Here is a 144,179-nt window from a genome sequence, read left to right on the forward strand (position 1 = left end):
ATTGATGTTTGTTAACTCTTAACCCAGTAGAATATTTAGACATATAAACCAATGTGTTACTAATTTACATATATCTAATTTCAATTTTAGCTTGAGTTTTACAGTTGTCGTTACATTCATTAAAGTGACCCTATCTTTACAGTAGAGATGTTGTCTGGGAACAAGTATTTAGTAGAAGGATTCTTTCGGCAACACCCTCTCAAGCCTGTGGCAGCCAGCCAGAGCAATTCAGAGCATCTTGATAGTCCGTTTCCTAAATTGTTTCCAGTTCTGTTTTACTTAACAAGACCAAAAGAGAACCTTATTTTATATGACTTTAAACAGTCAAACCATTTTATGCTTTACTGAAACCCCCCCACACTACAAAAACAAAACAAAAAACCACCCTCCTCATACACACACAAAACAAAAATTACTATGCTCTATCACTAAAAGCATTTTAACCAAAATGGAAGATCTCAGACATCTTGCATTTTAAATATTGCATTATTTTAAGTATTTCTTCCTTTCAATAACTATTAAAAATAAACTTACAGTTCGGGTGTAAGTGTCCTTGTCATATTTAACCTTTTCTCATTTAGTTGCGATCAAGCCTGTCAGGTGCACACTAGGGGTATGTTTATGTTTTATTCCTTTTAGACACATTGATGTTTGTTAGCTCTTAATCCAGTATAATATTTAGACAAATAAGCCAGTGTGTCACTGTGGCTAATTTGCATATATCTAATTCAGCAAGGTGTTATATAAGCTTTATATCTTTAGTGTCAGCAGCACTGAGAATGCCATGTGATTCAGTCTTTTAAAGGAAGTTAAATAATAAAAGCACAGTCCCTTTAAACATGAAAACTATCAAAGGCCAGAAGTCCTGAACAGGCACTGAAAAGACAGGTCATGAATATTTTTTATATTTAAGTAACTAATTTAAATCCTAGTAGGGACTTTTTATTCCTTGTTATCTGGCTGAATAAAATTGATAGGTCCACAAGTGTAAGGGTATTTGGTATGTTTATGTTTTAAAGACTACAGAGTCTTTAAAAAAAACAAAACAAAAAACAAAAGACAACAAAAAAGCTGTCACTTAAGTTAACTCAAAACTTCTGTGCCAATTAATGACCACACTTCACTTCTACTTGTAAAAAGAAAAGGCCCAGCTGGGTGCCATTCAGAATTCTCTGCTAACTGTAAAATGAGGACTGATTTTTCTTAACTTTCTTATAGTTCACATGTATATAAACTTTTAAAAAAAAAGTATGAATATAACCATGTCAGTTCATTGTCCCTAGCTTAAAAAATGTACAACTATATAAATAAAAACTGTTCCTTCAAAGTTACTTGACATTTCTTCTGTAATTTATTTAAAAAAGTAAAATGTAACAAGATACTTAAAAAAGGCTAGATACAAAAGTAGTTAGACTGCTCATGAACATTTAAAATTTCCCAAATGTATTTCCAGTAATCATGACTTTATAAACACTTTACAGTTATCAGAAAGTGCCCGTCTGAGCACACATAACTGAACCACCTTCGTACAGATGCCTGGGTAGAACTCAGGTGCAGTGTGACCTGTCCACCTGCACTGAAACGGGTACAAAGAAAAGAACGGTGACTGTGATAAGGTGCTGTGCATCGGCCGTCGTAGGTACAGAAGTGCCTCTCAAACGGACACATTACATGCAAAGTATTAGTGGTATTTAGTACCCTAGAGCTCAATGTAGCGGAAATAACCCACAGTAAAAGTGGGCTTTTATAGGTAAAAGGGATTTTGTCTCTAAACTCTGAATGTCAAGAACTTTTTACAAGTTCCTTATACATGATACACAATTGCAGCCAACCACAAGTAACACCATAAAAAAGTTAAAATGAAAACACAGAACATACTTAATTTTTTATTTTGAAATTCCCTATTCCCTCTATACAAGAACCTTTGCTGAAATACTTTCCACAAAGGCAGCAGTGAATTTTCAGAACATTTTACATTTTTCCCCCTCAGCAAAAAAGATAAATCACAGTGTAAATTATGTTGTTCTGCTGTCATCTTTGGCTGGGGTCAGACCTAGAAGTCAGCAACTAGCAAACCATCATAGAGAAAAGGTGCCAGTGCTTCTCAGGCCTTTAAGCTACAAACTCAGCAAGGAATGTTTGCATTTTATCTCTTTAAGGTACCACCAGGGGGGGTATGACAGCATTAACTTCCATAAACTTTTATAGACAAATGGGAAAAAAAATCTACAAAATTAGCTAGTAATATTACACAGCAATACACACTTTTTATACTCTACACAAAACCAAAATTCTTGGTCTTAATGGCGAGTAGTAATTTTTGTTTGAGAATCTGCTTAGAGGAATAGAGAGGGACATAAAGTCGAGAAATACAAGTATTTGCAGTAGGAAGATGTTGGTCATCTGGTGGTCGTATTGTGATTGAAGGCATAGGCTGAAAACCTTCTTCACTGGCTGGCAATGATGGGCTTGATGTCCAGAAGTAAACCTAGAGAAGAATATATAATTATAATGTTGGCTTTAATAGTCTCATAGTCAACTTTAATTCTGGCAACATAAACAACCCCATCGTGATGTTTTAAAACCCAGTTTAAAAATTAAAAGTCTCGATAACATAACTGCTAAGTCCAAGCTAAGGACAACAAAAGACCTGTTAATACGGCTGGGGAAAGCACAGGAGGCTTCAACCAGAGGCAAATCTCTTTCAGCAATTAAGGAATCTGGGGAGCAGGAGGAACAGTCTTTCCTAGAAAGCACACTATTGACTATCTAATACCAAATGGTCAGCCTTGAAAACATACACAGATCCAATAACATCATACAGACCAGGCAAATTCACTCCTGTGTTTAAGAACATGAACACACAGAGACAGAGACACAGAGACACACGGAGAGAGACAGACACAGAGAGATAAAGCCTGAATTTGAAAAAGAGCAAGGGAGGGTATGGAAAGAGAAAGAGAAGAAATGATGTAATTATAATCTCAAAACAACTAACAAACAAAATTTCCCTTACTTTCAAAATTATTTTCTTGTACTAAAAGATCACAAATCAATTATACTTCAATAAACTACACTTTTAAAAAATGTTTAGGATTAAAGGAGAAAAAAGGTGTCACATCATGGGTTGTTTTGTTGTTATTTTAGAGTAAACTGTCTTAAGGCCTGAGTTTTCTCATCTGAGACAGGAAGTTATCGTGTCAAATGCTCACTAAGCGCCTTTACTACAGCTAAGTTCTCCGAGTAACTTACTAGGAAAAACGAATAAACAAAAACACATTTCCAAACAAAAGAAAAATTAACATTCCCCCAGACTAGTTAAGTCATTTTGTATTTTATCTACTAGGAAAATAATACAGTTTTATTAATGCTAATTATGGTACATAATTTTATAACAACTGAATACTGGGAAATATCTATAATGGCTCAAATGTCATACAATGGCATATAAAATTCTAGCAATAAATTCTAGATTTATTGGTACAACATAGTGTAAACCAATGATGCCCAGTTAGTGTCTGTTACTCTATTTATTAATAAATTTACTAAATAAATGCTCCTTTGCAGAAACACATACTTTATGAATATAAAATACTCTGCAAGAACTATCCTTCTATACATTTACATACCAATCTTCTAGAACAGAATTTACTCTATGGTATTTACTTTGTACGACCAAGCACTGAAATAAAGCTCCCTTTCCAGACTAACTCAGAAACTTAAGTAATTGGGGTTATTTTCTAAGACCTAATTGTGTAAGAAACATCATCTTCCAGCACTTGGGAGGCAGAGGCAGGCAGACTGCTGAGTTCGAGGCCAGCCTGGTCTACAGAGTGAGTTCCAGGACAGCCAGGGCTACACAGAGAAACCCTATCTCGAAAAGCCAAACCGCCCCCCCCCCCAAAAAAGCCACAAAGAAACATCATCTTAGAATGCTACAAAGGAGAAACAAGAAACAAATCCTCTCCAAAGAATCACAGCACAATTGCGAAAAGAACCAGGAACAAAGCTGGTCCCATCCATTCACTTAACAGTTAAGAAAAAGTTTAATGGAAACAAACTCCAGCACGGCTGCAATGGAGCTAGAGAGTGGGTCAGCAGGTCAGCATACTAGAGAGTGGGTCAGGAGGTCAGCATATGGAGGAGGCTCTTCCCAAAGATCTGCGTCTCGTTCCCAGCACCCAAACAATGACTCAAAACTACCTGTAACTCTAGTCTCAGGTGATCTGGCACTCTCCTCTGGCCGCTGAAGGCACTATAGACAAGTGGTGCACAGACATACATGCAGATAAAATATACAAAGGAGAAATGGAAGAAATAGAGAGGGGAGGGGGATGAATGATAACCAAACTGGCAGAAATCACAGAACTGTTCTCCAAGAGGGAGATCCTCCATACCATCATCCTCTAAAACACACACACACACACACACACACACACACACACACACACACACAGGCAGAGCATACAGACCCTTGCATTTCATTCTACAAGTTTTGTGAGACTCTGAGCTTACCAGGTCCTGCCGCTCTGTCATGCTCATTTTCTCTACTATTGACCAGAACCAACGTTTGAACTGGAGGAGCTTCTCAGCATTTTCTCCTGAGAATATGAATTCAATGTGTTGTATTAGATGTTTCTTCTGAATACTAGTAAACTTCTTATATAAACAGAAATAAATTAACCTTTAAATTTTAAGACATCTAATTCCTAACAGGAAATTAAAGCTTTTTATGTAATTACAAACCTTCATAATTAATTAGGTCATCCTGACTTGAGATGAGTAAGACAGAAAAAGTGACCTGTCATCATCACGGTTGATAGAAGTCTGTCTCATCGATAAACCCTGATTCTTTTCCTGTGACTTTAAGCCACAGTGCTTCTCAAACTACTGAGTTTATAAGTTACATGAAACCTTTTTAAAGGCAGATAGATTCTCACTCATTGAGTTTAGAAGATGGAAGAGGACTCCAAAGACGCTTCATTTCTAAGGTTCTCAATGACGCAGATGCTGCTGGCATCCTTTCAGATGCTCTTTGTTTTCCCTTCTATAATTTTGGTTTTAAAATAAAACAAGTTCTTCTAAGTACTGATATTAAAATATGGTACAAAGCCTATTACATAACATCCTATAAATTACCAAACACAAAAGGTTAATACAAAAGAAAAAAAAAAAAGGCAGTTTAAAATTTTCTGCAAGAGTTTGTCATGTTGACACTTCTTTAATCCCAGCACTCAGAAGCAGAGGCAGATGGGATCTCTGTGGGTTCAAGACCAGCCTAAGCTATATAGTGAATTCTAGGACAGCCAAGTCTCCATAGACCCTATTTCAAAAAACCTAAATCTATAATTTGGTGGAGGCCACTTATACAGAAGAGAAAACACAAAAAAGGGGAAAATTGGTATTTGTGTGTGTAGAAATCTTGGTATAGCTATGTTCTTTTCATAACCAACTTCTTTTTTTTTCTTAAAAAAAGATTTATTTATTATTATAAATATATCACCATAAAAAGATTTATTTATTTATTTATTTATTTATTTATTTATTTATTTATTTATTTATTATAAGTACACTATAGCTGTCTTTAGACACATCAGAAGAGGGCGTCAGATCTCATTACAATGGTTGTGAGTCACCATGTGGTTGCTGGGATTTGAACTCAGGACCTTCAGGAGTCAGTGCTCTTAACCACTGAGCCATCTCTCCAGTTCCCATAATCAATTTCTTTTTTCTTTTTTCTTTTTTGGATTTGGTTTTTTTTTGAAACAGGGTTTCTCTGTATAGCCCTGGCTGTCCTGGAACTTGCTCTATAGACCAGGCTGGCCTCGAACTCAGAAATCCGCCTGCCTCTGTCTCCCAAGTGCTGGGATTACAGGTGTGCGCCACCACCGCCCGGTGGCTTTAAATTCTACGCTTACTTTGAATGTCTAAAAAATAAATAAAAAAATTAACAACTTCAGAGCAAATCACACACTGAGATAAAACTTGTTTGCACTTTTTTTGCTTCTAGAATGTGCCTTTTGTCTTTACAATAGAGTGACCCAGTCACAACTCTACAAAGCAAACATGTGATGAAATTCTTTGACCGTCAGAGGCACAGGAAACATTATTTTTATTACTTTAGCATATACACATTTTCCCACCACAAACAATTTTAATATGTTCTAAATTATTAGTCATCGTTTTGTTTAGATGTGAGCACACACACACATTTTTTTAAGACAGGTTTTCTAAGTATCTGAAACACCTCAAACTTCAGATCCCCCTGCTATGGCCTTCCATTAAAAATGAGAATAACCAATTCTAAGCTGTTAAAAACCTTTAAAAGCAATATGAATAAAAACCAAACCTGACTATCTCCGGGGCTTGGGAAGCAGACTCCCAGGCAGAGGCTCGCTCAGAGGACACAGAGCAGCTCCCCTCCCAGGCTTCACCTCAGGAAGACTTGCGTTTCCTACCTGACTCATCATTGAACGACGTGAAACTGATCAGCATCTGCACATTGACCTCACCACAGCCGTTCACCAAAAGCCGGAAGTCCTCTGCTGTTAAGTCTTCTAAGGAATTTTTTGGAAGCACATCTAGTAGACCCTTTCTCATTGCCTAGAGAATTTAAATTTTTTTCTTTTATTATAAGCAGTTCTCTATTTTCCAAGGCATCTGTTTATACTATTAAAACTCAGTATCTAATTTTAGCAGCATTCTCTAAAAACATTAGTTCCTAAAGCGAGGAGAAAAAGATCAGGGCTGTATTATGATTTTCCTTTTAACAAAGTCAAAATAGAAACAGGAACAAGATAGAAACTGCGCACAGCAAACAGGCTGCAGTTCAGAAGTTACTTAGTGTTCTTAGATACCAGTAGAAAAAAGAGATTACTTTTTAAGTTAAATAACACACAGATGGCATATGAGCTAAGCATCACTTCAGTTTGGTGAAAGTGCATTCTAGAAAACAGTAACAACAAACCTCCCAGACTCAAACCCAAAATCAATTGGAAAATGTACCCAGAGCTAAGCTCAATACCTTAGGTGCATTAATTGTTCAATCTTAGCCTCATTTTGCAGAAGGAAACCCATGAACAAAAGTATTAAGTAGCCTGCTAATGTGCAGCTAGAAAATAGTGAGTAAGTGGAGTAATAACTTAATCCCAGTATATAATCCCTAACACAAGAATCAGCACCATTCTTAGTTTCCAGAAAGTTTATCCTGGAAAGGGAAAGCATTCAAATTGCAGAACTGATGTGTTGGGCTTTGTTTTTTTCGAAAGGGCCTGAATACAGAGCAGGCCCTTGGTCACTCTCGAGAACTTCATGTTTGGAATATCCCGTCTACTGCTGTGACTAGGGCAATGAACCTTCCAATAGACAACCCAATGTTACTGTTAACAGGGTGGCAGAAGCACGCTCTCCTCAAAAACTGCAGGAATGGCAGATGGGTGTGCAGCCAGAAAATATTTATACAACTAGAAAAACCCCAGGCTGTGATGCTCAGGGTTCCCTAAGCAATGCTGCATTTTATATTCAGAGGAAGCAGCATTATTGTCTATGACAGCCCAAGTCATGCCCTGCCCTATAGAGAACTCAGTGAAGCTTGTATTAGGAACCCTTCAGGTTCTGCATAACATGCCCCTCCTCTGCTTATGTTGATCGGGGTGTCCTGAGTCCAGTGAATCCTTCTAACTAGGAAATTAATAAGCACAGGTGGAGACAGGATAATTAAAGAACTGTATTTCAGCGCTGGAGAGATGGTTCAGTGGCTAAGAGCACTGGCTGCTCTTCCAGAAGTTCTGAGTTCAATTCCCAGCAACCACATGGTGGCTCACAGCCATCTGTAGTGGGACCTGATGCCCTCTGCTGGCAGGCAGATATATATGCCCCAAAGTACTCATACATTAAATAAATAAAATTTAAAATATAAAAAAGAAAAAGAAAAACAAACAAACAAAAAACCTCCTGCATTTCAGCCCTACAAACAAGCCCCCTTTCAACTATTGGTCAGCAGAGCTACTTTCACCACATGACATAGTGCTTTCTAGAAAATACTCACATGCAATGGCTGTTCTGCAACCACCAACATTCTGTGCTCTGCGTATTTCCTTACATACTCATATACATTCTGTGGAGTGACTGGTATATTTACACCATTTGGAATAAGTTCAACCTACAAAAAATACAGCAGTCTCATTTAAAATCAATTCTGACAAGCAATAACAGCTCACAAGAACTTTCTATATCACTTGTTCCTGATTCTTCTGTTATCTCCTACAATGCTCATTTTGTGTATACACGTGCCTCTGTGTGTGTGTGTGTGCATGTGTGTGTGTGTGTGTACCTTGTCTCAATCTTTTTCTCTTAGTTCTCGCCCCAAACTGTTCTTTATAAAATGACCCTAACAAATAATCCAATTCTTTTGCAAAAATCAGAAAACTGCGTTTGTTTTACCTGTCCTCCACCTTCTTCTTTACACAGGTCAATTGCAAATGCCAAATCCATTGCTGAGAAAACAGCGTCAGCATCTGAACTTTGAGATGCAAGGATCAGTTGTCGTAAACTCTCATACATTACAGGGTCAAAAAAAGCAAAGTCATGCCAGTTGACCTGAGGAAATAATCATAAAAGAGTCAAAAGAGGCCTCCTTCTCGACGCAACAGTAAAGTAAAATCAGCAAAGACTTTAGCTTTCCGGGAAGGGAAGTGATAAGGATTGAACCCAGGAACTTGTGCATGCTAAGTAAGTGCTCTGCTACGAAGCTTTTTCATAGCCCTGATTTTTATTTAACATACAGGTACAGTGATAAAAGGATTTCCCAGAAAATACATAAAACTGCTTTACAGAAGAGAAAACTTAATAAATCTTTGGCTTTGACAAGTCATTTAATTTTTTAAAACAAAAATTGCTATGAGGTGGAGCCAACAGCATGCTTTTGTTGTTGTTGTTGTGGTGGTGGTGGTGGTGGTGGTGGTGGTGGTGGTGGTGGTGGTGGTAACAAAAAGAACAATAATTAGTTTCAAAATTGGGAAAGCCAGCACAATTTATTGAACATTATGTGAATAAACTGGCTCTTGAATATCCCATATGTTCTTCATAGTCACCATATGATACAGGTTATTAAATCCAAGTGATAAACTGGACTGCTCTAAGAAATTTGGTAAATACAAAGGTCACATCCCTGAGTTAAACTTAAGTCTAGCAGATCTCATGAGCTAAAGGGTCAACATATTAGTATTTGTATGTTTCAGAGCTTTGATTTTCATTCTAATATTTTGCACAAGAGCATTTTAGCTGGAACATGCCAAAAATTGTAGTCTCTGCTAAAAAAGAAAACATATACCTCTCATCATGCAATTTTGGTATAAATGTGATCAAATATTGGGATGAGTCCTGGTGCAAAGGAGGATCTCCATCACTCTACCCAAGGCTCAGCGGTCACTGTGAGATGTGTGTGTGCAAGTGTGCTCGCGTGTGTAAAAGCCAGAGGAGGCAACACTGTAGAAAATGACTATGGAGCCCAGCAAGGCTCTTAAAATCTTGAACTCAGAACAGCTGCTCAAGACTGAGCCATCAACACCCAGGCACCGACTGACTGGAAGGGGTGGGGCTCACAGTGCCCACATCTCCCTATCAATTTATACAGTTAATGGCTGATGTGGAAGGACAGACCATTTTCTTCAGTGACTTAACCACTGGTCAAGTGTCCATGCTCCTGTAAACAACCTTAATGATACACAGACCATTAGCTCACAAACAAAATGGGACATAAAAACAGAAGGTGATTAAAGGGAACTGGAAGGGGATAGAGCAGTGGGGAGAATGGGGTGAATTACAATCAATTTATACCGGTGAAAATGTCACTTAGTATATGCTAATAAAACCACTAAAGGAAGCAAGTAGTAGACTCCAGCTTTAACGATATATTTTACAGTAGATGTCTGGTATAGCTAATCTCTTAAAAAAGACCAATATTCAATATTTTCTGTCAATTTCTCTATAATAGTTTTAGGGACTGTTCCGATACAGAAGAATTATTAACAGCACACACTAATCTTGCCAGGCTATCAGACGATCCACACATAAAGAAAATCAGCTGATGTATGAGCCAGAGGCAGACCACGCATGTCTGCCTCATTAGACTCTGGGCCCGCTGGGGCACTACATGTGTTTTTCAAGTTGAAGTGTCATTTAGGACTACCTCTATGCTCTACTGCCACCCACTTGTGACCAATTACAGTGGCTTAGGCTTCTGAGCACTGTGTGTAAAGCTTTACAAAGTTGCCAAGAGAATCTCTCTTCAGTAGGATGGAGGTCTGTCAGGAACCAAGTATAGCTCTAGTGTTAACTACACTACTGTGCCATCTCCTCATGTACAAAGACTATCCATGACATTAAACACTTGACAACTACTTATGATTATAATGCTTTAATATAAAATGAATACTATACAGTGTACTATCATTTATTTTCCAAAAGAAAATGTTTACAATTGTAAAAGCATTTATATGCATCAAACTTACTTTTCTACCAAGCAACACTTTAATTACATGCCTATTCAATGTGATAGGACATAATTCATTTTGCAACAGACAAAGTCCAAGAATCCTAAAAATAAGAACAGAAATATAATTTAAATTCAAAATTAATTATACAATTAGTCCCACATACATAAACATATATTTATATATATGATATTTTTAGAAATTCTCTAAGCCTTATTTCTACCTAATATAAAAGAGTACATATCCAATTTAAAAGCTAATAATGTACTTTTAGCCGTGTGGTGACACACCTTTGATGCCACAGTCCTGCGAGGCTCAGAGGAAGATCACAAACTAAAAGACAGCTTGGGGCTGGAGGAGTAGCTCAGGGCTGGAGGAGTAGCTCGGGGGTAGAGCATGGTTAGCACTGACAAAGCCCTGGGTCCAATCCCCAGAACCCCGCATCCCCAGATCCAAGAAGTAAGAACAGTTAGTTTACCTGCCAATGTTTCTGAAACAATTCAGCCTTGCCTCTGTGTTTTTGCCAGGTCTTGGAGTATAAAATCCTCTCTTCCCAGGTTGGTAAAACAAGGGAGCATTGTCATCGCCGTCATCGGTGTCATCTAAATCCATATCCACTACACTTCTACTAGAGCCGTGGCGCTTTCGATTTTCCTAAGAACAAAATTATAAGTAATGAAACTCCTGAGCTCATTTTTAAAAATGAAATGGTTCTATGAAATTACTCAAGGTAAAAGAACAGAACAGCATTCATGTTTAAATGTGTGTATATAACAGTATTAAAGGTAAACTTTAATATTAACGATAAAGCTATAATATACAAACCTTATGTGTATTAAATCTTTTCTCTACATTTATTTACTAATTTATTTTTTGCTTACTTACTTGATTGTTTTATGTGTATGGGTGTTTTGCTTGCACACATTTCTATGCACACGTATACAAGGTACAGCAGAGGCTAGAAAGGAGGCAGGAGATTCCCGAGACTAGAGATGCAAACAGTTGTGAGCCATGTGGGTACTGGGAATTGAACCCTGGTTCTCTGGAAGAGGAGCCAGGTGATCCAAACTGCTGAGCCACCTCTCTACCTTCTGCATGCTAAATATTAATGTCTGTTATTCAAATAAAAACCCTTTCAGACCTAGAGTCAATTGGGAGGTTACTTGTCACAAAAGCACAAAGCTCTGTGTTATCTTCTAATGCATAAAATAGGCATGCTAGTGCATGTATGTAATCCCCACACTGGGAGGACTGAGATCTCAGTGTACCCTGCATATGCACAACTGGGATGCATGGACAGTGCTGCCCAAGAGGTAATTCTCAAAGCCTTTGCCATCTTTCAGGGAAAAAAAGAAAACAGAAGAACAGGAGCAGCTTTCCCTCCTGCTGAGAAAGCCTCTGTACTATCTGTCAAGTTGAAGCTACTCTCCAGCCTGCGTGCTTATCCAGCTGCACAGAATGCACATTTTGTACCATTTTTCATTGTATCCAATGAGAGTGCCTGCAGAGTTTGTTCCTCTTAGCTAGCACTAGCAGCTCACTTACGGAACAAGCCACATCACACCCAGTTTCCCACACTGCTGTACTGATTGTTTTCTTTGCAACTTTGACACCCGCAGCTTCCTGGAAGAGTGGCTCCTAAGATTCTATGCTGCTCCGTTACTGTTATTCAGTTCCCTGGATCTCTAAAGCTTAATTCAGACTGTGCTCAAACATAAAGAGCAAACTAACTAGGTTTTCATTAATGTCTAACTTAATCAATTTTATATTTGATTCAGTATAGTACAACTACATGTCTTTTTCTTCCTGTGCTATAAAACATGATTTGTATTTGCAAAGACAGCTCCTAAATCCTGGGAGTGTATGGGGTGTGGTGGTGGTGTTGCTGTTATAATTTTTCATTAACACATGTACTAAAAATCCCTTACCTGTACCTTTTCTGAGGAGTCTAATAATCCGAGGTCCAAGATACTGTCAGCTCCATTTTCCCTAAAAACAAACGAAACCCTTTCACAATCTATAGAGGTGAAATGTCTAAAATTTAGTGTAAAAGTATATATTCATATTTATTACACACTTTTAAAACCCATTTTAGCCCAAAACCATGGAACATGCTTATAATCCTAGCGTTTGGGAGCTTGCACTGCACAGCAAACTCAAGGCTAGTTCTTGTGCTACACTGGCAAGGACACCGCTTCAAAAATAAAACACACAAAAATCAAAAAAGCAAAGAAGCCAAAAGCCCCCAAATCCCATTAGCCACTACACATACAATTGAAGAGACGGCTAAGGCTCCCTGATGTAAGACAACATACATAGCAGTCTGTATTGGGATGCTAAGACCGGCACAAAGCCAACAATGCAGAAAGGGCAGAAGAATGCTCAGAACAGTGTAACTGGAATGAAATCCTCCTCTAGCATTAAGTCTAATATACTACAGTTAAATTCACTATTCACCCTACAAAGCCAAGTATTAGTTTTGCTCAATAAACAGTACTAAATTAGCAATGCTTACCCATATTTACCAAGTCTTTCTTATAAAAATGCAATGCAACTTTCAATGTTTTGTATAATGGGCTAAGCTATTCTCAGTCTGCTTACAGCCCCAAAGACAAGGCAAAGGAACAAAGAAACAGTACATAAAAGCCCAGAGAAAAACAGCAGCAGTGAGAGCAGAGGGAATTATCAGTAGAGCAACAGCTTTGACTTGGACCATTCAAAGGTTCTGAAGAAGGAATGGCTCTTTAATTCTGTTATCTAGCCCAACTGTGTATATACTACTTCTACAACTGTGTCTAATCCTGTTCCCCATCCAAAATTATGATTAGGAAGACACTTTACCTAGGTTCTGGGATGTGAGCACTGTGCTGGTATCTAGTACAGTGGCTTGAATAGGAATGGTCTCACAATACATCTGAACATTTAGTCATCAGGGCGTGGCACTATTAAGAGGTAGGTATGCCCTTGTCCAGTGAGTCACTGGGAGTCTGAGGTTTCAAAAGCCCATGACAAGCCTAGCAGCTCTCTTCCCTTCCTGCTGCCTGGGGATCAGGGCATTGGACTCTTAGCTCCTTCTCCAGGACCATGTCTGCCATGCTCCTCTGCCGTGATGATAATAAACTGACACTCGGAAACTATAAACCAGCCTCAGCTAAAGGCTTTCCTTTGTAAGATTTGCCTTGGCTATGGTGTCTCCTCACAGCAACAGAACATGACTAGGACACCTAGTGTGTACAAGGTTCACAGTACCACAGAAATTGTCATTTAAAATAATCACATTTTACGGTGGCCAACACAGAGGCCATCTAAGCACCGCAGGTCTTCCTGACGTCACTGTACTTCTCACTATGTGTAGAGGGACTATTTGGTATTTTTAAGATTTCATATTCAAACAAATATACTTTGCAGAGGGGAAGAAAATACTTGCACAAAGTTTTAAGGTGGATTTGGAGCCCTAAAAGAAAATGTTGTATTTACCACAAAAAGTTAGATCTCCCCAAGTTCTTTTCCTGTCCTGTAATCTCCCGCCATGGGTACTCCCAAAGGAGGAATCTGAGGTTTAACTTTGCATATACTTCTTCCAAATAAAATGTTTCCAAGCCAGAGTAGCTCTAAGTCCCAGAATTCATGACTCAGAGGTTAGGGGTGAGAGGCTAGCTTTGTCTTGTGAACAAAACAAAACAATTCTAAATACCAAATACTTTCTATAACCTAATAAGCATGAAAAATTCAGCTAATGCACTTATGTATTTGAAGACCCCACTTTAAAAAAGATCTTAAGAAAGTACTTTGTTTTTAGAGATTTTGTGCATGCAGTGCCATTGCTTAAAATACGGCATGACATCTGAACTGGATGGTCGTTAGCCACTATATGGGTATTGGGAACCAGACCTCGGTCCTCTGGAAGAGCAACAAATGCTCCTAATCACTGAAATGCCTCCAGCCTTGTCATAATTTTTAGGATATGGTGGAAACTGGATCTGGAACTAGTGTCCCAACCGTCTAAGTGACTCGCCACTCCCACCGTCCACATTACCGGCCGTGTGCAATGATGAGTTCCATGGCCTCGTCGACTCTCGCCCTCAGAGAGTCCTCACTGGCTAGAAGGAGAAGCAGCTGAGCTGGGGACAGTTCCAACAGCATACCAGTGATTTTACTTGCAAATGCCTAGGAGGGATGAGCAACTGTTACTTTATCAACCATCTGCCTGCCAAAAGCTACAACCAAAAGAAGGAAGACACAAAAAGCTAAAGTCCCACAACTGTCTGGTGAATGACAAGGCTTTTTGATGAAACTGCAGGTCGGCCAGACAGCTCTGACGGGGAGGCATGGTCCTTTTGCAGGAACTTGCAGTTTAGGGGGCTAGAATATTTGTATGAGCCTTTTTGGTAAAAAGGGTTTTGAATTCCAAGTAACCATATATACAATTGCTACAGTTTTTGTCTTCCTCAAGGGGCCCCATTCGCTCTTCCTCAGTCACTACAGATAAAGAGGGACGACGGGAGGAGAAAGGCACCCAGTGCTTACGGCTGGCTTACTGCAAGAAACACAGTTGATTTTCTGTTTTATTAGTCTTTTGTCTATAAAAGATATGTACACAATGCATAAACAACTACAACTAGTATATAGGTTTCACATTGTATGAGAGAAAATTGATAAAACACTCCGATTGAAATCAAGAGCTATTTTATTATCAGTAAAGGACTGCCATTTTTTCCTAGCTACAACTTGCTAATAGATGACGTATACTTGAAAAAGTAACAATGATTTGTGCAGGTAAACATACAAGAAAATATAAATCACAGCAATTAAGACAGGAATTCAAATTGGGTAGAATTAAAATATATTGAACTAAGTTAGTGGGGGAAAAAATTCAAGCTGTATAGTTACTTTCAAGCAAACACTTCATTCCTTCTAAATCCCTTAACACGGTCCTCAACCATGTAGCTGCTACGTAGCTGACAATTACACAGACAGAAAGAAAAGAAAACCAAAAAGGCATTTTAATTCCGAAGTGCAAAAGAACTGCGCATGTAGTTAGGAGTCAGAGCGTGCCCAGCACTTACAGGCTGCATGGCTTGCACTCGGGGGTAAAGCCTCTCTCCAAGCGCCTGCCGGTGAGCCGGAAGAGGGTCAGGGTCATCACTAGGATTCCCCTCAGAAGCAGGTCTGAACGGCCTGGTGTCAATCGAGAGCTGTCTCCTGAAGTCTCTGTGAAAGGAAGAAACATGCACGACTCCATTACCAGCATACACCATCAACAGAAAAGTACCAGGCATGCAGACGGTGCCCAACCGGGACATCAGGGTGCTACGACATTTAAATACAAAATGTTTGAGAAATACTTATTATCTAGGTTTGTCTCTAAAAATCTGCATGTAAGGTTTAATTTAATTCTAAGGGAGCAGGGCCAAACTCCAAAAGACTACCTATAATTCCTGGAAATTTTAAACAAAAGTAACAAGAGAAAATTAAAAGTAATCCAGTTTGCCACAATTAAAGACTTAACTAAAATAGGAAAGCAATAACTGCAACAAAATGTCAAACTTTAGTGAATAAAAAGGCAGAGTTATTTCAAATATCCTGGAGTTGTTAATGCAGAACCTTTCATTAAGTAACAGACTAAGGTTATTCATCCAAACAACAAATTTTACATTTACTTATAAAAGCCTTTATCCAACTTCCCTAAAATGCTGGTCTTCAGTAACACCTAAAATCCATCATACCTATCCCGGTCTCTCCGAGATCCTGCTCGCAAGCCACTACTCCTCCTCATTTCCCGTTCTCTCTCCCTCTCCCGATCTCTCTCGCCTCTGTTCCTTAATCTTTGCATTAAACCTAGAAACAAAGATAAAATACAGCACACTGAGCAAAGTACAAGATGAAAAACTTTGTATTTCAGTCAATGCTAAAATGAAAAGAAAAAGAAAAAACCCACAGGAAAACATGGTGGCTCAAGATGATCTTGCTGCCAGTGCCTTTCTCCTTCTTGGGGTGTGCAGTGTGCTGTGTGTGTGTGTCTGTGTACCTAGTGCATGCATCGCAGATGTCTACTGCCATGCCTTTTGATATAGGCTCTCTCACTGAAACTTGCCATTCCACAACACGGGTTACATGCAGGCCACGCCCAGCTTTTAATATTTTGGGGATTTGAACTCGGCTCCTCCTGTTCTTACAGCAGGCACTATCACTGAACCATTTTCTTAGCGCCTTGGTTTCTGAGGGTCACTGATACTTGTATAAGAGGTACGTAACACATTATACTCCACTTTAATATTTGTGAACTACATTTCTCCCGTCATGCCAAAGCTCTGAAATAATATGCAGCTAGAGCGAGATTGATCTCATCCTATTTGTTGAGAGCCTAGTCTTTAATGGTTGCGCCCTTGATTTCATTATAAACAGTGCTGAGATTTCTTACACAGTTGAAGTCACTGGATACCTTTTCTATCCTTAAGATTTTACCTTCGAGCACTGACAGACCACCAGAAGAGTAAACTATTATTTTGAAATTCTAGTGCTCAATCCCAACTATGCTTGCTTCCTTTCCTTTATAAAAATTACGACTTTTTAGCTCTTGCACCCTAACAAATGGCACACATGTACTTAAAGCACATGTATGGAGGCCATAGGACAAGCCACAGGGCTGGGTCTCTCCTCCCTGGGGCTCAAACTCAGGCAGCAAGCACCTGCACTTAATATGGTTCTTAACAGTGTTTAGAAAAGTTTATTTCCTAAACCTGTCAGACTCTTTGCTCAGATTTGTCAATCTACTTTGACAGTGAGTTAGATGGTAAAAGTGCTGATCGAAGACCGGGGACTCCCCACTTGTTCACACCTTCCGTTTCTAAAACCCATTCAATCTTCATGGCAGGAGGCCATGTACACACATGTACACACAAGGAGACATGGGGTAGCCTAAGTAACTTCCATGAACTTCCCCTGACCTAGTACTCCAGTCAGCTATAAGCTGGCCATCTTTTGACTTGGCATGTATCACCAATTATCATCTACAGCTTTTGTCATTTCCACAAAGCTATAAATATATTCATTGAAAACCAGGCAAGAGGCCTAACCCCCAAGTGGAGAGTTCGTAATGAAACCTCAATACTCCAAGATGTTAATTAAGTAAAGCCCTATTTTTAAACAAGAAATTAACAATGAAATTAAAATAAGCGTAGTGACATAGCTGGTTGACATGTCTCAAGCTCTTTACCTCATTGGGATCATAGAATGTTTGTGAATTAATCTTAAAACAGCCTACCTGGGGGTGGGGGGGAATGTTCTGTTCTCTCATTTAAATAACTATCAATTACTGTAACAGTCAATAAAAGACTCCAACCCCCTCACTGGATTTTAGTAGTAACACTTAAGATCTAACAACCTATCACCCTCCAAATAAGTAACAATTGAGGTGAAAAGCTAATCACAAATATCCAAGAACCTGTCGTAGTAAAAAGCAAACTGTTAAATTGTCAACTCAAGCAGCTTGGTCAAGACTAAATCATAATCTAAAAAATGTAATAGAGACATAGGATCAAGATTATCATTGCTGTAACAAATAAGAGAAATCATCACACTGCTTTAAATCTGTACTTACTTGTATGAGTACCTTTGTTGGCATTTTGGATACAATCTAAATTTGGCAATTTTTCATTTGATAGAAACGCTTGTGCAATTGCTGTATAGAAGCTCCGCGCTACACCACTGCCCTCTCCTGGTTCATCCTTAAAGGTGACTTTAACTCTATGGACAGCCATGGGTGTGGTAGCACATCTTCGGCCAAAATGATTGTTAAGCTGTCTCATAGTCTGCTGAATGAGAAGATCCCGATCTCGATCAACCTATTAAAATACACCAAGTATTTCATATTATATCAGGGTGAGAAACCACAGGGCTTTTCTGTTAAGCCTAAAATACAATCTCACCTTTGTAGCACACGTCAAGAAATGTGAAGTCTCAGAAGCTTTTACACTCCAAAGCAAAGAAGAATGCCTTATATTAAATCAGGCTAATGGAATTTAACTCAATTTACATTCACTCCTTCTCTCCTCTCTCTCCACATCTTGGTATGTAACCCAGGCTAGCCTAAAATTTATTCTATAGCCCAGAAGGGTCTCAAACGAATGAAGCTCCTATACTGATACCCGAAACACAGAACTCTCCGGTGACAGAAAATGTAAGCAAAGTGTGAAAAATGGCCTACTAGAGAAAAAACCAGTCAATTCCATCGCACAGAGACACTCAAGCACTGACTGTGACCTAAATACTGATAAAGAACTTCTAACATTTGAGGGGTTGGCAAAGTGACTGGACAGTTACAGGTAAGAACAATGAAGCACTCTAACTTGGATATGGTCTATAGACAAACTACAGATTAATCTTAAGCCTTAAGCTATTATCAATAATTATTTTAAACCAGATGTGATAGATCATGCTTGTATAATCTCAAAACTTGTTAAATTGAATCAAAAGAATTGCCAGAAGTTTAAAGCCAGCCTGGGCTACATAGTTGAGTTCTAAACCAGCCTGGGCAATAGAGTAAGTCCTGTCTCAAAACAACAAAAAGAAAAAATTTTATTGGTGGTAGTAGTAATGTTGTTAATTCTAAGACTGTTGTAAGATGTGGAATAAAAGCACCAATGGTGAGAAATTGTGTATTCCCCTAGAAGGAATTTTCTGTTTGAATTTAATGTCTCAGTATGAATTCACAGTAATTTCTTAAAGGTCTAGAAACAATGATCAACTTAATAGACTATGTAACCTCAAATCAGAGCCCATTTTTAACCTTATAATTTCTTAAAGAAATAGTTTTAAGAGCGGTGGCAGGAAATGTACATGACATAACTGGAAAGTAACAAGGAAGGCTTTTATGGAAAATATCGAGGCAATAAAAAGGACACAAAAAATAGCCAACAAGACAAATGAACCATCAATAAGAATATTCTGAATGGAAGTCAGTACATCAGAAGGCTTGCAGTTCCTGTTTATGTAATGGTGTGTGTGTGTGTGTGTGTGTGTGTGTGTGTGTGTACACGTGCATGGTCATGTGTCTGTGTACACATGTATGCAGGTATGCTTGCCCATGTAATCGTGTGAAGGCAAGAAGCTGACACTGTGCTTCTTCCTTTATCACCTTCTATATTATGTTTCTCCCTGATTTCAGCACGACTAGCTGGCCAAGGAGCCCCAAGAATCCTGTCTGTATCTCCCCGCCATGCCACCCCCACACTTAACTTAAGTGGGTGCTAGAGATCTAAACTCAGGTACTTAAGCACATTATCAACTGAATCACTTTCCATCCAAAAACTTTCTTTAAAAAAAATTACTATTCTAAATTTTGTAATTATTATTTCTTCAAAATTTCAATTAAAAACACATATCTATCCCTAAGCAATATTTATTATTATTCTGAATGTTTAAATGTGGTGGACCATACTATAGATAGAGAAAATCTAAATACCTTTACCTCTAGTGATAAATCTCTTGATTGCTGGTTTCTCAGTTTTTCCATCTCTCTACGGAACTTTGATTCTTTTACCTCAAAACCACCCAATTCAGTTAAGATCTTTAAAAAAAGAAAAAAGAAAAAAGAAAGAAAAAAGAAGCAAAATAATTATTCACTAAAACTTGCTCTTAGCATGCAGAATAATATTAAAGTGCACAACACACACCGATCCAGGCTCTGCTCCAACATCTTCCATGAATACTCTGCCAAACAGTTCTAAAGAAAGGCGCCAGCGGCCCAGCAGCATGTCGTGAGAAATAACCATGCCCATGAAACTGCACTGAGGCCTGTGAGAAATTTAAATAGAGAGAAGAAAGCAATTAATCAACTCCCCAAATTCAAACTATTGGTCAGTTAATAGTACCCTTCCTAGTCTCTTACTATTTTGCTATCTTTGTATTTCCAACCATGTCCTATTTAATTAATGAGAGACGCCCACTATGGCTGCACACCCTTAGTGTGTGACTGTGTCTGTACTCACATCCGCAGCATCAGGGCACCGTCTAACTTCAACTTCCACTGTATTTTACTTCCTCTCCTCAGAGTCAAAGGTCACTTGGATCCTCTCTAGAATTTGTTATCTACATCAGTGGTACTGACTTAAGAGTGTAACATAAAATAAAACTTAAGAACACCCTCACAACAACAATCCTTCCTAGTAATATTTATCCATCAGTACTCTTTGTCCACTGCACAGACTTGAGTCATGGTTTCTACCTTCTGCTCCCCCACGGTGGCGAAGTCCATCTTCCGTTGACATCACTCCCTTTCTAAACCTAAAGCTCCTTTGCTAAGCCATTCCATTCTTCCTCACCAGGTGGAACCACCTCGGCTTTTAACTGGTCTTCCAGTTAAAAAATTCTTTTCTCCAGTCTAGGTCTATATATTCTGACCGGCTCCTCACACACTTCTACGTCTAGGCTATTTTAGTATAGAAATTACCCCATGCTCTCTATGGTTGGAAGACAATAAATACAGTGTACTTCTTCATTTAGTAGTTTACACCTTCTAAGCATACCTCATCTCATAAACAAATAAGCAAAAATACTGTCTTCTATCCAAAAGCTAGGACATACACAGGAGCCAACATCTGGTGATTAAACAACAGTATATACCTGTACCTTCTTATCCAATAAATAAAAACCTACTATGTCCAAGATACCCTAATTAAGTCACAAATCCTGAAAATTCCATTTTTTTCAGGTTAGCTGAACTGCTGATAACGTCTGAATTGATAGTTTTAAGTCAGTATTAAACATTAAGAAAAACAATACCTTAGAAATTCATAAAAGAAAAAAATCAATTTTTTAAATGTCAAAGTTCAGAAAACTCACTAATATTTAACTATCTGATAGTAATTTAGGAAATCACAGAGGAGTAACATAAATTATGATACTAATTTATAAATTTACAAATTTTAAATAACTCTCTAAATAAAAATGATTGTATAAGTGTAGTAGGTGCCCCGAGGGTGTCCTTCATGCAGGCGTACCTGAAGGACGTGAGGGGCGGCCCTTCGCTCTCGGTGAGTCCTATCTCTGCTAGTAAACTGCTCTTCAACTGGGCAGCAACATCAGGAGCAGACGGCCCTGGCTTTGAACTGTCGGCTTCTTCGGCCAGCTCGCTCTGTTCTTCCCCTTCTTTCTTCTGCCGGTTTTGCATGTTCATTACATTTTTTAGATTAGCAGCATAAGACATTTTAGTTGGAAGAACCTATGCAATATTAGGTTTAAATTAAAAGTTAGACATCAAGGGGGGAAAAGATTGATTTTAACTTAACAAAGATCCACAGAAATCACACAGGTAGTTAGCAACACCCCCTTCTAGAGCTTCCCCCCCCCAAAAGTGTAGTCTGCTCTGTGAACCTGAAGCCCTCACAGACACCAGTGACCACAGATACCAGTGCACGTGCAGAAAATTTTAAAGCAACTCTTTATAATACTATAATACTTAGTACTTAAGTATTATTAAGTAGTCTCCTATATAGTCTCAATAATTTTAATGTTATATTCTCCTTAACTACTTAATTATAAATATCCATTCAGCTGTATTTCTCTTGTGCCGCCTTTAAACACCAATACTTTTTTTTTAATCAGAAAAATAACAAAATGTGATTTCACCTCTGAAATCAGACTTTCCAAAATCTAAATGTGTCATGTAATTAGTTGTGACAACTGACATTCTCACTTGAAATTCATAATCTCCTTGAGCTTTCTTATTGTTTCCTTAGTTATAAAGAAGGACACAGTACCCAAGAGACAGAAAATGCTGCCTCACTTAATTTTTCAAGTAACAGCACACATCAAGGAAAAAAAACTTGAAGGTAAAATTGGAAACCTAAATTTCCAGCAGCATACATTAGTAACTCTCTGGACAAACTAAGCACACAATAAAGCGTTGTAATGTGTGAAATGAGTCAAAGACACTAAAAGCCAGTGAAAACAACAGCTCCGTTCGACTAAACAAAGGGGCTGCTGACATTTCTACTACTGGGGAAATACATATTCTGCACTTAATACATCTTTCCATATCTGGATGCTGGGAAAACTGCTAATAGAGAAATATATCATAAACTTTGACTATCTTACCTCGAGACAATTTCTGTCCATTGTAACTTCCACTAAGCATTTCCCACTGCTGGAAGATGAGGAATACAGACCCTGACTTGGGCGACCAAAAAGATCTTCCTTTCTAGCATTTGGCTGGAATTTTAACAAGACATATTATAGTTAGATTGAACACTTCAAACTCAACTATAAAAGCTCATTAGATCTGTTTAGTTCACCTGTAACAAGTGTGGCTGGTCAGCCAGGGGTATGGCTTCAGCCAAAGGCACTTCAAATGGATTTGGAGGTATACATCCAAGGAATGTCATAGAGTCTGAACGTCGGAAAAATGGATGGTTTTGGCCAGTTTCTGCAGGAAGAGATTCATCGTCCTTATCATTCAAAGTAGCACCTAAATATTAAAAAAAAAAAAAAAATTGTAATTAGAAAGGGTAACAATATTAATCTGTTCAATCTAAAATGCTTGGAATCTCTTACAAAATATTAATGTACTAGAAAGCAAGTTAAGGGCTAGAGACGGAAGTTCTGTGATAGAACTCCTGCACAGCATGTACAAAACCCTGGGCCTGGGTTTGACCCCTGCAGTGCCTGCATATACATACATAAGCACTCGTGCACACAAACACACATGCATGAATAAGTAGTCCAAATTTTCAGCACAGTGTGGGGTTTTGTTTTGAAACAGGGTCTCACTGTGTGACAGACATCCTTGGCTGTCCTAGACTGGGCTAACCTACCTGCCTCTGTTTACCTCAATGCTGAGATTATAGGCCTGTGACAACCAAACCTAACTTTTGGCACTTTTTAAAAGTGACGACCCAAAATAATTGAATGCATTATTTATCATACAATAATAACAATGCAAGAATAAATGCTGTAATCAATACTGATCCATCCTCTCTAAGAGAATGAAGGCACAGACAGAATGAAGCCGAAGTACAGCTAGTGTCCTGAGCATAGTTCAGGACTCAGCCTGGTAACAGCAAAGGGAGATGCCGGAAGCACAAGCCTGACTCTTGGCCTCCCACATTGAAATGAACAAGGAGCTCTCTGAATGATCTATTTATCTGGCCAAAAGTTACAGATCCACGAGCTCACCAGCCACAGTTCTCCTTAATGGAACAAACCTTCAGCAGGCAGTGCTTACTGAGCTGTAGAAAGTGAATTTTGGCTAGATTTTCAAAAAAGGGAAAAAAGCCAAACCCACCATTACAAACATCATCATCATCATCATCATCATCATCATCATCATCATCAATAACAACAAAAAATCCAGACTAGTTGTCTTTCCCTAAACTAGTAAAAGTATTTACTAGGAATAATAAACAGGAAACGGGACTATTTGATCCCATTTAAAATCTTTTAACTGTTAATTGAAATAATGAAAAACTCTAAGTTGTCTCTACAGCAGTGGTTCCCAGCCTTCCTAATGCTATAACCTTTTAATACAGTTCCTCATGTTGTGGTGACAACAAAATTATTTTCGTTGCTACATCATAACTGCAATTTTGCTACTGTTCTTAATCATAAAATAACTTATTTGTGTTTTCTGATTGACTTGGGAGACCCCCACCCCTCCCATGACAAGGTCATTTAAGAGGCCTGCCCACTGCACAGGAGACCTGCTGCTCCACAAGATTCTCTAATTTTATAGCACTAAAACTTTTTAGTTTGCATGCTCAAGCATAATTTACATTTGTTTGACTAAATTTATTTTGTATCAATATTAACAAAAGCTTTCATAAGACTTAAAAGTAATGGTAAATGTAAACAGAAATCAAAAACGTGAAATAAAAAAATATATGGATATTGGAAAATTCAGAACATTAACTCAGTCTTAATTATGAAATGTATAATGTAAGAATGTATAAGAAAAATGACAGAAAAGGTAAGAGATTCAACACAGAGAAGAAAAGAGAAATTCCCACCCCAACAGAAAATAATGTAGTTAGAAAGCCTGGACTGGAGGGAAGGAATACTGAGGCAGCCATTCCTTAAAGAAGAGTGGGAGGCGCTCTGGGCACTAACTTTGACTGGTGTCGTCATCATTTTCATGTTCTGAATCTTCATTATCAATACCCAGTTCCAGAAGTTCTCGTGTCCTTAAAAACAACAGTGAGAGTCATTTAAATTAACTATTTGTGGGGTATGAGAAGGAGCAGAGGTGAGGGGCACATTGGAGATGTCACTGGGTAACAGTATGTAACTGATGTAACTGTGTGTGTGTGTCAGAGCCTGTACATGGAGGCTGAGGACAGTCTGCAGGGACTGAACTCTGGCGGTAAAGCAAGCGCCATCGGACATCTCGCCCTGGAACCTAATACTGCTATATAGTTTCAAAAAAGGGAAAATGCTAAAGTGGTCTGCTTAATGCAGCATTACAATAACAAAAAGGGCTCAACAGGAGCTCCCCGCTCCACCCCACCCCCCCAAAATAAAAAAGCACTAAAGAAATACTGAGTGTCTGCACAAACTTTCCCCCAAAACACAACAAGACTTAAAAACACAACTATCTCAACTATTAGGTTTACTTTTCTTCTGGTTTCTCCTTTCATGTGAGCAGGTGCTAGAGGACAAGCCCGCATTCCTACATGAAACATCTTCGTACAAACTGGGGCTGTTTACTCGGAAATTCTACAGCACAAAGTTCTTCAACAAAACCCCAAATGTATGGCTATACCTTTTGCGTTCCAGTTGAGGGGTGTCTAATGTTGTCTGTTGATTCATTGCTTTAATCCAATATATAAGGGCTTGGAAGACATATGCCACATGTTTCAGTGAGCACACATCCAGTACTGGAAGAACATCAGAATGCTCATCATTATGAGATCGCATTAAAGACAGAGCATAATTGAGAAAATCTCCTCGAGCAGACATCATTCCCTGGCGGGCACTCAGCAATGTAGCACGTCTATAACAGCAAAAAGAAATGAAAATGTTTATAAAAACCACAAGTATGAAGTTTCATAAATATGTAAAATTTAGAAAATGAAGACTGGTCTGGAGTCCACAACTGATGCGCATCAGTTAAAAGCACTTGACATTCTTGCAGAGGACCCAGGCCAGTTCCCAGCACATACATGGTGCAACTCGACCACCCACAGTTCCATTTCCATGGGGATCAGACACCCTTTGTGGCCTCCGTGGATACTGCGTGCACAGAACACTCAAACATGAGAAATAAATAATCTTAAAAAGAGAAAATAGAACATTTATAAATATTCTTTAAAAATAACACTGCTTATGTCTGAATTTGCATTTCTAACAAACAAGCTGTCAGTTAAGGCCAATGACAGAGTTCTAGGAACCATTCTGAGAAGCACTACCTAAGCTGCCTAGTACTCTGTGTCAATCTGACAGAAGCTAGAGCCAAGTAAGAAGGAACCATTAAAATGGCTCCATCAGATTACCTCTGCGGAGGTCTGTGGAGCAATTTTCTCCCTAGGACTGATATGGGAGGATCTAGCACAGTGTTCACAGTGCCACTCCTAGGTGGTATAAGAAAGCAAGGCTGAGCAAGTCAGTAATAAGTCAGTAATAAGGAGCTTCCTCTAAGGCTTCCTATATCAGCCCCTGCCTCCTGGTTTCGGGTCTGAGTTCACATGCCAACTTCCCTGGATGACTGACTACAAGCTCTAAGATGAAACAGACCCTTTCCTCCCTAAGTTACAGCAAGAGAAAAGGGACCTAAGACAATACATCAAAATAATGTGGAGCGTTGGGCATGATGACTCATTGCAATGCTTTGGAAATGGGAGGAGGCTGAAGGACGGAGAATGGAACAGACCTGCTGTATACTGAATTTGATGCCAGGCTACTGCATGGCAAAATAGCTTAAAATAGATAGACAGACAGACAGACAGATGGATACATGGATGGAAGGAAAATACCAAAACCCACATGCAGCAAAGAAAACTGTTAAGAGTTCTGGATTTTTAAAATTAGAAACTTTTGTACTTCTCAAAGGACATAAGTAAGTGCGTGGAGAGGCTGAAGAACGGCTCAGCGGGGCATAAAGAGCACGTGCTGCGGCTGGCTCCAGGACCCCTCCCCTCCAATCCTAGAAGCCATGGAAGGCAGCACACACTGCCATCAGCTCTACACCAAGGATCCAATTTTTTGGTTTGCACAAGTGACATTCACTCACACACATGAAGAATTTTTTAAAAAGAAAAAAAGACAGCGGCAATAAAAATCTTTTAAAAATTTGATAAAAAATTCTGCCAGGATAATATTATTGTACACTCTGTAAAGATTATCTTTGTATTAGTCAAATGAGATACAGGCGAGATTTTGGTATTGTTAAGCATTGCCTGCCTTAGTTTGTTAACAATATTCTCTGTCACCTTCTGATTAGTTACAATGAAAAGCCTATGGCCTACAGCAGGAGGCAGGATAAAAAAGGTGGGACTTCCGGAGAGAGATAGGAATTCTGAGGAGTCAGGAGTGAGGGTCAGCCAGCCAGAAGGGAAGGAGAGGTAACTAAGCCATGTGGCAGAACTTAGATCAGTGCCAATGGGATAACTGAAGTACTGGGAAAACAATGCCCGGCTTTAAGGCCAAAAGCCTGAAAATATAGTCTCTATGCCATTATTTGGGAACAATGGCAGGCACAGAAAGGCATATGGTTATAGAATTCTTATACAAAATATATTAAAGAACTCATATAACTGAATAAAAACTTTTTTAAAAGAAAGCTAATTTACAGTTCCATGAACGAGCTAAGGTAACTTAAGTAGTAAGGTTACTGCTAATCGTGGTAAAATGTTCCAACATTACTATAGCAAATCAAAACCACAATGAACTCAGATCTATAATTTGAGGTGCCCCCACCCCTCAGGTAGGAGGACAGTTCAATGTTGCATTACAGCAAATAGGATGCTTAGAATAAAAAAAATAAAGAAATGATACACATTTGATTAAGATCTTTGTACATGCAAGGTAGCTACAGGAAGAGCAGAAGTTCAGAAGATCTAACGATCAGAAGGCCAGAAAGGAGGGTGGGCTGGGGGGAGAAAAATATAGAGAAATTAAAGCTCTCCCATCTCAAACTGTTAAACACATACCATTCCCATACAACCTAGCAAACTGACAACTACGTAAAGATACCAAAAGTGTATGTTCACACAAAACCTTTATGAAAATGTGCAACATCATGCACAGTAATGAAAGATAAGAAATATTTCAGGTGTCAATTGGTGAATGGTTAATATTTTAAACTGTGGTATAATACAGTAAGTTAGAATATTGTTAAAGTGTTATTGGTACATACTACACATAAGTGATCCAAAGAAACATGTTAAATGACAGAAGCCATTCCTAAAAGACCACGTATTGCTCAATTCTATTGACATGTGTTCAGAATCTACAGACAGAAAATAGGACAGGAATGACCATTAAGATGTGATAGATTTCCCAAAGAGATAATGAGTATATTTCAAATTCTAATTAGTCAATTAACAACATACCTTAAAAAAGAGTGAATATATCTAACTATACTGTGATGGTGCCTGAGATGTGACAGGAGAGACACAACACTGACACCAATCAAGATCCCACATGAGGATCCTGGTTTTGGCTTTGAGACAGTTTTTTGTATGCGGGTTTTACCTGCCTATATGAAAGTGTGCCGTAGGCTCATGGCCACAGGAGGCCAGAAGAGGGTATCTGATCTCCTGGAACTGAAATCCCTGGGGATGACATGAATGGATTTTTAAAAATTAACTTGACTGACTAAATTAGCCAACTAATTTTGCTTCAACTGCCTATCAAGTAACAAGAGGCAACCTTCTTCTTTGCCATTACGATGAGGTCAAATCGCAGCAATTAAAAATCTCTAACCTAGGCTTTAGGGGCTCTGGTCCAATACGTGAGCGCATATGGAGGATGGCATACCGTCTGCCTTCAAGCGTTCTTAGACTGGCCTCCTCCCGAGCAGTCATCCTCTCTCTTCGAGCTGAATTCTGAGAGGCATGAAGGGGATGATTTGGATGTCCTGGATCACCAGCAGATGCTAATGCAGAACCATAACGTAATTGAGCTTCAGTAGAATCCATAATACTGACCATCCAGTTCCACGTAGGAATAAGCTTTTCTTCTACATAGTTCTATGAAGATCAAACTAAAATAGTCAAAACTATCCAAACAAAGCTAATTTTGATACAGTACTTGTATGTCAATATTTAAGCATTTGCAATATAACCATTTATATTGAAATTCTCCTAATTGATAGGCAAAACAATAAGTAACTTTTTAATGGTTCATACCTGTAAGTTGACTGCATCTTGATAAGTCAATTTCACAGCTGCTGGAATCTGAGAGTATACTAGGTGATTATACTTAGGAATAAGGCCCATCAAGTCCGAGATTTGTCTGATGACAATGCTGTAAGCCCTGGCTAAACTGCTTGCAGATGTTAAGTAGCTGCTGGCATTGCTAGCTTCCAAAGCAGCTGCCGCCGCTGCAGCACTTGTGCTGATGGTGCCGCTCCGGCGTAAATTTGAAGGATCAATATAAATCAAACCTGCAGAACTTGCTATAAGGAGAAAGGACAATTACCATGAGCTTATATGGTTGCTAACTGCTAGTGACACTGTATAGGCTTATATAAATCTAAATGGGCAATCAAGAATATGTACATGAGCAAAAAGTATATTATATGAGTTTGGAGGAAGAAAGTGTTAAGATGGCGAGAATTAATGCACACCATCCAGGAGTAATTCTGTACTTCATAACCACTACAAAGGAAGCATCTGGCAATGTGTGCAGACATTTTAGTTGTCACAGGAGAGAAGTGAAGAACATAGGGCTGAGACTATTACTGATGTCTACCAGGTAAAGGATATAGATTAAGTAAGCATCTGACAATGGGCAAAAGACTTCAACAATAAAGAATTATCCAGCCCAAAGCAATAATGCAAAGATTAAGAAATCTTGATATAATCATATTTGTGTACTTCTTATATTTGATACTCAACAAAAGGAATGTTTAGAAATGTTGTTGACTAGGTAAACGTGCTGAACACTCCTACAAACACCGTGAGTCGGCAGACTTGCCTGCTGGAGTGGACGTGCTGGACGGGGCTGTGCTGGCGGCTCGCTGATGCTGCGTGTTGCGAACGGCCCACTGCATGGAGCGGGGCGCCTGGGCAGCACCATTGGCATGGGAGCTGGTCGTTGTCCTTTCTAGTGGCTCATCGAGCATAAAGGTCTCCTGCTCTATGTCATCACTCTGACTGCTGCTGCTGTCAGAGTCACTTGAGTCATTTGACTGAGAGTCGTCTTCAGAAAAAAAGGCAGGAACACTGCTTGCTCCTAAAGTTTTAATTTTTAAAACAAAAAACACTGTAAATTCATTGGTATTCAGACCTTGCTGAAAGGTACCTCTCAAAAAATATATTCAACTGTGAGAAGTGGTATATAATACTGAGAGGCCATCATAAAATTATTTCAATTAGAAAAGAACTTTTAAATAAATTTAAAAATTAATCCATTACTGGAAAAAAAAAAAAACAAAAGCTAATAAGAACAATCACAGAAAAAGAAATAAAATCACAAAAAGGCTCTGGCTACCCATGGCATACAATTATCGACTCACATTGAAAACAACTAATCCCGGGGAAAAAAAAAAAAAAAAAAAGAAAACAGCTAATCCCATAAGACAACAACGTACCTGCTTCTGAGCCAGCAGTGGCTGCAGTGACAACACTTCTGCGCCCGCTAGCATTGTCTTGGTTACTATGGTTACTTTCACTGTCACTTTCCGTTTCAGCTGCTGCTAACAAATCTAGCTCCATGTCACTTCCTAGAAAAGTATTAAATAAATAAAAAGGGTGAAAGTTTCACCAAATAATCAATATAAGTCTGACAAGCTGGTATATCCTAAGAGTAGGAACTAAGGCACAGTGGTAAGACAAGGAGAAAAGTCACAGAGCCAGCTGTTCTATACAAAGAAGTTCTAGCTGCTTGCAATGGAAAAATTATTCAAGTACTATAATCAGTGGACCTTGACACAGCAATTCAATTATTCATGTCCTGCAGAGTCCCGTGTCTGGGCAGCACCCACTATCCACCTGCACTATTTTCATTTCTTATTCTTCAAAAAAGAAGTTAAAAACTTTCTTTTTCTGTATTTACACTAACATGTCAAGATAAATGAAATTCTAATTACTACAGTTAAGTTTCCTTCCTTAAACAGAGTCTTAAAGATTATGTATGGAATCTTTAGGAGAGTGCAAGGGGACCACCGACACAGAAGACCACTGACTGGAAGCACACAGCTGTTACATCTCAGGAGATTATAGACTGTTTTCCTGTTCTCGCCACTGCAAAATTTCCACTGTTGAATTATGACTGATTTACTTTAGAGGGAAACCAGTCAGACAGGCTCTTGCTATGTAAGCCCAGACTAGCCTTAAATTCAAAATCCTGCCTCAGCTTCCAGAGTGCTGAATATTTTACCATTGAAGTAGTTTTTAAGAAAACAGATTGCATGGGCCAGTGAGACAGCTCAGTGTACAAGGTCTGAAATCAGAACTCACAGAGTGCAAGGGAGACAAAATACCACGCTGTTGCTTACCGCAAAACTGTGTCAAATATAGTCTTACATTCACAAACATATATACACACATTAAGTAAATAAATAATGAACTCAGGTCACAGGCTGGACAATGATGTCTTTACCCACTGAGCCATCAACCAGAGCCAAGAAAGAAGGAAAAAAAGGAAGTGAGCTAGGAATGTAGTTCAGCTGGTCGAGTGCCCGCTTGGTGCCTGTGTAGCTCTGACTGGATCCCCACCACCTAACAAACTTGGCATAGTCCTGCACGTCTGTAATCAAGCACTTGGGAAGTAGAAACAGGGGAGTGACAAGCTGGAGGCCACACTCGCCCACACAGGGAGTTTGAGGCCAACCTGGGATACAGGACACCCTGACTCACACAAATAAATTCATTTAACAAAAACAGGGGAGGGGTGTGAAATGCAATTATGCATTTTTTTAAAAAAAGATTCGAAGTTTTAATTAATTCCATACTGATAAAAAATAACTCCATGACTTCTGTAAACCATTGCATAAATGCTATTGTAAAAAAACTTAAATGTTAAAGACTTTAACAACTCATTAAAGTAAATGGGTATGTATTATAAATATGACCATCTGGGTTAAGAAGATTCCATTCATGTAACATTCTCAATTTCTGAGAACAAAACCACACGAAGGCCTTCATAAGTTAACCACATGGGCATCCACACTGGGGGAAGGCCTGCCAACCAGGTACACAGGACTCCGACACTATCATTTACTGTTATTATTTAACACTAGAGAGTTAGAAGACAACAGGCATCAGGAAAATGGTGGATCTCAGCTCCTAGGCCCATGGCCTCAGCTCCGTTACACACATCCGGGCCTTAAGCCCTTCTCTCCCCTTCTCAGCCCCTCCCACCCAGGGTAGATCCTAGAAACTGCTCCTAAGTGGTCTGGAATGGATGGGAAAGTGGCCCCTTCTGGGAAGTTCTTTGGTCTTCCCCTGCACACCTGTACTGATCCCAGAAGAGCAGATGCTCAGGAGAACTCCCTCACGGGGTGGGACCAGGGCATGCTACCTCAGCCTCCCCAGCCACCACAAAACAGCCCCATGGCTGCCCAGCCCCAGCCTGGAATGCCAGCCCAGGAGGGAGCTAACCAGCGTAGGCTACATATAGTCTAAAGCTTAATGCTTCTAACTGTTACGACTTGAAACTGTCCAGATGAGCTATCAATCACAAACACTGTCCTGTTACCACAGAGACCAAAGGCCTGATATGGGAAACAGTGCATAAATATAAATAAACAAACTTAAACCTATTTTATGTATGTCTATAATTATTTCCTAAACTGTAAAATCTACTGCAGAGAGCTTCAGTAGAGAACAACCTGGTTATTCCAGAGCACGAGGCCTCCTGCCGCTCCTGACACCCCTCCCACACTGCCGGCTCTCACACCCGTACCGTCTTCATCGTGCTCATCATGGTGGCCCTCAGCCTCAGCGTTCTCTTCCCCATGCTCTTCCTGTTCATCGTGATGATCCTCCTCTCCAGCCACGCCTTCCACCACCTCAACCTAAACCCAAAATTGTATTTATAGATAAGCACAGCACATAACAAACCTGTCTCTACCAGTCTGGTCCATAGAATTAGTAAACTAAAATTTTAAAACTCTCAAAAATAAGGAATTCTAAATTTTTATTATGCAGTTTTAAAATCATTTAATAACAATTCATTATGGAAGAATTCTATCAGCATATCCCATAGTTTGTAATTAGTATCTATAAATGGGCTTCAAAATTAGAAGTAAAAAACTGTTCTGGGAAATGGGGAAGGGCTGAACTTTCTATGTACTTCAACCATTATAAGATCATAATCTCATGTCTTTCAAATACATTGCATTAAACTATTTTAAAAAATGTCAACAGTGAAACTATCTTTAGTCTTAGTCTTTAGGTTAAAAACAAGTTTACGTGTCCAATTTCCTGGTACTCAATAAATGGACATCATTGTAATACATCTAGCCACAAATGAGTATAATTACAGTCCACAAGTTGGCTGGAACACAGAATAGTTTCAAACTAGCATTATACTGACTTCTAGTGACTGCTCTTCCCACCAAAGTATGCCACCTGCACTTAAAACAAAAACAGCCAGGCGGTGGTGGCGCACGCACGCCTGTAAATCCCAGCACTTGGGAGGCAGAGGCAGGCAGATTTCTGAGTTCGAGGCCAGCCTGGTCTAGTCTCAAAAAAAAAAAAAAAAAAAAAACCCCAAAACCCACAATTAAAAATACCTCTTCCACATCTGCTGACACAATATCATCCTGTTCTTCATCTCGGCCTCTAACGGGCTGTGACTGGCTGATGCGCCTCTGCTGTGGATTCCGGATGATGTAAGATGACTGAGACTGACTGGAGCTGTAAGGAGTCAGAAGAACACAGCTGTCACGATGGCTCACACAGCACGCTGCTCACTGGAATCCTTTCTGTAGCCCAATCCTTACATTCTTTCTTTCCTCCAGCATCTTCAGATTGCTGACTGACAAGAGTACTGACTGACACCAACACTCAGGCTTTTATTAAAAACGGTTTCTCTCCTGCACCAGCTTCTTTCCCACTGACTGGTTAGTGGGTGGGCATGGCAGGAGAAATCGCATTTACAAATCATATATTAAAACACAGTAAGAGCTGGGATTAAAGACGTGAACCACCACATCTGTGAAGGGGGCAGTTCTGATATGAAAGTCCCATTCCCCAATTGGTTCTTGATTGTCAGTAAAGATAGCCGGGGGTCAATTGCTGGGCAGAAAGTACAGGCGGGACTTCTGGGTCCCAGGAGAAAAAGCAGCCCCAAGGAATGAGAGAGGTTTATCTGTCATGCTTTGGAAAAAGAACACAGCAACCAAGTGAGGTCTCAAGGGGACCTGGGGCCTGTAGCCACTACTACAGGCACGTGGCCGGAGATGTTTCACAGGAACTGGGTGGGACTAGCCACTGAAGCTTAGGACTGTCTTTTGTCCGAGGATTCAATGGAAGCGGATGGGGGCGGGGGAGGGTGCTATCTATCCACTCCTGGAGCAAAGGCAGTGCCATAAAACTACTCAATAGCACTGTGGCAATTTTTTTATTTAGTAGTGAGGTGTTCCAAATTCCAAAGGTTTCTAAGCTTTCTGTTGTATTTAGCTTTTAATCCATGGTGGTCAGATAGGTACTAAAATATTATACTTACATTAGGTTGACAAAATTAGACTTGTGAAAACTGTTTCAACTGCTACTCAAAAGCACAGCTTTAATTAATAAGCCAAACAGAACATTGCCATATAAAACATTAACATACCTGCTTGACTGATCTGATGATGGCCGTGGTGGTAATGGTTCTACTGAAAATAATTCTTCACTGCCTTGCATAGCATCTATGCTAGTACTGGCCAGGGTAAACGGAGCTGTAGGGCGGGCAATCCCCATTCTGACAGGAACGATCAGAGACTCTGCTACATTACACAATTCTTCTACAGCATAAGGAAGTAGAGCTTGAAACACACGTTTGCACTTTCCAATAGGCTGTGGAATAAAGTTGCTACGGCAGGAAGAAAACAGAAACCTCTAATGACTCTTCTCATCCACACACTAACATTATCACACTACGAATGTGTGCTAAAGGTTTTGAAATGCCTTACTTTTTCTTTTTGGAAGAGGCCATTTCCACACTCAGAATAACAAACACTCTTGCCACTGATCGTAGAAACCTCATTGTAACAGCAGTTGCTTCTTCTCGGCGTCCAGGTGTGTACTTGTTTTGGAGTTCTTTTACTAATGTGCCTAGCAGAGTATCTAAAAGCTTTAAAAATGGTAATCATTCTATTAATGCTGAGATAGTTCATATGATGGTCAAAGTACTCAAATACTTTTAAAATATTATATTAATAGTTCTGTTTTTGTGTGTATATACATATGTATATGATTTATGTATATGTGTACGTTTGTGTGATATATATATATATATATATATATATATATATGAGGTATGTACATGTGTGCATGTGGAGGTGATAGAACAACTTGCAGGCAGTGGCTCCCACATGGGTGCAGTGACTGAACGGAGGTGGCGAGCCCCTTTTACTAAGCCACCTTGACAGCCCTTGTAACAAAATTTGGAACAAATTGAAACAGATCATTTACAGGTACATACCTACTGTGTGTCTGATATGGAATGGATCCCAAATGTATACTAACTTGTCTCCTATTCCATAGTCCTGTATATACTTATCATGCATGTTTAGAAGGAAATATCAAATATGTAAAATCAGAAGAATACAGTTCACTCACTGCAGTACACTTATTGCATATCTGATTTGCTACTTTCTAATATTTTCCTGTGCATAGTTCAAACTGTCCTGTGCATAGATTCCAACTACAAAGAATTCCAACCCAATTTCATGATTTTTTTTAATGTTGTTTATAACAATCTTTATATCAAACACGTTCCATTTCATTCAGTAAATGACTAAGACTGTAATTTAAGATCTACTATGGTTAGAGTCACACACCACTTTATCGTATCCTAACTTTATGCAGCTATTATCAACTATTCAGAACAGGTCTGGAGGGAAGAGGTTAGCGTGGCACCTGACAGGAACAAACGTGCCTACAGAGAGAGAGGACTAAATTCAATGTCCTGTCAGTGCCTGAGGAACATCTTTCCATCATTGGGTCCTATTGTCTAAATTTTAGTTTACATAAAAGAAAAAAATTTTAAAAGAGGTTTATACATTTTTATCATTTTAAGGTTTTTATTTAAAATGAAATTCTTCCGCTGAAAAGCATCATGTTAATGGACTCCCCCTTTACTGTGATCAGCAGAAGTTATCAGTCTTATAAGTCTGATTTTTAAGACCACAGGATGCTAAAAACAAATCCATATATTTAATGAACTCACCAAAATGTCTGCTGTACACTTGACGATAAGGCAGTGTGTGAAGCAGTCGAGCCGAATTGTGCCGCTCTGCTGACTGAGGTACACCTGCTCTTCCGGAAGAAGATGGCCTATCCGGCTGCTGGCACTCAGACTGGAGGCAAGCAAGGAGAGACAGCAGAATATATCGTACAAGGTAACATTAACCCAGGAACCCAGAAAATGTTTCAAATGTTTTAACAAATACATACGGGTCTTTATTCTCCTGTGACCCAAACATAATCATAGATCTCAGAGCATTCCAGTCCTGAAGGACGCGCTCCAGGGCGAGCTGAGCAAACCTTGGGGGCTCCAAGTCATGGTCAGGCATGTCTGAGTCTAAAACGGAAGAATGGGTCAGATGAAGATAGAATCCAATCTGTCCATCAGCAGACCTGTGCACTTCACTCACCTTCAGGACTGGCTGTTTTCCGGTTGCGGTCCTCCCTGATCCGTGGCGGCCTGTACTGACAGTGCTCCACAGTCTGCCTGGCCACAGTCTGCACTAAGAACAGCAGAAGGTGCTCTCCCCTAGAAAGCAGGCCATGTTTGAGGGTGAGAGGGACCAGCATGTACTGACCCCCTTCCCATCTACCCAGTCTGCATCCTAACCATTCTACTTGCCTGCTGTTGGGTAGGGTGACCAGATTTGTAGCAGTGAGCAGGCGATAAAGTAGGTCGAGACGAGCAGACTTCTGTCCAGCGATCAATGTTTTACACTTACATTTCTCCCAACAATCACAGTAAGCTGTTGGTGAAGTCCGCTTGAGTCTTTTTAATAAAAATAAATAAAAATCACAGAAAAGTTCATATATAAAAAAAATTTTAAAATACAGATCTACACTGTAATGAGGACCTATAACTTGATAAAATTAGAGAGAACTCTTATTGATGTCTAAATGAAAGGGTATCACTACATACAAAAATATTATTTAATGATGCAAAGTCCAGAAAGCAACACAAGCATTCCTATGAAAACTCACTCTCTGTACTGTCCTGGGACAGTGTCACTTCCGTTGTCCTTCCCAATCTCCAACCTACCCTACGTGGTCCTCACATGGGCACCAAATCAGCTCTAACCATGGTGACCACAGGTTTCTGCTTGTAAATGCGGTCAGAAAATAAAACACCTGGCTTGCCCTCCCCTGGCAGCTAGTGTTGAGTACAGCTAATACAGAGTGTCTCAGCATCGATGGGGAAACAGAGACCATCTTACACTTACTATGAAGCAGGGTGAGTGAAGGACAGGGGCACATATGTGCAGAGTGTGTGTGCAAGTCAGGGGACAATCGGCAAGTCTGGTCTTGCTCAAGTTTTACTGCTTAGGTCTGTAAAAACTAAGAAAGCCGGCTAGAATGACCTAATTATAAAATATTTGATTACTGCATCTAAAAAATAAATAAGGCAGAGTCCAGTAAGTTATCATAACATACGAAGAGGCCCAGAGGGAGAGGGACCATGCTACTTAAGATTTTGGCTGTAGAATACAAAGGGAACTACTCTGTAAACATACTTTAAAACATTAATCTGCCGGGCGGTGGTGGCGCACGCCTATAATCCCAGCACTCTGGGAGACAGAGGCAAGCAGATTTCTGAGTTTGAGGCCAGTCTGGTCTACAGAGTGAGTTACAAGACAGCCAGGGCTACACAGAGAAACCCTGTCTCGAAGAAAAAAAAAAAAAGAAAAAAACCCAAAACATTAATCTGATTAATCCGATTCTAGTCACAGTCTAGTTAAGAGGAACTACACTACAAGTAACAGAATACAAGTATTTAACAGTACTCTTAAACCAGCCATATTTCTGTATGCAGGAACTGAAATGTAGAAAAAAACCTCCCTTTCTGAGTCATAAATTGAAGCACACCTAAGGATGATGTACGGCAATGAACATCGAATAGTTTATAAAATTCAGAACGATGCTGGGACTTACTTGCAATCATGCCCTTTATGACAAACCCTGGCACATTCTGTACAACAACAAAGCGACTCCAGCAAACCACAAGTCCGACACTCAAAAATGTCCTGGAATTGAAAGAATAATCACATGGGTATCTCAATAATACTGAGGTACGAGGGAAAGAGTAATCACATGGGTATCTCAATACCACCAAGGTACATGGGTAAGAGTAATCACATGGGTATCTCAATAACACCAAGGTACGAGGGAAAGAGTAATCACATGGGTATCTCAATAATACCAAGGTACGTGGGAAAGAGTAATCACATCACATGGGTATCTCAATAATACCGAGGTACGTGGGAAGTGGGCGTGGTGCACACACAGTTGACAATGTAAAAGGATGAAAACCAAACAGAAGAGTACATCCAAACTCACTTCACCTCAAAATAGACAGTGATAGGTTATATAGCCTGGAACAGAGCCTACCATCTGTGCAGACCTAATTCTCATAACTGCCATGTTGAATTGATTAAAGAATGACCTTTTTTTGGTCATCTTTGTGTAGGACACAAATAAAAATTAATTCTTTGGATAATTTTAAAAGTTAGCGTAAAAGAAAACAGCAGACATGATTACACACTTTTAACTCACGTCAGGAAGGGGAAGGGACTGTGACCACAGCCAACTTGGCAGTCCTGGGATCGTTTACCTGGTTAATGTGCTCGGCACCCGTCCATGTGAAGCTGCAGGTGTCATTGCAACATAAGACATACAAAGGAGAGTCGTCAGGGTTGGTACCTGACGGGCAAACCATTCCCATGAACACATCTTCCTCCTTTTCACTTGCAGATACTTCAGCTAAAATATTAAAAACACAGAAATTCATCTATCAAAAAAAATTTAATCACAGCCACAGCTGAAGAACCTTAATATATATTTAGTATGAACTAGAAACCACTACATACTAAATAAAAACATTTTTGTTAGTCAAAATTTGAAAAGTCTGGGTGGAGATGGCTCAAGTGTTAAAAGCACTAGCTGCTCACCCACAGTGCTCACACGGCAGCTCAGAGCCAACTTAACTCCGGTTTCCAGAGATCTAATGCATACTCCCTGTCTTCACAGGCATCAGACACACAGTGGGCACAGAAATACATAAACGCAATACCTATACACTTGAAAATAAAATATTTGCTTTTTTTAAATTTTGAAAGCTGGGCTGAAGAGATGGCTAAGTGGTTAAGAGCAATGGCTGCTCTTCCAGAGGTTCTGATTTCAATTCCCAGCAACCACATGGTGGCTCACAACCATCTGTAATGGCATCTGATGCCCTCTTCTGCTGTGTCTGAAGATAGCAACAATGTACAAATAAATAAATAATTAAAAAAATTTTTTTGAAAGCTAATGTGTTAAGAAAATCCAACCAATACTGAAACAAAACAGGAAAAGCAGATCTACACTGTAACCGTATGTAACAATAAGCAGCAGTCCAGCCACTGCAATTCTTAGCCTGAGTCCAACAGTGAAGACCCAAGTTATAGCCAGATCTAACAGTGCACACCTATAATTCCAGCATACTGGAAGATGCATCAGGAGATCTCAAGTTAAGAGCTTAGCCTGTACTATACAGTGAGACAGTCTGGAAACACTAAGCACAAGTCTGTTTTACTTAGTAAGTTAGAGATCACATCACGATTTATTAGCACCAGTGTTTGGAAAAGGATAATTCATCTTTTTTAAGAACTCGATGCCAGAACTCAATGTTGCTTAAACTCCTACTATGACAGCCTGTCATTGCCACATACTTTTACCATATCCATCAGGCAACACTGTATCACTTGTATGAAGAGTTTACACTATGAATTATAAGCATAGTCTTCTTATTTTTTTTAAGTCAAAACTTTATACCAATTGCTTTTTTGATAAAGCATTAGAAATGTATTTGAGAAAAGCATTAACAAAATTTTAGACATACAAAATAACCTTGATAGAGTCTCAATGGTATCATTTATATACACAAATATAGTTTGAATAATTCCAGTGGTAGATATGAACAAAATCCATTCAGACTTTAAAATGACTAACTTCCTTAGGCCTCTCCATTCATTACCTTTGGCAATCTTCTGGGCTGTTTCTAAGATGGTAATCGCAGCAGGATAAGCCCGGCCACTTACAGCTGACATAAACGGGGTCATTCCTCTTGCATCCCTAAAATGAGAAGAGAGGATCTTACCTTCTATAAGAGGAGTGATGGTTCACACCTTTAATCTCAGTACTCAGGCAGAGGCAGAGGCAGAGGCAGAGGCAGGCAGATCTCTGTGAGTAGCCAGCCTGGTCTACAGAATTCCAGGTCAGCCAAGGCTACACAGTGAGAGGGTAGGGGAGAGGAGGGGAGAGGAGGGGAGGGGAGGAAGTTGGTGTCTATTCGTTCAGGGTACATGCTCTGGTGCTGACCTCTTTCACCAAAGAAAACTTAGTAGCAGAGGAAATACAATCCTGATGCTTTAACTTCCCATAAACAGTGTTTTAGTAGCAGAGGAATACTACTGATAGAGTCTACAATTTTCAATGCGTCACAGGATCAATTCAAACAATTCAAGTCTGTCTAGCCTCTTACTTGGCAGAGAGAAGCTCTCGGAGATAAGGCTGCAGAACTGCACTGTCACACAACAATTTCAATATAAAATGTGCATTTGCCTTTCGATCCTTGGATTCTACTACAGAAGGCTCTGTGGAAGGACCTGGAATTAAGCAGAATCATTTAATACCAAGTAAGCAAGAGAGAATTCTGCAAATCTATCAAATACATACTTAGCTGACAGAAAAATATCCATAATGATAAATTAACTTGTTCTTAAAAACTAAAGCATATTAATATATTTTAAGAATTTCAAATGATTTCTTAATGTATATATGCAAACACTATACCATAATGCATATGAAATACAGAAGATGATGTACACAGAAATACTTTTGTAAGCAAAGAAAATAATCTGAGACGAAAGAACAAAACTTTATTTAAAGCCCTACCCAGTGTGTTCTTTTTAATGCAGAAAGCCTAAGCAGACACACGGTGTCCTCGTACCTGGAATGGTGGAGGTGCTGGGTCCTTGACCACTGCCAGTCGCTGCTGTGGTGAGAGATCCCACAGCGGGGGCCAGGATAAAATCAATGTCACCATCTTTCGGTAAACAGAAGAGTAGGATGTGTGTCATTATGGGCACACGCCCCTACCCATTCTCCTAACAGACCTTAAGGATTTTCTCCAGAAACCAATGGTCAAATCCAACAAAAGCTTAAGTGGAAATTTCTTTTCAAGACTATAAAAGGATCCACTGGGTAAATCATTCATTTATTTTGATATATTACCAATCACGAGGCAGTCTAGCCTCTTACCAGTACAGAAATAACTATGCCAAGAGAAAATTCTACAAAAAAAAACAAAAAACAAAAAACAAAACAACAACAAAAAAAAAACCCTCTGTAAGCTAATTTTTCAACTAACCCAGTTGTAGTGTTCACCATACTACATTCACAATTTTTTAAAAACATTTCACAAAATGTTTTTTCCTTTTACAACCTTGCCTTTTTATTAAAATGAATAAAACAACAGCTCTTACCAGGATCCATTGAAGGAGGGTCAGGAACCCAACTAGGGGGAGCTATGGGGGGTGAAACAGGATCCTGGTGGTCACTGGAAGAAGCGCCAGCCTCATGTCTACCCAAACCAGCTGCTCTCAATGAACGTCTCATCATTTCCCGTAATCTCAAACTAGGAGGACATGGACAAAATCAGAAGTCATTACCATGGCTCACCCAACGGGAGGGTGTATACAGAAGTTCATCTGAGAAATTCAAACACTGTCTACAAGCAAACACTCCAGGCAAGGACATGAAGGACAAATGCCAATTCTGTAGCTCACAGAATGGGTCAGTAGAGGATGGAGATGAAGTAGGGAGTCTGGCGTTCAGTGCGAGACTGAAAGCATTACAGTAGCTCCCCACAGACCGAAGCAAGGGAAACAAAAGTCAAAGTGAAGAATTAGAAACAGTCTTGTGTGCATTTAGGATAAATGAACAGCTAGATGTTAGAAGAGATTTTCAGTCCCATTTCCTAAAACTTAACTTTAATAACAAATACTACTGATTAGTACAAAACCAAGTTATCCTACTAAACCCCTTCTCTGTAACTCAAAAGCAATTAAGTTAATACCCACACAACAATTTAAACCCAAGAACAGTTTAAAAGTTTCAACATCCAAAAGTCCCCCAAACGAAAAACAAAACAAAACCAAAGCCTCAACAGTACAATTCGGATCTTCAAGAAATGAACCTGCAATTGTTACTATCTGGGGCTTGTGGGTTTTTTGGTTTGTTTTTTGTTTTTCCTTCTGCTATGAAAAAAGAACACTGTACAGGTGGCTTATATCACTAAAGAGATTACTGACAAAGACCTCATTATGGGGCCTGGGGCCTTCCTACACAGAAGCCTGTACTGTAGCTGAATAAAAGCTTCCCACAGCCACGCGATCACACTTCGGAATAATAGAAATTAAAAGAGCCCAAATCCCTGTATTGTGTCACACTTTTTAAAGCGTCTAAATAAAACCTCAATTGTCAGGACAAGATGACACCTGGGGACCTCTGTTTCCCATGCAGCTGTAATCCCAAAGACATGACTCTGTGTGAGACCTGACGCTCAGATGAGGACACAGTGACCCTAAGTGATTGTTAGTGTTTGAGTCTCTAACTATTTAATCTTTTCCACATCAACATATTATTGCTTTTGTAAGATAAAAAATAAGGGCATGTCCATGAGGTGAGGTTTTTAATTTATTTGTGCTGTAATTTTTGGAATAAACACTGGAAGACCCCAGAAAGTAAATTTTAATGTCTCAAGTAATGTATTACCTATTATTACACTCACTCCTATAAATATCTATTAAACATCCACGCCTTCCCATTTTAGGAATTTAAGATTAAAAGTTTTGGTAAGACAGAAGAGAGAGCAGAGCGCCATGACCATTTCAGCCATAGTCACTTCTCTGTTCAAAGTCATCATTCAGAAAACAAAAGCAGCTTTCTTCCCGAGACAGAGCCCCTGTGATTGTATGTTGTGGTGACGAGACACTGAGTATGCCACCACACTGCACTCAAAGGACAGAGGAGAAACGCAGTAAGGACCTGAGAAGAAATCTGTGCTGGGGCTTCAAGGAGCGTGCCCGTTCCAAGTTCACAGGGAACCGCCTACTGGGTAGGAACTATGAAGGAAGTGACTGTGAAGGGACGTCGGGCGTGAGGCAACTCAGGCAGTGCAAACTAGACGTACAAATACATGGTCGTCTAAAGGCAGTCAAATTTTAACAAAAAATAACACTACGTAGGCCAAAACACATGTGGGGTATTCTCCAACTTCTAGCTTAGAGTTCATTAAAAAGGAAGGAAGGAAACTGAGAGCACAGCCTCATCTTGAACTTGCAAACTCCCAGCTTTGCTGTAGTGATGTAGTCAATTCAATATTAATGAGGGGGTCATTCTTTGTCATGTCTTTAAATTGTCCTTAACCTTTTTCTTCATTAGGTCTTGGGAACATTTTTAAGTATACTGCCCAGCTCCTCATACAGATTCTTAAAAAAATAAAAAAACAAAAACAAAAAGAAATTCATCTTCAAGATGCTGTACACAATTCATGGATTCACCTGGATCCTCAGCCCCTGAGGACAACACTGAGGCGATGCCACCTTGGCTGCTAAGATTCAGAGTTTTGACATTTCTTCACAAAGGCTTGCCTGGAGTCATCGTGTTTTCTGACAATATGGAAGAATTCAAGGATGCTGTAATTTCCTCTTTGTAAGCACGTTATGTCCATGCTACAGAAGCCTTAGAATCCAGTCATGTTCAAATATACCACTGTGACAAAAAAGTGAAGGTCATGTGTCTTCCAGATTAACAATCGCTAGAGTATACACACCTGCAATCAGATGCACCAACCAAGCTTTGCACTAAATCTGCCCTTTGAACTCAGGGACTATTGAGTCACATATCAAACCGTGGGAGTCATAGCATCATCTGAAGTCATTACAGTGCTCCATTCAACAGTGAGACTGCACAGTTCTGAGCTCACACTCAGGAATCCCAGCCTGCATACTCATCAAGGGGCATCGCCTAGAAAATCCAGTGTAGGCTAGTGGATGGTTCCACTTCAGTGAAGCAGTCTGTGGACTTCCCACTGCCCGGCGTGGGTGATAGGCCTCCTGTGCTGTCATCTGTTCAGCCGGCAGCCCTGAGTTTGCACTGGTTAAGAGCACTGCAGTGTAATCTTCGGCAAATTCCTCAAAGGAGCTAACTCTGCAAATTTATTTCTGTGAGCAACTCTTCGCCCACTCTTGAAGCTCCTTTTAGTCTTTGCCTTCAAAATAATCCTTATATGAAAAAAGATGGCAGTATTGACATTGGGCCAACCATATCAGAGTCCAAAGTGATTGGCACCTGCACTTTCCCTGAGGAAATGAAATACCTTAAATAATTTCTAATTTCTTCATGAAGAATTTAAGTTGTTTTCCATTTTGGAGTCAACATTTTGCTTAAGGTACTTCTAAATAAATAAACATAATACTTTCCATTCTGTGTAGTATGAATAAAGTTTCTATACTATTTAAAATTATAATTTGATCATCCACAGGTTTTTATTAAGTATTACTTTTGGATCTTTTTGAGCTCAGGAACCTATCAACCTGGTAGCCTTCCTAATGCCAATTTAAGGAGAAAAAAAAAAAAAAAAAAAAAAAAAAAACACTTGGAAAGGGGAAGATGAGTGTGTAGCAGAAAATAGGCAAATAGATCTTGGTCTGAAGTAGCTATCCACCTGTAACAGGACCACCCAGTGATCAGTGCTTACACCAACCATTTGTCTGTCAATAACCAACAACTTTGACTTAATTATCTAAAATATTTTTTTCCTACAGAAAACTACTGAACTCTTTAATCATGAAGCCAAACAGCTAACAATTTGAAATAAGTTATTAAATAGAATTTATAAAGGACTATCCATCCAACGGCTCAGAAAACCTAGAAAATTTGAGATCAAGCACTCAAAATACACAGCAGCCTTTCATTTCTTCCCAGGCCATTAAGACATCTGAGTAAAGGACCTAGAGAAAACAACTACCTAACAAGAATGGAAGGTTCAGGAAAGAGGAAGGCTGAGCTGTGTTTTCAACCTATCCTGCTTATTATCAAGTGGGAGAGACCCTGTGTCCAGAGCTGAGCACTAATTAGTCAGACACTGTCCCAGTCCCTGTGTCCAGAGCTGAGCACTAATTAGTCAGACACTGTCCCAGTATTGCTGGAAGGAGCCAAAAGCAAAACAAAGAGAGCCACCGAGCCACGCACACGCGGTGAGCCTCAGGCACACGCCACCGAGCCACGCACACGCGGTGAGCCTCAGGCACACTGCTTCCTGGGCTTTGACTTTTCTCCTCCAATTAAAGTTTCCTTGTAAGAATCTCATTACCTTCGGCTACTTGATGATCCAGCCCGATTACCGGGGCCATTACTTGAAACAACTGATATTGCATTTGCAATGGCCTCCACAGCAGAAAGCCTTTCTGCAAAGGTATTTCTTTCTGAGCGTTCGGCCTCTGAAACATAAAAAAATAAAAATAAAAAAAATAAAATAAAAAATTGGATTTAACCTTTGAAAACAACTGACAGCAAGTGCACTGGCCAGGAAACACTGAATCATGCATGTTAGTGCTTCAATTACAAAGTAACCATTCTCCTGACAGCATCAAGGATGTGAGAAAGATTAAACTAGGACCTTTATTCAGTCTCTTTATTCTGACATATTTCAACAACATATAAACATACAAACTTACATGGACTTAAATTTACCTTTTATTATTAAGTAAAAATAAATAAAACTGGCCGGGCAGTGGTGGCGCACATCTGTAATCCCAGCACTCTGGAAGGCAGAGGCCGGATTTCTGAGTTCGAGGCCAGCCTGGTCTACAGAGTGAGTTCCAGGACAGCCAGGGCTACAAAGAGAAACCCTGTCTCCAAAAAAATCAAATAAATAAATAAACAAACAAATAAATAGATTCAATCATTAGTATATCAGTCTTAGTTTATATGCTACTTATAAGCAAAACTTAGTGATTTTGATGACATTAAAAATGAAACCCACAATCATATTTCAAAATGTAGTATCCATAATACCATCAGCAGAATTTAAAATAATTACAAAGTTGTACTTTAGGGACTCCCTGCAATTAGCTAATAAAAAAAAAAATCAAAAACAAAACATAAAACAAAAAATAAACAAACATCCTTATTTATTTTCCAGTAACTTTAATACCAGCACTCAGGAGGCAAAGGCAGGTGAATAGTTATGGGTTCAAGACCAGCCTGGTCTACAAAACGAGTCCCAGGATAGCCAGGGCCACAAAGAGAAATCCTGCCTCAAAACAAAACAGAAAAAATATTAACATACAGTACCATCTCTAGATCTAAAGCTTCTGACCTCCCTAGAACTGTCACACATGTCAGACAGACAGATATTAAAATAAATGTTTGTGGGGGTACAGAAATGGCCCAGCCATTAAGAATACACACAGAATATGCCACGCTGGGCAGCACTCTGCAATCCCAGCACTTGGGAGGCAGAGGCAGGAAGATTTTTTAGTTCGAGGCCAGCCTGGTCTACAGAGTGAGTTCCAGGACAGCCAGGGCTACACAGAGAAACCCTGTCTCGAAAAAAACAAAAAAGAAAAAAAGAATACTTCTAAGGGACCAGAGTAAGGTTCCCAGCACCAATCTGGCTCACGGCCGCCTGCTTTAAAGTCCAGCTCCATCCAGGGATCTTCTGGGTCTTCTTCGACACCTGCACCCACCAATGTACATATAACCATAGACATGCCAATATACATGAAGGTTTTTAAAAGTCATTTGAACTTATAAAATTAGTTAAGTTCATTCAGTATCAACACAGACCAAACTTAGTGTCTGCTTCCACATTTAACCCTTTGAAATATTTTCACAAGACAAAAGTCAGACCTTCCAAAACCATACAAAATAAAGTAACAAGGACATATGCTCTCTACAACAGCCACCTTTTCCTGGAGTTCTTGCGAAGGCTTTGCTATGGCTCTAAATCTTACCCTCTTCTTCCTTGGTCTCCTTATTGCTAGTTGGAAAGCAAACTGATACACAAGCGTGTAAAATGTTCCGGTTTCCATCGCATCTGTGGCTGATGAACGTCTGTAACATCTGCAGGTTCTGCTCTAAAACAACTGCTTGCTCCAGATTCACAAGGTACTGTCGGCAGGCCTCATAGTCACATCTGAGAATCTGCTGCATTAAGGTCTGCTTCTGCTCTCGGGCAAAAGAGGGTGAAGACACTTCAATAAACCTCAACACCAAACATGTCAAAAATTACATCAGAAATGCCTCGTGGCCACTACCATACTATCGTATCTTCAAGGAAGCAGAAACTGATTGCAAGTGTCCTGTAAAGGGCACTTTACTCTGTAAAGGGAGCACACAAGTGAGAACAGAAGTGGAGAACATGAGTGAATGCTTTAGTATTCCAAAGCACCTCGGCCTGTAGCCAGTGGAAAAGGCGTCAACACACCAGCAGCTGAAGGAGAACACCTACATGTGACCTACATGTGACCTACATGTGATATGCAGCCATGTTTGGTGGCACCCCAGGATTCCTCCAGCTTTCAAATGACAACTCTAGCAATATTGTCAGCCAATTAAGCAAAGGATGTGTATTTTATTCCAGACTTATTTATAAGCACCTCATTGTTTAAGAGGTACATTTCAGGACCTATGAGAAGGTCCAGAGGTAACTTGCTACCAAGCCAGACCTCATTGAGTTCAATCCCCAAAACATGGTGAAGAGCATCACCTCGCACAAGCTGTGATCTGGCTTCCACGTGCGCCTCTATCAACCCACCAGAATCATGGATATACACGATAATAAAGGTTTGTAAAAAGTTACATTATGTTGTGAAACATGAAATACAAAACTTGACTCTCTAGGATTCGTGATTAGTATTTCCAAAGTCAATGACAGATCTATGAAAGACATGTACGATGCTGTAAGGTATACATACAAAATCTCATTAGCTGTCTCATAGCATGAAGTAGTTTGATTGCTTGAAAGATGGCTCAGCAATACATGAAACTTTTGCAAAGAACCCAGATTCAGTTCCCAGAAGCCATAGCTCCAAGGAGTCAGAAGCTCCAAGGATCTGACACACTACTCTGTCCTCCTCAGGCACCAACAACACACAGGCTGCACAAGCACATGCTTGCAAATATTTATATACATACAAAATCAAATCTTTTGAACAAACAAATAGTATAGAAATTAAAAGTAAAATTATGGAACCCTTAATAAGAGTACAAAGCACTTGTTTTATTTTAAAAAGCAAACTCATTATTTGTACCTTTTACGAGATATGAGTAGGTGTGTATCAAAATACAAAGGGGCAAAGGAAAGGGTACTAAGTCCCTTGCCAGAAAACTGCCTAAACCAAGTCTCCCTTCCCTAAACCTATAGGGAAGAAGGTGCCCTAGAGGGACCAGTGTCCACATGAGAAGTAAATCTTAAAGGACTTGGCATGTGTACTGTTTTCACTGTAGAATTAAGTATACTCTGGGCAAACTTATGATCTACAGGGAAAGACAAAGCCTTCGCAAAACCAGAAGTCCAGTCTGTGGGCAGCAGACCGTTTCCTTTTCTTCTGTGTAGTATCATGTGCAGCACTCTAGTCACAGTACTAGCTGTAGGTAACATGCATGTTTCCTTGTTTTGGGTACCAGGATACACAACTTCCTAGTCACTTGGCTGGCACCAGCAACTCTCCAGCAAACTCTCATCATCATGCTCTAACCTAACACAGACTGACACAGAGCTGCAATAGTCACCCCTGTATCAAAGGGCACAGGCAATTATTTCCCACTGCCCTCCTAGATATGTGATAAACATCCTCAAGGTCACATGTCTAAAAGCAAAGTACCTATGTGAACCCCACCTCCTAAATTCCTTTAGATGCTCCAAAAATAGCAGCTTCATTCTTGCAAACCTTTGGCTGTCATGATAGCCCAGCAGTGAGAGGTGTCTTGTTGTGGAATCCGGACAACTCTGGCTCTATCCCCAGAACCCAAGTAAAAAGAGAACTAACTCCACAAAGCTGAGTGCTGACCTCTAAATGTGCACCCTGGCACAAATGTGTGTACATACACACACACACACACATTTTTAATAACTAAAACAAGATCTTTTGTTCTTTCTCTTGAATTTGATCTCTTGCACTTAGCAAATTAAAATATGCTGATTCTATTTGTGAAACTAAGTCACAATCTAAATCTACTTCAGCTCAAACTGCACAGAGAACTTAGTAATGACACCTCTGCCTCTATAGACCCACAGCCCTGGACCAAGGCAAGGTCATCTCCCCTACTTCTCCACCTACTTCTCCAACCACGGGTCACCCCAACCCCAGAGCAAACAGACCAGACATGGAGCTCCCCTGACTGTGACCATCCAAGCAATGAGCTTTACAGTTTCTAGTTACTTCAAGTATGTCAAATCTGTCCTGTCTCCTTTCCCATTCAAGTTTGCTTTGTTTCTGACTTGGATTAGAATTAGCCTTTATCTGATTCACTAAACATCTGTCTTCTGCCCCCAATACTTTATTCCTAATCTCTCTCTCTCTCTCTCTCTCTCTCTCTCTCTCTCTCTCTCTCTGTGTGTGTGTGTGTGTGTGTGTGTGTGTGTCCTTCAGGATTTAAAATTCTTTGGTATTCAGTTCAAATGTAGGTGCATCAGGCAAGGACACACGTCACCCTCACAGTTCATGGTGCTCTCCCCAGCCACACCACCGGCTACTTCTGACCAACACACCTTCACCTCTTGGCTAAATACATTTTCCTAACATTAATAACTCTCAAAGATGACACCTAGTACCACAGACAGCAATCTCTTCACATTCACCATAGATATCACATCCTCAAAAAAGCTTATACAGTCTGATTTCTCTTGATCAATTTGCTATCCCAACAGTGTGTGTGTGTGTGTGTGTGTGTGTGTGTGTGTGTGTGTGTGTATGCCTTTTTAAAGACAATTTATACCATAATAACTGATTTTTTGTATCTGTTATATTAATAAACTACTGTAGGGAAGGGACAATGAAAAATCTTTTCATGATTTTTCTCAAGACCTACTTTCTTCTGAATTAAAATGCCAAGTATTTTCAAAAGTTAGATTACCTCTACAGCCATGATGATAACAGCTGCTTTCTTTTTGATTGTTGAATTGGCAGGAAGATTTATTAAAGAATGTACACCCATCCCAAGACTACTAATTGGTGGGAGATCGAGCCAGTCAGGGTCCCTTATTCCTCCCATGCAGTCTTTGGCCATTGGGTAGATAGTACCATTTCCATCTCGAAGAATAATAGGAGATTCCTACAATAGATGAAAGACAATAAATAATATCTGTTCCATGTCACAAACGATCACATAAGTCTAGTGTGACCAGGAATGCCCAGAAGGGTAAGATATAACAGTTCAAGTTCTGCCTAAGCTAGGGACCCTTATCATCCAAAAAATTAAATAAATAAATAAATAAATAAATAAATAAATAAATAAATAAATAAATAAATACGAGCAAACCAAAACATATTTTACAGTAAGTGTATTTATTTTAAAATTAACTAAATGTCAGAAATAACAAGCTTTCCTAATAGAATATTCAAAGTATTATAAATTTTCATTGGGACTGAAGAGATGGCTCAGCAGTTAAGAGCACTGACTGCTCTTCCAGAGGTCCTGAGTTCAATTCCCAGCAACCACATGGTGGCTCACAACCATCTGTAATGGATCTGATGCCCCCTTCTGGTGTGTCTGAAGACAGCCACAGTGCACTCATATAAATAAAATGAATCTTAAAAAGGGGGGGAGCACATACCATGGTGCACAGTTGTATAGTTAAAAAAATTTTTTTTTCATTGATTCTCTAATAGACAAACCCTAAGTGGCACAAAAATGCCAGTCTTGTATCTGTTCTTAAAACTAAAATGAAAAACAAAAAATAAAAATAAAAATCAACTGAACCTCTTACCTGTCCAGCAGTGAAGATAGCTACACTCCTCTCATCCTGACCAAGAAAAGCAACGCTGCTCGTGGGGAAATTATTTTCTTGTTCAGCCTTCCCTGTAGCGAGATCAAAGACACAATACCGGACCCAGCTTCCTGTCTTCAGAACAGCATGAACACCTTTCAAAGACACAGAAATGAAAAGAAAAATAAGAAAGTCTTACACAGTTCAAGCATTTAACGAACTTTAACCTCTCCAACACCAGTTCACATACATCCAGCCACGATACACTCTGCTAGGTTACATGCCACGGTAAAACTGTCAAATTTCACAATGTACTCTAGTCCCATATGTTTCAAAAGATGTAAATTGTAGGTGACTATAAAAGGTTTACCTTTGGAATCCACATTCACTGCTAGTATTTCAGTCTTCTCAGGTATACAAAGCTTCTTGGGAGTCCTCTGAAAACAGTCGGGAACTTTTGGAGTGCCACCTGTTTTGACAACCTGCACAACAACAAAAGTAATTTTGTTCCCTTTAACGCTCTAAATGAGTGCATCCCACACTCTCAACTCCCCTACAGATACCTGCAGCTCATCAATTCGAAGCAGCCTGCAGTCCTGCAGGAGCGAAGAAGGGTCAGCATCCGGACCAGAGCTGTTCTGACAGTTGGTGTTACCAGATGTTCCTGGAAACTTTACAGCTACATAGGCACCATCTACCTTCAGCACCTGGAAATAAGAGATGGCTACAATTAGTAAATATTTTTAAAGGCTTGGATAAAAGCATGCAAATTCTGCTTGACAATATTAAAGACATGTAAGTCCTTGAAAGTATGTATCAATGAACACCACATTGTAATGTCAACCTGGGAAAAAAGTCATAGAAGTTTGCTGTTTATATCAACAAATCAAGACTGAAAGAAACAACTCAAAAAGCTACTAATCACAATGAGTGTTGAGCCATTTACCAACCCAAATTAGGTCCACCCTTATAAACCTCTCATCTTCTGTCTTTATTGTCAAAGCAGCAGTATCTGACAGACAGGTCTTTTCTTGGGTTTCATGTGTCCTACACAGGCCTTGACTAATTTCTGGGTCCTTCTGCCTCTACGTCCACAGGGATGTCATACAGATGCACCACTGCATCCATCCTTGCACTTTCTGCATCCACATGGGTGAGCAGCCTATGAAGCCACCAAGCTCTTCAAATGGGATCAGCATGACTGAGGACAAATAGGTTACTAATATTTTATTTCATAAATTCAAATTGCCAGATCCACAGCCTGTGGCCACACAGCTGTCAAACTGGAGTTGAGATCAACAATGCACAGACAAGCACAGGACTTGGAAGCACGACACGTGAACCTCACCTCTTCTACTTAAGTATTTGTGAGTCAAGCGTGATTTTGCCAAGTAAAACTACAGTTAATCAAAGGCTTTATATGGCCCTTATAAATTGTAGATCTTGGTTTATTATCTCTTTCCACTGTGTACAAATGAAAAAAATCTTATTTTAAAAGATTATATTTTACAAAACTAAAAAACAATCAGAAAACCTTCACTGTGCAGATGTTATTCTATATCTGTAGGGAAATTTAAATTATGTAGTGAGGGACAAAAGGGTCAATTAATGACATTCAAGCAAATGGCTTCCATCTTGGAAGAAAAAGAGGAAAAGGAACAAGGTGGTTCATAGAACACAGAACAGTGTCCATGGGACACAGTAAGCATTCTGCAAGGATGGAGTCAACATACAGACACACGCCTGTACACATGCTCAGAGTGCACAAACACAGCTCACATACAAATATCTTACTTTTTAAAAAGAAAAATAGTAATGTATCTCTGCAGCTTTTCTATACATCTAAACTTACCACAAATTGACCTAAAAACCACACCCCAATTGCTCAAGGCACATGGGATGGCTAATCCTGGTTATCAGTTTGACTACATTAGAAATGAGCTAAAACTCAGGGGCTGGGGACACCTGGGAGGAATTTTTTCTAAATTAAGCCAATTAAAAAGGAAAGAGTCACTTTTAATCTGGGCCTTCTGCCCGCAGCCTTAAAAAGATACAAAAGGGAATGCTTGGCTTCACTGGCATTAGAGTCTACCTCTCCACAAAATCCCAGTGTGCACGGAAATCCAGCCGAGACAGCCAGCCTAAAGGACTCAGTGACTACTGGCTCCTCGGGCCTCCATCAAAAGACAGTCATTGCTAGGCTAGCTAGACACATAAGCCATCCTAGTAAGTCCACGTATATCCTGTTATCAGTTCTGTCCTCTGCAGAATCCTAATATACCACAGTATCATCTCTTCAACTACAACAGAGAGACCCATCTGAATCAGAACTCAGACTAAAGAAACCACTAAAGGAGATGATTTAAAGGCAGCCTTAAAGAAGGGGTCTCAGCCACTAATCATAAAAGCCTCAAGGAACCAAAATGAGGTAGTAAGTAACTAATTTTCATCTACTTTGAACAAACCTTGCCGACAGGAACATTCTTAACATCTTCAACAAAAACAACTTCCCGAAGGGACCACTGCTCTTCATTCACCTTCTCCTCTTCTTTCGGGGCAGGAGTTGATCGACGTCGCTCTTAACAACAAAATGTTAAGTATCAAAAAGAAAACATAAAAAAAATGTTTATGGAGTTCATCTAAACATACCATTAAGGACAGTTGGCAAAAGAATGAAGAATTTTTAAGTCACCCGTTTCTGAATTGAGGTTATAACGTAAAACTCTTCAAATAAACTCACAGTAAATAAAGAAGAGCTACAACTGGTTACCGCTTAACTACATTAATATAATTACAAACATACTAATGAGCCAAAATGTGTGTGTGCTACATTTAAAAAGAAATATATTCTATGTTCTTCTAAAAGCCACTATGTAGCTACAATCTGTGACTTTCAGGGGGCTTGAAATCTAGGACACAGTTCTAAATCCAGGGTTATAAATTCTAAGAACAAGTTGAAATCATGTCATAATTAATATACAAAATAGTAAGGGTCTCAAAAGGAACTATTACATATATTCTGGGTAGTGGGGGGACTTTCCATTGATGGTTACAAAGAATTTTATATATTTTTAATTACAACTGTCAAAAAAAAAAAAAGGAAACAATTAGGAGCATAAATTCTGTCTTTCCACTTAAAGCTGTACAAAAAACAGAAACAGAAAACACCCAGGGAACACACACATCTATAGAGAAAGAGTTTTGAAAAGCTCCTCAGTGGGCTTGTCAGACAACAGAGCTGCTGTCTCCGTGGGCGGGGCCTTCCTCTGGCCTTGCACAATACACATGAAGCTTACTGTAGGGCATGGATGCACTGCTGGCAATTGAGGAAGCATCACTGCAGGTGGATGCTGGCGATGGCGGAGGACCCATCTCTGTTTTTACTGGTTCCTGCTTACTCTCCGGCCTAAAACAAGAAACGTAAAGCACTCCCTATAACTAGGAAGGAAATAAAACAACAGAAACTTTCAAACAGTTTATTAAACAAGTTTATAAAAGAGAGCAAAATTCTTATTAAATGGATGTAGTTTTATACATCAAACTACATGTATTTTATGGCAACAGTTCCATGTACTAAAAAAGATACATGGTGCACATAAGACAGACAAATGCAATAAACGAAAGCTCTCCACAACTCAAGTTGGCAGCACAGACACACCTGTTCTAGGAGACGTAGCTGAAACTACAACTCCTGATGATCTATCTACAGGCAGCATACATTTACATAAAGTAAAATACTTTATTTCCAGACACAATCACTTAGTTGATCACAAACCTTTTAAAATTATTTTCTGTCTCACATATAAAACATAACTTGGGTCTTCATCTTAACCCTACTTCCTATTGCCCTCATGGGGGTAGGGGAAGAACAGGGTCTCCTCATGTAGCCTGGTGGCCTGGACTCTGCTTCCCGAGTGCTGGGCCTGAAGGCCGCACATCCATCTGGATTTGAAATGAGTCTGAGTAACAGTGTTTCACCGCCATGCCTGAGGCAGTCAACACTCCTGCTCTGTAAAGAAAGAGGGTTGACAGACCAAGACTGGTGGCTAGCAGATGTAAGGGAATGCTCTTCAATGGCAGGCAGGAGGTTATACTGAAGCAGAAAAGCCTGTGTTCTCAACATAGAATCTTAACTTTTTTGATAGAAATGGCTAAATAATCCAAAGAAAACGTTGAAAAATCTTTTTACAGAGTTTAAATATATTCTGCTCATCTTTTTTACAGGTTATGTCTGGTTTTTGATTTGTTCATGTGTTTTGGCTTCTTTGAGATGAGTCTGTATGTACCACTGGCTAGCCTAGAACTTCCTAAGTGGAACAGGCTGGCTATGAACTTGAGATCCTACCACTGCTTCCCAAGTGCTAGGATTGACTACAAGCATACACCCAGATCATTACACCCAAATAACTGATATTTGTGCATCAAAGCTGGTCCAACCCCTAGTACTATGAAATACAATTCTTTTTCAGAGTTCAGAATATATGAAAAAGTATTATGGTCTGTTCTTATTTTTATACCATATATCAATGGGAGACTCACCCATAAATCTCCTTCAAAAAAAAAAAAAAAGGCACTAAAACTATAAATCTTAGGTTTTAATGTCATAGGTTTAATTTTTTTTCCTCCCACTTTTCGCTTCTTGAGATAGTGTTCCTTTGTGAAGCCTTGGCTGTCCTGGATCTCATTCTGTTGTAGACCAGGCTGGCCTTGAACTTAAAAGAGATATGCCAGCCTCTGCCTCCAGGGTGCCCAGCAGTTACATGTTTAACTTGCTGACACCTCTGGGCTTCCTGGATTCAGCTTGCAGTTTTAGCATCAAGAGAAATAACAATCAGAAGTTAATAAATGGATAATCACTATAATTGTTTGGACATGAAACACACTATGTATATGGTAGAAACACAAGTTTCCACGTATAAAATGGTGTAGATTTTCAAATGTACTCAAAATTTAGCAAAGCAAACCTACTCTTCCATGTTACAGTGGTGATAGTATACGCCTGTCAGGCAGAACAACTACTACATAGGATGAACTGTCTCAAGAACTATATAACACCTGCAAAACACACACGCTAATAACAACAAACAAACAATACAAAACAAGACATCAAGAAAGAACACTGCCTTGTCATTCTGATCAGCACCAGGAACTGTCACAGTGCCTGGAGAAGTGGCTCTCCTGTTAGGAGCACTCACTGCTCTTCCAAAGGGCTGGAGTCGGCTTCCAGCACACACAGCACGCAAAACACTCGTAAATACAAAATTGAATATTTTAAAGAAGAAACTGTAAAGTATAATAATAATAATAATAATAATAATCAGCAGCAGCAGCAGCAGCAAGTCCCCCATTTCTTTATCAAATTTTTGAGGACCATGTTCACACACATAGAAAGAGTTGGCGTGCTAACAGAGGCCCCAGTACTCACTTTGTTTCAAGAGTTTTGCTGGCTTTTTCCATGTTTCTCAGGCTCTCCGGAGATCGAAGTTGAAATCTACAGCTATCATTCATATTCCAGACTGACTCCATTAAGACACCAACTTTAGGAATCCCAGCACTAATTGAAAAGGCAACTGCTCCAGCATGATACAGAGGATTGTTTCTTAAGCACACCTAGCAAACAAAAGAAAACCACAGTGCACAGTCAGGATGACAGAACGAACAAACGTGCAAGAAAAGTGTGCTTCCTATGTTTTCCAACACAAACTCACACACAACAAGGATACACTGTATCCTTCTCCATCCAAACAAATATTCTCAGAACTAACAAGTAGTGACGTCAGCCTGTCTGCTAGGAATGACTCACGGAACTCACACAGCCAGTGTCAGCCATGCTACCAAACGGAAAGTAAACACAAGAGAAGAAACAACTGCACTTTTCTGTTTCACGGCATTTTGAACTTTTTCTTCCTTAATTCTGATGCTCCATTGGCTGTAATACATCCTCTCTACGGATGCTTCCCTCAGCCTTCAGTGGACACTGTGATCTTTTAAAGGAGTACGGTGTGTAGCTCAGCCTGTAACCCAGCACTCGAAAGGCTGAGGTAGAAATGCCTCAGTAAAGCCAGCATAAGACTCCTAAATAAACAAATACTAACCTTGGCATCAGGGTTAAGCAAGTTCAATTGTAAATGACCTATAAAATTCTCACTGTTATCTAAAACATAGGACATATTAAAGGGCCTTGTAGAACTACGGCTAAACTCTAAAGCTTAAAAAAAAAGTCAGGGGTTCACTCCTGGCAGTGATGGGAGGGTGGGCGGGTGGGCAGCTGGCCTCCAAAGCGACACTGTCAAATGAACCACAGCAGTGGCTCAGTTCTCAAGAACAACCCGCATCATCAACTACATACAGGCTTTGCCATAAATACTCTCTAAAGCAAACTTGGAACTTGGAAAAATGTCTAGCTAGAAACTTTCAGGAAACATCTGTCCTGGCTGCCACCTTCCACAAGCCAAAACCAGCTACTGCAGGGCATGTTCCTTCTCTTAAACGTCTTTTCCCTGACATTTAGTGACTGCACCAACCTAAATTCATATTAAAAACGTTTCCTGCCAGGCATGATGGTGCATCCTTTTTTTGGATTTGGTTTTTTCGAGACAGGGTTTCTCTGTGTAGCCCTGGCTGTCCTGGAACTCACTCTGTAGACCAGGCTGGCCTCGAACTCAGAAATCCGCCTGCTTCTGCCTCTCAGAGTGCTGGGATTACAGGTGTGTGCCACCACCGCCCGGCATGGTGCATCCTTTTACTATTAGCACTCAGGAGGCAGAGGTAGGGGCATCTCTTTGAGTTTCTGGAGGCAGAGGCAGGGGCATCTCTTTGAGTTTAAGACCCACCTACATGGCAAGTTGCAAGCCAGTTCCAGGGCAGTCTGAGCTTCAAGGCAAGACCCCATTCCAAGAAAACAAACACACAAACCTCCCCCACAAACCTATCCCCAATAAACTCCAACTTAGCCTTCCTATGAAAAGTAAACCTTAGAGCCCCGTCAGTGTTCAACAAAATCATTAACTTTAACTGAAATCAAAACATCGATTATTATTAACTGAAATTCTTTATTAGCATCTTATTACAATAAATGTGCCTCAAAGACAAGAACAAAAATCAAAGTCTGGGCTAGCAGTGTTTAATTAATAGTAAATATAATCATTCTCAACTATTAAGATCTATGGATGCAGGTGACCAACTGTTCTTTCTGTTGTCAGAACGTTTCTGTGGCTCCATAAACCTCTGATTTTCAAACAAAATCTTACTTGTACCTCAAAGTCCTCTCAGCGGTTTGTTCCCAATGTTCCTTATTCAAAACTTCCCTTTGTCTAGAGCAGTGGCTGTCAATCTTCCTAGCACTTCAACCCCTCTATTTGGAGTCAATCCATGTTGTGATGAACTCAAACTATAAACTTATTTTCATTGCAACTTCATAACTACGACTTTGCTACTGTTATGAGCCATAATGTAAATCTCTATGTTCTCCTATGGTATTAATGATTGCTGTTGAAGGTTCACTTGATCCCAAGGGTTGTAAACCACTTGGTTAAAGCTGGCATTGACTGTTCCTACAGAGAACCTGTGTTCACAATCCCTGTAACTCCAGACCCAAGAACTCAAAATCTTCTACTGGCCTCAACCAGCACCAGGCACACACGTGATGCAGGCAAAATATTCATACACATAAAATAAACACAGTTAAGTCCACAACTACACAGGTCAGACCCACTTCCATCTTGAAGATCCTTTGTCCTGCCTTCCCTGCCGGCAGTAAAGTTGTCACTTGTTCTTTAAACAGCTGCTGTGTCCTGTCTGAAAGCTCAGTCATTAATAGTGTTCTCATAGGAGAGAACATGTTCAAAGCACCTTAGGTAAAGTGCTGAAAACTGAGTCACCTTGTGCAGAGCTGACATTTCTATCTAGAAGATGAACAACTCAGAACAAGACAATCATGGATTGGGGGAGAGGAAAAGAGACAGAGTCACAAAGGAACCAGTCCAGGAAAGCTGGGACTCAGTGAGACTATTTCTTGATACAGAGAGTGGGGCGATAGGACATTTTAGTGCTGAAAGGAACGTGAAAACACAGCACGAGGACGTAGGCAGGCTGCCATGTAATAAAAATCCACACTTGTCCTAAATCTCACAGACCATGACACTCTTAAAGCTTTTCACAGTACACTTGCTATGATAAATAAATAATAAATTTTATCATAAAAGATAAAGATCCATAAATCAATGCCCGAAAACCTTTGAATTCTGTGGGTCATCTTATTTTAATAATCAGTAAATATAGTAGTAACTACAACTAAAAACCTTTAAAATGTTTTATGATAGCAATAAAATTATAACTATCAAAAGCAGCCAACACATTAGTGGCAACAGTTCATAGTTACCTTTTTGATAACTCTTCAAAACTCTTTGCTTTTTATTTTTAAACCATGTGTATATTTGTGAGTCTGAATGGGTGTGTGCTCGCTCATGAACAGGGACTTGCAATATCCAGAAGAGGGCGTGCGAACATCTGGAGCTGAAGCCACCAGAGTGATGCTGGGATGCTCAAGAGTGGACACTTGACCACAAAGCCCTTTGATCATGTGCATTTGTGTGTGTGTGTGTGTGTACACGTGCACGTGCGATTGTGTGCATGTGGAAATTAGGGACTTGGTACAACTGCTTTTCTCCCTCTACTCTATGGGGTCCCAGGTTCAAGCTCAGGTCACCAAATTAACAGAAAGCTGAGCCAGTGACAATCCATTTTTACTAAACTCTGACTATCTTATCTTCACTGGATTTGCTGTACTCTGTGTGAGGCATCCAGAGATAATCAACTGCACATAGATAAAAAATGAAAAACAAAAGGGACATGAGGCCTGCACGATTCCTGCACTTTGAATGATCTGTCTCATTTTCTCAGAGCCCTGAAACACCAATACATAGAAATGCAGGGATCTGACAGGCCTCTCCCTGACAACCTCCCACAGAGTAGTCTTTCAGCCTGCTCAGCCACCTCTGCTGACTTCCCTAGGCTGTCAAATCACAGACACGCTGGCCTTACTGCTAGGACGACCTCAACCAACTCTATTAAGAGTCATTCCAGCTTCTGCAATGGAAAATCACTAAATAATTCTTGAAGCTATGCCAATAAGAAAAGTCCTACAGACACAGGCATCAAAGGAGAATCAACAGAATGGTGCTTCTCGGAATGACAGCCGACACCGCTCCGACTCTGCAACGTTCTTCATGACCCAGAATGCTAGCAAAACTCACCACCTACAGAAAAGCTTGTTAAGGGCAACAACTGCTCCTCTGGGGAGAGACATTTTTTTTTCTTTTTTAAAGAAACAGCCATTTAGATAGGCTCAATTCTAACCACTTACCTGAGTTCCAACAGTGATGTTTGGCATGGAGGAAATACCAGCACTGGATTTGGGCTTTTTATTTTTTGCTCTAGCTTTCTCTAACATTTTCTTCCTTTGACTAAAAGGAACAACACCCCTGGGAGGGGGGAAACATAAATGGGTCAAAAAGCAGAAAAGCAGTCCATGAATGATCCAAAATCACTTAGCCATTTAAGTCCCTCTGGTGTGCAGCTTCAGAGCAGTGTCTCTCAGCTCAGATTTATTTACACCTTGCTCATAACTTTATTAGTAAATAGCTCCATCTAGTTTCATTCTATCTTCAGGATTAAATTCTATAGAAAATACAACCAATATTCTCTTTACAATTAACTTTCCCCACAAGTAATTACTGATACCACCTGAAAATACAGCAAAGATTAACTTTAGAATCTTATTATCTATATATATATAAAACTGTTGAAGAAAAATTCATGTAATGAAATTTTAAAATAATATATTCCACAGTTTACAAGTGTGTAATGACATAGGATTAAAACTACCTGCAAATACTAGCCATACTAGACAGGAGGAGTCTGTTATAATAGGTTATACAATTTATTCTACCTTGTGGCTGTCATGAAATTTCACATGATTGCTAAGCATATAGTGTTTGCATCAATGTACTCTTAGTTTTTCAATATAATGGAGGGAAATCCCTTCCTCTGTCTCAAAGCACTGTCTTCACAATGACCCCATGATGGCATTTTCTTCTTCAAAGCTGCTTTCTATGTAGCAACAGTATTTTGTGAAAGACACTTACCACCAATATAAATTATTCTCCAGCTGGGCGCAGGTATAAAGGGCACAGCAATGTAAGGAAACTATCCGTTCTCCTTGAAGTTCAGAGTAAGTCTGTGCTGTGTGCTCTAACTTAGAAGCCACAGAACTTAACGTTTCATCCACCCATGTAGCAACCTAAGGAAGATGACAGGAGAAGCTTAAGTAAGAGCTGTGGTGGACCACGCTAGAGCAAGGGAGAATGTGAGACAGAGTATCTATCAACCCCAGGTCTAAAATGAAGTCCCATACAACAAAAATAAAATACTTCAGACATTTTTCCTAAGGGTTCGAGAGACTGCTCGGTGATTAAGAGCACTTCACTTACAGAGGACCCAGGTTCACTTCCCAGCACCCCATGGGGCCTCACAACTGTCCCTAACTCCAGTTCTAAAGAACTACTACACTTTATTCCCATCCATTCCTATGGCACTAACCATGTGCTCCTCTAAGAATTTTTAATAGAATTCAATCACTTTAAAGCCACACTGATTGTCTAGCGTGTAATTTCTGTCTATAGCCATACCATGAACATGCCTAATCTCAGCTGAATTAGAACATCAATACATTTCCAACCAGGCTTTCCTAGCTTAAGCCCCTCTCTTGTCTCTTAAACACTTTCCTTTCTAGCTTTTCTTGGCTATTTTCCTCAACTATAGAAATCCACTGACTAATAGATACGAGCTGGGAGAAGCACTGGCCCTTAACCTCCAAGCTCAGGCAGCAGAGCCCACATGCTGACCTGAGAGGATGGGCCGTCACATGCTGCCCCTCTTACCTCCACACGTCACCATACGCTCACACACAACTACAGTAAGCAACTTTGGATTACAGTATATGCTAGCCTGAAAAAAGATTAAGAGGCGGATTTACGGCTGTAAATGTGCAAAGGCTTTTACTATGGACCTACGTCAGACTAAAACAAGAGAAATCAGCCACAGCTTTAAGCGTGAAATGTCCATCAATGCAAAAACGGTCCCTACCTTGTTACTGTCAGTAGCTACAGTGGCTCTTATGCTGTTTGCAGACAGGAGAACTATCTTTTCATTGGTCAACCCCAAAAATGTTGCTCGTGGATGATGCAATGAAGGATTCTTTGAAAGCATAAGAAAAATGATTACTACTCCTTATGTAGACGTGCAGAGTCATTCATTCCAAGACTTACTGCAGAGAGATACCTGTGCATTTCTGTAGGGCTCAGCCTCACTCCACTTCCACTGATAAAGTTCTCCTTTGCTGCTGACAGCCAGAAGCTCAGAATACAGAGCCCCAATGCAGGTAAATTTTGTTCCATCCTATAAAATAGAAATAAAGCAAAACTGTGAATACAAAAATTGCCAACTTCCTTGATTGACACTGCTTTTAATCACTACAGAAGTCCAGAGTGCCTGCGCGCACACACACCACAGCTGCAGCACCCTCTCGGCCTCGGGCTCTCTCCACAGACTCTCCTTCAACAACACTGGCCGGTTCCCAGGCGGATCTGCCCCAGGACACAACAGCAGCACTTGCTGCTGCCTCTGCCATGCAGTAAGGTGATCCAGTTCCTCTCCTCCACCAAGTCTGTGCAGACTCTCACCAGTGCTGACTAGCTCCCATCCTGCCATCTTCTCAGTTCACACCACATGTCCCAGCAGGACCTTTACCAGTTTATCTCACACAAATGGAAGATCTTGTTCACCACTGTAACCCCAAAACAGTCCACAGAAAGTACTTAATAAGGTGCTAAATTAAGGGGGGAGAGGGAAATAGTAAGATTCCCTCCCAGGGGACTCAGGAGTGCCCTGCTGAGACACTGCTGAGAACAATGTCCCTAGTTTGGTTTTTTGTGGTAAAAGTTCATTAACTTTTAAGGTAAAAGACATACAATAAATCAGGATGCAATTATATCAACAAAAAAGCAATTAACTATAAATATGATTTTTTAAATGTAAGACAATGACTAAACCCATAAAGATGATGATACCCAGACACCTTTAAGCAAAACTTCCAATAGCAGAAAATCATTCTGTCAGATAAGCTGCACTGCTGACCTAACGGGGCTAGCTATCAAGGGTTCCAAGCAATAGGGTTTACCTCAGCCTTTACAGAAGGATCACTCGTTCTAATCTTACTGAATCTGCTGAACTACTTCCACTTCAAGTCACCCTTCAGGCAGATGGCACCTTAAAGATGAGACTCAACAGAATTTCAATTCGTCAAGTCCCCACAGCCCCCTTGCTGGCGGCCCCCACGGCCCACTCTCCTTTTAAGGCCGCGCTGTCTTATCTCCTCTGCCTCATTCACAGTTCTCAATCCTTTCATTAAATATAATTAAATATAATGAAGAGCGTCAGCAAGTGGGAATCCAAAACCCAGGCCCACTTACTAAAGCAACAGACCTGGGGTCGATTATGTTTCTTTCTCTAAAGCCATTCTCACATCTGAGTGACTCTATTTTAACAACTACTGGTTGGAGGGAGAGGGACTAATACGCAAAGCATACGGCACATGTTCTTAATCAGATTTAGCCAAGTCCAGGTCGCTCTCCACTTCACCTTCCTGCACAGCCACACAATGAAACCACCTCTCTAATTTCCTGAGCACCCTCCATCTCCAGACAAAGGCCCCCTACCTTCTTTAAAGGCCACACACATAGACACACACACACATAGACACACACACACACACACACACACACACACACACACACACACACACACACGACACAGCCTCTTCTCCCCCCCCCTTTCTGTTTACACTATTTCAGTTTACAAGGTTTCTGAAACAAATACAACAGAACTTCTAGTTGCCAAATGGCTACCCTATAATCTATCAATCTATGGCCACCCTATAATCTATCAATCTATGGCTACCCTATAATCAATCTATCGATCTATTCTCTCCAAGATGTATGGCAGCATGGACCTCAGTCCTAATGCTCAGCTGGGAGAATCCGGAACTCAAGGCTAGCCTGAGCAACAGAGCCAGTGTGCCCTGCTACACGGCCTCTTTCCGAGTCACTAGAAGCTTTCCTTACCACATCATCAGCCCATTTCCTCCAAAATATGTCACTGTCCCCTAAAACCTCACCAAATCCTGAAATACGATATCCACGTTATCTACAGAACTCTTTGCTGACACCATTTATTTTTTTAAAAAGTGTCACAGTGGATCTCACCTACTGATGGCCCACTGTCCACCATGCTACAGTGGATCTCACCTACTGATAGCCCATTGTCCATCATGTCACAGTGGCTCTCACATTCTTGTCTTCCTTTTCTCTCATCAGTCTAGCAACACTGCACTTGTCAAATTCCTAGAAGTCTTCCCTCCTCTGAACCATATTTTGGTTAAGGTCTCCAAACACACCTACCATGCTCAAACTGACTAAAATTCCATTTTCCTGTTCCTCTACTTCTCTCATGATTTCAACAGTGTTCACTTCTTTAAAAACAAACAAATCCTCACCACCCTCATCGCAGACCTTCTCTAGATGGACTGTTAGTCACTCGAGTACAATACATTAGTTCGTGGCAAGTTGACCCTTCGCCATCCACCACCTATGCTAGTCTACCATCCGTACTTGGTAAATTACAGCAGCAATGCTGTACGTTCACTGTCCTACAAACATATTATGAAATTTCACGACTCAGATTCCATGCATGATTACAGTTAATGCGCACTTTACGTTGCTTAAATGTCAGATCCTCTGTGAAGCCTTTTCTCCAGACTCTAAAATGAATTAGTCATTTCCCATTCAATCTCCACAAAACTTTCTCCACACCTTCAGTTTAGCAGTGATACTGCACACACATCTACCACACTCTATGAAAGAAGGCCTCCTCAATGAGCCCAACCCTACCTACTGTAGACACACCGTGACACATGGCACATCAACCAAATGCAGAGTGTACAAAGGAAATAACGCCAATGTTATACCATCCTGAATCAATCATCCTAACTGTAAGCACAATGACTTATTTAAAAAATGACTTGCTACATCCTTCCATGAGTCCCACTGGTCACCAAGACAAGTCCTAAATGAACTAGCTGGGCCAACCAGGACCTGGAAATCTGCAATGGACCAATGTGATGAGTGGCGCGATACCCAGCCTAAGGAAGGGACTGAAAGGTCACTTACCAGCCCACAGTCATCACTGCATGCAGTGCATACAGTGCTGAGACCAGGAGTCTGCTGTGCCACGTGGCCAGCTGTGGTGCTCTGCCTCATCCTCTTTCCTAAAGAAACCCCTTTGTAATGCTTTGTTTCTGTGCCCATGACTTGGTCTAGTCATTATCAAATTACATTTTATACACTTTATACATTTCGGCTTTGTCTTGCTGGCCTGGTATTCATTATGACCTTCTAGCCGGCCTTGAGCGGCCGCCCGGCCCTCCCCCTGAAGTCTACCATCACAGCCATGTGCCACAAGGCCTAGATGGAGCTAACGCTTCATGGGCATTTCTTAGAAATTTCTAAGTGTCAACAAACAAGCTTCCATTTCTAAAACTTTGTTCTCATGCTCATCCACATGTAAACCAAGGTGAAGATGAACAACATGAACAGACACTGTTTTCCATATTCTGGTTATTGTCAGTAACACTGCAATGAGCGAAGGAGTGCACACCCCTTTTCAAGGTGACACCATTCCCTCTATGCACCCAGTCCTCAAAGTCTGCTGACCTCTATGCACAAAATCACACTGTGGCACAGCCACAAGGATAAACACAATAAATCAAATGGATGAATGTAAAAGAAATAAATAAATGTAAAGGAGGGTGAATTAGGTAATTCCCCTGAATTTAAAATGAGATATATAGTTTTTGACCTCAAAAATCCTACTCAGGCTACTGGCTTTACTGTTGACCATAGCACCTACCAAACCACATGAGCACTGGTAAAAATAAGTTATCTCATCAATCCAAAGTGCTTACAAGTTTACAACAATTAAGCAGAAGACACAGCTCAGTAGTTGAGAGCTCTGTCTCCCCTTCCAGAGGACCCAGGTCAGATCCCCAGCACTCACGGCAGTTACCAACTTTCTAACACCACCCTCTTCTGATTTCCAAGGAAACCAAGCAAACACACAGTGCACAAACATGCATGCAAGCAAAATTTGATAGACATAAAAAGCAAAAGAATGATAGTTCAGACATAAGCTATAAAATTTCAATGACTACAGTATACAAAGTTGAGAAGACTTTTTCCTATGCAGATAAGCAAGAATGTAGAAAAACATTATCCTATGAAAGAGCTACCAAATTTAATTTACAAGAAAAAAATCTTACCATAATAAAATACAAAATCACATTTAAATAAGCAATTTGTACCAGTGGTTTTAATCTGTCTCTTGAAATTGACTTGAAGGTTTTGTTTGGTTTGGTTTTGAAAACTAAAACCCTGGCTGTCCTGGAACTCAGAAATCTGCCTGCCTCTGCCTCCTGAGAGCTAGGATGAAAGGTGTGTGCCGCCACCACCTGTCTTGGAGTTTTAGGAGAAAAGGTTGTAGTAATCACTATAGACCTGCTATGTAGCAAAGCAACAGTCTGCCTATCAGGAGTCAGTCAACAAACATATGCGACACAGAAGGGAGAAGGTGGGCCCATGCTCTTCATCTCTCCTCAAGTATCAGCCTAAGCACAATGCTCCTGCCCGCCCTGAGCTGGCAACTCCTTAGACCCTCAGTTCTCAACCAAATACCAAGTGGATCCCAATCCTGTTCTCCTTTTGCCCACACACTTCCGCCAATGCTCTCAAGGGTTCCCCTCAAAACTTTCACTAGGAATCACAATCCTTAACCAAGCTGTGAAAACAAAACCATGACAGAGCTCTACCAACCAGTGAAATACTGAGAGACACACAGCGATTAGACTCCACAGTTGGAGGGAGAGAGGGAGGGAGGGAGGGAGAGAGGGGAGAACGAGGGAAGGAGAGGAGGAAAATAAGAAAGGGAAGGAGAGAGTGGGAGAAGGGCAGAGAGGGAGGATAGAATGGTTCAGACATTCTGCCACCTAAGAAGGAAGCAGGGATGTTTCCAGTGCTATGTTAAGAACCAAGAGAATACAATTCAGGCCAAGTCTGGTAGCTGCCCATACAAGCAATCCAAAGACAAGGACTAAAGTTGCATGCCCATCTTGCATTCAAGTTTCCCAAATGACTATGTAAGCAAAAAGCATATTAACTATAGTAAGATTGATGACTATAGCCGGGCAGTGATGGCACATGCCTATAATCCTAGCACTTGGGAGGCAAAGTCAGGCGAATTTCTGAGTTCGAGGTTAACCTGGTCTACAGAGTAAGTTCCAGGACAGCAAGGGCTACACAGAGAAACCCTGTCTTGGGGGAAAAAAAAAGATTGATGACTATAAAAAAAAGCATAAGATATGGAAGTTTTAATATCCTTCCAAATTTGAGTTCAAAGAAATTAAAAATTATCTCAGGTCATACTCTATCTGCTAGTGATTAACATCCAAGTGGCACTGACACCCTCCCCTTAAGACAGGTCTCATGTGGCCCAGACTGGCCTGATTCTCCTGCTTCCCAAACACCAGAATCAGAGATGTATACCAAAAATCCATTTATTTATGCTTAAGAATTAGTCCCACTCAACCATCTGTGGAAATGGGGAGAGAAGGAGGGTACTGTTTTTTAATGCATGAAACCCATGGATTTCTAAAAAGGAAGCCTGTGAAAATGAATTTACCACTTAGGACAATGGAGCACATACCATCAACGGACTATTTATAGTAGAGATGGATCTACAAACATCCAAATCAACTTCACCAATCTAGGTGCCTTCTAGAAATTACTTCTTGCTCTGTTTTCCTGGCACTCAGCCCCTCCCCCACCCTCATTTGGCCCACTACTTTGTCTACTACTTTAGTTAGAATCACAGGGTCTATCAAAACGTACTTCAAGAAATGGAAATCCATAGCCCCCATCTAGAACTTGTCCTGTAGAAACCAAGGTCCATTTGACATTTCAAACCTGGCAGAGTCAATGTCTACCAAAGAATGTAACCATTATTAGAGTAACCACCCCCAGGAAAATGCCCTGGAGGATAAATGCTCATGTGCTGCTGAGACTACCACCCCAGTGCTCCCGATTCATTTCATCAAGCAACAAGCACATGTGGTGTCCAGCTCGGGAACACACTAGAAGATCTATAGCAGTCTGCTTCTAAAACCAAGGGCAGATGAGCCCTTAAAACTGACACCTCTTTCAACAGTCCTCTAAAACTCTCAATCAAACAGAACCATTTTAACGGGGTGGATGGTTGTTAGGATTCTACTTTAATGAAAAGGTATAAACTTCCCAAATACCTTATCAGGCCACCACTGTAAGTCTTCTCCCAGAGACACGGGACTCTGAACAGGCGTGTTCTTCTTATCCGGGTTTGACTCTCCCTCTTTGCTGGTAGAGCCCCTTTCATTATCAAATGAGGCTCCATCGAGCCATCGTCGCTCCCGTAACCGTAGAACAGATTCCCGTTCCCGCAGAAGCTCGGAGTCTCTCTCTAAGGGAAGAAGGAGAACTGGTATGCAATCGGGTCACACCAGTGGGATAAAAGTAAGCCACTCTAGTCCACACCCTGCAGGACGCAGCTAACAGCACTTTATCTATGCAAAATGCACACAGTCAGTATCTAACTAGGCTGTCACGCAACATTCAAAACAGCCCTTCAAGTGACTCCAGGAAAATTATAAATGATTATTTTTTGAACTATGTAGAAGCAGTCCAATATTTTTAGAAAATTTATTCTAAGTTTGATTTGGTAGGCATTTTTAATGGATTTAAAGATTCTGGAATTAATTATATAAAATTACTATTTCATATTTCATTAAAATACTTAGTATAAGGGTCTTTGACTTATAAATTTTAAAAGTTCATAAATTAGAATTTCAAAACATTAAATATATGCAAGCAAATTGGGCTGGCTAGTTTTTATATAACTTGACACAAGCTAGCGTCATCTGGAAAGAGAAAATGACCCCATATCCAACAGTGGCTGGCATGGAACAGCCAGCCCATTGTGGGTGGGACCACCCCAGGTAGGTGTGGTCCTGGGTATTGAAGGTTGAAGGAGTCCTGGGAAGCAAGCCAGTAAGAAGCACCCTCCGTGCCCCTGCATCTGCCCCCACCCCTCCAGGCTCCTGCCCTGCTTGAATTCTGGGCAGACTTCCCTCCAACACTGCAACGGAAGTGTAATCTGAAAGAAACCCTCTCCTTCCTCCTCCCTACTGCTTTTGCTCTACTATTCTACATCAGCAATAGAAATCCTAACTAAGGCACAAACCAGAGTATTTGTCATAAATCCTCAAGGTTTGTTGTTTAAAAAAAGAAACAGAAAAACTTAAAATAGGTTGAACTATAAATATATTAGGATACAGAAATAACTTGGTAACTCAAGTCCTTGTTAAAGATAAATTTTACAGAATGGATTTTATAGATAAATAGTTTAAAATGTTTTGAAGAATAGACTTATTTTTAAGGGAGGAGGGAACTTTCTAGAAGTCTTCTTACACTTCCTAAAAACTGACTTCAAATTATCTAAAGCCACAGCCACATTTACAGTTGTTTATAAGTTACTTTTTAAAATAGTCAAAATAGTCAGGCGTGGTGTCGCACACCTTTCTCTCCTGCATCGGGGAGGCAGGGGAAGCTGGATCTCTGATTTCAATGACAGCCAGGGCTACAAAAAGAAACGGTGTCTTGAAAAAATAAATAATAAATAAATAAAATATTAATATATTAAAGACAAACTTTCCAGGATATTAAGAATACAGACTCGAGACAACCCATAGCTGAAGCAATGCACATGAGGCTAGACCTGCCGCTCACAGTACAGCCCTTGTCAGTTTCCATCCCCCACCACCACTAAAACAGCCCGCTGCCAAGATCAGAGCAGTTAAGTGCTAGCTCCTCCATGATGCAAACTTAAAGTATCTACACAGAGTAACGTAAGAAATAGGGATTTAGGAGTTGCTAATGATAGAAAATAAATATTTGAAAATTCAGTAACTGACAGTTTTAAACAATTTAAGTGTGCATATACCTTAAAAAGTTTAAGCTACTACATGTTAAATGGTTCACAGATGTTATTTTTAAAACTCAACTTCTAAGTACCAAGTATCTGTAAACAAGACCAGCCTTAGCACAACATAGCATCTTTTCTAGCTTACTAATAACTGGTAACTACAGCTTATTCTGTCTATTATTTAGATAAAGCAGTTTTGAACTCTGAAAAACAAAGAAAGAAAAAGAAAGGAAAGGGAAAAGAAAAAGGAAAGGAAAAGGAAAAGGAAAAGGAAAAGGAAAAGGAAAGACAGGCAATGGAGCTCACTCTGAATCACAACATAAGTAAAGCTCACACGAGCCCATCAGAGGCTGCCTGAAGGGGCTCACAATCTGCACAATACACCTGTTAAAGATTTCAAACTTGTATAAATAGCATATTAATAACCTAATAAATCTGTCCATTTAATACTGGCCAACCCCTTTCTCCTGGGTTTTTCGTATTTCACTATTACATCTACGCACTACTTAAAATGGACATGATTATATTGTTTTAATCATATTAAGAAGTTTATTGTTCTGAACGTTGCATGTCACTGAAAACTAGCATTCCACTTTTAATTCAGTATCTATCTCATAGATAAAAACAAAATCACAGCCTTTGCTATGTGTTACACAATGTTAAGGCCTAGTTTTAATGCCAAAGTCCCCCAAACCACTCTATGTAAAGACTTTCCCCTACTGTAAGATCTAAGTTCAGATACAGATGAGTTTATCACTGCTTTCCACGCAGCCAGCCCCCAATCAAGAAGAAATAAATGCAAAATTACCTCGAGATGAGCCTAGCCTAGAGAGTGATGAACGGCGAAAAGAAGGGTAACCAAAATAGCTAATGTCCTCAGAAAACATGGCGTCAGCATCGATAATGACACTGGGGTGGGCAGAGTGAATGTCAGCGTCAAGAAGAGACATAAGATCTTCTACAAATAAAAACAAATAAATATAAATGAAGCCTGTACAGATAATGCAATCATAGACCACTAAAAGATCTCTAAAAATTAAAATACATTAAAACCAGACCTGGGGGTGGGGGTGCCCCAAGATCTAGGAAATAAAATGAATATTAGAAACATAGACCTTAAGAACAAACAACATGCACAATGTTGCAGGCACTACTTACTAAATAAAAGACCACTTTTATGATATGATACTTAATGACATCATTGAAGCAAAATACAGACAAAAATAAATGCAGCTCAGTAAGCACCAATGTTCAGCAATGATATTATCAAAACAACATCCTACATATCAGCCAGAAATAAATCTATGTAATGCTGTCATGTCTTAATTAGGATCCAATCAAATCCACGGAGTAAAAATATTTCCCCTTAAATGGGACACCATAAGCAAACTATAGCTTCTAAATGACAATTATCATCAGCTATGAACTCCCGACCTCAGTCAAAGGAGCACCCCAAGAGGAGCACCCCAAGAGGAGTAGCGCGAGTGAGCGCACGCGCGAGGCACCGACCTCCCGGCAGGTAAGATTCACTGGCTGTGTCATCACCGTCATCTCCATCCTCATCATCCCGGCTCAGTAAATTATTTACAGCAAGGTTGACATCAAGATTTGTTCTCTGAAGTTCTCTAATAATGACACTTCTTGATTTGCCTTGTAAAACAACTTGAGCCTAATAAAACAAACAAAGGACAGTGCTGTGCTAATTTTCTCTCTTTCTGATTGGTCTTCTAAGTTGATGAACAAGCCACCTGGAGTCTGCATCTGCGATGGGCGCTCAGCCTCCACCCTGCCTGCCCGCCCACCCGCCCGCCTGCCCACCCTCTGTTAGGGCTCACAAAGCACGCACCTGTGAAATCAACTCCTCAGGAATGACAGAGGCTGGAATAACTGGCTGGGGTTGACTGCCCAGAAGTCCAGACCCCCGATCCCGTCCAGTCCGAATAACTCGAGTCTGTCGCCGGGAATCACGGGCTCCAGCAGACGACCGACCAGAGGAGCCTCCTCCACTTCCACCCACTCCAGAACTCCAGCGGCTTCTAAATATTGAACAATTTATAAAATTACAAATTTTAGCCAGGCAGTGGTGGCGCACGCCTTTAATCCCAGCACTTGGGAGGCAGAGGCAGGCAGATTTCTGAGTTTGAGGCCAGCCTGGTCTACAGAGTGAGTTCCAGGACAGCCAGGGCTATATAAAGAAACCCTGTCTCGAAAACAAAAAGAAGGAAAAAAAAATTGGAAAGAAAATGAAATGAATTTAAACCATTCATTGTTTAAAGTCATTTTCAGTCTCATTCTTGTACATTTGCTGTCTAGTTAAAATTCTGGAACAAACCTTAAAAAAAACTGTCTAAATTTTGTAATACTTAAATATAAATTCACTTTTAAATAGTAAATACAATATCATTTCCATGTTTTTTGAATATCTGCACACAGAGAGGGACATGGTAGTGTTTCCTTGTAATCCCAACACTCAGGAGATACTAAAGGCAGCCAGCATGGACTTTTGGGAGGGCGGGGTAGTGAAACCCTACCCAAAAACAAAGGAAAGGAGCAGGCCTGGGATGTCAGCTGAGATCATAAGTAGGAGGGTCCCTAGACTTTCTAGGCTAGCCTATCTAAGTAGATGAGACCAGTGCAGCGCCCTGCTGCAGACACACCAGACAAGGGTGGCTGAGGAAGAAGCCTGACACAGACCTTTAGCATCCACACAACCTACAAAAGGCACATGCACACAAACACCCCCATACATGTGCAAACTGTGGGAGAACCACATCAATGAGTCTAAAATCACACTAACCAAAGCAACTTTATTTCCCAGTTTACCTGGGAGAGGGTCACCTTGAGCCTACTGTTTGAACCTAATTATTAATTTCAACTAAAAATGTCCTGGTTTGGTTAATGAACACGAAGGAAAGACCCGCCATTCCTACCAAGTGACATGATTCCCTGAAGCAAGCAAGCAAGCAATGTTAGCACTATCTAAGCTCATGTATCCATCCATGCTAATCTTACAAGCATCACAAACTAACACTGTCAGGAGATATAAACAGGTGACATAAAAAAAAAGAGTGCCAAGACAGAGACAACAGTGGAGATCTACCTATCGAGTAAGAAACTGTAATCTACTGCCAACAGTTTCAGTTCACTGTCACAGTTCACCAGCTGACAGTCTGCAACCCTCCACCAGCCTGTACTGAGTCTACTTACCCATTACTGTCACTGCAGCTAAAAGGGATCTTTGGATTCCCACTGTTTCAAAATTCAAACTCAATACCTATTCCATACCCATAACTACCCCTAAACATTCTTCTGACCAACTTCTTCAGATAAAGATTAATGTTATACTAAGCACATAACACTGGTTGAGTTTTACTCGTGGGTGTAACAAGATAGGAATGGGTTAATTTCTTCTAATATCAATGTGTTGGCTTTCTTTTAATAGAATCAAAAAACGAGGACTCGACTCTGTACAATTCCTTGTCAGTTTAGTCCTGCAATCCTGACCTGCCATACAGTACTCGAGGCACACAAAAGGACCAGAAACCACACACAGCCCACAGGGTGCGAATGCAAAGCCTATGAACCAGGTCTAGTCCACAGAATTGGTAAACTAGCTATAAAAATGCATTATTTTTTGTTTGTTTTAAAGAGTGTGAGAAACTCTTCCGGTCAGGCAAGGAAAGAAAAACACCTGAATATCACGGACTCCTACATGGCTTTAGATAATACCAGCTACTGAAGAAATGGCTCAGTCAGCAATGCCCGAGGGCCAAGCACAAAAAGCCAAGTTCACATCCAGACTACATGGAGTTGGGTGTGGTCCTGCAACTGTAACCACCGCTCTGTGGGAAGAAACAGACAGGAGTGCTAGCCTTGCTGATGTTCTGGAAAGAAATATGCCTGCCTCAAAGTAAGCAGAGAACGAAAAAGGAGGACACTTTGCCGGGCGTGGTGGCCTTTAATCCCAGCACTCCAGAGGCAGAGGCAGAGAGAGGCAGAGGCAGGTGACTTTCTGAGTTCAAGGCCAGCCTGGTCTACTGAGTGAGTTCCAGGACAGCCAGGGCTACACAGAGAAACCCTGTCTCGATAAAAACTTTAAAAAAAAAAAAAAAGAAGAAGAAGAAGAAGAAGAAGAAAAAAGAAAAAAAAGCAAAAGCAAAAGGAGGACTCCTGATAATGGTCTCCTGTCTGGGCTCAGGAGGTGTAAGCACCCCGTGGAGGTAACACCTGCTCAGTCTTTACATTCTAAAGCCCAAGGTGTATTAGTTCAGATGAAAATCTACAGGACTGCATCACTCATGCCAATCAAAAGAAGCTTATGCCTAACTTACTTGTTAAATAGCAGTAACAGATTTTTGACAGTCAAAAATCCTTTTTTAGCCTTACTATTAAACACAAACCCTCTTCTCCCATATAGACAGACTCTTATTTCCAACCTGGTATGAAATAAATTAACAAAAACAATAGGAGATTTTTGAAACATGTTCCAGTATAAATAAGAAACAATTATTAATGAAAAAAAAAACCCAGCAGCTAGCAATCTAGCAATCTTTAGTCCACAAAACTGCTGACCATTAAAAAAAAAAAACAAAAAAAAACAAAAACAAAAACAAAAAAAAAAAAAAAACATGAAGAAAAAGAACTCCAAAAGGAGTGCTGCAGTCCTCAGACGACTGGTGAGGAAAAAAGAGCCCCTCTCAGTTCTCAGGCTGACAGGAGTTAAAGTGTGCCACGACTCAACATCTTCCCAACACAATGCGGAAGAGCACTAGGACAGTCTCATTCCTACTTGATTATATCCAACATATTTATGACTAATCATGTCCTGGGCACTCAAGATTTGTCTGTCCTGAATTCTCAAATATCATAAATTTCAAACTTTAACACTTATTATAATTAATGGAAAAGTAGGGAGAGAACAAGTCAAAGAAAAGCACTTATGCGATGTGACTGTAAATTTCTTGATTTGCAATCTCAGATTTACACTGAATACATCAGGTCTTTGTATCCTAACATATAAACAAGCACCAGAATGTCCCTTTGCCAATTCTGACCAGCAGCTCAGTGATGAGGGGTCTGGCTGGGGTCCAGCAGGAGCAGGTAGGGAAGAACAGTCAACGGAGGAGCAGCTCAAACATAAACAATTCTTTGCATTTTAAAGTCATAAAACCAGCCCCAGTCCTCTTTGGTGACTTATTCCAGGTCACATAGGCCAGCCCATTACTGTTATCTGTTGCATATTTCGGCTATAAACCATAAAATTCACTGCCTTATATGTCATTCTGTAAGACATGTCATTATAACTAGCTTAATAGTCAAGAGGATTTAAGTCAGGACAATTTCATCAACATAGCAGTTTACGAATACACATAAGAGAAAGAGACAAAAGCATTCACAGTAAAATAAACCACTGATTAAAAAGGACTTTTAAAATGGGGGGAAAAAACGACCAGAGGGAGTTCTTCCTTATGGTTAAATCCCAATTAATAAATATGAAAGATGAGGCAGAGGCAGGTGGATTTCTGAGTTTGAGGCCAGCCTGGTCTACAGAGTAAGTTCTAGGAAAGCCAGGGCTACACAGAGAAACCCTGTCTCGAAAAAAAAAACAAATCCAAAAACCCAAAAATAAATAAACAAATAAGGGAGGGAGGGAGGGAGGGAGGGAGGGAGGGAAGGAAGGAAGGAAGGAAGGAAGGAAGGAAGGAAGGAAGGAAGGAAGGAAGGAAGGAAGGAAGGAAGGAAGGAAGGAAGAAAAAGAAATTTTAAATAGCTGGCCAATGGTACAATAACAACTGACATACACAACCATCAAGATATTAAAATCAATGAGCAAAAGTCTGAGGAGAAATCAGATGTTTGTGTCCTTGAGCCCGGCGCGATGACCCACACCTTTATCCCAGCACTCAGAAGGCAGACACTATCCAATGCCAGATTTTGAGGCTAGCCTCATCTACAAACTGAGTTCTAGGACAGCCAGGGTTGTTACAGAGAAACCCTGTCTCAAAACAAACAAAACAGAATGCATACTTGGAAAGGTATACCTTTTCACAAAGTATGTGTGAATGCCCAGAGAATATGAGTGTTTTGTAGTGGGTACATCATCTTCACTTAATAACTGGAAGTAATCTCACCACCACCTGTGAAACCTATCAACACCACACACCACGCAACATTACTCAGTAAAGAGCTGGGCTATTTCTGCCAAACTGCATAATCTCTATTTCATCATGAGAAAAGAACAGACAAATCCAAACACTGTGCATTGTTAACTATGTCTTCAAACTCATCATGATACTGACCATACAAACAAGCTGAGAAGTGCCCTCATCAGGAGATTAAGAGCATGGCTGACCTCAATCAGAGACGGATGCTAGATGGCACAATGTAGGTCAAGTGACAGGGTCTCACTCTACTGTCAGACTCACCTTAAACTCAGGATCCTACTGTCCCCCAAGCTCTGGGACTAGATTTTATTTAAGACAAAATTATTTCAGGACGAGAGGATAAACTTTGAACGCATAAGATTAGAAACAAATGCTATTATAAAGAGAAAGACTAAACAAGGATGAGTAAGCCTTTTTGTGAAGGGTCAAATGGTTACTAGCTACACTTTGGGAACTAAGCAGGGTCAACCTCTGATGACAAGTCAACTCCATTGTTGAAACAAGCGCAGCCGCCAGTGGGAAGTACAACTCAGCCATGGCTCTGGACTGGCCCTCCAGAACCCCAACTCAACAAAGAAATGTTTATCTTTGAGCAAAGTAGTATTCATACATACATACTACAGATAGCAGTTACTTTCTTAAATAAATGCATTGTTTCAGGTTTACCAAATGAAATTATTTTGTTCTTATGTTTATTTTCAGAATTCTTTAGCATACGCTGTGTGCATAGGGCTGTGAATATGTAGGTCAGAAATAAAGCATTTGCTTGTAATATAAAAGGCATGGGTTTGATCCTCATCTCTGCAAAATACAAAAAGATGTTTTATCAAAGCTCAGGTTGTGTTTCCTGTCCCTAAACTAAAGGACACACAAAACAATCTGGAGATTGCACCTAACCAAGACAAATGAACTTCCTTTAACCCTGAAGTAATTTAGTTCAGCATAAAGACATAAATTGAGCATTTTGAAATCTCAATTCCTGTGGTGATTTGAATAGGAATGGCCCCCACAGACTCCAGTGTCTGAATGCTGGGCTCATAGGGAGTGCACTCTTAGGAGGTGTGGCCTTGTTGGAGTAGGTGAGGCCTTCTCAGAGGAAGTATATCACTGTAGAGGTAGGTAGGCTCTGAGGTCTTATATATGCTCAAGTCTGGCTAGTGTAACGGTTCGACCTAGCTCTCTTGGATCCAGACGTAGACTCTCAGCTCCTTCTCCAGCGCCATGTCTGCCTGCAGGCTGCCACGCTTCCTGCCATGATGATAATGGACTGAACCTCTGAACTATAAGCCAGCCCTAATTAAATGTTTTTCTTTATAGGAACTGCCATGATTATGATCTCTTCACAGTAATGAAACCGCTAAGACAATTCTTAAATCTAATTTTTATTTTGCCTACCAATTCACATTGTATATAATACTTTTCTCTCTTATTTTAAAGCAAGTTCAACTGCATTTAGTTATTTTTATCAGCCTCTGAAGATCACATAATTTGACTGAATAGGCATCTTCTAATCATTAACCAGGTGTTTTCAGAAATGTTGGCCACTGAGGAACTGAAGTATAACTGAGCATGACGCTGCCCATCTCTAATCCCAGAACCTGGGAGGCAGAGGCAACAGATCTGGGCTTCAAGGCCAGCCTGGGCTACATAAGGGCAGCCAGAGCTATGTAGAGAGGCCTGTTCTCATATTCCAAAAAAAGAACCAAAGTACAAAATGAATAAAAGCACATGCCTAAAATTTGAAAGTGGCTTATTTAATTTGACAGTGTATAAACTTCACATAAAATGATATGGGAGATGGGGCTTGGGTTTTTTGTTGCTGTTGTTTAAAACAAACAAACAAACAAAATTATCAGATTTGGATACCAAAAAGAAGTAGTGTTAGATTTTTATAATTCATAATAAATGGCCAAATACAAACTTTAAACTTTCACGTAACATAACAGCAGTTGCGTGACAATGCGGTCTGGATTCTGTAATCGGTCTGCATTGGTTATTTTTATCATGGGGCAGAGGGAGCTAGCTCTGAGTCCTATCACAGACCAGGAGGTCTCCAACTGGACCGACTTACCCCAGAGTGTTGCCTGCCAGCCTGCCCAGAGTCTCAGAACCCGAGAGGAACCACGGGGAGTCACTTGTCCTTCCCGGCCTGGACGTCCTCCCTGTCCCCGAGCTGCTGTTCAGTTTTGACCTAAGGAAAATTAGGAGAAAACCATCACATGACAGTCTCAAGCACACCCCCAGCCTCCTGCTCTGAGGGACATCGGCCTCATAAGTCCCTGGCTGTGCAGACCAACATGGCACCAGCTGGCAGCTGCCTCACACGCTTGTAGAAACTGCTCAGATTTCAATATAAATAAAAAATAGTAATAGTAAATTTTCTTTTATATTTTAAAATTAATCATGTTTTTCTTAGAAACAACCAAGTAGAATTCAAATCTTATAAAGTATCCTTTAATGCACTATAATTTTTAAAGAGCCATGAGAGGGTGGAGCATAACTGCTTTCAAAATGAGTTCTTCCTTTCTAACTATCAGAGACAAACAGTATATGTAAAGTCATCAGCCAGCCAGGCAAACAAGCACATACCAGGCACTTAGGAAGCCAAAGCCACAGATCCTCTGGAGCACATAAGGTCAACAGCAGCCTTGAAAGCAGAGCAAGGCCGGTGTGGCCTCACACCATAGCCAACCACTGCACGTAAAATAAATCCCACCTGTGACTGACTCAGCATGTAGTACCATCCTTCTTATAACTTAGCATTCCTAGGTGCAGTGCCAACTAACTCCTCTGCAATTTATAATGTTAGCACTGCCTATAAACTATTGCTTGTTTAAAAATCAACTCAAGAATTAGGACTATGGGTTGGTGACATAGTGCTTCCCCAGCAGTTATGGGACAGGAACTTACTTCCAAGCTAACAAAAGCAATCAATTTAACTTAAAATCAAGGTGCAAACTAACCACTTCACTGTATTTTAAATAGGATTTTTCTGCTCTGCCTTTTTTTTTAATCTCTTGAAGATAAGGAAGATCAAAACCTTGGTTTTCTGCACTACCTTCTAAGGGTTAAAAGGATATCGTATTAATTATTGTAGCTGGATGGTAAGACACTTGTCTACTATGTACTACGCTCTATGTTTGATCCTCAACACCATAATGTGCACAGACGCGCGCACGCACTAAGCAAACAAAAAATAATGTCTTACCCATCATTATTATCAGGTTTGCCCAATTCCAGTCTGTCTGGTTGTACTGAAAAACCAATCCTACAAATCCTGCCATCCTAAAAGCAAAAACAAACAAAAAACATGTTATATTTTGCAAGAGAAGACACTAAAGTTTTAATTTATTCAATAAGCAGCTTCTGCCTGTTACTGTCAACTCAGAAGACAAGAAAGTCCCCTCCAGAAGACATGCATGTGCACACACACAATAACAAAAGGCTAAGAATTCCCTTAAAACAATACAGCCCAGCAGAATTCAGGGTAAAATTATGCAATAACTACATTCAGAAGTCTTCCCATGCAGCTATTAACTAGTTTCAAGATTGAGTAAATCATTTACACCTGATTCTCTGAGCCAGTGAATTTACACAAAAGAAAGCTGGGCATAAACTCTTAGTGCCTTCCCTTGACTAGGGAGAAAAAAAAAAACAACGGAAGCACAGTTGAGTTTTCACCTCATGGTGAGTAGTTTACCTCAAGAAGAAAGGCAGCGTGATTGGGTCCCACCACACACTGTTTAATAGTAGCCTGCTCCAGTACATTCAAAGGCGGGTGGCTAGGGAACAAAAAGATCATGTAAGTAAACTGGTCTTTTCATTGTTCACAAAAAGAACTAATTCCTAAGTGGAATCTTAAAGCAATAAATAACTGACACCTACCGTAATCACTACAGCTGTGATTCATCTACCGTAATCATTACAGACTGTAATTCAAATGAACCTAACTTTGATAGAGTAGAAATGTGGTAGTGCACACCTTTAATCCCAAAATAAACAGGTGGGTCGCTCTGTACTGTGAGTTTAAGGCAGGGCTACATCTCAAAAGATTCTTAATGTAATCTAATCCTTAATCTAATAAATCACGTTAACCAGGTAAGACTAAGGTATAAAAATGTCTCCTTTTCCTAAGGAAAAACCACTCGAGGCCCAGGACAGGGCTGAAGCCCATCATCCCAACACCATCAAAAATGGCTAAGCTTTAAAGAGCTTAAAACTGTTACCTGTTCAGATTGTACTTGTTCAGCTTCTCTGAAACTTCCCGTAACCTTCAAACACAAAAGCCAAGTGTTAATAAACCCAGTGCTAGTCCTGCATAAACGAGATGGCTCCAGACACCCGCACCAGCACTGGGCTGATCCCCAACAGCAACACACCAAGCAACTCCTAACCATCACAGGCCGACATAGCAGCTCCTTTTCCTTTCTAACCCATCAGTGGCTCCAGTAACAGCCAAGCTCACCCCATTTCCAGACATGAAAATGAGGCTTCTAGAATTTATGTGACAAACAGCAATAGTAGAGAGCTGTTTCCTGAGCTCTGAGCAAATACCCAATGGAAAACTCATTTTTAAAAACTTCAGTTTAACCCAGGCATGGTAGTACACACCTTTAACACCAGAACTCAGAAGACAGAGCTCTGAGTATGAGGCCAGCCTTTGGGGGTTGCAGGGTATGACATACAACTGCTGTCTACGCCAAGACATTTTGACAGTATGTAAATATCATGAATAGAAAATAACTGGGATGCAAGAGAGAATCTGTATTCATGGTGTTGGAACATCACCTGTAGGTAAAAAGCTGATGGCCTAGTAGGAAGCCAGCAAACTAACCGGAAATAATGGTGGGAGTTGCAGCAGAAAGCCAGAGGCAGTGTGTACTGTCTATATATATACAGACTCATTCATAAAAAATAAATGGACTTTTAAAATTTTTTTAATTAAAACAAAGCTTACAGAAAGACCCAGAACCCTGGGTAATGCTCTAAGCACTGACTATGGTGAGTACGAAGAAGCAGGCATCTCTGAGCTTTGCCCGGCACTGTGAAGCCGCCTGCTCACTACTGAGGGCCACCGTTGTCAACCACGTCCACTGACTGATGCCCACCAAAGCAGACAGTGGTGAGGTTTCAACTGATGCTTTCATTCAAAAAAAAAAAAAATGCAAAAACAAAAACTGCTAAATTCCTTCTCACTACCACACACCCGTCCTCTGAACTCTCCTCACCAGTCCAGCCTCGCTGCTCTTTCTTTGATTAACACCACGACCCCTTGGTTCTGGAGGTCAGGCCTTTCCACTAAATGCCAGTTTGCTCAATAATATATAGCACATTTCTGTTTCAAAATGAAGTTAAATTTGAGAATAACGCATAATGGAATTCATAAGCTGTGGAAGAAGGCTAACTTAAAAAAAAAACCAAAAACAAAACCGGAAGGCAAAGCTGCCTGGGCTGTTGTTTCAGAGTTAGTGGGGCCTCTGCCAGCTAGTGCAGTGGCAGAAGAACTCTGACTTCCCTAGCTCACACACCCTAGGAGCACAAAGAATTTTCCCCAACTAGAGCCATTGTGTGACAAAGGCTAAGGCGAACTGCCCCACACCACAGCGGTGGCACAAAGGAAAACAGATTTATTCACTAGCATGTCTTTTTATTGGCTCAAAACACAAATTGGGGGAAGGGATCACCAAAACTTATACAAAAACAATAGCTAAAACTAAAAATGAAATACTTCTGTAGCATCAAACAGTCTTTCAGATAGATGCTTATGGGACTAAGCTAAGCTCTGAGGATGCCAAAATGCTATAAAATAATTTAATAACTCATAAACTCAAGAGCAAATTATAGACTACCAAAGAGATAGAAAATGGTTTCTGATACCAGCCAAATGTAAGATTAAAAATTGATCTGAAAACTCAGTTAAAGGGGGCCTGGGAACCAAGGCTCAGTGGCGCACACCTTTAACCCAGCACTCTGGAGACAAAGACAAGTGGACTATATGAATCCACTGAACTACAGTCAGTTCCAAAGCAGCCAGAGATGGTGAAACTGTTTCAAACAAACAAAAATAGCCAGTCAGCTCACAAAGTAAATGAGTTTGCTACAACCAAACAAGCCTGGTTCAATCCCTGGAGCCCACATAAAATTGTGGAAAACCAACTCCAAAGTGGTCCCCCTGACCATCACATACAAGTCCACACATGCAACTTGTACACAAAGGACAGCCCTCCACACCCCAGCATGCTTGCACATGCTTAGATTCCCAGCATTCAGGAGGCAGAAGAAACAGGAGGGTCAAACCAGTGTGAGGGTGCACAGTGAGCTCCAGGGCGGCCAACCAGAGGTGCACGAGCAAGACGGTCAGACAAGAAAGCCAATCCTCAACGTTTCCTTAACTGACAGTTAAAGACAGTGAGGCTGGACTAACTATCATCTCAACACTCAGGAGGCCAGGAAAAAATGACAGTGAGTCTCAGGACAACTGGGTACCTAATAGGACCCTGATCCAGAAAAGAGAAGTCATAGTAAATGTCCTAGGCACACATGAAATGCGCCCCAGCACCCAACCCAGTCAGTAAGAGGCTGAGCTGAGGGGCTGCCCTCTCCGGCTCAGCTGTGCAGGCTCTCACCGTGTAAAGAAGGCCTGTTAGTTACTTCTGGTGCTTTTCAGTCTCAAAATCCTTACTAATACATAAAAAAAAGCGTATCAGTGTATCAACATATGTAATAGCTATGATAAAGTAGCATTTACTAGGGCCCACAGAATGGCTCAGCAAGTAAAGGCACTTGCTGCCAAGCCTGATGCTCGGGGTTGGATCCCCAGAACCCACGTGATGGGAGGGAGGGACAACTAACTTCTTCAAAAACCCCTCTGGCCTCCACAAGAATGCCATGACATGTGTGCACATACACAATAAATACATGTTTCTTCATGAATGAAATAGCATATAATAGATCAAAAACCCTATCCATTTGAAATTTCATATGAGCAGATTTTATATAGTCACCTAGAATGTGTCACCAAATATCAACTCAGTTCATAAATCCAATCTCCAAAGTACATAAAATAGATTGTTCTTTCAAATCTCAGGGCGGCTGTAAGTCAACTGGCTCCCAAGCACAATCGGGCTCTACTAAAGGAGTACCTGCCTCTCTGCAGGACAGAGCACAGTCAGAAAGGGTGCAGGCCAGGGCACACCACCTGCACGCGGTTACCACCTGCACGCACGCGGTTACCACCTGCACGCACGCGGTTACCAGTTACCACCTACATGCGGTTACCTGGTGCGGTCTGCAGCCACCACACTAGTCTACTGCAAAGGGGCTCAGGGAAGGAGTCTCAACACTTCACATCACAAGCCAGACTTCTTCTCACAACAGTAACACAAGAGCAACATTTCTCTTCTTTTTTAAAAAACAAACAAAAAAACAAAAAAAAAAAAAAGTCTAAAGCTCATCACTTACACATAAATGTTTCAATAACCTCAGAACGGCAGCAGACAGGTGAGCCTGTGAGGTGGCGAGAACACACGGCTGGCAGGCTGGCTGATGGCAGCAAGCCCACTGCAGCCCTCTCTGCTGCACTGCTCGGTGCCAGCTTGTTCTCTCACATGTGTACCCTTCAGATGCAGAGAGGAGAATATCTACGTGACAAACTGCCACTTTCATAGCAGTAACTGCCAGCTGACATCACTGTACTCTGGAAAACCCATGGGGCCTGTCCCCTTTCCCCAGCGTAGATGTCAAGGGTAACTTCCACAGATCCTACTTAGGCATGGCACATTGTGAGGTCCTTCAGTTCTTCAGCCCTCTGCCTACTCACTGCCTCACACCAGATCTCCACACATGCAGACCCAGTCCAAATGCAATTACATTCCATAGGTCTTTCTTGTTGAAGAACGTGGAGATCACTGAAGCTTTGGCTCTGGGGACAGAGACAACTCCTCACATCCCAACCTCTCACTCCGGAGTGCTGCTTCCCTTGCATGTGTGACTGGAAGAGTGGAGCGCATGCATGCCGTGTCTACACTCACCAACATCACTGATGGTGGAAGGGTGTGGTCTGCCTACAGCAGTTCCCGCTGAGCCATTCCTACTGAGGCCGTGTCCAGTTCAGACACCCATGTTTCCCGGCGGTCCTAACTTTCTCCCAGACACCTGAAGCTTGCCTTTCCTATCACACTTCACTGTGAACTTTCCAGCTCTATGCTCCTGTCTGAAGTGTCCTCACACAAACTACAGTGCACCTACTGAGTCTTTCCCTAGCCTTCCATACAATTCCATCAGTCAAGAGTAAGGTACTTTATAATCCATTTCAGAAAAAAAGATTCTGGTCTTAATATCAATAAAATTAACCTTCTACCTTAAAGAACAACCACTAACTGTGTAAATAGACAAATTTCGTTTGAGGTTATTTCATTATCTGCCCAAGTTCATTTGGAGGGGCTTTGGGGGCAGTTGCTATTATTGCTGTTTGAGACAGGTTCTCATGTAACCCAAGCTGACCGCAAACTGACTATATGTCCCAGTGATGACCTTGAGCTTCTGACCCTCCTGCATCCAGCTCTTGAGGGACAGGACTCCAGGTGCGTGCCTCCCACCTATGGTTTACACGATACTGATGCTGAGTCTACAGTCCACCAGCTCAGCTGCATCCCCAGCTCCACAATACTTTTATAAGCACATCATAGTTAACAGAGACAAAGACTCGGTAATCTCCCTCCTAAAAACCATGGTAGCAATCAGCCTTAAAATGACCCCACCCCAACTCCTGACTAGCTATCATCTGTGAAATGACATTCTTATCTAATCACAATTTTATTAGGAATAAAGGGTTTACTTTAAATAAAAAAAAAAATTAAGACAAGCCAGGAAAGGTTACTGTACCGGCAGACCTAAACTATTGTTCAGAGGATTTCAAACTTATCATTTGGTGTTCCACCAGAGAGGACAAGCATTGCCAAGACAAATACAGACATGTTAAAAATTTGAGAGAAGATATATTCTTTTTTTTTTTTGCTTGTTTGTTTTTTGATTTTTCAAGACAGGGTTTCTCTGAATCACCCTGGCTATCCTTGAACTGAGATCCACCTGTCCCTGCCTCCTGATACACAACTGGATGTGTGCAGCCTAGTAGTAGCTACTTACTCTCCAAGAGACTGCTGGACACCTGGGGTCACAAGCAAGATACCTTCTCTGCTCATAGAGCATTTTAGTATCACTTTCAGGTAACTAAATGATGGTTTCTGAATGGTTCAGGACAGTGCTGAATTTGGCAGTGACCCGTGAATCTCACATGATTCATCTGTAGTGGCACATGCTACTCATGTGGAAAGTACTTTGCAGAGTGTCAAACTTTTTGCTGCTCATGTTACTACAGTGTCAGGCTCACCGCGACAAGCTTCCCAGACTTTCTAAGAAAGCTCAAATTCTGATTAGAAAACCCAATAAAACTAGAAACAAATACCATCCAGCTGTTTTTCTTTAAATTTTTTTCTAAAATGACAGTCATTTCATTTTAAAAGAAGAGAAAATCTGCTTGAACCCCAACCTGTATAAACTGTCAGTTACCCCTTCAAATAAAATAACTTCTATAAAGAAAGTCACTGATACAATCTAATCTACAACTGCAAAAGAGTCACCAAAAAGTTTCTCCTCCACTCCACTACTGACTGGTGTCCTCAGTCTACCATGCTAACTGTTTAGGTGATTCAAGAGTTAATATATTTTTGCTGCTTTATCAAGAACACTCAAAAATGAGATGTTTTTCCCTCTAAATGCAAGGAAGCCCACGACTCTTGGCACAGCGTGGGTAATACTTCAATCTTTTACTAAAGAACCATTGTTTTACCCACTACTGCTTCTGGATCATACCTCAAATGTGACGATGATTAAGAAGACAATCCCACCACTACAGTGAACTCTCCAGGAGCTACAGAACACACTGCTGTGGTTCTACATTACAGCATGCAGTGTGGGAGCAAAGTGTTCGCCACACAAATATTGAAGAGCTGCGATCAAATCTCCAGAACCAACATAAAAGCAGGGTCTGACAGAGTGTGATACTGACCCGTGGACTTCATACACTCACACACATCACACACAAAACCACTTGCCTGTGCAAATATATTCATACACCACACACATGCATGCACATGTACACACAGTTAAACGAATCAATAAATGAAAATTTTAAAATAACACACACACAATGGCAAAAATCATTATCCATCTTCTCAGGAGCAATCATAAAAAAAAAAATCAATCAAAATACCCAAGCTATGTACTTTAAAAAACTTTCAAAGGCCAGGCACACATCCCTTTAATCCCATCACCAGGGAGACAGAGGCAGGTGATCTTAGAGGTGAGGCCATTGATTACCAAGTTCCAAGCCAGCCAGTATCAAAAAGAAAGAGGGGTGCATAGCAACTAGCTCACCTAACTACAGCAGTGACCAGAGATGCCCTTCGCTGCTCCTGAAGTGGAGCCAGCCAACAGGAAAGGACCACCCTGCCCCAGGAAAGGCCATTTCCTTGGTGGTTGTAATCTGATCGCAGGCCTCGGATCCCCACAAACCTGTCCACACGTCCTCTCTGTTTGGTCTCACATCGTTCTCATCCGTCCAACTCCTTGCCTCTTCAGAGAGAACCATGCCCAGTAGTAGCACTATCTGACACTACGCTTCAATGACCCCTCATGACACAAACGATAGCTTTAGAGGGAAACTTCCAGTCTAGTCTGCCTTCTGAATCACCACTCACAAGCAGGACTTTTATCTGCTTTACCACTTAGGAAGATGACAAATGCCAACCTAGAAAAGACTGTGACTTTATGTCACTTAATATAAATGACATAAGACAATCTCAAGTTGCATCAAGACGATGCATGCATTGTGAGGACTTCATGACACAAGTCTGTGAACACTCACCTTTTCATCTGTTCCTCTAAAATGGTTTCCAGTTCAAACCTCAAAGACTTTTTTTATGAAATGAAAATGACCAAATTTGGGTCATAAAACCCTTCTGCAAACTACAATAAATAAATAATGTAACTTCTTTACAACAGAAATGATTTCTTCCCAGAATCTAACTTCTATGATTAGAAATTCCTACTTAATGTTACAGATAATGTTAAGCCAAGGAGACACAAATCCACAGATACTCTGGGAGAATACCAAACACACAAAAATGAGTCATTTTACTTTAAAATAACCCAACCATGTTATTTTCAGCTCCACTGAAAACAGGAAAAGGGAAAGAAGACTCATGCCAGACGAATGAGGTTCTTACTCGTTACTTTTTGATAACTTTGTAAGTCCTGCCTTATCTCACTTCTTTATTTTCCCCCTCCCAAGAGACAGGTTCAGGCCGGGCTTCACTGGGTCGCTAGCTCTGGTTGTGTCACTAGACCAGACAGGCCTCATATTCAGAGACCCATGTGAGTCTGCACTGAAGGTGTGCCACTACTCTCAAGGTAACTTTATTTTTAAACAATAAACTATACCACACGGGAACCAAGTCCTGTCAACAGGACAAAGCCACTTCAGAGCTCTGGTCCAAGAGAGCGTGGGCACCCAGGCAGCATTCACTCAACATTCACACCCCGGTCCAGGATCCACCCTGCAGCCTCATTCACAAAGAAGTCTCAGCAAACGCAGATCGTGGGTTCTAACCATTCCAGACCCAGTAGTTAATTCTACTTACAGATAAAGTCTCCTAACAGACTACTTCATAATATTAAAAAAAAAAAAAAAAAACTCTTATCCTTGGCATAAACCGTAAGTCACAATAAAATACCTGTAACAAAATCTGACTGTTGAGAGGATTAAGATGAGACCATCCATCCACCTGACCAAGGCTCCATCAGACTGAGTCTGAGAAGCTTCTCAGAACTACAGGCTGGCTTCTTGCTGCCCTTATTTATTAGACAGGGCAAATAGCAGTTTTTTTTGTTTTTGAAATGTTCTAAGCTCTTATGAGGGACGGACAGACAGACAGCACAAGTGAGTGTTCAGCAGTACAAAACAAGCCAGCCTCAAGCCCCAACCCCTTTTGTTACTTTGGCTTTCTTTCTTTCTGTCTTTCTTTTTTTTTTTTTTTGGATTTGGTTTTTTCAAGACAGGGTTTCTCTGTGAAGCCCTGGCTGTCTTGGAACTCACTCTGTAGACCAGGCTGGCCCCGAACTCAGAAATCCGCCTGCCTCTGCCTCCCAGAGTGCTGGGATTACAGGCGTGCGCCACCACCACCTGGCTTTCTTTAACCTCACAGATCTCAGAAAGCTAAGTGGGAAAGGAGCCATCTCTTCTCGCCAAGAGTGGGGTTTGTTCGTTTAGTCCTTGCTCTCACACAATGTTCCTAATCCTGTCTCCTCAGCAGCAGCCTCTAATCCAAACCTCCTCATCTTGTTCCAGTCTTTTCTCTAGCACACTCGCTCAGCCGAGCAGCACAATCGTACCCCCAGAGCCATCACTAACTCAGCTACTGGAAACCAGTCACCTCGAACCAAACACTTTTCTCGAGTTCAATGTTCCCTCCACAGCACTGCCCTTGTTTGGCAAACTCTAAAAGGACAAAAAACCCCACTTTATTCATTTCTAAATCCTTACTAGCAAACACATCACACGTTTGCTAACTACATGTTGATAGATTGACATCATAGCTGTAATTCCTACATAATCTCACAATAGTACAGTCCTAGCTTTCTTTGTTTTTCAAAATAAATTTTAAAGGGTTTATTTTATGTTTGAGTGTTTTGCCTAAATGTATGAAAGTACACCACACACTGGCCTGTACCTTGGGAGGCCAAAAATAGGTATGTGATCCTCTAGAACTAGAGCTACAGACAACGGCTGCAAACCACGCTCTAGGTGCTGAGAACCAAACCTTGACCTTGTGCCCTTGACCACTGAGCTACCTGGATCACTCTGCAGCCCCATCCCATCCCATCCCCTCATTGGTAAAACACTTCTTAACGGTCTGGAGAGACGGCCCAATAGGTAAGAACACTTGCTAAGAAAGCATGAGGACCTATGTTCAAATCCTTAGCAGTCACATCAAAAAGCCAAGCACAGCAGCATGTGCCTGCTAATTCATATTGAAGAACAGACAGAGGCAGAAGCTGAGAGGTTTTTAACCAACCAGTTTAGCCAGCAGCACACTTCTGGCTCAGTGAGAAACTCTATCTTCAGAGAAGATGGAAAGCTATGAATAAAGATGCATTGAAGATCTGTAGCCAGCCAGCCAGCCAGCTACACACACCCACACCCACACCCCATCTCTTAGAGTAAGTTCTTTAAAGCATCCCAAAGGAGTGTTAGCCTGTAAGATACAGGGGTCAGTCTCTCCACTTCCAAACCTTGCAGCTAAAGCAACTGTTCCTAGGGAAATGTGCTGAAGGAACCTTGGCATAAGCAGGGAAGGGCTGGAGCTCATAGGACTCAGAATCACAAGTAAACACCTATTGTGTTAAAGTGACCTGCCCTGAGCCTTACACTGTGAATGAGGGACAGTCCGGGTACTGCACAGTTTTTGATGGCAATAAGCACATTATGTTCTAACATCTAAGATTAACCAAATTAAGAATAATTATAGTAAAAAGACATACCAAGTTCCGATTTCTTGAGGCTAGAGATCTGGCTTAGCGGTTAAGAGCGCTTACTTGGAGGGCCACTGTTATCCATTTACACCAGGAATCTTGCCAGCTCAAAACTTGAAGCAGCCAAAGCTACATTAGCTAAGTCTAGGACTAGCTACTCTGAAATACCATAAACGTACAAAGAATTCTCTAGAACACTGATAAGCACAAAAGTCCATTTGGAAAGATTAAGCATAAGGCCCCACGTTAGGAGACTGGTTCAGGATAGAGCTTCAGAAACTCACAATTCACAAACCTTACTAAAGCTTCTGTAAGATCTGTAACACAGGAATCTATTAACTCTGCTGACTCTTGTGTTCCCTAAATGGAAACCAAATAGAAACTCTGTAATAAGATCTTAGGAAGCTAGGGGACACAGATTTGAGAGCTAAGGCAGACCAAGAGTTAAAAAGACCAAGACTTTTCCATCTCTCTATCCCAGAACCACAGGGAATACAGACCAGACTTCCTCTCAAAGAGCAATGACAACTCTCTTTAAACAACAACAATAAAAAAAAATCCACTTTTCATTAACCAACTGAACAGAATGTGTCCTGTCCCCTCCACCCCACCCCACCCCCCACCCCCCCACCCCCCCCCACCCCCCATTCACTATGTAACCCTGGAACTCACAGAGACCCACTACCTCCTAAGTGTGGGGAATTAAAGGTGTATACCACTACACCAGCCTGAACAGATTTTTTTTTAAGTAATAAACATCAACAACCCACCTGACCTAAAGTTAAATTATTTAAAAATGTGAAGTCTCTATAGTGCAAGATCATTTTGAAAAGCAGTGTCTCAGATGTCAAAGATAGCTCTGAACTCCTGGTATCCCTACCGGTCCCCAAGTGCTGTGTACCCCAAATGCTTAGGTGTGTGTACCGCATGTGCAGCTCAAGGTGCCTTAAGAGGACAGCAGGGAGTCCCATAGGCCAGCCCTGGACTACTCTGGCAAACTTTACTCAAACCACCAAAAACCTTGCTTCCTATTGAAAACAGACTTGTATACTCAGAATGGGTCTGAAATGTGTACCAACAGCTCTTTGAAGTCTCTACCTACTAGGGTTCTTAACAATGAACTTCTAATGCAGAAAGCCTTTCTTTAGTATAATTCTGGTACATAGAGCACATAAAGAAAATTACTAACACATCTAAAGACAGTTAAGATTCACGAAAAACACTAGGTCACACGGAGAATTCTAAGATTTGATATCATATTCAGACAGACAGACAGACAGACAGACACACACACACACACAACACACACACACACAGAGGGCAGGCGGCTGTGGCCAGCAGGCAGGAGGTGGGAGAGGTGGGAGGTGCCTCAGAAGAGGACTGCCAGAGGAAATGTGCAGGCCCGGCTCTAAAGAAAAAAGATACTATTAGTCTGCTGAGCGTGCAAGTCTTTTCTGCGCTCCACTTGAAGCAAATCTAAGGACTCCACCTTACACTTCTCTAAACTCTTCTAGTTTCAAGTTATTAGCTTGGCAGAGTCTGTAAAGTAGACAAGTCAGACAAATTGTAACCACACATCTAGAACTTGAGCTGAAATCCTCAGGAGTGGCTTCCCCGCCCTCACATACCAACCTGATGCTTGCCATGGGTCCACATGAAAACACTTGCAAACAATCTGAAATTATCATTTTATTTTATGTGTATGAGTATTGCCCCTGATACACGTCTGTGCACTACTTGTGTACCTGGTGCCCCGGGGGCAGAAGGTGGCATGGGACCCCCTGGCATTAGAGTTACAGAGGGTTGCTTGTGAGCGGCCAGATGGGTGCCAGGAACTTAACTGAAGAGCACGTGTGCTCTTAACTGCTGAGCCATCTCTGCAGTCCCAGGAAATAAATCTTTAAAACTGGATTTTAAAGTCAGGTCTGTTGAAAGGATGGCCTTCATGTATGTCTCTCCTACCTGAGGTTTGATGGAAGAGAGGGGACCTGAGGCAGGGACAGTTCAAATGAGTAAAGCAGGAACTGTTCACGCCTCACACCTGAGTGCTTAGCTTAGTTCTGACGCTTTCTCCATCCTGCAAGCTGGGCATGCGTGGACTGGGGACCATGGAACATCAGATGGCTATGGGAAGCTCTGAGCGCAGAGCCCGAAAGCAGCTACTCTATGAGCTTCACTTACCTCTAGTGTTGTCACAGGCTTCAAATGCCTCTTAAGTTCTTTTTCTTGAGCTCACTGTAGCTCTTATTAAGCACAACTTGTTATTTAGGCCAGGCTGGCCAATAACTCACAATAGAGCCTCCAGCCTCAGCCTCTTCAGTGCTAGGACTAAAGCACAGCCAAGCCCCTCTCGGTGCTTGTCAGTAAATGAAGAGAGAATTCCTGGTGCCTGGATTCATCCTTGTTGTCTTCACCCAAAACACACTGCCCATAAGTCGCAGCAGCCGTGCCCAGCAGCCGTGCCCTCTAGCCAGTTCCTCCACGGCATGCCCCTCTCATCTGCAGGGGGAAAGGGGAAACAGCAGGAGCAGCTAATCTGCCCAGTTCCCCACCAGCTCAAATGTCTCCGGAAACTTTGCACTAATAAAGGAGTTCATTCTAGAATAATGAACACACCCACAGTGTCATGCTAGCACTCAGGAAGCAGAAGCAGGAGGACCACAAGTTCCAGGCCAGCCTGAGCTACACAGCAAGACTAGAGTGGGGAGCAAGCGTCCCCACCCACTGCGTCAGACCCTCTAAGCGCAGAGCCCCGCTCACGCTTACTTGAAAGGACTGCCAGAAAACAAACTTGTTTTCCAGGTTTAGGTTTGACCAGTGTATAATTTCACATAAAAGAAAAAATATTATAGATTATAAAGCCTATAGTCCACTGGGTTTAACTATCTATAGCACAAAAATAAAAAATTAAAAAAAAAACCTAAAACTACCTCAAACTACAATTAAGAAATATATTTCCTTTGATACACATAATGCTCACTGAAATTTCTTAGCCATCATTTAATTTGGCTTCCAGTAAGTCTAAAAGCTGATTTTCCTTAATTGGTCACTTCCTGTCATTGCCCATTGGAAACTCTTGTCAGTCTGGACTTTGAATTTGACATGTAGGCAGGCCAGAGAACCTGCCTGAGGCTGTGTCTTCATCCTCCAGGCAACAGAAGGCCTGAGAGGCAGGCTTCTTTTGATTTCAAATAGATGAACACAAAACCACAAAGGGAGCTGTGTGAGCAAAGTAAATACTGGTACTTTCTTTTCATAGGCACATAATATTGACTGTGAGTTCACTGCATGATTTATTCAAGTAAAAGCTTCAAAAACATGAAAAAATGTATGACAAATACTACTTTTAAAATTAACTACAAATATCAGAACACCCCTTTCAGCAAAGCTGCAGTGTCCATCTCTAGTAAGCCTTCATCCTTCTCAGTACTTGGAATTGATCCTAAAACCTCACCATGATGGGCAAGTACTCTAACCACTGAGCATTTCCCGGCCGTGGTTCTAATAAACTCCAATGTGAGCAAATGCTGTCTTCTTTCCCATGTGGGAAAGCTACATTTATTACAGTAATAACCTACTATGCTGGCTACTCTTTCGACAACTTGACACAAGCTAGTCATCTGAAGAGGAGCCTCAACGGAGAAATGCCTCCGTAAGACTGGGCTATAGGCCAGTGTATAGGGCATTTTCTTAATTAGTGACTCCAGTGGGAGGGTCTAGCCCATGGTGGGTGGTACCATCCCTGGCCTACAAGTCCTGGGTTCTATAAGAAAGCAGGCTGGGCAGTGATGGCGCACACCTTTAATTCCAGCACTTGGGAGGCAGAGGCAGGAGGATTTCTGAGTTCGAGGCCAGCCTGGTCTACAAAGAGAGTTCCAGGACAGCCAGGACTACACAGAGAAACCCTGTCTCAAAAAAAGAAAGAAAGCGGGCTGAGCAAACCTTGGGAAGCAGGCCAGGAGGCAGCGCCCTCCATGGCCTCTGCATCAGCTTGGGCCTCCAAGTTCAGCCCTGCTTGAGTTTCCGCCCTCACCTCTTTTGATGAACTGTTACATGAACTGCAAATTAAATGAACCCTTTCTTCCCCAAGTAGCTTTTGGTCATGGTGTTTCATCACAGTAACTCTACAACAGCCTCCCAAAGAGATTCGGGAATTCAATCTCCTATGAAACCTACTGAATGCAAGTTTCTTTTCATATCATTCACTACCTCGGAGAAAGCCTGGAGCACAGACACCACAGAACAAATGCACAACACAGTAGAGCAAAGCCATCATCTCAGGTCATGCGTCTGCAGAGAAAAGCAGCCAGCCCTGAGTCTAACCAATCAACACAAGGAAGGAACTCATGGAAAAGAAAATGCTAGTTTCACAGTAAAACACAGTTAAATACTTACCACTGGCCACATTCAGTCGAAGTCAGGGAAGAGTAGTGGCCCACACTTCCTTAATGAGACACCTGATCAACCACCTGAGGTAACCTTGTTTCTCTAACCTACTTTTGGGGGCTCTGTGACAACCATGTCCACTTCAACACTGGTCTTGAAGCACTACATTCATTCTAGGTGACACTTTCACCAGACCTCTTATGTACTGTGTGACTATGTCAGGCTGCCAGGGCTTCTGTATACAAATGCAGTCTCAGCCTGGTCAGGGGATCCAAATCTCCTTCTCAACAATTCCGTCTACTAGTATTGGCCTATCATCTTTCTTAGTGGCTCAGAAGAAAGTCTTAGAAGCACTTGCCGAGTTTACTCACCTTCCCTCGGCACACATGCTCAGCTCAGAGGGAGCGAGGCGGCAAAGTCACGTGGTCCAAGCTTAAGTCAGACATAAAAGCCGCCCCTGGTTCTTGAGTCTTCCAATCACTGAGCTGCCACAAAAGAAGGCTAAGGTTCCTTGTGGTCACCACACTGAAGACACACCTATGGAGTCACTATTCAAGTGCCAACTGCATAAGGAAGACCAGAATATGACCCAAGCAGCTGAGCTCTGTAACTCCCCAGAATGACGGATAATAATAGCAAATGGTCTACGCTGTCCTACCCATAAGCTTGCAGTGAGTTATGATACCCAGGCCATAAAAGCCAAGTGTGACCATCAAACAGAGCTCACTGCTGCCTCTGGCTTCGTTCCCACTGCCTGGAATAAAGCTGCAACTAAGCTTTAGACATCTTCCTGTAATTGAATTACATTCAAAACAAAGCCAGGGACAGAGGGAGGAACTCAGTGCTCAAGCCAAAGCAGTTGCCAAAGGGACAGGAGACCCTGGCACCGTCCCTGTACTGCCAAGAAAATCCTTCACATTAATCCACACTCATGAACCCGCTTATACATTTACTCAAATACATTTTTTTCCAAATTCATTCAACCACAAACTCAACTGAAGAATAAATCTTTGCATAAATACCATTCCTTAAAGAGCAACAACGGCAACAAACAGCCTACCACACTTATCTACCTTGGTAACCACACAGCACTGACAAGCCAACAACTGCACACAGGGTAGGTAATACATTCCCACAACTCCTCACCCTAACAGGATCCTCTAACAGCAGGCACAGTGACAGGATCCCACACCAGTCTGACTCGTCTCCCTATAGGATCCTGTAAAAGAAATCAAACGAAGACCCAAACTTTGGCCACTGGTTCATCTCTTAGGAAACATCTCTAAACACCTTCCAGCCCAAGACTACAAACTAGACTCAAGCAGTGGGACACACACACACCACTGAACCAGAAAAGAAACTATTACACACACATCAGCTCCAAGTTAATGAGGCCAACACAGTGACACCCTGTAATCTGGCGCTGGGAAGGCTATAAAGCAGGAAGACTGTTTCAGATAAGGATTCTCAAGACCAGAGAAAGCAGGACACCTGGTCTTTATTTTGTAAAGGAGAGATGTTTCTAAAATACTGTGTGTATGTGTGTGCTCCGTGCACAAATACACCGACCTGTGTGCACATGGGTGTAGAGACCAGAGGACAACCCCGGTGTCATTTCTCACCTGGCTCTCCCTTGTTTTCAGAGAGCATCTCTCACTGGGATCTTGGCCTTGCTGGTGGGGAGGCCAGGGACCTTCTCCTCCTCAGTGCTGGCATTTCAACCCTGCGCCTATACCCAGCTCCTTTCGTTTTGTTTCATTTCGTTTGGTCTGATTTTAGACACATACTCGGCTTTTTACTTGGGTGCCAGGGACAGAATTTAGCTCCTCATGCATAGCCAGCAAGCAATTTACCAACCAACCTCTCTCCAACCCTGAGATTCAGCTTTTAAAACAAAAGTTTAAGTTAATGAAAACAGAAAATGTTGTGCTTCAAGAATAGAATGGTGGGCCAGGTGTGGTAGCACAGTCCTTTAGTCACAGCAGTGGGGGGAAGTGCAGGTGAATCTGTAAGTCTGTGACCTGCCAGAGCTAGTCTCAAAAAAAAGAAAAAAGTAAAGGACCTGAACACTGAATGAGCCTATGTGGCCCTACAGAGAAACATGCCCAAACAGTTTTGCAAAAATGTCTTCATGATAAAAGTCAAATGAAAAGTTTTGTTTTGAAAACTGTTTTGTATCAACTTAAGGCAAGTAGAAAAATTTAAATAAACACCATTTACTGAATGACTATCATTTTTTTTTTAACTTCTAAGGTATAAAAATGGTAGAGTGCTCCAGGCAGTGGCACTCATCTTTAATCCTGCACTGGGGGGGAGGGGGGGCAGAGACAAATAGACCTCTTGAGTTTGAGGCCAGCCTGGTCTGTCTATAGAGTGAGTTCCAGGGATAGCCAGGACTACAGGACTACAGAGAAACCCACCCCCCAGCAAAAGAGTGGTTACATAGAAAAATATCCACATATAGGGGATGAAGTATAAGACTATCAAACAGTTCAGAGAATGTGATATATGCATTCACTCTGAAAACATGGAAGACATTTAACTAAAGCCAATGAAGTAGAATATCATAAATTTACTGGTTAGTTTTGAATTTTTCTGCATGTTTGGAAATACTCATAGTTGAACACTAGAAAAAACATTTATTGTTTGTTTTCAAAGGGTTCTGAGCCTAACCCAAGCTGGCAGGCCTATCAACCTGTCTCAGCCTCCTCCTCACTACTGGGGTTACAAACACAAGTGTGAACTACTACACCTCATTGATGGAAAACTTCAAAAGTCAGTATCAGAAAACACAGGCCAGGCAGTGGTGGCGCACGCCTTTAATCCCAGCACTTGGGAGGCAGAGGCAGGCAGATTTCTGAGTTCGAGGCCAGCCTGGTCTACAGAGTAAATTCCAGGACAGCCAGAGCTATACAGAGAAACCTTGTCTCGAAAAAAGAAAAAAAAAAAGAAAAAGAAAAAGAAAAAGAGAAGAGAGAAGAAGAGAGAAGGAGAGAGAAGGAGAAGGAGAGAAAAGGAGAGAGAAGGAGAGAGAAGGAGAGAGAAGGAGAGAGAAGGAGAGAGAAGGAGAGAAAAGGAGAGAAAAGGAGAGAAAAGAAGAGAAAAGGAGAGAAAAGAAGAGAAAAGAAACACACATAACTACAAAGAGAAGGTCCATAGGCTGGAAATGTCTTCTCCATTTCACTCAAGGTAAGACAAAGTTAAAATGAGGAACAGGAGGAGGAGGAAGAGAACGCAGGCCGCTGAGCTGGTTCCACATCAGAACCAACAGAAAGCACAGGCTGCCCTGGCTGAGGAGTTCCTGGGATGAACCCAGGCGTGTCAGAGTAGAAGGTGAAAACTGACTCCATAACACCTCTGACCACCCTGAGGCCCGCTGTGGGGTAGACATACATGTGCGCCCTCCACCACACACAAATAACAAAGCACAACTCTCTCTAACTCAACACTCAAGTCACTCTTTTTTTTTTATTTTCCTAAAAATCAGACTATAGCTGCAGGTCTTGGGCCCACAGATGGTCCAAGGCTTGCCTAACATGCACAAAGTATCATCCCCAGAAACTACATAAACAGAGCACAAGATACATGCTGAAGTAGAGGCAGTAGTACCAGGAATTCAACAAGATAATGAGTCTGAGGCCAGCCCAGAATACTTGAGGCCCTAAGATAGATGGGTAGGTAGGCAGGTAGGTAGGCAGGCAGGCAGGGCAGGGCAGGGCAGAGCAGGGCAGAGCAGAGCAGAGCAGAGCAGAGCAGAGCAGGGCAGGGCAGAGCAGAGCAGAGCAGAGCAGAGCAGGGCAGGGCAGGCAGGCAGGCAGGCAGGGCAGGGCAGGGCAAAGCAGGGCAGGGCAGGGCAAGGCAGGGCAGGGCAGGGCAGGGCAGGGCAGGGCAAGGCAGGGCAGGGCAAGGCAGGGCAGGCAAGGCAGGGCAGGGCAGGTAGGCAGGGCAGGCAGGGCAGGCAGGGCAGGCAGGGCAGGGCAGGGCAAGGCAGGGCAGGCAGGCAAGGCAGGGCAGGGCAAGGCAGGGCAGGGCAGGCAGGAAGGGCAGGGCAAGCAGGGCAGGGCAGGGCAGAGCAGGCAGGGCAGGGCAAGGCAGGGCAGGGCAGGCAGGGCAGGCAGGGCAAGGCAGGGCAGGGCAGGGCAGGGCAGGGCAGGGCATGATGGTACGTGTCTTTACTCCAGCACTAAGACAGAAGCAGGTGGACAGGTCTGAGTTCAATTCGCTGTGTAGCCCAGGCTAACAAAAGTGCTTCTTTCTGCCTAGAAAGCTCCCTTCCTTCCCAGGCAGCTCACAGCCGCCCATCAACCTCTTAGGCTCTTCACTATCCCACCTTCCCTCCTAGGCAGGCTGCCACCCTGAAGAAGCATCCTGAACTCTCCTACAGCAACCAACCATATTTAGGGCCCATGAACTAAGCTCCACCCTCCAACACCCAGAGCTAGACTGACATGGAGCAAAGGCCCCAAAATCTTGCTAAATTAATGACAAAGTCCTATTTTAAATAAATCATATCAAATTAAATGCACACACATGCAAAGTGTGTAAAAATACAATCTTGAAATACTGCTCACAATATACTAATTGAAACTACGTAATAATAGACAGCTGACTCTGGGTCTCAGTTTACAAATCTCTGTGCTATGTCATTACTGTCTATAGTACAAGCCAGCGGCCCACTATGAGCGCGCTGAGGGGCACGCAGAGGGCAGGCCCCGCCCCAGCGCCATCCCCACTCTTCCACTAGAATCACAGCTCGGGAACAGCAAGCAGGTTCACACGCGGTGGGCCGCCTATCATCTGCAGACAAACAAGAACACTGGCGACATGTATTCTCATACACACACAGGAAGAACTCTGAACTATAATTAAAATTCTAATTATCAGGCCAGCACTCAGGAAGCAGGAACAGGCAGATCTCCCTGAGTTCTAGTCTAGGCTGGGTTATTATACTGTCAGGCCATATCTCAGCTCAACAATAATAAACACCAAAGTTCCTGTTACTGCAAAATTAATAACTCTCAAAAATACCTAATAGAAAAAAACGTAACTAATTTGTTTCCTAGAGGACAGGCACATGTGCCTGTGTAACCCAAATGTGGAGGTCAGAGGGCAGGCAGCCTGCAGGCCACTCTACTCTCCTTTCTCCACGTGGTTCCCAGGGATTAAACTCAGGTCATCAGGCTTAGCAGCAACGCTTTTACCTGCTAAGCCATCTTTGCCAGCTCAAGAGAAGGTTATTTTCTATTGCTAGTTCTTGGACAAAATGCCACAACCATGCAGCATAACTACACGGAGACTCTACCACTCTGGCAACCTCTTACCAGTCTATAACTGCTTCAAAAATGTAAAGAAAAATGATCCACAGCACAACCCCAGGAAGCTACACCCTGAAATGTCTTAACCTTTGACCTTACTATTTCTCAATGACTCAGAAAAAGCTCCAAACACTTCTCAACCCAAAGAGCACGGAAGGAAGAGTTGGACTGTGGCGCTCCCTCTACTCTGTGCTCTGGAGAAGCGCAGCTGTGAGAGGCAAGGGAAGCACAGCAAGTATCTGCACAGGCTCACCTCTTCCCTCCGTCCCTTCCTCCCTTCCCAATCCTCCACACCTGCCCCTCGCCCGCCTGCCCGCCTGCCCCCCTGCCCCCCTGCCCCCCTGTCCCCCTGCCCCTCTGCCTGCTGCCAGAAGCCTGGTTCTTCTCTAGGCAAACAAACTGCAGGCTCCCCTCGGACCGCCTTATCGGTCTGGGAGAGGCTGATATCTGCGTAGCTTAACCTCATTTTGTTGTTTTTCTAGGCAGGGTTTCTCTGTGGCTGCTCTGGAACTTGCTCTGTAGACCAGGCTGTCCTCAAACTCAAGAGAGTCACCTTCCTCTATCTCCAGAATGCTGGGATTTTTTTTCTCAATTTTACAGTTAAAAACAAAATGTGGACAAAATATCATAAATAATTCCTTGCATTCTGTTCTTCTCCAGTGAGGGTGCATGGAGACACTCATGCACACACATACGCACCAGAATATTCTCCTTTAAAACCCTTCCTAGGAACTCAAAGGGCAGGAGGAAGAAAAGCGAGGAACAGTGAAGACCCAGCGACTTTAGTACTTACGCTTGCTGTCATCAACTAATCTTGTTTTCCAGTGCTAAGGATGGGCCCAGGCTTGAGCGCCATGGGCAACCGTCCCCTGCAACAAGGATAGCTAAGAGTCTGTCTGTCTGTCCTTAATGGTGCTCTTCAGTCTGCGCTCTAATGACGGTGCTCATCAAGCACTATGAGAAAGCAGCACTATAGGAAATCAAGAAACCTACCTGAAAAAAACCAGAATGACTTACTACAATCCAACTATTCTTGAGGGGAGTGGTCTGTCCTGTTTGGGGGACACAGTATGCTTAGAAAAGTCGGGGGTGCAGAGCAATGGTCACACCTGTAATCCAGCAAGGCTGAGGCAAGGGTGAGGGTGGAGGGCCAAGGATAGCCTGGACCACACAGCAAAACCCTACTTATATGTAAGTAAAGATGGCAGCCAAAACAGCTCCCTACGTAAGGAAGGCAGAGACTTCCTAGCAACTGAAGCAGAGGCCACACAGACACGCAGGCCCCACCCTGCCAGAGCACAACTGCCTTGGACGCACAGTGTGGCCAGACACCCACTGACTCCCATCTGTAGAAGGAAATGCTCTTAGAAGTCACAGGAAGGGGAGCAAGTGCCAAGAGAACCGCCACACACCGCCTCTGCCCTGGTTCTGTGCCCCCTTCGGGGTCCTCATCCTAACAGAGATCTGAAGCAGCAATCTGAGTTCATTCTCTGCTGCTGAATATAGAAGACAAGGCAGTTGCTATCCCTCCCTCCCAATGACTCTCTAACCCTAGGCACTCATCAGAACACCTGCCAAAAAGAACAAAATCATTTTATAGGGAGAAAAAAAAAATCAGTGTTTCTTAAAAGATAAAAATGAACTTTGAACAGCACTAGAAGTGTAAGCATATGCAAAGAAAGTCTACAGTGGGATGGACGCCCTGCTTGTTCACAAACCCGGATTCCAAAGGAGGGATGCTTAAACCAGACTCATCCACAAGGAGGACCTCACATCTAGACCCAGAAGATGCCACAGAGCAGTAACTGGACAAGTTAAGTGACTCCTGCTAGGAGGAGGGAGACAGACAGAGCAGGGTCTCACTGGACAGACCTCTCTAGGCCAACCTCTTTTGGTCAAGGAAACAAAGCCAACAACTTAGGAGACTAATCACCTACAAGATCTAACACTCCTTCCCCAAATCCTTTCATACAAACCCTGTCTTCATCCTTTAAATATTAAAGTAACCCTACTATATTGTCTCTTGTTTGTTAACTTCTCCATCAAATAAACTTCATAGTCTCAACTTTTTTCTCAAGATTTACAGAACCCATTAACTTCCAATTCTCAGATCCCAGCAAGCAAGCTTCATATGCGCACCCTCCCTTCCTTCCTCCTACCCCCCCCTCACACACACACACACACACACACACTCCTCACATATCAGTTTCCACCATGCCTCTTAAAGAAGCATCACCTCGGGAGGTCCCGGTGGCTGTGAGGGTTTGGGGTATTGGTTTTGTTTGCTAAGGGTTTTCTGGAGGGTGTACAGGAAGGTTTGCCAATGGTCTTACTCCATAGCCCAGGTTAGCCTAGAAATCATAGCAAACTTGCTGCCTCAGCCTCCCAATGATGTGTGGCGGCATGGGCCACCAAGCCTATCACAACTGGTGTGTTAGCTCGGACAAAGATGTGGGACTGCTCATACATGTAATTCTGAAAGTGCAGTTCACACTGGAGCAGAGGCAGGCTATCAAAATGGGTGCGTTCTCAATACTTTTGGTCCTATACTACAAAAAATATGGCCCAAACTAACAGGGAAGAAAATACTTACTGATTCATTACGTTTTGTAAGCAACAATCTAGAATACAATTATTATAGTTAATGAATTTTTTTTCTAATTTCTTTATACAAATGTATCGTTTAATTTTTTACATATCTTTTGCCAACATGTGTCTACATAGCCTGTTCATGCCTAATGCCTGAGAAGAGGGTGTGGGATCCTCTAGACATGGAGGTAAAGATGCCTGTGCGCCACATGGGTACTGGCTGGGGTCGTGTCTTCTGGAAAAGCAGCCAGTATCATAACAGCTGAGCACTTCTCCAGCCCCAATATAATTTTAATGAGAAAATTTGCATCAAAAATGTATTTTTGAGTGGCTTCTGTATGAAAACTACCATAACAGACTAAAGTCAAGGAAAAAAATCAAGTATATAAAATTATGTCCTTTATAAATGATATAAAAACAAACATTCATATACAAAAAAAAAAAAAAGACAGTGTACATTAGGCCTGGGTTTAATTCCCAGAACAGCAAAACAGAGACATACAGAAGTACAAGGAGGGAAGGACGGAATCAAAACATTAACTGTGACAGCACAGATTCTTTTTATTCTATTTTCCAGATTTTTTAAAATAATTTTCTATATATAGCAAGGGAATTCTTAAAAAACTATGGAAGAGCCATAAAACATCCCAACTTTGTATCAACGGGAGGAGAACAAGTGGGACTTAAACCTGGGCCTCGCCCACAAGGACCTACTATTGTGTGCTAATATAAAAAAGCAGGCTTCAGGCTTCAACACAATACATGAGAAAAACAATGTGTAAAAACATTCAAGATGCAGGGTGGTGGTGGAGGCAGGCGCATGCCTGTAATTACCGGCACTTGGGAGGCAGAGGCAGGCGGATTTCTGAGTTCTGAGGCCAGCCTGGTCTACAGACTGAGTTCCAGGACAGCCAGGGCTACACAGAGAAACCCTGTTCTCAAAACAAAAAACAAAAAAACAAAAAAGTTTTTCATGAACTATAGCTACCATCTGAACTAGAAATAGTATTTATGCTATGCAAGTAAGTTAAGCTGCACTTCCAAGCACTAAATGCAACTACTTTATTATCATAGCAAGAATGCAAACACTAAGAGAACTGTCTGAGGACTGACCATGCTTGGAAGATGTTTTATTACTACTACAGCGACAAGGTTATAATACGAAATGCCTTATTAAAGAAATAATTTCTACTGGTCAGTGCTGGTGCATACCTTTAATCCCAGCAGCGGCAAATAGATCTCTGTGAGTGAGGTCAGCCCGGTCTACAGAGTGAGTTCTAGGACAGCCAGGGCTACTCAGAGAAACCCTGGGGAAATGAGTGGGTTCTCCGTTGCTCTTGTGCCTTTCACCCACATGGTCCATCCAAAGGACCAGAATCCATGTATGTGGTGCATAGACATACAAGCAGGCAAATAATAAAACTTTAAATTTAACAAAAAATGTCAGCTTATTTCTAACAGATTAGATCCGACTGACTTTTAAGGAGAGAGTTATTGCCAGGCAGTGGTGGTGCACACCTTTAATCCTAGCACTTGGGAGACAGGCAGGTGGATTTCTGAGTTCAAAGCCAGCCTGGTCTACAGAATGAGTTCCAGGACAGCCAGGGCTACACAGAGAAACCCTGTCTCAGAAAGAGACAGAGAAACAGAGAGAGTGAGTTATCAATCATAAAGACAACAGAAAGATCTGAACAGACTGTAGTACTAGGGTAGGTGTTTAAGGGTTCAGGGTTAAGAAACAGAATGAAAGCTTATCCATTATACCAGCTGATGGAGGCTGTTTGCCTCAGCTAGTAAAGAGGCTTGCAGGAGAGCCCAACAAACCTGTGACTGCCCTGTGAGTTACGGGGAAGGAGAGCCCACTCCTCTGAGTGTGCGCTAGCACATGTACAGCAACTGTGCACACTCACAGTGCAAAATGCAAACTGAGGGCCCTCCCCCTTCTCTCTGTGTGAGAAAGACAGACAGGCAGACACACTCAAATAACTATAGGATTACTTAATTAAAAAAAAAAAAAAGGACAAAAAGAACCCAGCAGGTCCAGGACTGAAATGGGATGGCTCAGAGTTATAACTACTAAGACTAGTAATGAGTACATGGTATTCATTTTATTATTTTTCTCTACTTCTGCACATGTTGAAATTTTCCAAAAGGCGTTTAAATACTAATATTCAGGGGAAAACTTTTAAAACCTGCTAACAAAAGACACAATCAACAATTCATAATCAGAACAAGCCAAGGGAAAATTTATTTCCATAAGATCAGAAAAACAAGACATCAAGCATGCACGCAGTTAACTGCCATTTTAACAGACAATACAATGAACTGAGGAAAATACAAAGTACAACCTGCTGCAACATGAGAGTGAGAGTGAGAGAGAGAGAGAGAGAGAGAGAGAGAGAGAGAGAGAGAGAGAGAGAGAGAGAGACAGTCTGAGGATAGCTAAAAATGAGGTCCAACCCAAAACTACACTTTTTAAAGATGTATTATTTTTAAGCAGCATGTTAAGTCTGCGTGGGGATGTGTTTATTCTTGGGTGCAGTTGGCCTCAGAGGCCAGGAAGGAGTTGGATCCTCTGAAGCTGGAATAAGCCCCCTGCATAAGTGCTACCAACTCCGGTCCTCTACAAGGGCAGCACATGTTCTTCTTAGCTACGGAGCCAGTTCTTTGTCCCCTGTTTTTGGTAATTTGATTACAGTTTTCAAGGGTGAGCTTCACAAATGCCTGTCACATGTCATATTGAAATGTCAAAAAGCTGAGACATGCCTGAAAGACAGAGAGGCGGAGGGAGACAGCTCAGCTGGAAGAGTGCTTGCCTAGCTAGATAAGAAAATCCTGGGTTTGCACAAGGAAAACTAGGTGTAGTGGTGTACGCCTATAAATCTCTTGGGGGGAGGCTAGAGGAAATAAATGCATGGTCATTCTTAGCTACAAAGTGAGTTTGAGACTGGAATACTCCAGAGACGGAAGCAAAAGTATAAAATATTAAAGGCCAGCCTGAAAGTCCTACATACTGATACTCTGTCTCAAAACAGGGTACATAGAGGCCCCACATGTGGTTAATCCAAGGACTCAGAAGGCAGAGGCAGGGGGATCTCTGTGGGTTTCAAACCAGCCAAGGCTGTAATAGTGAGACTTTGTCTCAAAAGTGTCCCTGCCTAGGTCTAGGAGTCAGTAACAAACTTCTCTAGTTGTAAGACAATTTGTCCATTTGTCTTTTGGACTTCTAGTTTTGCTATTCTACAGTTTTCAATCTCTCCTTTAAGCAACCGACTTTAATCAATTTATTACTAGTATTTCTAGATAAGAATCTCAGTCATCAGTGGGATCTCCTTGGAATTATGTAGCATTCTAATGGAACTCACAGCCTAACACTTGGGAATTATTATTATTTGGGGCGTAGACTACAGACATTTCAGGCACTTTTTTTTTTTTGGTTTTTCGAGACAGGGTTTCTCTGTGTAGCCCTGGCTGTTCTGGAACTCACTCTGTAGACCAGGCTGGCCTTGAACTCAGAAATCCGCCTGCCTCTGCCTCCCAAGTGCTGGCACTAAAGGCGTGCGCCACCACAGCCTGGCCCCATTTCAGGCACTTTTAACCTCTGCCCATCGCCCACCTTTGTTCACTCCTCCCCTGATGGCTCCTACAGGAAGCAGACTTAAAGCCCCACAGTCCTAAAAACGCTTACACTTATCGTGTTACATGTAGCCAATCCCTAATTCTTGGCCCGAAAGCGCCAATGGCGCGTTTTGTTTTGTTTTGTTTTGTTACCTGCATTGTCTAAATGGAATGAGAATAGTTACCTGTGGTCATCAGAGAACCTGAATATGTCTACTCACCAACTTCAATGTTAACTAGCTTGCAATGGTCATGTTTTAAGCCTAACTTAAGAACCTGGTTTTCATGAAAGTCACTTCTGTTCATCTGTACTGCAGATAAGCCCAACCCAGGTTTCTGCACCTCACACATGTGACATTTTGAATTTGAGTGATGCCGGCCTGTGGGGCACAGTCCTGTTCTTCACAGGAGTCTGGTCTGGAGCCACCACAGGCCAGGAGCCACGTCGCAGTGAGAGGTGGAGCACACGCTCAGAATACCTGCTCAGAATACCTGCAGGCGTAGGGCTTCACCGCTAAGCTCTAACAGGTAGAAAAGAAAAATGTCTGTACATACTGCCAGGCTTGAAAGGTAAAACCGCTGTCAGCTGAAACGACAGGCTCAGGACTAAGAGTCTAGAGTTTTGTTTGTTCAAGACAGGGTCTCACTAAGTCAAGTAGCCTGGAATCCAAAATTAGAGTAGGCTGGCCTTAAAACCTGCTGCGACCAGGGCCCCCCTCACTCCCAAAATTGCTGGCAGGAGGCTTGGTGCCCATATTGTTTTTCATCAAATACTAGTAATATTTTCAGGGCCTGGAGCTGGAGCTCAGGGGGACAGCACTTACCTCGCATTCCCAGGCTCCCAGGGTCAAAGATCCCACTCTGGAGAGGAAAATCGTGGGAGGGGGCACTCTAGGGCAAGTTGGGTTCTTGCATTTTTTGCATGAATACCATGCAGCCATATAAAAGCAATCAAAAGTAGCCACTGCTTCGGAATACTGTCCAGACTCCCATTCTAATGTTGGTGTTGTTCTCACTATCTCCACTGTTCTTCCCTGACCTTGAGGCGGGTACTCGGCCTACCAGCTTCAGATGCCTGCCTATTCCATCGTGCAGCTTTCCAGCACCAGGACAGAGAAGCTTTCAGAGAGCAGCCCTGGTGGTAGGACCATCCAGCCTGATCACACCAGATCACACAACACATTATACTGCAAAAGGCAACACGCTCAGAAATCCTGCGCAGGAGAGCTGGTTTGTAGTATAACCAAGGAACATTATACCCTAAGGAGTATTTTGAGAACAAGCTATATAATATCCACACCCCTTTTTAAAGGTCTAGCAGTAGAGACAGGTTAAGAAAGTCAGTTCTCTGACCAAGAAAAAAAAAAGTTGTCCAGAATACCAATGTCTGCTGACTGAAGGCTCTTCCAATAATCTTGTTCTTTAAAGGTGAAATCAACTCACCACAAAGAAGGTACAGGCCAAATATAATTATGAAAGGCATAAAATCTTGTTGGGGTGCTGGTGACGAGGTTCAGTGAGTATATGATCTCCCAATGACCTCAGTTGGACTCCAGAACCCACAGCAGAAGTGAAGAATAGACTCCTGTGAACCTCCACACACATCCTGAGACACTCACACTTGGACACACATATCATAAACAAACACACAATAGTTTTTAAATAATCATTTAAAAATATTTTTCGTTGGACCACATAAGATGGTTCACTGTGTAAAGACCTTGCCTGACAAGTTTGATTCCCAAGACCCAAATTGTAAAAGCAGGCTGTCCTCTGACCTCCACCACCGTACTGTGTGGCACACTCACATACACATGGTCCTGACCTCCACCACCATGCTGTGTGGCACACTCACATACACACGGTCCTGACCTCCACCACGTGCTGTGTGGCACATATTTTTAAATGGTTTTTAAAATGTTAAATACAACTTGTTATATATTACACAAAATAAGTACACTGGAAAATACATTTCTAGCAATGAGTAAAAGCATCACACCTCAGGGACATTGTGCTAAGGCTGAGGTGCCAAGAACAATGCAAAGAGTCCAACCCAAGTGGACTCTTCTCAAACAGCTGAAGTTTAAAAACAAAAACCACTAAAACGTAGTAACACGCACAGGAGATGTAGGACACTTGGTAGAGTATCTGTCTAGAAGCATGAAGCCCTGGGTTCTATTCCCCAGGTAAACTGGGTGTGGTGTCAGGCCTGTAATCACAGCACTGGGGAAGTAGAGGCGGCAGGGTAAGAAGTGCAAGGTCATCATCAGACAGATATGTAGTGAGCTCTAGGCCAGCCAGGATTCTGTCTAATAAACAATAAATAGAAGATTGGTAACACAAAGACAAGGATCGTGGCATGCACTCTCAATTGAATACACTAAAGTTCTTGGTACATTAAGTTAGGACTACCACAAAAAGCATGCCCTACTTCTCTGGTGCAAATTTCTAAGTTACAAGGCAAATGACTCAAACATGACCAACACACTTCTCTAAATGGCAGTAGAGCTTTCCTCACTACTAATCTGACTCTAAGATTTACACTCCCCCCCCCCAAAAAGCCTCTGTTGAAGTTGTAAACATCTTTAATGAAAGCAAGACAGAGTAAGGATCCTATGACAAAATGTTTAAATAGCTTAAAGGTTGTTAACGAACTATAAGACAACTCCAAGTAGTTAATCTTTTCAAAAGGCATTTTGAGTTTTACAAACATGTATTTAAACAACAGGCTACAATAAAGATTAGACAAATCCTCGCCCCATGTCAGAAACTAGACTGCCGGCCCAGGATCTAAAAGCTGCCAACCCAGACCGAGGTAAAGATAACACTGACACATTAGAGGCCAAGTTAGGCCTCTTCCTCTCTCCGGGAAGCACATGACAAACTGGGCGTCACAAAACTTAAGTCACCCGGTCACTTAGCAAAAATTACACCTTGATTCTAAACTAGAGAAACGATGGCCTTCCACACGCAAAATATAGGCCAGCAGCAACGTATGCGGAGAGAAGGAAGCTTAAAACGTTCCACTTTCCGACCTGTAAACATTTGGCCCATCATTAGATGTGAGTCCTTGATCTCAAGACATGCTTTAATGGAGGCCTCCATCAACCTCCGAGTTTGTTTTGCAACAGTAAAGGGACTTTTTTCCTGCTTTATCTTAGGTCCCAGTGAGCATGTGGCCCTGCAACTCAATATCCTAAACTGGTAAGGCACAGTAGCAGAGCGAAGGGGAAGAATCCAAATCAAAACAGCCTTATGAGATTTTTCAAATATTTTAAATCAAAATTCCTCCTCTGCCTGTAGCAAACCCAACCCAGAAATTCACAGCGCGTTAAGAAAAGCAGCATTGCGAACTGCAAACAGAAGAATTTTCCTTTGACACTCCACGCAAGGGTTTTCAGCTGTCAAATTACAACTCCAGAAAACACTATCATTAGAATAAAAAAGGAAACAAAAAAGCTCTCACCACAGGAGCCCGGGAGCAGTTTGGCAGTACCATTTCGAAGGAAGGAGAGCAAAGGGAATCCAATCCACTTCCCCAACCCCCGCCGGACTCCATTCCCCTCCCGGGGCAGTCAACCTCACTGCAGGGGCTCAAATCTAATAATAATAACAATAATCATGGCGCTCCTTCCCCCTCCCAACCCGCGGTCTGCCGGGAATCTCTCCCCGCCCCCCCGCCTCCCCGGGGAAACCCAGCCCCCGGGACCGACTCGCGGGAGCCCCCGAACCCGCTGCTTCTCTTCCCTCTCTTTTCCACCTCCACCATCCCCCATCCGCATTGTCTGTCTCAATTCAACTTTGACTAATATGGATTCCTTGGGCCTGGGCCGGGAGCCCCCGGCTCCGTCGAGTTCAACGAGGCTCCTCGCGGGAGGGGGAGGGGGCAGCGCGCCGGGCCGTCTACACCGCAGCGCGTCCACACGGAGCCGGCCCCCGCCCCGCGGCCCGGGGCTCCCAAGTTTGGCCCGCACCGGGCCTACAGGGGGCGGTAGGGCCCCCGGCACGGCCGTGGGGGAGGGGAAAGAGGAGGGAGGTGCCCCTCCCCCGCCCCATTACCTGTCATTGAGCTGGTCCTCGGTGCCCGGCAGCGGGTGGACCACGAAATGGATGGACGTCATGGTACCGCCTGCGCGCCCCGCTCCCGGGAACGAGCCGCTCCCGCTGTCGCCCGGCCCCCCGGTCCCCTTCCCGTCCCCGGATCCCACGGCCGCCGCCACCGCCTCCTCCTCCGGGTCCCCAAACGGAGGGCCGCGAGCGCGCAGGGACCGCCGCCTCCCCGCCGAGCGTGTGTCCGCGGCCCGGCGGTCCGGCGCGGCGGGCGGGAGGGCGGATCAACGCGCCGCCCGCTCGGCCGGCCACGGCGCGCACGGACGACGGCGGCCCGGAGCGCGGCGAGCGGCGGGCTGCGGGTGGAGGGGTGCGGGGCGGACGCGGCGGACGCGGGGAGCGGGGAGGGACAGCAGCCCGCAGCGCGCGTCACTGGCGACGAACCGCCGCCGCCAGCGCCGCCGCCGCCATCTTCACTTCTGCCCCAGTTTCTCCGTCTCGCAGGCTGGGCGCCGATCGGCGGGGGAGGGGCGGAGGGCGGGGCCGCGGGGGCGGGGCTCTGCGCGCGGGGCGGGGCTCCGGGAAACGGGCGGCCGGGCCCCAGCGATTGGGCCGCTTAACGTTGTCCGGCCACGGCGCTGTAAGGCGCTCGCCTATTGGCGCGCTGGGCCGCGAGCCCGGCCCCCCGGGGCGGGGCGGCGTGTTCCAGAGAGCACGTGCTCGGGAAGCCGGGCGAAAGGGCACGCGCACTGGGCTTCTTTTCCCCCCGGATCCCTAATGGTTGTGCGTCTGTGAATGGCTTCTTGTTGTTTCTCGTCCTCCAGCCGCAGTTATATTTAAGAGAAAGGTACCCTGAGGAACCAGAGATGCTCGGCTTCCTACGGCAGTTACGTAAGAGCCTTATCAAAACCTGATAGTAGGATCCTGGAAGTGACTTTGCAGCAGCTTTTATCACACTAGACGCTTTCATCAGCACTACCATCGTGCAACTAACTACACAAAGTGTGGAACTTTCCTCTTATTTTCTGTTATTCGTGTGGTTTTTATATGGGGGTTGTGTGTGTTTGTGTGTGTATATACTTTAATGAAAGATGATATGCACCTGTTGTAGGAAGAGACTTCTTGTGATCTGGGGTATCAGAACCACAACTTCTGGAATTCTTCCTCCTCCGCGTACCCCAACCCCTGAACCAGTACAGTTTCCCTCTTAACGTTTTCTGTGATCCTTTCAAAATATTTAATGCCTCTGAAAACCTGAAGCCTCTTCTCCAACCTGTAACAGTGGTCCGTTAAATCGGGTATACAACATTAATGATTGCACAGCAGAGCAGTTTTCCTCTCATCGTGTCTTTTAGTTTAAGAAGTTTTTTTGAAAATTCTATGAAAAATTAGAAATCAAGATTTACTGGGTACACCATGAGGCAGATGAGGAACACTTTTGAGTTGCCCATCAGCTCCGGGTATCACCTAGGTAAACTATAAAGTGGTCAAGACTGGGCAATGACGCCACACCTTTTGCCCCAGCACTCAAGACAGAGGCATACATCTAAATCGTGGACCAGCCTGATCTAAGAGTTCCAGGCCAGGTAGAACTACCCTGTGTCTGTCAATCAGTAGTGGGCTAGGCCACTCAAGGTGCCTATGCGGCCCATGACTGCCAGCCATCATGTAATTGCCACTTTAATTTTTTTTTCCTCAAGTCCATGTGATGGACACTGCTGGTTCTAAATAAAGTAGAATTTTGGTACTGTTTCTGCTTCTTAACCAAGTGGCCTTAATTCTTTACCCCTATTATAGCGTTTTGTTATACACAGGGTCTAAATACGGTATGTCAAGCAAAAAGATGTGTCAGGCACACAGCAGTTCACAGACATCATGAAAGATTTGAATGTGTCATGTGCGCTGCGTTATACCTCTGATGACTCAAATTACAGTACATGTCACTCTGTAAAGGATGTCCTTGTAAGCCAGGTAGTGGTGAGCCACACCTTTAATCCCAGTGGTCTGGAGGCAGAGGTAGGCAAACCTCTGCTGGTCCAAGCCAGCCTGGTCTACACAGTGAGATCAGGAAAGCTAGGAATACACAGAGAGAAAGTCTAGGAGGGGTGGGAAAAAAGTCCCTGTTGCATGTATAAAGATTCCAGAGCCCAAACACCTTAGTGCTGAAGCTCAGACAAAAACCAGTTGTTCTAACTCTTGAGTCCGTTGTTCTTCACACAATATCATACCTCCCATCCAGTAGTTAATAATTTAGAAGGAGCCGGGCAGTGGTGGTGCACGCCTTTAATCCCAGCACATGGGAGGCAGAGGCAGGCAGATTTATGAGTTCAAGGCCAGCCTGGTCTACAGAGTGAGTTCCAGGACAGCCAGGACTACACAGAGAAACCCTGACTCTGAAAAACCAAAATAATAATAATTTAGAAGGAACCGTATGTAAAAGCCAGTCCAAAAAGATAGGCATGATAAATGCAACAATAGTGCTGTTAAAAAAGGGGATGGCTCCAGCCAAGAGAACTAAGAAAAGTCATAGGCAGAGAACATCAAGGATGCTCTGCGCATGCAGGCTTCAGATGCTCCTGACCAGGGCTCACAGCGCTTCACTGTGTTTCTTTCTTCCAAACCTCCCTTCTCTACCTTTCTATTATGCATCCAGCCTCATCCACTCCTAGTTTTCTGTACCTGAAGTTCAGTCTCCTCCCTCAAAGCATGGAGTAGTAATCATACAGTACAGGAAGAAATAAGATGGGTGATGGCAGTGTGGTAGCTTGAATAGGAATGCCCCACCCATTGGCGCAGATATTACCAGGGAGTGGAACTCTTTGAAAGGATTAGAGACCTCATTAAAGGAAGTCTGCCATTGGTGTTGGGCTTTGTGGTTTCAAAAGCCCTTGCCAGGCCACTTCTTTCTCCTCCTCTTTCTCTTCTTTCTTCTCTTTCTCTTGTTTCTCTGCTTCCTCCTCTTCCTCTTCCTCTTCCTCTTCCTCTTCCTCTTCCTCTTCCTCTTCCTCCTCCTCCTCCTTTGCCTGTCCTCACCTCTCCTCTCCTTTCTTCCCACCCTCATGTACCTGCAAATCAGAATATTGGACTCTTAGCTACTTATACAGCATCATGTCTGTATTTGTGCTTCCATGTTCTCTGCCATGATAATGAACTAGACCTCTGAAACTGTAAGCAATCCTCCAACTAAATGCTGTCTTTTATAAGAGTGGCCTTGGTCATGGTGTCTCTTCACAGCAGTAGAACAGAGACAAAGACAGAAGAAGGTTCCAGGAGTTGGGTATTGCCTGACCATGCTGCTTGTTGGTAGAATGTGAACTTTGGGACTTTGGACTAGAAAAGTGGTTGGATGCTTTAAACAGGGCATAATGGGCCACCCTAGTAGGAACATGAAAGGGAGTGCTGAGGACGAGTTGAACTGTGGGGGCCCAGATCAAGAAGTTTTAGAGAGGAATAACATTAGCGTGTGGCCTACAGATCATAATTGTGATATTTTGGTGAAGAATGTGGTTATGCTATGCTCTTGTCCTAAAAATCTGTATGAAGCTAAATTGAAGAGTTTTGGACTAAAGGAATTGGCAGAGAGATTTCAAGAGTGCCTAATATTGGCTGTACTGTTATCACTCTTATGAATGTGTGTAATGATAAAGAAAAGGCTGGACAAGGAAAAATAACAAAATGTGCTGGAAAAGGAGCACCAGGAAGTACAATGGAGCCTTAGTCCAGGGCTTAAGGGGATAATAGGGTTCAAAGGAAAGCTAAATGGAGTGAAGGAGTAATGACCTCAGCAATCCCCACCCACGGAAGTTTCCAACTTGTAAAAAGGAATTAAAAGAAACCCTTAAGCAGTTAAGGAAACCATCAACGACAGACAGAGAAGCTAATGCAAATGTAACTGGGGCCAAGTCCCAGCCCCATCAAGCAGCAGACCTTGCCAGCTTTGGCCATGTGGTTCTGATTTAGAGTCAAGAATACAAGAAAAGGGTTGTGGAATCTCCCTCTGTAGCTAAGGAAAGCCACCGAGACTAGGTGAGCATCTAGGGTATCCCTGCATAGAGTCCCAGAGAGGCCATTTCAAAGAGTTTCACTCCCTAGTGACTAAGCGGTCAAACCTACGAGCCTATGGGAGCCATTTTCACTGAAACCATAACACTGCCATTGCATGAAAGTGTGAAGGTGAAGACTGGATTGTGTTGAAGACCCCAAGATATGGGAGAGGCCAGCATCTTGAGATACCCGTTAAGGAAAGTTGCAGACTGCGTGTGGAGTCAGCCCAAGGTGGGGAAAACCGTGTTGCAATCAACAAAGCCTAAAGAAGCTAGAGACCTACAGAGCACTTTGGATGTGGAGCTGTAGACTTTGGAGTTTGACGGCCTGTTTTTCAGTCTTGCTCTGGTCCGGTATTTCCTTACTATGCTCCCTTTCTTTGCTTTTTGAATACTGTATTCTGCGACATTGTATGTTGGAAGTATGTAATCTGCTTTTAGAATTGATCTTACAGAGGATTACAGTTAAGAGTTTGCCGTGGGTATTAAAAGAGACTTTGAACTTTTAAACAGTGTTGAAACTGTGACAGACTATGGGGACTGATGAAGTTGGACTCAATGCATATTTGCATTATGAGATAGCTAAAAGCCTCTGGGGGCCAGAGAGTGGAACATGTTGTCTTGAACGAAAAAATTCCCCATAGGTTCATAGAGTTGAATGCTTAGTCACAGAAACAGAACAGTGACCAAGACAGGCAGTAAGCAGTGTTCAAATACAGGCCCTTTGAAAAGTATAGTGTACTACCAGCCTGGAGAAGCTACTGAGGCATGAGGGCCTGTAATTCCAGCTACTCAGGAGGGTGAGTCTGCACACTCTTAAACCAGCAGTCCAGGGCCAGCCTGATCTCACACACGTGCAGATACACTTCTAGTTTAAGGAAGTCGGATGTGCAGGTCAGCAGCAAAGCACTGGCCTGTGACTCACATGTGGAAGAGGAGGAGCTGGGAAGTTTCTTGCTAATAATCTAAACTAATCTCTGTGGAGACTTCTTTCAAGTTAGAAAGGGTTAAGCAAAATACTTCTCTAAGTATAGTTAAAAACATGTAAGTAACAACATGTGGTGAGCTACTAACCCAGATCCAGGTAAGGCCCAGGGAACTGAGTTCTGTTTCTACCCATCCCACGGAGACAAGCTCAGAAGCACATATTGAAAGTCCTTCTGATGGGCACTCAGGTAAGAGCCGAGGGTGCGTGTCCAGGACGCTCCCGTGCTATGGGACATGCTTCCACATTCCTCGTGCTTTATATTGTGTCCCAAAGGACTAGATCCCAGAAATGGGCAATACCTTCAGTTTGGTTTTCCTAAAAGCTGACACTAAGGAAAGGATGTGGGTATAAATAGTTAATTTAGAAAGTGATCGCCATTTGTTCTGGTAGAGCACCAATAAGAGCCCATGAAGGGAAAACACGTCAGTCAATAAAATAGATAACTTCTGGGGGCTGAAGAGATGGCTCAAAGGTTAAAAGCTCTGTCTGTTCTTCCAGAGGTCCTGAGTTTGATTTCCAACAATCACATGGTGCATGGTGGCTGACCACTGACTATAATATGATCCGATGCCCTCTTCCAGTGTGCCTGTGTACGTGCAGACAGAGCACTCATATAAGTAAAATAAAAAAACAAAAACAAAAAACCTCTGTCCTGGGTAGAGACCTTATTCTAGTTGGAGGAGTCAATGACCTAGCCAAAAGACATAGGCAGAATAATTATTCCTATTAAATGAGATGTGTATTTGTCCTTCCCAGAATTTCTGCCCCCAACTCAGCAAGGCACAGTCCTGCCTGATGCTTTGGGCTTCCTTACTCTTTCTTTAAACTCCCCTCCCTGTCATGTAGCTGATGGTCTATTATGTGTCCAGTTTCCGTGGTAGTAACTCAAATAGCATGGTTCGTTTATTCTGCATTGTCCTCCAGGCAGCTGCCAAGATTGACACCTTCCTTGCCTGCCTGTGAGTTTATTTTTTTTCCCTCCAAAACAGTCCCGGAATTTACTGTGTAGACCAGGCTGTCCTGGACTCAATCTGTAGACAAGGCCGTCCTCAAGCTCACAAGAGACCCCCCTGCCTCTGCTTCCTGGGTGCTTGTTTGAATCCTTCTTAAAGCCTTGGACCAAGAATCCTAGGAGATGACCCTGATTTCCCTGGTATCAGAGCCAGTTGGAATACAGAAATAAGATCAAAAAGGGAGAAAACTCAAGAGGAGGTAGGCAGCCGCCTGTTTAGCTTCTTGGAGAACTGGAATGTAATCCTACTTGGAACCCTCTAGGAAACTATGGGCCACTCCCACAGTTAACCTCCTGAGGAGGGGTAGAGGTGGAGCACTTAGCCATCCAGTCCAAGTCTGAGATCTCTGCTCAGAGACTGTAAAGTCTGCTGGCATACAGTGCCTTTTATAACTGTGGGTGAATTTCACTTCTACAGCCAAAGAATAGCTCAAGAACTTCAAGAATAAATACATAATTTGGCAATTTACAATGAAAAATAAGAAAAATAATAAACAGCCAGGCGGTGGTGGTGCACGCCTTTAATCCCAGCACTTGGGAAGCAGAGGCAGGAGGATTTCTGAGTTCGAGGCCAGCCTGATCTACAGAGTGAGTTCTAGGACAGCCAAGGGCTACACAGAGAAACCCTGTCTCAGGGGAGGGGGGAGGGGAGAGGGAAGAAAGAAAAATAATAAACATACTAAAGGCACTTTTGAGTGGAGCGAGGAGACACAAGCCTATAATCATAGCACTGGGGAAGCGGAGGCAGAGAGATTAGGATCCAGGCTGGTTCAACCTCACAGCCTGATCTAGGCCAGTCTGGGCTATACAGACTATTCTTCTAGAGGATGTGTGCTCAGTTACCAACATGCATGTCGGCAGCTTCACGACGTCCTATAACTCTTCCAGGAAACTCCAGATTCCCCTCTGGTCCCTGCATATGTGCAATAGACACACACACACACACATGGGTAAAAATAAAATAATCTTTCTTAATGTATTCATTCTTCAGGTAAAAGGAAAATGCTTCCCAGCATAAGCTCAAAGATACCAAGAAATACAGAATGACTGGGTGTGGTTGCACATGTCTTCAGTTCAAGTCTAGCCTGGTCTACATAGCCAGTTCTGACCAGTCATAGTAACCATGAAACCTTGTATAAATAAAAGCAAGGAACGTGGCAGAGTGGTCTACACCCATAGTCTTAGCCCGTGCAGATGCTAAGATCCCTCAAGCTCAAGAAGTTCAGCCACAGCCATAAAAATCTCACCTCTATGATAATATATATAATAAATATAATATATAATAAATCTTTTAAAAATAGTTTCTTTAAAAAATATTCTTCAGAAAGAAGATGCAGAGATAAAGCATGATGTGTCAGTAACTGCTTTTATAAAAGTCCAAAGCCTCAAAAATATGAAAAATGTATACAAACATAATATTCTACACAGTGGTTCTCTATACAGTTCTCTCTCCCAGGAGTGCTCAGGCGCCACAGCCTCACAGACTGGGCACACACTCAGCCACTGAGTTACCTTCCCAACGCACTGAACATAGGCCAGAGGGCAATGCCAATATCATCTTCAGGAATGTTGTACACCTCTTTTGAGACAGGGTCACCAAACTGGAGATGGCCAGTGAGTCCTAGGGACCCTCCCACCTCAGCCTCTTGGATAACTAAAACTCTAGCCACTACATCTGCTTTGCTCCACTCTGAAGATTTCCTAATGACACTTGAGTGGCAGTTTCCCATCTAACTGTAGGTTTAAATACTCTTGCCTCTGTAACTGTGTGTATAACGCCCAACAAGAGGCTTGAGTGTGTGGGTGTGCTCAGTCCTGGCTCTCTGCACACTACCACGCACACCTTTCCATTGAAAGGTCTGTAGCTGAATGAGGCAGATTGTTACCCCTGAGCCATTTCCCCAGATCCCCAACATCAATATTTTGAAAGTGAAAAAATAAAGCTCATATTAAGATAAAATCTGTTTGAGAACATTGAGTTGCCTCAAACCAAGCCTCCAACATTAGAAGACCTACACAGTACAGGACTAAAGAGGGTTAATACACTAAATTTTAAGATTGGCAGAGGATATGAATACGCACTTCTTGAAAGAACACTTACAAATAACCAACATGCTCATAAAAAGATGGCAAACATTATTGATAACTGCAAATTAACTCCCCAATAAGATTCCATTTTTATCTACCAGGATGACTAAAATCAAAAGTGTGGGGCCCAGAGGCTGAGTCGCAGAGGTAGGGCAGCTGCTAGGCATCTGGGAGGCCTTGGGTATGAGATCTCACACCAAGGAAAGAAAAAAGGGGGAAGTGGGAGAGGGATGGAGAGGGAGGAAGAGGAGGAGGGAGGGAGGGAGAGAGATTGGTTTTTACAACTGAAAGATTAGACAGCTTCTCAGAACTACAAATACAGTCAACATAAGATCACTCATGGTTGCACAAGCAAGAGTATTTAGACCTGCAGTCCCACAGGAAACCATCACTCACGTGTTCCTAGGAACTATTCAGCTCAGAGAAGAGCAGATGTAGTGGCCCATGCCTCTAGTCTCAGCTACCTGAGGCAGGAGGACTGCTTCACTCTCAGACTTCAAGGTCAGCTTGAGCAAAGTAGTATTCTCAATAAGTAACTAAGAAAAAGTGGAGAAATGAAGGCGCCCATGCTGCCACGGTACCAAGCATCGGGCGTAGGCCTGGGGGAGTGACAGAAGACACAGACTCGGGTCATTCAGTAAGGAGAATGCCAAAGCCTTACTGAGGGACCAGCAATATATACTACAGTCCAAGTGAAAAACAACAGGAAAAAACAATCATAGCCATAGGTCAGGCACCTGGGAGGTCCCCACCACACCGGGTGGGAAAGCAGAAATCAAGCTAAGCCACGGGATATTCCGCTCTCAGGAAACCTGTGCAAACAGCTCAACTGAGGGCCAGGAGATGCCCAATAGAGAAAGCCCACGTGTCTGTCAACTGAGACTAAATAAGTAGATGTGACATGCCCCAACAAAGGAACATTGCATGCTATTAAAACAAAATAAGCGTTGATATGTATTCTACAACATGAGCAAGCCTTGAAAACGTAAGTGAGAGAAGCAGACAGGAAAGGCAGAATATTGAATGGTTCCATTATTCTGCAATGTCCAGGAAAAAAAACAAATTTCTCCTAGTACAAAGTGTATTATTGGCTGGGAGGTGAAGTCTGGCTGTTAATAAATATGTAGTTTTTCAGAGATAGTGACAACTGTGTTAGCCAGCTTCCTGTCACTAAAATAACTGAGAGGGTCAACTTGAAAGGAAGAAAAGTTTATTTTGGCTCCTACCTTCAGAAGTGTGGATCCAGGACTGGGCAGTGGTGATGTCCAGTACTTGGGAGGCAGAGACAGAGGCAGGTGAATCTCTGAGTTCAAGACTAGTTAGTTTATTCTTGGTTTACAGAGTGAGTTCTAAGACAGCCAGGGCCACACAGAGAAACCCTGTCTCAAAAAAAAAATAAAATAAAAAATACAAAAAAAATTAAAAAAACCACACCAGAGTGGGGAGGAGGAGGAAGAACAAGAGGAGGAGGAAGAAGAAAATCTGGGTCCATATCGAGTGTCCCCTGCTCTGATGGGATCATGCCTGTTGCTGCAGAATGGACTGAGCGTAGGGGCAACCCGTGTGCTCAACTCACAGTCGGCAGGAAGCAGAAGGAAAAGTACGAAGAGGTTTCCAGTCTTGGCCTCCCTCCCAGAACCTTGTCTGCCTTCCTTCTGCTGGGTCTCACCTTCAGATGAGACCTACTCAGAAAGGCACGGCCAGAGGTACATACAGTCTCACTTTCAAAAGGTCATGACAACTCCTGATACACCACAGCTTGAAGACCTACCTTCAACTTGCACACCTTTAGAGGACCCTTCTCTAAACCAGGGCAAAAACATTCCAAAATTAGGTCAAGTGTGGTGGCACATGCCTTTAATCCCAGCACTCAGAAGACAAGAGACAGGCTGGCTTCTGTAAGTTCAAGGCCAGACTAATACATATAGCAAGTTTTAGGCCATAATGAGACCTTGGAATTAATTAGTGATTGACAATTGAATTTTTTCTTTTTCTTTTTGTCTACATCCCAACTGCAGTTCCCCCTCCTTCCTCTCCTCCCAGTCTTTCCCTCCACCCCTCCCTCCAAGACCCCCATCCACTACTACTCCCTTTCTCTTCAGAAAAGAGCAGAAATTTGCCTTACCTGCAAATTTCATGGTGTCATTTCTTTTAACAGCTGAGTAATACTCCATAGTGTAAATGTACCACATTTTTTAATCCATTCTTTGCTTGAGGGACATCTAGGTTGTGTCCAGTTCCTGACTGTTACAAATAAAGCTGCTATGATCATAGTTGAGCAGGTAACCTTTGGCCCAGGGATGGTATAGCTGGGTCTTGAGGTAGAGCAATTCCCAATGTTCTGAGAAACTACCCTATTGATTTCCAAAGTGTCTGTTTGCACTCTCATCGGCATTGGAGGAGTGTTCCCTTGCTCTATGTCTTAGTCAGGGTTTCTATACCTGCACAAAAATCATGACCAAAAAGCAAGTTGGGGAGGAAAAGGTTTATTCAGCTTACACTTCCACACCGCTGTTCATCACCAGAGAAAGTCAGGACTGGAACTCAAGCAGATCAGGAAGCAGGAGCTGATGCAGAGGCCATGGAGGGATGTTTCTTACTGGCTTGCTTCCCCTGCCTTGCTCAGCCTGCTCTCGTATAGAACCCAAGACTATCAGCCCAAGGATGGCACCACCCACAAGGGGCCCTCCCCCTAATTGAGAAAATGCCCCACAGCTGGATCCCATGGAGGCACTGCCCCAACTGAAGCTCTTTCTCTGTGATATCTCCAGCCTGTGTCAAGTTGACACACAAAACCAGCCAGAACACTCTATATCCTTGCCGGCATGAGTTATCACTAGTGGTTTTGATCTTAGTCATTTGGACAGGTATAAGATGGCATCTTGGTGCATTTCCCTGATTGCTTAAGATGTTGAACATTTCTTTAAGTGGTTCTTTGAGATTCCTCTATTGAGGATTCTGTTTAGATCTGTAACCCTTTTTTAATTGGATTATTTGGTTTTTCAATGCTTAGTTTCTTGAATTCTTTATATATTTTAGATATTGCCTTTCTGTCAGATGTGGGGTTGGTGAAGATCTTTTCCCATTCTGTAGGGTGTCATTTTGTCCTATTGACATCTTTTCATATGGTCTCATTTATTGTGGATCTTAGTGCCTGTGATATTGATGTTCTGTTCAGGAAGTTGTCTCCTGCGCCAGTGTGTTCAAAGCTATCCCCTCCCAACCCCCTTTCTCTTTTATCAGGTTCTGTTTGTTTGTCTGTTTGTTTGTTTGTTATTGTTTTTCAAGACAAGGTTTCTCTCTGTGGCTGTGGCTGTCCTGGAACTCAAGATCTATAGACCAGGCTGACCTCGAACTCTGAGATCCGCCTGCCTCTGCCTTCCAAGTTCTGGGATTAAAGGCGTGTGCCACCATAACTTAGCTGTGTTTTATGTTTAGGTCTTTGATCCTTTTGGACTTGAGTTTTGTACAGGCTGATAGATATGGATCTAAATTCTTCTACATGCTAACATCCAGTTAGACCGGCAGCATTTATTGAAGATGCTTTCTTTTTTCCTATTGTATACTTTTGGCTTTTTTGAAAAGTCAGATGTTATAAGTATGTGGATTTACATCTAGATCTTTGATTCAATTCCATTGATCCATACTTCTGATCTTGCCAAGGCCATGTGGTTTTTATTACTACAGCTCTGTAATAGAGCTTGAAATCTGGAAAGGTGGTACCTCTGGAAGCTCTTTCATTGTACAGGATTGTTTTAGTTATCCTGGCCTTTTCCCATATTCATATGAGTATTGTTCTTTCAAGTTCTGTTAAGAATTGTGTTGGAGAATGCACTGAATCTTTAGATTGCTTTTTGGTAAAATGGCCACTTTTACTATGTTAATCCTACTGTTCATGAGCACTGGAGATCATTCCTTCCTCTGATATCTTCTCCAATTTCTTTCTTCAAAGACTTTTAAGATTTATGTCTTCATGACACACCAGAAGAGGGCATTGGATCCCATTACAGATGGTTTTGAGCCACCATGTGGTTGCTGGGAATTGAACTCAGGACTTCTGGAAGAGCAGTCAGTGCCCTTAACCACTGAATCTTCTCTCCAGCCCCAACTTGAAGTTCCTATCATGTAGATTTTCACTTACTTTATGAGAGTTACACCAAGATATTTTCTATTATTTGTGACTATTTTAAAGGATGTCGATTTCCTGATTTCTTTCTCAACCCATTGATCATTCATTTGTATATAGGAGGACTACTGACTTTTGTTTTGTTTTGTTTTGTTTTTCAAGACAGGGTTTCTCAGTATAGCCCTGACTGTCCTGGAACTCACTCTGTAGGCCAGGCTGGCCTTGAACTCAGAAATCACCTGCCTCTGCCTCCCAAGTGCTGGAATGCCACCACTGCCCGACTCTCTCTCTCTCTCTCTCTCTCTCTCTCTCTCTCTCTCTCTCTCTCTCTCTAGTTAATCTTGTATCCAGTCACTTCACTGAAGGTGTTTGTCAGCTGTAGGAGTTCCCTGGTGGAATTTTTTGGGTCACTCATGTGTACTATCATCTCATCTGCAAATAGCCATACTTTGCCTCCTTCCTTTCCGATTTGCATCCCCTTGATCTCCTTTAGCTGTCTTACTGCTCTAGCTAGAACGTCAAGCAGTATATTGAATAGATAGGGAGAGGTGGGCAGCCTTGCCTTGTTTCTAATGTTAGTGGTGTTGCTTTAAGTGTCTCTCCATTTAACTTGATGCTGCCTTTGTTATGTTTAGGCATGTCCCTTATATCCCTGATCTCCAACGCTTCTATCATGAGGAGGTGTTAGATCTTGTCAAATGTTTTTCTACCATCTAATGAGATGATCATGTGCTTTTTATTTTATATCGTGGTGTTTATATAGTGGATTACATTGATAGATTTCCATATATTGAACCATCCCTGCATCTCTGGAATGAAGCCTACTTGATCATGGTGGATGACCTGGCAATTGAATATATAGTTCTATAAGTCATTCAACCCTATACTTTAAAGAGGCTAATTTTATTGTATACAAATTACGGCTCAATTAATTTGTTGTTTTAAAAGAAGGAAAAATGGTTGTTTGACTTTATTACTCTCACTGTACCTTAGGTTCATATTGAGATGGACAATTTTTAGTTAATTAATGGGCTTAGTTAACTAGCTTTGTTGTTATTGTTGTTTTTTTCAAGACAGTTTCTCTCTATAGTTATGGCTGTCTTGGAACTCACCAGGCTGGCATTGAACTCAGAGATCTGCCTTCCTCTGCCTCCAGTGCACCAGGATTGAAGGCGTGCACTACCGGGCAGTTGGTTGACTTTTCTAATGATCTTCTTGTTGGGTTTTGTTTTGCTTCCTTCTGTTTTATTTACCTTTTCTCTTTGTTTTGGATTTGAGCGTAAGTCTTCAGTCAGAGTTTCTGCCCCATCCCCCAGGGCTGTAAACCCCATGGTAAGGCAGAAACCATGAAGCAGAAGGGAAGAAATTACAGATACCTCAACAAAATGTGCTTACAAATCAGCTGACTAAAGTCACACAGTAAGAGGTAGCCATTCAGGAATGGCCAGGACCCATCAGACCCTGGTGGTCATTTAACCCCATGCCCTCGTCCATAGAACAATCTGAGGCATGGCTGGGTCACCACCTCTCCAACATGGCTTACCTCTTTGGGTTAGGGCCCCCAAAGCTCTTGAGGGCTCTCAAGGTCATACACAGTTTCTCTTGGCTAGCTTAATAGGCCTTGGCAGCTGAAGGTGCCCTCAGACATGGTAATGGCTTACAAGATGAGGTGACAACTACTCATTACTGTGCAATGTGCTTGGCACTATACTGGCACCGGGACCCGGCAGTGAGCACTGTTCACATGGTTCCTGCCCATGAACATTGTTCACATGGTTTCATGGAGTCTTGAGACTCCCAAGACCAGGCTTGGCAGCTGCCACCGAAACCTAAAAATAATACCAGGTATTCCTGGGCCCCTCCCTGCTATAGTGAGTCTTCTGATATGGGTGGAATCTGTGTTTTTAACACTCTCAATAGGAGGTTGTGGTAAGCAGTTAGGGTTAGATCTTACAAACCTGGTAAGTCATTTCAAAACTTAGCTATTTGTGTGTGTGTGTGTGTGTGTGTGTGTGTACCCAGAGGTAAGAAAAGGGCATCAGATCCCCAAGTGCCAGTATGACTTGTAAGCACATTTTGTTGAGGTATCTGTAATCTCTTCCCTTCTGCTTCATGGTTTCTGCCTTACCATGGGGTTTACAGCCCTGGGGGATGGGGCAGAAACTCTGACTGAAGACTTATGCTCAAATCCAAAACAAAGAGAAAAAGTAAATAAAACAGAAGGAAGTAAATATGATAATGAATGAATTAATCAGTGACAGCTATCTCAAGTTTTTATTTTCTGTTTAGGTCTGTGCAAGACTGTATAGTAAATTGAGCTGGAAAGATAGCTTATCAGTTAAAAGCTCACACTACCAAATAGAAGGCCTGAGTTTGTTTCCCAGCACAGGCAGTTCACCAACACATGTAACTCCAGCTACAGGGGCTCTGATGCCGCCTACTGGCCTCTGATAGCACTTGCACTGATGTGCATATACTCAGACACACAATTAAAAACAAAATCAGATAGCTGTTTTAAATTGTGCTAGGTAACTAGTATAGGGCTTGGGGTATTGGTTGGTTAGGTGTGGATTAAGCTAACTGTCAAAGTAACACCTTTGCCCCAGGATACCTTTTAGCTCCATTTCACAAAAATAACACTGTCACCACTGCCAGAGGGCACTGTGTGCTTTGTAAGGTGCCCTGTGGCTATGTGGGAATGGGGGAGGAGGGGGCAGTGCAGCTCTGGACATGGCTTTGGGCTGTTCCAGTGTTCATGCTACAGAAATCTCCCAATCCATCAGCCCAAAGAGGTCCTCCTCTGCCCCCCCCCAAGTCCTTCTTCCTGTGGGAACTGCTCCCAGACACTCGTCCAGTTTCCCCGCGCTTGTCCTGTGAGGCCTCAGCTCTGTCAGGCTCCCTCTCATTGACCTTTCTCCCTGAAGGGGAAATAATCTCTCTGACTTACCTCATAGCTCTGTTTTCCAGACACAGCCGTGGCCATGAGGGCTGATGTTAGGCCCAGCCTTGCCATCCCTATATGACTTGGAAGCTAGTTATTCCAATTCATGGATTCCCCAGGTGTATACGTGAACTTCACCCCAACTCCCTTCCTTCTTTCTCTCTCTGCTTCTGCTGTTATAGGGAGCGGTGGTACCACACCGCTGCATCTCCCTCAGTGTCTGGGAGGAATGCTAATACGTCCATTTGCCCGGTACTTTGCAAGCTACACAATGACATTCTATATACAAACGTATTTTAGTCTCCTAAGAGTCCTGCAGAGTAGGCTGATCATTCCTTCTTTCCAGCCGAGCGATGATAAATGACTTGTCTGTGACCACACAGTCAGAAAACACAATTGGGCCTTGAAGCTAGCTTCTGATTCTCACTCCAGGGTTGTTACTATGAAACCCACTGGGGAATGCAGATTTCCTGGGCTTACTAACCATTAGAAGTCATGGGAAGAGCTGTTTGCCAGAGTGGCTTCCAGATACTTACAATACAGATGTAATTCTGCCAGCCTCTGTGACTAGAGTGTTCTAGCCTGGCACCTTTGTGTGGGTCACAGCTTTAATAACTGTGTATGCCCAAGGCCCCACGCTGATGCCTTTTCTGAAAGGTGTATATCTTTAACTTGTTATAACTTCTAAGGTAGAATTATGTACCCTGTGAACGGACTGCCGATTGATCACTGTCTACCAATTACCTGATAATAAAAGATCAACTTCTGAATCGGACCTCACAACATCAGCGCTTTCCCAGCCAGCTGTGTGGACACGTGCCTGTGCTCTCGGGAGGGAGAGACAGGAGAGCAGGAACTCAAGGCCATTCTTAGCAGTTTGAGGTCAACCTAAATTACTTGAGAACCTGTCTCAAAAGAAGAAAGGAAGGACGGAAGGAAGGAAGGAAGGAAGGAAGGAAGGAAGGAAGGAAGGAAGGAAGGAAGGAAGGAAGGAAGGAGACCAACCAACAAACAAACCATTTGTAATGTTCCTGGAGCCATGTCTGTAAGGTAAATAACAATATTACCTCCATTTTACAGACAATATCAGAGAGTGAATACTTCTCAAGGGCACACAGCAAACTGGCTGCCAGGCAAATCTTCTGATTGTAAATCTCAGGTTTATTCTAGAAAGACTAAATATGTATATCCAGATAAACATGTAGACTAGCTCTCTGTATAATTAACATGTAACATTACATCTTCATGTACCAGTTTAATTTTCAACAGCACCTATGGGTGATACTGTTATTACTATCTTAACATTTAAAATTCTCAGCCATATTCTCAAGATTGAAACATTCTATCTTGCAGGGAAGACTTGAAGACAAAAAAGTAGGGGCTGGAGAGATGGCTCAGCAGTTAAGAGCACCAACTGCTCTTCCAGAGGTCCTGAACTCAATTTCCAGCAACGATGTGGTGGCTCGCAACCATCTGTAATGGGATCTGATGCCCTCTTCTGGTGTGTGTGAAGACAGCAATCGTGTACTCATATACATAAAATAAAATAATAAATCTTTAAAGAAAAAAAAAAAAAGGTTCGGGAAGTCCCTGAAACTGACCAAATCAGTAGATTCCTCCCTCCAAGAGTTAACAGTAGACCTGGAGATAGTGCCCCTCTTCAGACAAGACAAGCTGCAAAGAAGACTCTGAGACTAGACCAACTGCCTAAAAGAAGCAAAAACCAGCTGAGCTACCTGGAAGACATTTTACCAACTAAATCACTTGGAAAGGACACTCTGCAACCCGTTGAGCTTCCTGCAGCTGTGCAGTGCTCTCCAGGTTCCCAGCTTTTGGAAGATGTCACCCAGGCTGGGGTGGGCTTTGGTGACACAGCTGTCTTTGAGTCATTTCTGCTCCTATAAGTAATTCCTCATCCATACTCCTGTAAATAACCTCTATAAAACTCATTAGTTCACCAGGTTGGACTTCAGTGGTAACCATACTGTGATTTGTTGTGAAAGTGTTGTCACAGAACACTTGGGTGATATTAATTTATTCAGCAGATGGTTTGACTCATGTGTAAGAACCTGCATTCATTACTGTAGCCAGAGCCACTCAGGATTTTCCTGGTTCCTGGAACTACCAGAATGGACGCATTACATTTATAACTAGATGAGAAATGACAAGAGTAGATACACTGACCTTTATGATCAGGAGTGGGTGACAAGGGTTACAGATGGGAAATGACCTAAAAGCCAAAAATAGTCGGTTCACAATTAGCACCAGCATGCTTTAATTCGTGGCTGTTCCTACAGACTAGAAAATAGATCTTCTGTACTCTGTCTGTAAGGAACGATGGCCTAGCCGTGTCTGTGAGCCCTGAGCACACACAGATGATACCTGTCGTTGTGAGTGATGTCACCCTACAGTCGTGACGAGGAGAGTGCCACAGGCCAGGGCTCTCACGTCAACAAAAGAGGAAAGGTTGGCTCTCTTGCCCTCCTTTGACTGAATTCAAGGTCTCAAGTGTAAGGAAATCAGCATTTCATAATTTTGTTTTTTTGTTTGTTTGTTTAGATAATGTCTCTATTGTGGAGCTCTGACTGTTCTGGAACTGTATGTAAACCAGGTTAGCTTCATATTCACAGAGACCCACCTGCCTCTACCTCCTGAGTGCTGGGATTAAAGGTGTGTTGTCATCATTTCTAGTGGAATTTCATAATTTCAATGAGGAAAAGGCTATACACATCAGTCCTTCATTTCTTCCATCTCTTTATACTATCTTTTCTTCAGCAATTACATGTAAACCCAAAAGATTCCATGCAGGAAGTAGAGTAGGCATTGGAGGACTGCTGACGTTTGTATGATGTTTGTCTTATTTTTTCTCCTTTGCTATGATAAACACCTTAACAAAAGTAACTTGAGGGAGTATTTGGCCTACAGTTCCAGCTTAAAGTTCATCATTTGAGAAAGTCATGGTGGCAGGCACATCCACATTCAGGAACAGAAACATGCCAGAAATAGTACCCACCTTTAATCCCAGCACTGGGAGGCAGAGGCAGGCAGAATCTGGGTTCAAGGCCAGCCTGATCTACATGGTGAGTTGCAGGATAGCCAGAGTTACATAGTGAGACCCTTTCTAGAAAAAAACAATTTGCCGGGCCATGGTAGCGCACGCCTGTAATCCCAGCACTCTGGGAGGCAGAGGCAGGCAGATTTCTGAGTTCAAGGCCAGCCTGGTCTACAGAGTGAGTTCCAGCCAGGGCTACACAGAGAAACCCTGTCTCGAAAAAAAAAACAAATCCAAAAAAACACCAAAAAAACAAAAAAACAATTAAAAAATAGAAACAGAAAAATGCTTGCAAGTCTATCCTCTGCCCACTTTCTTCTCTCTTAATCTGAGAGTCCATTTCTAAGGAATGCTGCTACTCAGAGTGGGCAGATTGTTCAACTTCAATTAATGTAATCGAGACAGCCTCCCACAGACACGCCCACAAGCCAATCTGATCCTGATAATCCTTCGTTTAGACTTCCCTCTCAGGTGATTCTACATTGTGTCAGTCAACAAAACCAACCATCAAAAGATTCCATTCCTAGACTGGCAAGACTGCTTCAACTCTAGATTCCCCTGACTTTTGTCTGGTCAGCAGCACTGGGATGATGCTGAACAGACTGCCAGGACACAGGATACCTTGTTCAATGAGGAACATATCTAGGGGGTATATAGGAGTGGAGAGACAAGCTATCAACCCAGTGGCTTTTCAGCCATCATTAAGACCCAACAAGGGCATTAAAAATCTCAGCAGAAGCGGTATAAGTGCAAGACTGTGAGAGATGAGGAGAGAGTCGAGGAGGCTGCCATTTTGTGCTTGCCTTGTACCCTACTAACCTTGCCTTGCACCCTACTAACCTTGCCTTGCACCCTACTAACCTTGCCTTGTACCCTACTAACCTTGCCTTGTACCCTACTAACCTAGCCTTGCACCCTACTAACCTTGCCTTGCACCCTACTAACCTTGCCTTGTACCCTACTAACCTAGCCTTGAACCCTACTAACCTAGCCTTGTACCCTTCTAACCTAGCCTTGTACCCTACTAACCTAGCCTTGTACCCCTCTAACCTTGCCTTGTACCCTACTAACCTAGCCTTGTACCCTTCTAACCTAGCCTTGTACCCTACTAACCTAGCCTTGTACCCCTCTAACCTTGCCTTGTACCCTACTAACCTAGCCTTGTACCCTACTAACCTTGCCTTGTACCCTACTAACCTAGCCTTGTACCCTTCTAACCTTGCCTTGTACCCTACTAATCTAGCCTTGTACCCTACTAACCTAGCCTTGTACCCTACTAACCTAGCCTTGTACCCTACTAACCTAGCCTTGTACCCTACTAACCTAGCCTTGTACCCTACTAGCCTTTAACCACTGGTGGGCTCCCCTCCCTCCTGGACAGTCTGGCTCTGCAGATTGATTCTGCTCGTTTTTCTGCTGAGCCGGTGACTCTTTTGACAGTTACTTGCTCTATGTGTGGTGGTGGGGAGGGTGAATATTGAAAGAATCTCGTGGTACAAGGATTGCTCAGAATCTGCAGCTATGGTCCCTCCAGGCTCCATCAATGACTCCCTTATGTCTGTTAGGGATGGTTGTGTGTCCTGTGTATTCAGATGCTGATCACTGACATTGGAATTGTCACTATTATGAAGCATTGCCTGACTCGGTATTTTTGTGAATCATCATTCTCCATCATCTTCTGAATCAGCCATTAGCTGGCAGGAGAGGAGAAGGTGGAACTTCTGCACCTGGAGAGAAGGAGAAAGCTCAGAAGAGGAGATCCACATGGAGATTCGCCATGAGGCGTTTGTCATGAGCAGACCTTGAGGGAGTCACCATGAGGATACACAAAGGAGGCCGGCCAGAGGGGGACTAAGATGGCAAGTAACGGGCACATGGCTGGGGGCCAGGCAGCCGTAGAGGGTTAAAGTATGTCTGCCTAGTTACAGTGCTTAAAGTTTTCAATAGCCGGGCAGTGGTGGCGCATGCCTGTAATCCCAGCACTCTGGGAGGCAGAGGCGGGCGGATTTCTAGTCCAAGGCCAGCCTGGACTACAGAGTGAGTTCCAAGACAGCCAGGGCTACACAGAGAAACCCTGTCTCGAAAAAAAAAAAAAAATCAAAAAAAAAAAAAAAAAAAAAAAAAAACTCCAAAAAAATTAAAGGGAAAAAAGCACCTTAAGGAAAGGTTTACTGTGGCTCAGCACTTGAGGGCGCGGTCCTTCGGTTGCCAGGGAGCACAGATGCAGGAGCCTGAGGGAGCTGCTCAAGTCACATCAGCAGTCAGGAAGCAGGGACCAGTGGGTGCTAGTGCTCTGCTCCTCCGGGACCCAGCCTTTGGAACAGTGCTGGGTGGGTCTTCATCCCACCTCTTAAGCTAATCTAGAAAAGTCCTCTCACGGACATGCCTGGAGGTTTGTGACTGGTTATTCTAGAGCCCGCCAAGATAACAGTATCATAAGCATTCCCCTTGCCTGTTCCTGGGGCTGATAAGTTTCCACCTGTGGCTAACCCTTGGGTGCATCACCAATTCTTGTTGGTCTTTCCAAAGGTTCTTCATGGAGTTAACTCTGTAGGCTTGCCTAATTTCAAGCAGGGCCCCTGTGTGATACCTTGCTAATCTCCAGCCTCGCCTGCTGACTTCCATTGCTTTCCTGAGAGTCTGCATTGTTACTTCTGTAAGTGTTGCAGCTCTGAAGGAAAAAAAAAGTGTCCCCAGTACAAGTGTGACATCTCCAAAGGGAAGGGTATCAGGCAGTCGGGAGCCAAGGACTAGAACAACAGTCCTCACCTGAGAGGTTTATGGGAAATAGACAAGAGGATGGTTGCTTCTGCTCAGGAGAAAAGCAGCAAAGAACTGAACAGGAGGCAGGCTTTATATAGGGTTTCTTGGGTTGGCGGAAGGAGGAGTGTCCCATGGTGGCCTGGATTGATTTGAGGCTCAGGGATTGGTGGGTTTTTCAAACAAAGTGAGCTTGGCCTTTTCACTCTACAAATTCAGAGCCTACTTCTTTTTCCTTGCTAGTCATTTAGCATTCATTTGAATCATCACAGTTACTCTACATGAAAGTCACATAGCCTAAGGAAACATTATGTGACCTTAACAAGAAAAACCTCAAAATAACCCAGTTAGCAAACAATCTACTTTAAAAAGTAGATTTAACAAAATCTAAATCTAACCCAAATCAAAGCAGTGTTTCTAAGGTAGCTTTGTATACTAGGCCCTGCTACTCATTTTAATCCCTTCCAAAATAGGGTTGCTTCCCTAACACCTAGGAATCCCTTAAAAATGTGGTAGGGCTGGGGGCATGGGTTTGTGATACAGCCTACAAGTAGCATGTGTGAAGCTCTAGGTTCAATTCCCAACACCAAAATATAAATGAAATAACATGTAGGTGAGCTTCAGCCCCAGCAAGAGTTACCAGGATTTTATTTAAACTTTATCCTAAATGAACCCATAAATACAGAATAAAGGATTTGGGGAGCTGCCAAGATGACTCAGCAAGTAACAATACTCAGCACAAAACTTGACAACCCAAGTTTGATCCCTAGACCTACCTTTTAGGATGAGAGAACTAGCTCCTATACATTGTCTTCTGACCTTAATGTACCCTCCACACCCACATAAATAACACAAAGTAAAATAATAAGTAAATATAACAATCCTTAAAAAGATACGGCTATCTGTTACTGGCGTAAAATATCTCATCCATAAAATCTGTGATGGGAAATGCCAACTGAGTTGGGACCCTTGCCTATATCCCAGATGGGAAATTCTTTTTCTGATTCTGTATGCACCCCCATTTCCAGAACAATAGGGTGTCACAGGACAGAACCAAAGGAAATGGATGTCAGATCACCGCTGGCTTCATTTGCTGTTCTAGAATGGGAAACATACGTGTGAAGAGACACTATGACCAAGGCAACTAATAAAGCAATTCATTGAGCGGCCATTTACAGCTTCACGGGGTCAGTCCAACCTTCCTCATGGCCGGGAGCGTGGTCGCAGGCAGACATGGCACTGGAGCAGTAACTGAGAACTTACGTTGGATGCACAAGGCAGCTAGCAAGACTGGGTCTGCCATGGGCTTTTGAAACCTCAAAGCCCACCCCACCCTCGTGACACACCTCTTTACCTCAGTAAAACCATAGCCCCTAATCCTTCCTAAACAGTCCTACCAGTGTGGGGGGCGGGGGATTCTCGTTCAAACCGCCAAAGCATCTTCCTATAAAATGTGTTCCAGTGAGCTGAGCAGGGCAGGTTGGTTTTATAGACAGAGAAACCAAAGAAGCAGGAATAGAAAACCAAGGGTGAATTGGGCATTTCAAAGTTAATTTCCTTGTCTTATCAGGGAACAGAACACTAATTTAAAAAAATACCCCATTAATGTCAATTTACATTCGGGGCAGAAGAACCTTCACTGTTATGTCAGTTGAAACTCCTCTGCATGGAAAATTTGGTGACCTTTCCCTTTCCTGATTTCTCAGAAGATCAGAAACAATTTATTTCTTTGGTTTGGTGATCTGGAACTTTAGTGTGGCACTACTTTGATTTTTAGTTTGATCTGCTAGTGCCCAGTTGTGGGGCTTGCACTAAGCCCCCTGTAATTTCTTGCTTCACAGGACTTAACATAATCTTTGTCATGTCTTGTTGGGGATATGTCTCAGTGGTAGGGAACTTTACTGTCATGTACAAACTCTTGGACTGATTCCCCAGCACTTCCTAAAAATGTCAACATCTGGAATTCCTCACGTGAGTTTGAGGCTCGCTGTATTATTCTGTGTGTTATTTTCAGTTTGTTCCGCTCAGACATTGACACAGCACATGCGTCTGGGCCAACGGTAGGCCTAGGATTCCACCTGAAGTAAACATATATACACATTTCTTAGCCCAGGGCTGACACGGTAGAAAGCTCTCGCAGAAAAGGAGATAACTGTGGAACATTCTAGATGCACATTGAGCATTGAGCTCCAATCAGAAAAAGTCAAATCAAGTTCTTGTGTCAACATGTCATAGGCAATGGCCGCGCTTCCAAGAGCGCAGGAAGGAATGAGTGATGTACGAGGAAGCTACACAGACAGCAAAAGCAACAACAGAAAGCAGAAAGTAAGGAACTGCTCTCTCCAAAGTGTGAGAAAAACTGGCTGCCCTACCGCAGTAGAGGCTCCTGCACTGTGGGCGTTCCAGGTGCACAAGAGAGCTCGGCAGCAGGGAAACCTTGAGCAGGGTTTCCTGGGAGAGGCTTCTTAGACCGGGAACTCCAGAGCAGACATAGGATGAACAAGTCGGTAATCGTTTGGATGAATCTGAACAAAACCTGACTGCACAAGAGCAAGAGCAACTCACCCAGGAAGCCAAGATGGGCTGCAGTGCAGAGCTAACATGGAACTGAAGAGCAGACGAACTACAAGTCACTCAGTGACCAGCCAGTCTTAGTACTGATTTCAAGAAGCATAAAGGTAGGGAAATGGGCCAGATCTGCATTACACTCCCCGAATCTAGCACCCCAGAGACTGGGGCAAGAGGATGGAGGATTCTAGGCCATTCTGGGCTAAATGTAGCAAGACCAAGTCTCAGAAAACAACAACAACAACAACAAAACCAAAAAACCTTATTAAACACAATAAAATACAAGAAGTCTACAACCATACCACCCTGAATGTGCCCAATCTCGTCTGACCTCAGAAGCTAAGCAAAGTTGGACCTGGTTAGTACTTGGATGGGAGACCACTTGGGAATACTGGGTGCAGTATGTAGGCTTTTAAAAAAAAGAAAACCCCCGGGTGGTGGTGGTGCACGCCTTTAATCCCAGCATTTGGGAGGCAGAGGCAGGCAGATTTTTGAGTTCAAGGCCAGCCTGGCCTACAGAGTGAGTTCCAGGACAGCCAGGGCTATACAGAGAAACCCTGTCTCCAAAAAACAAAAATCAAAAACAAAACAAAAAAACAAGGAAGGAAGGAAGGAAGGAAGGAAGGAAGGAAGGAAGAAAGAAAGAAAGAAAGAAAGAAAGAAAGAAAGAAAGAAAGAAAGAAAGAAAGAAAGAAAGAAAGAAAAGAAAGAAAGAAAACCTAGAAATTGAGCAAATGGCTCTTAAAGCAGAAGAAAGGAAAATAGATGGTGGTTTCAAAGAAGAAAAGAATTCCAAAGGACAGACCTAGAATTTCCTAGCCATACTAATCAGTGTTTCAGTCAAGTCTAGACCATGAAAAGGGAAAGCCCATCCTCAGATATGTGTGTGTGTGTGTGTGTGTCTGTGTGTGTATGGATGTATGTACAGGGTCTTCTAAGAGATTAAAGCACATAGAAAGCCTGAGACACAAGTCACTCAGGGATGAGCAACTGCGAAAGCTAAGGCTGCTAGAAGGTTTGCTTCTCCATGCTGTTTGCACACTTAATGCCAGAGTTATGTGTGCTGCAGACCACTTCCTAGTCATTACACTTCAAAACAGTATTTCTGATTTTAAAACAATGTATGTCAAACGTAGAACATCTCAACTATTCAGAAAGCATAAACAGTGGACTTCTTAAGGCAACTGTGGTAGAAGCATCTCTGCTGTGAGGGGTTTTTGGACGCTTGGTCCTAGGGATCAATCAAATCAGTTGTACTAGGGACCATCTGCCCCTCTGTTCGTACTCCTGTCATCACCTGAACCTCACATCCAATAGAGCAGCACCTGTGTGCTCACAGAGCCTGAAAAAAACATGGAACTCCATGTTCAAATACATGGTGGGAAAATGTCTGCAGCCATTTTTATATACCTAAAACCCAGAAACCAGAGAACCCAGCTCTACTGTGAGTAGAAATGTAGAATAACGAAATAGCCAATCACAGAGAAGTTGTGCCATCGCAGTAAAACCTGAGGGCTTCCACCAAGGATCAGGCGGACAAGGATGAGTGCCATGTTGAAAGAACACAAGGTAAGTCTTTGAAAGTGTGTCCTGTGACTGTCCCCTCTCCTGTCCACTTAACTGTGTTACATCATCTGTGGCCACTTCTCCCTTCTGCTGTGTTTATTTTGTGTTTGTTTGTTTGTTTGTTTGATGTGTTTATATTGGGACACATGTTGCTACTCAGAGATGTGATTGTCAGGCATCCCTGTTTCCTGACTGCATCATGGAGGTGTCTGTCTGCTGCACAGACAAATGACTTTATGCAGATCATGTAGCACGTATCACATGAATATTAATGTCTCCCACTCTGATACTGTAAAGGCCAACTGCAAGTCCCCTCTCTCTTATCTTTTTCTTTTCCTGCTAAACTATTTGATGAAAGTTTCAAAATCACACAAAATCTCAATGTTGACTGCCACTTAACAAGTTTTTAAAATCCCATCACCACATGCCTGCGTGTCTCCAGCTGCCCGCTCTAGAAGGATCTAGCCTAAGTCCGTCCACGGCTCTCACTGCCTTCCTCCTACGTATCACCTTTCTGTCTTTCTGTGCCTGAGCCTGTCAGCACTGACTCCACTCCTCCTTAATCTTTTATTTCCTGTCCTGGCTTACTGCCTAGAACAATTCCTCAAAACACAATACTTACCTAAAAACTTTCCAATTGAAGTGCACAGAAATCAGAAGGTTCAAGAGTTAAGTCCCTCCCCCCCCCCCCACTCCCGTGTGTCATCTCCTTCTCACGTAATGACCACTGCTGCGCTATCAAATATTTCTATCTAACGTAGCTTATTAATATACCCATGGCTGGTTTCCAGTTATTCTAAATTTTCTTTTAAGATGTTCCTGCCTGTGTTTTCTATCAGTGAGTACTGACCCCCCTGCCTCAGACTTGGGTGCCTGAATTAATAACTAACTTCATTTAGTCTCCAACCTCAGTAATCTTCCAGAATGTTATGTAATTGGAGAACTCGCGCCTGTGTGTTTGGGTTTGCACTGTCTGTAAAGCAGGGCTCTCCCTGGGCTTTGCCGCTGATGAGTTAGGGTTCCGTGGTTAGTTCATCGTCAGTTCTTACTACTGCTATGAGGTTAATTGTTGGACTCAATTATCTACGTGTAATAGGTCTCATGAAAGAAGACATGTCAGTGGTAACTAATTTTATTCTGCTAGATGATTTGCTTTGCTGTAGACAGAATTTAGCAGACTGTAGAACGAAATGAAAGCTTTCCCCAAAATGTTTAACACTTAAATAGTCAAACTGCATTTCCCTGGTAGTATGGCTCAGTGGGTAGGGTTCTTAGCTTGCATGAAGCCCAGCACATTATAAACTAGCACTTGTGAGAGTGGAGGCAGGAGGATTAACAGTTCAAAGTCATTTTTGAATACATGGAGATGTGGAGGCCAACCTGGCCTACATGAGGCCTTGCCACAAAACAAGCAAACAAAAGCACTACTTTTTACTATGCCAAAAATCTCGGATGTTCTAATGTAGCTGAATTATGGGAAAGAATATATGTAGGTTTTTTTCTCCTCAGGGGGATTCAGAAGCTATTTAAAGATAAATTTCCCACTGATGATCAGAGAAAAATTTGGTAAGGGTTCCTTACAAGTACATAGGAACTTTTTCATGACTTTCTACAGGGTATAAAGATATGTTGGAATTTAACTTTGAATTTAGTAAGGCTATGTACCAACAATCTAGAATATTGTATTTTCTTTATCTTTTTCACTTTGGGAATTAAAAACTTAATTACTATCATCATCATCAGTAGTGGTAATAGCAGTAGTAACAGGCTGTGTGTGCATGAGAATGTATCCTCACAGCGCGTGTGTGGGGGCTTTAGAGTAGGGGTATCACGGTGCACGTGCAGAGGCCAGAAGGCAGCCATGGGCACTCGGTTCTCTTCTCTTATCTTATGTGAGCTCTGGAAACCAAACCCAGGGCATCAGAGTTCTGCAGCAAGTGCTTTTACCCCCAGCCATCTTGTCAGCCTTGTTTCTGGTTTGGTTTGGTTTGGTTTGGTTTGGGTCTTATTGGGTAGACCTGGCTGGCCTGGTACTGACTGTGTAGTCAGACCAGGCTGGCCTCAGACTCAAGGCAGTCTTGCTGCCTCGGCTTCCACGGTGATAAACTTGTAGGCATGTGAGCCGCCATGTCTATCCTGAAAGCTCACTCTTTGGAGTCTCTGAGTGAAGTCTTCCTAACTTTCCTCCAAATTCTATTTTATTTTTCTTCATAATTTTTCATTTCTATTATTTTCAACTTCCCTTTTCCTTGCTCAATTTTCTTTCCGTTAAGAGTGTTCTGGTCCTGCCAGATCTTTTGGTTCCTTGGCATAATTTGGCAAGAAGAAAATAGCAAGCACATTATACATTAAAATACAGGGAAAACAAAAACCAACTAAACAAACAGACAGAGGCGGGTGGAAGTGGGGCAGGGGAAGTCGTGGGTGAGTGCACAGCTGCGGTGACAGGCCTGTCCCACGGAGTGCTCACAGAAGCTCAGCATAGACCTGCTTACTGCAGCATCAGGTGGGTTGACAAGCATCCCGAACTCCAGAAAGGCATTCCATTCACGCATTTGTTGAAAAAGCTTTCTGGAGGCAACCAGGACTGACGTCTTGTTTGCTTATTTAAAAGTTGCTTACATCATGGGATCTTCTTAGAAACAGTCCATGGATCTAAAATCTAGTTTAGCAGTAGAGTGCTTGCCCAGGATCCCCGCAGCCCCATGTTCTATCCTGTCTTAGTTACTTTTACACTGCTATGATAATATCATCAAAACCAAAAGCAGCTTGCAGAAGGAAGAATTTATTCTGGCTTAGAGTTTTAGAGGAATAAAAGTCCATTATGGTGGGGGAGGTGGAGCGTGGCAGGGACAGGAAGCTGAGAGGTCACATCCTCAAACACAAGCAAAAGCAGAGAGAGCAGAAAGGAACTTTAAACTCTCTAAGCCCTCTTCCAGTGACACACTTCTTCCTAAACCTCTCTAAATGGCACCACCAACAGGGACCAAGTAGTCAAATATTAGAACCTCGGAGGGACACTTCTTATTTAAACTATTAAACATCCCCAGAACCACAAAGGACTTTTTAAAAAATCATAATAATTGTATATATTTTTGTTGTAATCACAGGTTTACAGGGACATTCAGTGACAGGGTTATGGATTACAAACAATGCATTATTGTTATTTGGACTTCTGAGAGACAAATCAGGGCTGTATAGTTTTATGTCAACTTGACACAAGTTAAAATCATCAGAGAGGAGGGAGCCTCATTTAAGAAAATTCTTCTATAAGATCAGACTGTAGGCAAGCATTGTCTTAATTAGTGATTGATGGGGGAGAGCCCAGCCCATCGTGGGTGGAGCCATCCCTGGGCTGGTGCTCCTGGGTTCTCTACAAAAGCAGGCTGAGCAAGCCAAGTACAGCAAGCCAGGAAGCAGCACCCCTCCATGGCCTCTGCATCAGCTCCTCCTCTGGGTTCCTGCCTGTTCTGCTTGAGTTCCTGTCCCGACTTCCATACTTGGTGGGCAGTGATATGGAAATGTAAGCCAGATAAACCCTTTCCTCCCGGCTGCCTTTTGGCCATGGCATTTTACTGGTCTGCTTACTGGGTAATCTGAGGGGATCTGCAGGATGCTGGACCAGCCTGAGCAGCCAGAGAACTGCAGCTGACCCGGGGGTGCGCTGATGAAGCGGCTCCGATGAAGGGACGCCGATGAAGGGACGCCGATGAAGGTATGCAGATGAACGGACACCGATGAAGGGACACCGATGAAGGGAGGTGCGCTGATGAAGGTGCGCTGATGAAGATGCTGGGCCTCTTCTTGACCACCACTGCCCCGGGCATCAGGATGCTGCAGGCAACCAGAAGCCAAGGTCAGGGCCTCCAGGCAGGAAGTGGCTCCAGGAGGCTCAAAGATGAAAGCATCTGGGGAGAATACTCTTCCCTGGAGTGCACAGCTCGACCAGACATAAAGACGGCAGACACTCTCAGATAGTCTTTGGTGAAATGATTCATGCACTTTATTCCTTCTGGGGAGGATCTCATAAACCTTTTGGGGTGGGTTGGAATCTAAAGGCAGATGCTTTCTATTGGTTTGTTCTTAGATGTTAGGAATGTCTCCTCTGCTTGTACAGGGGCTTTGGGTGTTGCCCCCAAGTGACTGATTGTCACACTCCTCTCCGTGGGGTATTGTGGTCACTTGTTCTAGGACAGGAACCAAGTTGGGAGGAGATTTAGACACCTACCATTCTCAGTTATGAGACTGGCCAGGGGTCCTGAATCCACTCGACCTTACCAGGTCTTCTGTGTGATGGCACCGACACTGCCCCTGAGTGTTTAGTTGCAGCAATAAAAACCGTAAGATAACAAGGTTGAGCTATCCTTGAAAAACTAACCAGGACTTAGGGCTGTAACTCAGTAGCAGATGTCTGCCTAGCATGTGCAGGGCACTGGCTTGGATCTGCAGCAACCAAACTCCAGCCAGTGAACCTTTTAGGGAGTGTTGTATATTTGCAGAAAGCATAAACCAGGTGGAATATATGGAAACACTGCAACTTAAGGGTAAATATCGATTTGTGTAGTAATACCATTTCCCAAGAGATCACCCAGAAAAAACATAGAATATGCCTGCTATTCATAGATTAAAGTTTTTAATTTTTCTTGGGAGAATTACTTTTTATTTTATTTCATCTCTATATAAAAGTGGTTTCTTTGCTTTGAGACACGTTTTCACACAGGCTAGGCTGACCTTGAACCCTTGATCCTCCTACCTCCACATCTCAAGTACTAGGATTTAGGTGTATGACCTTGCCTATACACAAAAGTGGCTTAAATGTCCTCCAGTTGATTTATAAAATATAAATTCATAGTCATTAGCATGATAAGAACAGGATAGTTATGGGATGTCAGAATAATATTCACTTTTTCATGTGTATGATTGTTTTGCCTGAATGTATGTTTGTGCATTAGTGTATACAGGGCATTGGATCTCTTTGAACTGAGATTACAGTTGTTAGCCACTATATGGGTGCTGGCAATTGAACCTGAGTCCTCTAGAAGAATAGCCTAAAGCAGCCAATGTTCTTAACTGGTGAGCCATCTCTCCAGCCCCCAAGATCATTCTCATTAGCAAATTCAATGCTGGTTTGCAAGAAGATTGACAACATGAAGAAAATGTACAGTTGATTATTCAAGCCAGCCTCAGGAAATAGGAGCATTCACTTCTGTTTTGCTTTGTTTTCCTAAGACGGGGTCTCACTATGTTGCTTAGGCTGACCTGGAACTCCCAGGATCAAGAAAAAATCCTTTTGCTTCAGCCTCCCGAGCACCAGAGCATCTTGATTGGAGGTGCTCAGAACTAGATCCAGGACCTCGCATCCTCATGTGCCGTTCCCTGGAGGCACATCTCCAGTCTCAATCCAGGCTTAAATACTTTTTCTGTAAAACAAACAACAACAACAACAACAAACAAACAAAAGCCAAGGGAAGAGGAATACTGCGAGAGACCGCACCTCTGATACTGTTCGTTAACATGGTGGCAGATTGCCAGCTGCAGACATGTCTAAAAAAGCAAAGATTGTTTCCGCGGGTGCCTGTGCCAGGTTTCTATCAATGCTTCACCTCCCTACAAGTCACACCAAGTCTAGAAGGAGACAGAAGAACATCACAGCTTTCTCAAAACCTTCAATTCTCTGTGTTCCATTGTTCTCCTAACAATTAAAAACTTTGTGAATATAAAGACAGTTAAGATGAGCTAGATATGGTGGTGCATGCCTGTTATGCCAGTCCTTGGGAGGTGAGGGTAAGACGGCTCACCACCCCACAAACAAATGTATCTTTAAAAAAGAGTTCAAGGCAAGCCTCATATCTTGTCCCAGAGAGAAAGAGAGAGAGAGAGAGAGAGAGCGCACAAGAACTATTCTATCTATTGATCTTGTAATTCTTTTAAACCATAGTTGGTTTAATATTATGTTTAATTAGGTTTAATTTGATATTATATTGTTACTATATAATTGGCTATCATCTAGAGACTATGGAAGACTGCATAGCACTCGAGTCTCCTTTTTAAAGTTAACTGCCGGGCGGTGGTGGTGCATGCCTTTAATCCCAGTACTTGGGAGGCAGAGGCAGGTGGATTTCTGAGTTCAAGGCCAGCCTGGTCTACAGAGTGAGTTCCAGGACAGCCAGGGCTACACAGAGAAACCCTGTCTCAAAAAACCTAATAATAATAATAATAATAATAATAAACTATTTTTGGGGGGTTTTTTGGATTTGTTTTTTTTTCCGAGACAGGGTTTCTCTGTATAGCCCTGACTGACCTGAAACTCACTCTGTAGACCAGGCTGGCCTCGAACTCAGAAATCCGCCTGCCTCTGCCTCCCAGAGTGCTGGAATTACAGGCATGCACCACCATCGCCCAGCCTTTTTAAATCAATGTAATTGATGTGTGTGTATGGAAGACTGCATAGCACTCGAGTCTCCTTTTTAAAATTAACTGCCGGGCGGTGGTGGTGCATGCCTGTAATTCCAGCACTCTGGGAGGCAGAGGCAGGCGGATTTCTGAGTTCAAGGCCAGCCTGGTCTACAGAGTGAGTTCCAGGACAGCCAGGGCTACACAGAGAAACCCTGTCTCAAAAAACCTAATAATAATAATAATAATAAACTATTTTTGGGGGGTTTTTTGGATTTGTTTTTTTTTCCGAGACAGGGTTTCACTGTATAGCCCTGACTGACCTGAAACTCACTCTGTAGACCAGGCTGGCCTCGAACTCAGAAATCCGCCTGCCTCTGCCTCCCAGAGTGCTGGAATTACAGGCATGCACCACCATCGCCCAGCCTTTTTAAATCAATGTAATTGATGTGTGTGTAGGTTCCCCCCCCCCCCCCCCCCCCGCACGTATCAGAAGAGAGCGTTGGATCACCTGGAGCTGGAGTTTCAGGTGTTTTTGAGCTGCCATGTGGGTGCTGGGAGCCATACCCAGGTCCTCTGCAAGAGCAGCCAGTGCTCTTAGCCACTGAGCCATCTTTCCAGTCCATACGGTTAGCTGGTTCATCATTCACAGACTAGTCAGTGGAGAAGTGTGCTGGTCTAGATTTCCACACTTGACTTTCTGCTTGCCTTAGCTTTGCTGTGTGAAAATTAAGTCTGTAATTAGGACTATATACAGTTGTCATTGCTGCCATTTTAAGATTTGCAAACTAATTTACCACTGATGAGAACTAAAATGTATCGGATTGTTTTAAATTTTTGCTTTGGTTTCCTAAATTGAAAAAAAGTATATGGGACCAAATTTTCATGCCTCAAGTTGTTTTGCTTGTTTGTTGTTTTTTGGTTTTTCTGAGACGGGGTTTCTCTGTGTAGCCCTGGCTGTCCTTGAATCTTTCAGTAGACCAGGCTGGCCTGGAACTCACAGAGATCTGCCTGCCTCTGCCTCCCCAGTGCTAGGATTAAAGGTGTGGGCCACCACCACCCGGCTTCCTGTGGTTTCCTATATTTACTATTTATTTACTTTGTGTGTGTGTGAAGACAGCTGCAGTGTACACACACACACACACACACACATATATAAACAAATAAATCTAAAAAGAAGATATACAAGCCTTTGATCTCAGCACTTGGGAGGAAGAGGATCTCTATGAATTTGAGGCCAGCCTGATCTACAGAGTGAGTTCCAGGACAGCCTCTACTACATAGTGAGACCCTGTCCTGAAAAACCAAAAACCACACACACACACACACACACACACACAATTTTTCATTGGAAGGCCGCTTGGAGAAGACCAACTCTTCCTCACCGGGAAGAGCTTTAAAAGCCTACCCGAACAGTGACGCATTGACTGCAACAAGCCACACCTCCTAATAGTTCCTTTCCCTGTGGGTCAAACATATTCAATATGCATGTGTGCTGTATGTTGTGTGTATGTATATTATAGTGAGTGGTGTGTGTGTGAAGAGATGCCTTAGTAGGTAGGAGGCTTTCTGTGTAAGCATAGGGACCCAACATGAGCATGCCTTAACTCCAGTCATCATGGGGTGCAGACACAGGAAAATCACTGCATTCACTGGCCACCAGATTAGCTTCAAATTCAGAGAGAGACCTTGTCTCAAATGACCATGGTGGAGGGTGATGGAGCAGGACACTCAATGTCTTCCTCTGGCCTCCCCCAACACATGCACAAATACACCACAAACAGGAAAGAAAGAGAGAATATGAATGGATGGATGGAGGGAGGGAGGGAGGGAGGGAGGGAGGGAAGGATGGAGGAAGGGAGGAAAGATGGAGGATGGATGGATGGAGAGAGGGAAGAGAGGGAGGGAGGATGGATGAATGGATATAGGCTAATTTCATTAATGTATGGGAAACTGTCAAGCAAACTTGAATAGGAAGGACAGTATAGATGGGCTGAGGAAGGATGTCTTTTCAGGGGCAGGGGTGTGTGGAACAAAGACGTTTATTGTTATGTTCCTTTGTTGAAATGCCAAGGATAAAACCACCCAGGACCTTAGTATTTGTTTAGCACACCGTGCCCTGCTGAGTCAAGAGAAGTCAGGGCTCTTCCTCAGAGAAGTGATCACTGCGGAAGTCAGCTTGGGTCCAAGTTTAGTTCAAGGTCTTGGAGCCACTACCATACTTCTGCTGCAGGGGAAAAAAACCCCTATGTGCTGTTTTGGCAGAATCTTCCTGCTCAGAAGACTGACTGGGAAGGGTGGGGGCCCCAGTGCTCCGATGCCGAAGTAAATGTATGAGTGGTGGCCCTGGGCGTCACCAGGAAGCTTTCTGGGTGTCTCTCCGGTTAAGGTTATGAAGCTATAACCACCCTAAGTATGACCCCTGCAGAGGCAAGCCATTCTCCCTTAACAAAGAGAGATCTTGCCAGAGTTGACCTCACTGGCTTGGAACAGCATAGCAACTGGAATTCAACTTGAAGACCTGTAAAGATCCAAACCTCCTCAACTGAGCAAGGAAACACTGATCCCATGCGCCGACAGAGCCTTAGTGACTCGTAACGTCCTTCTCGTCAAAGCCCAAGGCAGAGTCTCCTCTACTGGTGAGAATGTTTGTCCTGCTCACTTATTT

At 42.3% G+C, this 144,179-nt stretch overlaps 1 protein-coding gene and 1 pseudogene across 5 annotated transcripts; one reads left to right on the forward strand and one right to left on the reverse strand.

Annotated features, from left to right (window-relative positions):
• Positions 1 to 1,854: 1,854 nt before the first annotated feature.
• Positions 1,855 to 110,476, reverse strand: Ubr5 (ubiquitin protein ligase E3 component n-recognin 5). 5 transcript variants are annotated; one of them, XM_052161576.1, is made up of 59 exons: positions 109,984 to 110,476; positions 80,653 to 80,697; positions 80,127 to 80,208; positions 79,635 to 79,711; positions 78,498 to 78,617; positions 72,109 to 72,298; positions 71,772 to 71,931; positions 71,071 to 71,220; positions 68,548 to 68,741; positions 62,421 to 62,537; positions 62,226 to 62,336; positions 61,226 to 61,380; positions 60,445 to 60,562; positions 56,506 to 56,690; positions 54,377 to 54,486; positions 53,546 to 53,658; positions 51,644 to 51,787; positions 51,451 to 51,562; positions 51,081 to 51,235; positions 50,228 to 50,425; positions 47,104 to 47,314; positions 45,459 to 45,585; positions 41,566 to 41,717; positions 41,031 to 41,126; positions 40,563 to 40,686; positions 40,056 to 40,153; positions 38,655 to 38,803; positions 37,976 to 38,067; positions 36,669 to 36,815; positions 36,457 to 36,575; positions 36,257 to 36,383; positions 36,030 to 36,159; positions 34,771 to 34,931; positions 34,431 to 34,670; positions 33,388 to 33,511; positions 32,556 to 32,667; positions 30,241 to 30,372; positions 29,625 to 29,882; positions 28,835 to 29,103; positions 28,464 to 28,675; positions 25,249 to 25,479; positions 24,597 to 24,670; positions 22,787 to 22,959; positions 22,590 to 22,703; positions 21,494 to 21,714; positions 20,168 to 20,288; positions 19,963 to 20,061; positions 18,094 to 18,337; positions 16,220 to 16,331; positions 15,560 to 15,704; positions 14,530 to 14,660; positions 12,422 to 12,482; positions 10,972 to 11,147; positions 10,512 to 10,596; positions 8,443 to 8,598; positions 8,048 to 8,161; positions 6,459 to 6,603; positions 4,516 to 4,601; positions 1,855 to 2,488 (listed from the first exon to the last, which is right to left on the reverse strand). In XM_052161576.1, the coding sequence occupies exons 1-59, from the start codon at positions 110,043 to 110,045 to the stop codon at positions 2,276 to 2,278; spliced, it is 8,379 nt and encodes a 2,792-aa protein (XP_052017536.1). In that variant the 5' UTR covers positions 110,046 to 110,476; the 3' UTR covers positions 1,855 to 2,275. The 5 variants fall into 5 exon arrangements, with proteins under 5 accessions (XP_052017536.1, XP_052017535.1, XP_052017532.1 ...); XM_052161575.1 differs by having other exon boundaries at positions 19,957 to 20,061; XM_052161572.1 differs by having other exon boundaries at positions 68,548 to 68,759.
• A 23,364-nt stretch (positions 110,477 to 133,840) lies between these two features.
• Positions 133,841 to 133,959, forward strand: LOC127668282 (uncharacterized; annotated as a pseudogene).
• The last annotated feature ends 10,220 nt before the right edge of the window (positions 133,960 to 144,179 follow it).

This window comes from Apodemus sylvaticus, chromosome 17, assembly GCF_947179515.1.
Source record: "Apodemus sylvaticus chromosome 17, mApoSyl1.1, whole genome shotgun sequence".
In the NCBI taxonomy this organism is placed as follows: Eukaryota; Metazoa; Chordata; class Mammalia; order Rodentia; family Muridae; genus Apodemus; species Apodemus sylvaticus.

What these genes read in the sequence shown, in the direction of transcription:
- Ubr5 (XM_052161571.1), bottom strand. Translation starts at nt 110,045, where the DNA reads ATGACGTCCATCCATTTCGTGGTCCACCCGCTGCCGGGCACCGAGGAC. An exon ending in CAGTGCATCCATGCCCTACA is followed by an intron (nt 53,659 to 54,376) that starts GTAAGCTTCATG and finishes TTTGTTGTTAAG; the next exon opens with AGCGACGTCGATCAACTCCT. An exon ending in AGCCCAGAAGATTGCCAAAG is followed by an intron (nt 38,804 to 40,055) that starts GTAATGAATGGA and finishes TTAATATTTTAG; the next exon opens with CTGAAGTATCTGCAAGTGAA.